General features: G+C 42.5%; 4 protein-coding genes across 29 annotated transcripts in view; 3 read left to right on the forward strand and 1 right to left on the reverse strand.

Moving 5' to 3' along the window:
• Positions 1-2176, reverse strand: part of CRYAA (crystallin alpha A) — a 4892-nt gene extending 2716 nt beyond the window's left edge. The window contains exon 1 of the mRNA XM_083500117.1: positions 1500-2176. Coding sequence (XP_083356243.1) covers positions 1500-1688 — 189 coding nt within the window. The 5' untranslated portion in view covers positions 1689-2176. The remainder of the gene's footprint in view (positions 1-1499) is intronic.
• Positions 2177-11769: 9593 nt separating this feature from the next.
• On the forward strand, positions 11770-27750 carry U2AF1 (U2 small nuclear RNA auxiliary factor 1). Of its 5 annotated transcripts, XM_083500571.1 has the most exons (10): positions 11818-11928; positions 13683-13770; positions 16227-16257; positions 16825-16891; positions 17639-17705; positions 20384-20433; positions 21764-21862; positions 23957-24090; positions 24677-24769; positions 27478-27750. In XM_083500571.1, the coding sequence occupies exons 6-10, from the start codon at positions 20404-20406 to the stop codon at positions 27629-27631; spliced, it is 510 nt and encodes a 169-aa protein (XP_083356697.1). In that variant the 5' UTR covers positions 11818-11928; positions 13683-13770; positions 16227-16257; positions 16825-16891; positions 17639-17705; positions 20384-20403; the 3' UTR covers positions 27632-27750. The 5 variants fall into 5 exon arrangements, with proteins under 5 accessions (XP_083356695.1, XP_083356694.1, XP_083356693.1 ...); XM_083500569.1 differs by lacking the exon at positions 17639-17705 and having other exon boundaries at positions 11770-11928; XM_083500570.1 differs by lacking the exon at positions 16227-16257.
• A 2969-nt stretch (positions 27751-30719) lies between these two features.
• On the forward strand, positions 30720-68850 carry LOC310705751 (cystathionine beta-synthase-like). Of its 19 annotated transcripts, none has more exons than XM_083500555.1 (18): positions 30720-31002; positions 44436-44622; positions 44801-44907; positions 45437-45571; positions 47664-47743; positions 48098-48232; positions 49714-49783; positions 51217-51308; positions 52797-52922; positions 53814-53898; positions 55155-55260; positions 56440-56517; positions 58896-59030; positions 60336-60444; positions 63099-63134; positions 65638-65722; positions 65832-65873; positions 67130-68850. In XM_083500555.1, the coding sequence occupies exons 1-18, from the start codon at positions 30735-30737 to the stop codon at positions 67237-67239; spliced, it is 1986 nt and encodes a 661-aa protein (XP_083356681.1). In that variant the 5' UTR covers positions 30720-30734; the 3' UTR covers positions 67240-68850. The 19 variants fall into 19 exon arrangements, with proteins under 19 accessions (XP_083356681.1, XP_083356684.1, XP_083356686.1 ...); XM_083500562.1 differs by having other exon boundaries at positions 30860-31002; positions 44411-44622; XM_083500544.1 differs by having other exon boundaries at positions 30869-30999; positions 44409-44622.
• Positions 68851-76407: 7557 nt separating this feature from the next.
• Positions 76408-106316, forward strand: LOC310705752 (cystathionine beta-synthase-like). Of its 4 annotated transcripts, none has more exons than XM_083500565.1 (16): positions 76408-76506; positions 84816-85003; positions 90268-90374; positions 91061-91195; positions 94118-94197; positions 95250-95381; positions 96059-96128; positions 97389-97480; positions 97887-98018; positions 99226-99310; positions 100590-100695; positions 102063-102137; positions 103112-103246; positions 104079-104187; positions 104927-105011; positions 105892-106316. In XM_083500565.1, exons 2-16 carry the CDS (start codon positions 84819-84821, stop codon positions 106062-106064), a joined length of 1701 nt encoding a protein of 566 aa, XP_083356691.1. In that variant the 5' UTR covers positions 76408-76506; positions 84816-84818; the 3' UTR covers positions 106065-106316. The 4 variants fall into 4 exon arrangements, with proteins under 4 accessions (XP_083356691.1, XP_083356689.1, XP_083356692.1 ...); XM_083500563.1 differs by lacking the exon at positions 76408-76506 and adding an exon at positions 82609-82659; XM_083500566.1 differs by lacking the exon at positions 76408-76506 and adding an exon at positions 83247-83255.
• The last annotated feature ends 7296 nt before the right edge of the window (positions 106317-113612 follow it).

Raw genomic sequence — 113612 nt, forward strand, 5'->3', positions numbered from 1 at the left:
AACCCATGAAATTAGCAAGTGTCTTTTTATTATTCTTTTCAGTTTTCAAAAGGATTTGTTTTGAAAAGCAGGTGAGAATTCAGTCTACAACTTGAGTCAGTTCACTCACAACTGGCACTAGTGACTTAGCTACTGGTATTATGGATTGGCAAGTTTGTAGGTTTGAGTGTGATTTAGGATGCTGCATACAATTGCTTAAATGCTGTTTGCAATCCAGCTTGTGGCTTCCATTCTTCACACTGTACTATTCAGTTTCTGCCAAGTCATTTCAGCATTTATCTATTTTGTGGATAGATTATTTCTTGCCCCCAACAACCCAAAGGGTAATCAGAGGCTTTTGGCAATTTTTGCAACTTGCCCGTATGACTCTAAAAACCTGGGCATGCACAGACACTGCAGGAGACTTGAGTTTCATGGCTAACTTTTAGAAGCTGCCACTGCTTTTCATCGGCAGAGCTCTTCCTAGATTTCTGAGCCGGTTAGACCATAAATGTATGCAGAATATCCAACAAAACCCAATATGGTCACACGTCCTATTGGAATGTTCTGAACACAGCCTGAAAAGCAACACTTGATGAATAACCTTTGAGCTGCTCTTCCCAAGAGACCACTATGCAGCGCATCAAACAAAACTCAAAACCCGCATTTTTAAAAAGGCAACAAAATGTACTTGATTAAGTAAGAATCTGCTTCATTTTTAGAGGAAGGGCCACAGCTCAGTGTTACGGAATCTGCTTTGCATGCACAATGTCTCAGGTTCAATTGGATAGCTCAGTTGGTTAGAGTGTGGTGCTGATAATGCCAAGGTTGCAGGTTCGATCCCCCATAAGGGACAGCTGCATATTCCTTCACTGCAGGGGGTTGGACTAGATGATCCTCAGGGTCCCCTCCAACTCCACAATTCTATGATTCCATGAAATGCAACAATATACAAAGTCCCCAGCATCTCCAGGTAGGGCTGGCAGAAACCCTGTAGAGCTACTGCCAGTTATTTTGGACCAGGGATTGGGAATCTAGCTATCCAGACAGTCCTGGACTCCAATTCCCATCATCCCTAGCCACCATGGCCAATGGTCAGAAATGATGGGAGCAATATCTAGGTCACAGGTTCCCCATCCCTGATGTAGACAATACTAAGCTAGTCAGACCAATTTCTGACTCAGAATAAAGAACCTTCCTATGTGTTGTTTTTTTTAACCCACCTAATTTGTAAGTGACACAGAGATCATCTAAACATGCAACACACTCCCTTCAGATAGTTAAGAGATGTTACAATACGATTTTCCAATTCTGCTTATTTTTCTTTAAACTGTTATCACATAAATCCTGAACTACAGTTTCTGTCAAATATTGTTCTTTCTAGCACGTTCTCAATCTATCCCGTTCAATATGGAATTAAACTGATTAAACCATGCAACACACCTGGTGGTGTGCAAAAAGCTTGCTTTTTTTAAATAAAAAAAAAGAGCTTCAAATGTATTCAGGAACACGAATCTTACCTCAGAGACACCTGACTCCAGAACGGTGCGGAAGAGAGATTGCCTGTAGTATGGGCTGATGGTCGAGGAAAGCAAAGGCAGGAGATCATATTCAAAAAGACCTTCTCCAAAAAACTGATCAAACAAACGGCTTGGAATTAAAGGTCCAAGAGCCCGTTTGAACCAGGGGTGCTGAATGGTAATATCCATGGTCTCTGCTGCTGCAAGTTTGGCGGTGGAGAGGAGACAGTGCAGTCACTTTGTGACAGTGAAGTCTTTGCTGGACTGCACAGTGGAGGTGTAGAAAACTTCCCTCTATATATACGACTTTCACAGAATGAAGGCATTAGTGGGATTTCTCTGGAAAGACATGATCTCATGATGAAGGCCAATCTGGTCAGCAGAAATTGTAGGGGCTGACCCGAGAGTGACAGTCTGGTTAGAATCAGTGCCAGATATCTCTCTGAACAGCAGCTGGCTGGCCTGCAGCATTCTGCGGACATAGGAGGGTGTCACCACGGCCCGGCAGTACAGAACACCAACCCTCACCTACACGAGCCGTTCCAAAAGACTGTTATTGTCGTTGACATTACTGTGGAACATTTTAACAAGAAAACTCACTAGCCTTTTTTTACTCGCATGTTGGTTTGGTGTTCGCCCGAGAGGGAAGAAAGCAAATATTTTGCACTGTATACTTTACCTCTCCACCCCCACATACACACCCAAAAAAGAGAGAGGGTTTCCACTAAATGACAGAAAATAGGAGGCATGCTTCCAGACTGTTACTGGTTTCAGGTAGGGTTCAATCATACGCTGGCAAATTCAGGCTGAGTATTTAAAGTTGATTTGAAATAACTGGCTTGCTCTGCTCCCAGCACCTCATGCTGGGAGGCGCAAATTTTGGGCCCTTGGAGTGGTGTTATCCTCTTGGAACTGAGTCACTTCACTGGATAGAGAAACATTCCTGAAGGCTTCCCAGTTGCGAAAACTGCAAAGAGGGCCTTGAAACGCTTTTGAGGTGTTATCATCTGAGGGAAGTCTTGAAACAGGTCCTTATCTGGAAGCCTGTCTGTTGTCTGCTGCTTAGAGCATTCTTTAACACAAGAATAATTATTTTTATACTATATGGTTCTTTGCAAACATTGCTGAAATGTAGATGTGGCAGGTGTAACGATATTTCGTTTACTTTGTGGCAAACTTCTTCTCATTATCAATATACTGTTGGTACAATAATATATTATACCAACAATAATATATTGTTTCGCTTTAAAACTTCAAACTGAAAGCTGTCATGTAGTTGACCCTTAAATGTAGATGAAGCAACCTGGGGGCTTCAAGATGTTGTCGAACTCCATTGCCCAGCAGCAGCAACCAAGATGAGAATTGGTTAGTTGGAAGTTGCAATCCAGCAACATCTGGAGAGCCACAGGTTCCCCATCCCTTCCTTAGTGTGAGACAAAAACCCACATAGGCAGAAATCCGAGGCTTGCTCTGGAATTCAGTCATCCAAGTAACTGAATGAGTGAATCTGCTCTATCCTTGCATCATCTCTGAGCTGTGCCCCCCCCCCCACAAACCTTCTTCCTTCCTCTAGCTGGAAGAGGAGATATGCATTTTCAGGTAAGAATGTCTCCCTATCTCTATGGGATTTTGTGGTGGCTCTCCCTTACATATTCATGGTCCATCTACAATGGGTATTGGTCATGTTAATTTTAAATTTATCATGTGCACAATGGCCTGCAGAGTGTCAACTGAGAAATTGCTGAATGTTAAGCTTGCATGGTTATTCCATCTTCTACCCTTCACAAGAAACGGGGAACTGGGTGGGGAGACCCCTAGTGCTGTGCAAGGCCACGGCCAGACTGAACTTTGGAAAAGGCTTGGTATCAGCTCAGTGTTTTCCAAAACTGGATCAGATCAAAGGCCTGTCTAGCTCAGCCTCCTCTTCCTACAGCAGCCAACCAGATACGTATGGGAAGCCAGCAACCAAGGCCTCCTGTTTTTAAGGGCAAATGTCTGAGCATTAGCCTTGTCTTGGTTCCTGCCCTTTAGGACCATACAATTTTACCTTCTACCATATTTAAAATTGTTAGGGGTTCATTTTATTGCAGCATGTGCTTGAATTTGGAGCAGCTTTTCCATTTGAGCTGCATGTTGGAAAAGCTAAATATCAGCTCTCTTTATACAAAGGCAGATATTTATTTTATCTAAAGAATTTATATAATGTCAACAGTCTGCCTGGGCCCAGCCAAAGGGGCTTAAAAAGTTACTAGCAATCCCTTTTTTCCACCTCAGAGCCCATGTCCTGAACACTGAGCAAATCCCATCAGTGCCCGGGGCGTATAATATCATTGTTGTCAAATCAATGGTGAATGTACGTGGTGTTAATCCCTGGCACATATTCAACCAAGCTCAGCAAGTTTCAGCAGCACAATGCACTCCATGTCTTCATCAATGGATTTATATGGTGAATGAGATGCTCAACACTTCAGCCCATGGACCTTCAGGACAGTGGGAATGGGGAAAAGCAAGATCACATGGGAAGTGCTACAGATTAAGGAGAGGGCTGCGCCTTTGCGCACAGAATAAGATATAAAGGGCCAAATTTAAGCACACTCCTGCCATTTTGTGTTGAGTGCATGATAACATTTTCAGCATTGAAACCACGCTGAAATGTGCTCAACTTTGGTTGCATCATGCCAAAGTGAGCAATGCAATATATCTTCTATCAGACATAACTTTTGTTGTTAAGGGTCCGCTGAAGCATCGAGCAATCATGGCTTTCCTGGGCTCAATGGCTTGAATACTTGCTATTAATAGTAAAACATTAGAGATGGCTATTACATAGTTTGGAAAGGAAAAATAAGTTGATGCAAGGGAACTGTGTAACGGGATGAGCGACACAAAGTGATTGCTGTACGTGCTGGCACCCTTAGGAAACAGAGGGTCACAATTCTCTTCCTCTGGGGATTCATCCCCACCCATATCCAAATTTGCTAGAACTGTAGTAAAGCCAGTCTGAGCCCTATGGCACAATATGCACCACTAGACCATCAGTCAAGCCCAGCAAGAAGAACAAGGGAATCCTCATTAGACTGGGAGGATGATGCACAAAGTCTTGGAACTTTGGTATTGTACAATTTTGGTATTGTACATCTGAAGGCAGCTCTGTTTAGGGAAGTTTTTAATGACTGATGTTTTAATGTTTTTTTAATCTTTTGTTGGAAGCTTCCCAGAGTGGCTGGGGAAACCCAGCCAGATGGGTGGGTAGAAAAAATAAATTATTATTATTATTATTATTATTATTATTATTATTATTATTATTATTCCCATATATTTGTGCCTATGTCATGCCAAATGATTATGTCCCTGCAATGCCTGCGAGGACTTGTCCATTTGCTGTAGTCAGGACTCCTTTCCATGACTTTATTTGCTCTCCCAGTAAGTCTTAGATCCGAAGTGTGAAGCACAAAGACATATAGCTTAAACTCTGAACAAAGTCAGAACATAGTACCATGAAATTCTGGAACCTCCATTTCCCAGCATGGTTCCGAAAAGGCAGAAATCCCAACAGTGGAAAGAGGGTGGTGGGCAAAAAGACAACAAAGGCAATGGAAGGTTCTGAAATGCTATACGTTTTTTCCACCTCCCACCCCCACCCGCAAAAAGAATTTCCCTTGAAAACAGCTACAACTATTATCTGCTGTGAATGTTGTTACAAGGCCTTTGACACGGCTGCTTCTAAATACAGAATCTCAGACTTCACATAGCCAAGCTTTCCCCTCTATTATCTCCACAAACTGTAGTTCAGACCATTTGTTCAGTGTGTACACAGCACAGCAGAAGCAATGTGCCATCTTCAGCTGAAATCACAACATGTTCCACATCCATCTAGCGGCCTATCTTCCCATGGATTATGGCCTGGAAAGGCTGGTTTTCTCTTCTGTGAAGCCTTCAAAACCAATGTCTCACATGGTGGGAAGATTTGTAAGCCCCAGACCCTTCTTTTTGTCTAGACAGAACTTATATAAGTTGTCCATGTGCCATACAGCTCAGTTTCACTATACAGTGGTACCTCAGGTTAAGTACTTAATTCGTTCCGGAGGTCCGTTCTTAACCTGAAACTGTTCTTAACTTGAAGCACCCCTTTAGCTAATGGGGCCTCCTGCTGCCGCTGCGCTGCCAGAGCACGATTTCTGTTCTCATCATTTCACACCATTCTGAAGCAAAGTTCTTAACCTGAAGCACTATTTCTGGGTTAGCGGAGTCTGTAACCTGAAGCGTATGTAACCTGAAGCATATGTAACTCGAGGTACCACTGTATAAATGTGAACTGGCTGCAGACCTGAATGCTACACATAAATACAGGGAGAGCTGCACTTCCCATTTAGGGACTTAATCAAGTCAAGTACAGAGCACACATCTCCATGCAGGTCAGCATACACAAATCCTCACTCCTGACATTATGTATAAATATAGAAAGTGTGATTCATTTGCATTTCCTGAATCCAACCACTTGTAGAAGCAAGAGTGGCCAATGTTGTGCCATATATATCCAATTATCCTTGATCCTTGGTCATCCTGGCTGGGGCTCATGAGAGTTGTAGTCCAACAATGTGTAAAGGGTACCACCATGTTGACTATTCCTGTGTTAAAGGGTACAGTTCAACACCTTGATGGATAACATAGCTCCTACTAACATGCTCACCAACATGTAGTGAAGTGTGACAGAAGCTTCCTTGTGGTGACATTGTAAAGGGATATAATGCATTGCAGTAATTACAGTAATCCATCCTTGAGCTTACCAATGCATGGCTCACCTTGGCCAGCTACCCTTATCCAGGAATGATCACAGCTGGGTACTAGCTGAAGCTGGTAGAAAGTGCTCCTAGCCAGAGCAGCTGTTTGTGCCACAAGGAACAAAGATGGACGGAGGAGTGGCACCCAGACTCCACCACACCTATTCCTTATGTGAAAGCGCAACGCCATCCACCCAATTTTCAGATCAGGGAACCACTCTTCCGCATCCACAGGGCTTCTGCCTTGTCAGGATTCAGCTTTTGGCCCTCATCCAGCGCAGCACTGCGCCCTGAATACGGTCTTCTACCGCTTACAACCTTATCCCACATCTGGTCTGAAAACAAAGTCTAGTAAAATTCCCAGCATTGGCATTCCAGTGAGGACAGCTGCTTAGGAAAGCAATGTGGTAGGAGAAGAAAACAATCAGGCCTCTTGTCATTGTTAGCGGACCAATTCAAGTGCAGTGTATCACGCTTCAAAGCATTTGTTGTTTTTGCAGTAGTTTTGAAAGAGAAAATGTGTGTGTGAAAGAGAAAAAGTATTGCTTGGAATAATCACCGCATGAGAAGATGTGTTAATGCCCTGGTTTTAAGATAAAAGAAATAGTATGCTGTTCTTATATGATAACAGGCAAGTTTTCTCCACTGGACACTGGTCCAAGAGGCCATGTTTTGTCATCTACAAATCGTGCACTCCAATCTAATGAGGGAAATCCATATGTGGAAAAGAGGCTTCCATGCATGGATCTCCTTGCTGGATCAGAATCTGATCCTACCTATATCTGGATGCTCATTCACACACATTATAATCCAGAAAAGTGCCCTGCTGGATCAGACCTAAGGCCCATCTTGTCCCATAGTGGTCAACCAGATGCCTGTGAAAAGCCTACAAACGAGACATGGGTGCAGTAGTCCTCACTCACTCATATTCCCTCACCATGCCTAGTCACATGTGGAGGGTGATCCACATTGTACTACACAGCTAGGGATATATATTCCCATGATTATGGCTGGATTGGGTGGCCTGATCTGCACTGAACTACCAAAGGAAAGAAGACCCTAGGAACCGAGAATAAAATTATTGTCTCTAAGAGCTTTCTTTACCCTAGCCTCATCCAGTGATAAATTCCAAATCCATGTAAGTGAAGAGAATGAGGATAGTCAACTCCATAAGGTCAATGGATATTCATTTTATTATAAGAGATGGTTTCTTATTTGAGAATGTCCCATTTCACACCATTCACATCCTTGCCCCACAGGTTCCTCTTCACCTTCTGTCCAGTACAATATGACTACGAGAGTTCCCGACATGCCCCGTAATTTTACCTACCTATTGTGGGTGGCATCTCTGAGTCTATAACAGGGAATGGCTCTGGTAACTCGACTCTGAAAGGAAGTTAGTGCTGTCATTCTATGAACTTGAGGAACCAACCTGAAGATGGCTGTCTCCAGTTCTTCTCCTCAGACTAGTTACTCTGAAGAACACTAAAAATAGGCCAGGGGTTGGGTTCTTCTAAGCTATGGCCCTTCTTGATCCAGATTCCCACCTTCCCCAAAATTAATTTTCATTACCCCAAATTCCTTTCCTCAATGGGAAAGTGGGAGGGAAACAAATGATTGGGAAATTTGGGAGGGAAATTGCATAGCTTCTGGAATAGAAATTAATGTGTAAAGAGCAAAACTGTTTTCTGGCTATGTGGGGCTGAGGAAACTTTAAGTGGACCTGTTCCATGAAGTCCAGCATTCTGCAGCCAACAACATCCCACCAACCAGGTGCCTCTGGAAATTCACAAGCCAGAGTGAAGCTGATGGCCTTCCTCATCCTAGCATCTGGTGCTCAGTGGTATGCTGAGGTTCCACTGAGATGCAATAACTATTAGCTGTTGACAGATGTATCATCATGCATTTGTCTAAACTATTTTTTAAAAAGTCCATCCAGTGCAGTTGTCATTACAGTCATACCTCGGCTTACAGACGCTTCAGGTTGCATGATTTCGGGTTGCGCACCGCGCTGAACCCGGAAGTACTGGAATGGGTTACTTCCAGGTTTCGGTGCTCGTGCATGTGCAGAAGTGCTAAATTGCGACCTGTGCGCGCGCAGATGCGGCGCTGCAGGTTCCGAACATGCCTCCCACACGGATCACATTCGCAACCCGAGTATCCACTGTACTGCATTTTAAGACTGTGAATTCCACAAGATAACTGTGGTTTGTATGAAGAAACCACCTGTGCTTTGTGATGCTTTCTTTTTCCTTTTAGATCTTAAAAAAAGCAGGAAATTGGGTTGCAATAGTGGAGGAAGCAGCTCAAAGCATGGCATACCATGGACAGGCAGCAAGGTTTGGTGCTCAGGATATGTCTTCCACCTCCACAGTTTGAGGGCTCAGCCACACTTAGCTTTTGCCCTATGCGTTCTAGGCACAGAACCACGCTTTCCCAGTCCATGTCTGAGCACTTATTTCCCCAGGAAAACCCGCTCTTTCATGCTAAATCAGAACAACTGGCAATCTGGGGTTGGTTTTGTTTTTTGTTTTGTTTTTTTTTTGCAGAGCAGAATTGCTTTCAGTGGTAAAGAGCAGGTTTTTGAGGAGTAAGCACAGGAGCAAAAAAAAAAAAAAAAGGCACTTGGACATGAGAGCTTTAAAGTACAGACATGTGTGAGAAATGTGGCACAAAAGGAAGTCTGGATGAGCCCAGGCACAGTATCCCTCTGAATGCCACTGGCTGAGAATCACAAGTGGAGAGTGCTTTTGCTTTTGTTCCAGCCTAGTGCCAGGTTGATAAAGGCTGCTGCATTCTTTACAGCCCATCTAAAACTCTGATTCATAAACCATTCCCTGCCTGCACATACTTCTCTGGGAGAAGTTGCTTCTTTTTACCACTGGAGGGAGTAACAGTCATATCAATGTAACACTGAGTTAAATTTTACTTCTCAACAGTTATGGTGCACCTTTTTATCTCCACCCACCCCTCAACTTAAATTCTTGCTTTAGACTGAAATTCCACATACACTTACACAGGAGGAAGCCCAACTGAATTTAATACAGTAGTATCTCATGTTACATACGCTTCAGGTTACAGACTCCAGTAACCCAGAAATAGTACCTCAGGTTAAGAACTTTGCTTCAGGATGAGAACAGAAATCGCGCAGCGGCAGCAGGAGGCCCCATTAGCTAAAGTGGTACCTCAGGTTAAGAACAGTTTCAGGTTAAGAACGGACCTCCAGAATGAATTAAGTTCTGAACCCGAGTTACCACTGTAGAATGGGTTACTTCTGATCAGCATGCACATGATTTTATGGTGTAATTTACTGAATTACTTCTTGGTTCAGGAGTTTTGTGGGTTCCTCCCTTCTCAATGGGCAATTTCTTGTGATCGCACATCCCCTGTCATACTACAAGAGTTTTTCACAATACATTCAGCATGAGAGTCATATTTATGCCAATGAGCAGTGGCGTAGCGTGGGGGTGCAGGGGGGGCCGGCCGCACCGGGCGCAACATCAGGGGGGGCGCTCGCACTCACAGCTCTCTGCCCCTACCTGGCTCACTCACTCTCTCTCACTGCAGTGCTGGCTGTGCGAATCCGATCCGAGCCGCTGGGTCGCCGCCCACTGTGGAGGGGGTGGGGGCCAGGTGTGCGGTGCGGAGAGAGAGCGAGGGACTATCTGGGGGAGGGACAGTGCAGTGGCCGCCCAGCGCAGCGCGCGGGAGAGAACCACACCAGACCAGCCCAGGCAGCAGCAAGAAGAAGCTGGCAGCGGTGGCAGGTTAGGGGGCGCAAATTACTTGCCTTGCCCCGGGTTAGGGGGTGCAAATTACTTGCCTTGCCCCGGGTGCTGACAACCCACGCTAAGCCGCTGCCAATGAGGAAAGAACACTGTAGCTTGACAAAAGCATGTTCTCAGATAATGTGAATGCAAGGCATGTGGGTGGGCTGGTTAGCTCTCCTGCTCCCATTTTCCTCCCTGTAGACGTGCACCCAAGATTCTGTTCTTCCACCCTGCCAGACTGTGGGTGTTTATTGTCAGATAGATGTTTCTCATGCATTCAAGTTTTTTGGCAGTGTCCTCACATCATCAAAATGCCAGCCCATTTAAAATTCCCATCAAAATTCCTCACCCCATTTAATCCAGATTTGCAGTTTCTGGAGGAAATCCGGCAGCAGCCAGCATGGTCCTGTATCAGTCACAAAGCCACCTTGTTGGTGTGGGTTTTGTTTAAAAAACCTGGTTGCAAAACTGCTGAAAAAAAGTTTTGAGCTGATAAAAGAGGCTGCCCATACATTTTATCCTGCCCAACTGATGTTTCCATGGATGATCAAACCCCCAAAGTGTTAATCTGATTTGACCCTGTTAGGTGAGATTTGTGATCTTACAATAACAAGAGTGGTCCCTCCTCCCCCAGGATAGAAGAACTTGGGAAGAGGCAGGGTCTGTACGTACTAGGAAAGAGAAGTGTCTGCTCTCACCTGCTTAAGACTATCATTAGCAGACAGAGGACATGCTTCTGGCATGTGGCAAAGGATGACAGTCAAGAATGTCCTTGGAAGTCATTCTTGGGGGAGGGGGGGTCAACAGAAGGTTACAGGGACCCTTTGTCAAACAGAAGCAGCTTTTGGTATTAGCTTACTGAACCCTCTTGGCAGAGTGGCAAGATAAGTGTTGTGCAAATCGGCTTTCAATTGTTTTACTGAACCCCACTCTCTGGCCCAATGGTTAAGAAAGATTTCATTTTTGTTCACTGTCTGTATAAAACCCCCTCCTGCTGCCATCACATACCATTTGTAGAGAGAGCAGTAGGAGTGAAACGAGAGATGAGCCAAAAATCTTAATTAAAAAAGCAACTTTTTTTAATTCTCCGGGACCATCTTCCCACATATCTTGTAAGGATAGCTAAGATGATTTACCTTACAGAGCTGCTGGAAGGATGACATCTAAAGGCAGATTACCCTCCGTTTCTGGTAGATCACCCCCTCCCTCATGCAGAACCGCATGCTATTAGTTTATTCACCAGCCTGTGTCCACACACAAAAAAATAACCCCCCCCCCACCGCACTGCGGACCTCAAAATGCAGTTCAGACTAACGAAATTTTAAAGTATCTCTATCGGCACCTTCACACAACACATTCTAGTGCTTTTTCCTGCCCGGCTTTAAATGCAAATGCAGACATTTTCTTGGAACGGGGTACAGTTGCTGCAGCAAGGACCGGAGCCTGATCTGATTCCTTCCCAAATAAACTTTAATTTAATAATGGAACCAAGTATGGAAGAGTGAGTGACAAACCGAGACACGGCAGCTAGGAGCAACTGCCCCTATGGAGAAATCTCCGGGGTGGGCGTATCCCGAATGGCGATGGAAGAAGAACCAGGGGGGGGGGAGGGGGAGAAGCCAAGTCACCCCGCGCTGGCGCATGGCGGAGACAGCTGCACCAGGCGCGTGCGCGAAGCCTTTCCCCGCAGCCCCTGCCTTACGCGCTGATTGGTCGCCGGCTCTCGATCGTTGCAGCGGGTGGCGGGCGGCGAGGCCGTTTCCGGCGCGGGGTTGTGACGTCTTAAGCGGGGTGCCGAGGTGTCCGGCGGGCGGCCGGGCAGGGCAGCTTGTAGGAGATGGCGGAGTATCTGGCCTCCATCTTCGGTACCGAGAAAGACAAGTGAGTGGGTTCTTCCTCCCCCTGGCCTGCCCTCTCTCTCCAAGGGCGGGGGCCGGCCTACGCTTGCGGGGTGGGTGAGGGGGGTGGCGGGGCCTGTGTCAGCGCCCTGGCGGGGGCCATTCCTAACAATGGTTCCCCACGAGGAGCCCTTTTTTTCCTCGCTCTCTCGTGCGCGTGCGCGGTTCTTGGCCGTAGAAGCCTCGAGCGCGCGAAACCTCCTTCAGCCCTTGTTCCGTTGCTGCTGCTGCAAAGTGTCTGCCTCGTGCAAGCCTGAGAGGCGCTCCCTATTGGACCTTAGCGGGCGCGCTACTTCCTTCCCTCACGAGCCGAGGGAGGGAGCGCGCTCACTCGCGCGCCTGCCCGCCCGCCAACAGCCCAGGGGGCGCGCGCGCCCTTCCGGAAAAGAGCTGATGGCGGGCTCACGACTGCGAGGAATCCCCAGATCCGTTTTTTCCCTCCTCTGCTCTCCTCTTGGTTTTCCTCATGAGGGGAAGGGGGAAGGGCCGGCGCTGCTAAAATGGTCGGCCTGGCAGCAGGATCGCCGCTGAAGATCTCGTGGGGGAAATCCCCTTGTGTGTCTCCGGGACGTAATGCTTTCTCATCACGCCTAAGGAGTTTTGAAGGGGCGCAGAGCTTGTTCTGCTAGTGCAACTACAGCCTCAGTAGAAGTGTTCAAGCTGGTTTTCATGATCACACTCAAATCTATCTATCTATCTATCTATCTATCTATATATAGGTACATGAGGTAGAAAACTGTACATAATATTTTAGAGGAGGAGGGTTGTGGCCCTTTGAGCTGGGTACATCTGCCTTCCACTCCACTTTTCTGTTCACAAGGAGAGGAGGGAAGCAGGTCTCAATCTATCTAAGCTTGAAGAAACTCCTTTGCTCACTACTAAACTTCATGTCCATGCACTGATACTGGGAGGAAGCAGTAAACTTGAATTTCCTAACTGGGCAGAAACAGTAAAAACCAGACCATGCAGCATGTTCTATTTTACTCTCATTGAAAGCCATTTCTGGGGGCAGCTTACTACTATGCTACCCAAGTTAGTGCAGCACTGAGCAACTGAATGTCTCCAACTTGCAGACAACGGTGCAGAAGACTCATTTGTTTACAAGTGTTGTCACATGCCTGCCAAAACTGCTTTTTTCAACTTTTCTATGGTGTGGAAATAAAGCAGCTGATATCTGCATTTCACACCTATGATATGAATGTTCCCACCCCATCTACTATCCAACATGCCCTAGTAGTGGACAAATGGAGAGAGGAGAAAGTGCCATAGGTTGAGGCAGAGCATCTGCTTGTTTTATAGACGGTCCCAGATTCAATCCCTAGCCTAGCATGTCCAGATTGGGCTGGGAAAAGACTCCTGTCAGAAACCCTGGAGAGCTACTGAGTGAAGACAATGGTGAACTCTAGTAATTGACAAGGATGCACATCTGCCATCAGACCCCCTTAGTTTTCACCATTCTCAATTTTAGAGAAGGTGATACCGTACTTTAAAACAGCCAATATCAATTGTAGTTGAATCATTGCTAAAATAGATATGAACTAGCACAGGAACGGAGAACACCTCTTCCTAGACCTCAGGACTCCACTGGCCATGCCTTGGCTGGCCCTGCTTCACAATTCAAGTGCTTTTGCCTGGCCAGAGTGTATTCTTTTGATTAATAAGCTTAGCTATAAATCCATAACTAGTTTGTATAGAAATTGTTTCAATTGATACAATTTTTGTGTCTTTTGGTTTCAGAGTCAACTGTTCTTTTTACTTCAAAATCGGAGCATGCCGTCATGGAGACCGGTGTTCTCGGTTGCACAATAAACCAACATTTAGCCAGGTTGGTGTAAATTTTTTTGGTAGAAGTCTTACATCCAATACAGCCATGACTTTCAGAGCTCCAATCTGTGATTGTTAAATCTGAGAAACTATAAAAGTATCATGTATATATTTGTTGATTTGTCCTTGAGTTGCTATTCATTTCTTTTACTAGCCCTTTGAAATATTTTTTTTAAACTTTAATGGTTGCAGAATTTTTTTCCATAATTTTTCCAATATTAGATGTCAGCCAGTGGTAACCTCCTGGGTAATATTTAGCAACTATATAGCTGTTTTTTATTTAAAAAATGGGCCAAATTCTCTCTTGTAAACCAGGGATAGCCAAAATGGTGTACTCCATGTGTTGTAGTGCAACTGTCATAGTCCCTGAGCACTGGCCAATACTTCCATGGCAGGAGTAATGGGAGTTGAAGTCTAACAACTTGGAGGACACCATGTTGATTGCCCCTGGTGTAAGTGTGCATGTTTTCAAATGTAACCAAAATGCCCCGACAAAGCGATTCTGTGAAATAGCAAAAATGCACATATCCTTACATTCTAAGAGATAATGGCATTTGCAGATGTCTTCTCTACTACTTTATATTTCCAAGTATGGCATGTGTGGAATTCAGAGCAGTCCCTATAAAATGAGTGGGGGCTGTGTAACAGTATAAGAGCAACATAATCAGTTTTAAAACCTTTAAAGTAGTTTGAGAATATAGGCTAGCATAAGGCTTCCCAAACTGTTGTTCACAAACCATCAGTGATCCACAAGCTTCATTCAGGTGGTCCATGGTGTGCCCATAAAAATACAATGAAAAATCATACAGCATCTAGCACAGTGCGTTATAATTGCTACAGTGGGCAGAGAAAACGTTAAGTGGTCCACCAAGACCCTAAGACACTTTCATGTGGTCTTTGTAACCACTGGGTTAGCCTGTACAGATTAAAGCTGGTTGTGATGATCACATTCAGTTTGGTTGTTACAATTTTGTTTAATTTATTTTTGAACTCTAATTTTATTTTTAAAAATATCCAAGCTCCCTTATATCTTAGCCTGCTCATCTACTTTCAAATTGACATAGTCAAAATACAAAACAAATAACTTCACCAACTTCAATACTTAAGCATGAAGTAAAGTAGAAAGAGGCAGTAAGGGAGAATGTGTTCACAGACTGACTGCTTGGGCAACTCTTAAAGCTAAACTCCTATGCAAACTTACTTGGGAATAAACGCTGTTGAACGTAGTAAGACTTTTATAAGATTACATGTAGAAGAGCAGACTGGAATAGTTTGGAACAAGAGCTTGTCTTATACTTTGGTCCACCTAGTATATATGCCATAATATTGTTGTGATCCACCAATATAACATCATAGTTTGATGCTCCACTGATGCCAAGAATTTGCATGTCCTCTCCTGAATATTTAATTGTAGTAAATCAGGAGTTGAACTGAGCTGTGGTATCTGCATTTATTTGAACTTTGTAATAAGAATGCCAAAGCAGATGATTAAATGTGGCAAACTTTTGTGGATTGTAGTTTAGGGTGAATTCCAATAGCTTCTGTGAGTGGAATCAACTTAACAACATGATTTTAGCATCCTGCCTTCTGTGCAGCCCTCGTTGTGCCCCCATAATCTTCTCCAGTGTTGGTGAGGGGACCTGGAGTGAAGCTGGGGTTATGGGGAAGAAGAGGAAGCAGGGACCCTGTTGTGCACTTGCACAGTGTTGAATTTCACTTTCAGTCCAGGGGTATTTACATCTGTCGTAATGACTGATAGAACAGTTAAGATATCGTTATTGGGAATCCAGGATTTGTTTGGAAGATTTTAACTTGCATCTTCTAGATTTGGAGGGACAGTTTCTGTATCTTGCTTTTTCAATAGAATTTTGATCTTTGTCCCTCCATTATGCACACCCCATTTATATATGTGCATTCAAATACTATTTTGCAGTTAGGTCAGCTAATCTGATCTGTGACTTAAATTTAAGAGTCTTCTCCTGCTTACTTAAACCAAATAATTTGGCTTAATAAATTAATGTCATGATGTGTTAGGTACTGAACAAACAGTGAATATATATTGTGTTCCTACTGCTACTACTGAAATTGTTTAGTAATTCAATGTGGTTTAAAAGACTACCATGCTGGTTCCTGCCCAGCTTGCACTAAAATAGTGCTGTAGGTGAGAGAAAGTTGCAAGTACTCTCAATTCGAAATAAGCTAAAAACAGTCAACAAATGTAGATGTATTTTGTCTCTACCGTGGCTAGGGACCAGAGGTTAACACTGGCTGGTTTTATAAAAACAAAAATGCTCTGAAAACAATGTTTTCTTTAAATACAGTTGGTTATATTAAATTTGGATGAAAGCTCATGAAAACTAACATTTTAATTAAGTAACACTGAGCTACTTACACTAATATGGACATTAAAACTCTGAGATATTAGATTACTAACTTAAACATGGTTTGTTTTTTCAGACAACTTGATTTTAAGAAGAACGATACAAATGTAAGGTTTCAAGTCTGCCTGGGCAAATCCTTCAAGTAGAAAGCACAAAGGCTGAAAGGATATTCTTTCTTTAAAGATCTGCAAACTGAACAGTTAGAAACTCATATTATTTAAACAGAAGTTCCACCAAGGAAATGCTTGTTTAGAGAAAGTGATGAATTCTGTTCCTTGTGGCAGTGGCCTTTTGTTAGAAAGGCACTGCATATTGGGGGCACCATGTAGCATTTTTTATGGCCCTCCGTATTTGATAGGATTAAAATTAGACTAAATTTAGGCCCATGCTAATAAGTTACTAAAATAGTATATTGCTAATTCTCCTTCTGGGAGCTGAGCTGAGGATGCCTCCCTTGATAAGCCAATAGCACAACTTCTTGGTGAAATTAAAACTTGTTTACATAATATGACTGAGTGATATTTCAAAACATGGTGCAAATAAAAAAGAAAATAGTGTACCATTTGAATATAATTTTATATTAAGCTGTTCGCAAAAAAAGTTGTCTCTTTGCAATTGTCTATTATATGCACAGCAGCCAGTAGAATTCCCCTTTTTATTTTTTTTCCCCGCAGACCATCTTGATTCAAAACATCTATCGTAATCCCCAAAACAGTGCACAGACGGCTGACGGCTCACACTGTAAGTCCCACAGTTGGAGAAATTTTTTTTAAGAATGGTGTTAAAGAGCCCATTCCTAAATATGAGAAAATCATGTTGGCTTCTGAGCTGCTGACATAAAGCTGTTGCAAACAGGACAAGTGATGGAACTCTTACATAATGATCAAGCATTTGTCAAATGCCTATGTTATGTGCAAAAAAAAAAAAAAGGTTAAAAATGATTGGTTTTTTTGCTTCAAAACTTCCCATATAAGGACATGAGCATTAAGACATGTTCATTATTTATAGTACACCTTAGGCATTTATCAAATGACTTGATATTTTAAAATCTGAAAACATAGGCTTTTTTGCCATATACGGTAAGTGATACTTGGGGATTTTTGGTTCACCTTAACATTCTTAGGCAATAGAGATTTCATAACAGCCTTATTATTGTGTGTTATAGTGGGATCTAGTTCCTGACAATTTTCAATCTTTCCATATGTTAAGGCTATTTATTGCTTCAGGTTCAAGATTTATGATAATAAAATGCCATTAGATGCATTTTAAATAAATGCAATAATAAGTGTTGTGAGATCTCTATTTTTTTCCTCAATACTAGGGTGGTTCAGAAGGGTCACAAGTCAAATGGCGCATATTTCCCTCGGGAGAAAATAACATTCTCTCTTTCAGCACTGAGACTCAACTAAAAGTGATCACCACAAGGAAACCAGTTTCTTGTTAAAACTTATTTTCCATAATATAAAGTTGTTGCGTTTTGTATTTCAGACCATTGCCCTCTTGAACATTTACCGTAACCCTCAAAACTCTTCCCAGTCTGCTGACGGTTTGCGCTGTAAGTTCATACAAGTTCCTTCACTGGTTCCCTGGGCTTGATTGTCAGAGCTCAGTGTCAACTGAAGCTGGTCTACCATTTTTAGTTTAATGGAGCAAACTGATCACATTTTATTAAATGTGCCTGAAATTTTTGGTCCTTCACATATCCCATGCCCACCCCACCCCCCAAAAAAACTTGTTTCCTCTGAAACTTTGGCTACCTGCCTATTTTATGCATTTTTTAAAGGGACACATTTTAAAGTTTTCTTGAGCAATGGCGCTCTCTACTCCATCCTTGCCATTGGCCTCCATCATTTTAATGTGTCCTTGATTATATTTAATGTCACATATTACTGTTATCCAAAGGCTAGGTCAACAGCTTATTAACTTAACTCAAGCACTTATCCATCTGTTTACAGATGTTAAAATCACTTTAATTTGATCTCTCTGCATAGGTACGGTTAAAATTCCTTCCTTGCTTTAAAATCTGAAATTATGAACTGATATTCATTTATGGGAAAGTGTGGAGATTGTCTTGAACTAATTCTTAACACTTGTGTAGTTATAAACTGTGAAAATATTTGTCTACTGTACATCAGTAGAAGTAAGTGATTTAAATGGGTAAATAATTGAGCTAATCTGTGATTTGCTCTTGAAGCAGTTAAACAATGCAATAATTAAATGACTTATTGTTAAGCACAGTCTGGTATTTACAACACTATTTCTACTAGCACTGCTAAATGATATTCAGTGTTACGTTCGTATCTGGGCATGTGCTAAAATTTCCACCAATCTGGTATAAGTAATTCATGCTGTAGCTGCATGGTTTGCTGTGGAGCTCTTTTTATTTGTCCGGAATTTACTGGCTGAACAAACATAGCAGCAAGTCTCTTTAAAATGATAGTTCAAATGCAATGTTTAAAATTTGGTCTCAGTTGAGTAATGCTGCTTGAGAAATCAACAGCCTTTTGCTGTTTTAGGAATTGCATGGTTTGTTATAGTTACCTAGCAAATATTTACATTGTTTAACTATTCTGCTCTCCATAGATGTCATATAGTATTATCAGTTGTGTCTAGTAGTCGAATTCTGGTGGTGTACTTGTTCAACCTAGTAAAACACCATCGCTTAATTTGGTTTGTTTTAGTGTTACGTCTTACAGGGAAATGGTTTTATCAAGTTTTAAAAAATCACATATGGCAACAATTGATATGTGTTGAAAAACCAAAGTAGATTTTTAAAAACCTTGTTAATGATTATTTCTATTTCTGCTGACAACTGAGAAAACAGTTAGCTATTAAGCTATCTTGATATTTTGGTTTGGGACAGTTTAATCCATTTTTATCAAGCTCATAGTGTATTTTAAATGGGATTCGACATCTGTCAGTCAACATTTAGTTCCTAATTCAATAGTGTCCCATTAAACTGTAGAGTTGTAAAATGTAGAGTTGTAAGTGTGGTCATAGTTTAATAGGAAATAGATCCGAGAGTGGATCTCAGCTACTTTTTCTATTCATTAAAGGTGGTGGGAAACTGAATTTTGAAAATACCATAGAATTTTCCCATCCTTATGTATTTTAGATTTATATATGAGAGGGTAAGGTGCTTTCTAGAACTACAGACCACTCAGGGTCAGATAGCTATACATATAAAGCTTTAAATTGTGCTTGATGTATGCTAAAATGCTATATCCATCAGTTTTTGCCATACATACTGGTTTGAAATTCATATTTATTTATTTAAAACCTCCCCTGTTTATGAACAGGTGGTCTAGATGCCTGAAAATGCTTACTTAAGGGCATGGAAATAATATAGCATGACTTACTTTAAGTATTCTGAAAAATGTGAAGACTGAATTAGCTTTTGGAGCAAAATTGGGTTCCTTTCCCCCGTCAGTAAGCCTAGTTTTGCTAATTTGAAGGAAGTAGAAACATGTTAATACTGCGTTCAGTAAAGCATATGAATTGTGAACAGTTTTAATTAGCAAACTAATTATAGTGTACGTGGCCAGACTCCAAGGGATGCTGCTCTGCTGTCGTAAGGTATTCAGCAACAGAAGTGGGGAACATTTTTAGTAGTTCCTTTTACCCACTAAAATCCCTACCCCCCAAAAAACTCTGCACCAGACGATTGGGGAACCCTCAAGCACATTTGGAGGGAGGGAAGCCTGCTTGAGAAAGAAGGATTTGCTGAAAATTTCCTTCTTCCCTGTTCTGTTCAGAGATGCCTGCTGTCAGTAGAGCAACACCTGTTGGATTCCACTGTTTGCTTTTAGAATATTTTTTAAATTAAATTCCCTTATACAATATTTTATTTCTCCCCTTATTTGAATCCTAGTACATTCTTCAAAGGCTGTTCATGAAAATCTGGTGCACTAAAATTAAGATAGTTGGAGCTGAGGGCGGTTGCATTCTATATCAGATCAGTTTCCTTAGATTTAAACCATTCTCCATGGAAGTGTGTTATCTATCAGGTTATTGATTAAAACTATTAAGAGATTGTTGTGATTGTTTTTTCTTTAGGGGCTTGGCAGAACTGTTTATGGTCTACTCCTAATGGTTAGCTACATATTACGTATTTTTTACTCCAGTAGACGGCTTCTACTTACTTTTCTACTTACATAAAATATTTTTAATGTGCTCAGAGTCCTTTGCCTTGTTTGAGATTAGATTCTAATTAATTTGGCTTGGTATTTGCAGGTGCTGTGAGCGATGTTGAAATGCAGGAACATTATGATGAATTCTTTGAGGTATGTTACACTAAGTAATGCTTTGAAAATTTTATATAAATGAGAACATCAAGCACAGTTAACATTATAAGCTTTGAAGTTTATCTTAGCACAAAAGACGAACAAAATTATGCCAGATACTCTTCTTCAGCAAGAGGGGAGTATTTGAAATTCTTTGTTCCTTTGATTCATCTAAGTGTATCTGGCTTAAGTAATAATTCTCTGTAACAAACAATAGATTATGGAAAAACGTAACGAGTGATATCCAGCTAGTGTCCCTGAGGGCATTTCTCAAGCCTGTAGGCCCCACCAGACCACTTTGGACAAACCACACACCCAAGATTGTTTGACATCAGGCATCAAAAAGTTCAAGCTGTGGTTGTAAAGGAAGAATTGGGAAAGTACTTAAACCAGATGTTTTCAACCTTTTTGAGTCCATGGGTCCCTTGAGCAACTTCCTTCTTTTTGTGGCACCCCTGTGGGGCTCAGCCCAGTTATGTCACTCCTTGCCTGCAGAGCCAGCAGCCTCTCACCCTTTTTCGAACACCCTCCCTTCTGGAGTGTTTCCTCAGTCTCCTCTCTCTTTTCTTTGGGAGTTGTCCAGGCGGCTTCAGCTCCTGCCCCTGTTCTCTGAGCTGCCCCACCCACCCCATCCCAAAGAGGGTTGCCTCCTCACATTGCCCCACAGGGGCCTGGGCAGAGGATGCCCCCAGCCTTAATGGCCCAGCGGAGACTGGCCAAAGGTGAACATGCACCTTACCTTGGGAGGCTGCAGTGGCAGCAGCAGAGTTCCTCACCCCTGAACAAAGTCAGGGTAGGCCCATTGAAATAAATGGGCTTAAATTACTTAATTTTAATTCATTGAATCTGCTCTGAGTGTTAACGACACAGGATATTGCCCATTTTATTATTCAGTCTTGAGTTATTTTAGTTTTAGATGTGTAGTTTAATTTTGAATTCTTATTTGTTAAAAGCTATTTATGTCCTGCCTTTCTGGATACAAATGCTTCCAAAGTGGCTTACAAGTAACATCAAGATGCAGTCTTTGAAGCCACATTAACAATATCAATATATAAACATATCAGCATATAAAATTGTCACGATTTCCCCTACAGGGCAGTTGGTGGTAGATGGGAAAGAGAGCAGTTAGGTCAAACAGGCTCTCCGGTCTGCAACTTCCTGCTTTCTTCTGAAATCCTTCCCAACAAGACATCTAGTGGTAAATAGGGATAGAGCCATTGCCAAACCCTATGTAGCCAAGAAAAACAGATTAAATGACAAGTTGGTGATGTATAGGCTTGCTAATCCATCTAGTTTAGATCAAATTAACACTCATTTTTTCTTCATTTAGGAGGTCTTTACAGAGATGGAAGAAAAATATGGTGAAGTAGAAGAGATGAATGTCTGTGATAATCTTGGAGATCATCTGGTTGGAAATGTATATGTAAAGGTAAGATATAAAAAGTCCACAACTGCTGATCAAAATCTTTAAATGTCTTGCTTTGTATATTTGAAAAGTAACTAGCAGTCTTGAATAGTAAGGCTATGTGTATTGCATAAATATTAATTAATACTTTCAAATGAAACCTATTAAGCCCAGCAAGAAATGTAAATAAAGAAATGTGGTGAATGAACTAAAATGCTATCTCCCTTATCTGACTGTCTGCTTCATTTCTATTTCCCCCCAATATCACACTCATCATGTCTGTAGACACTTAATGCTCTTAATTGTGCTACAACACAGAGCAACAAATGTTTAGAACGACTTTTCAGATTGGGATTCATATATGGAACTTCTGTACATGTACTCTCCCCTTTGCTGCATTTTAACATTACAAAGTAATTGGTTCTTGTATCTTAACTATTCCTGATTCAGGTCCAGCCTGGGGCATTTTCCTTTTTTTATTCTCAAAAGTATACACTTAACACCAGGCATTGGTCAGCACTATAGCTACTTAACTACTATAGCCACCCGGGGACGCGGGTGGCGCTGTAGGTAAAACCTCAGTGCCTAGGACTTGTCGATCGTATGGTCGGCGGTTCAAATCCCCACGGCGGGGTGAGCTCCCGTCGTTCGGTCCCAGCTCCTGCCCACCTAGCAGTTCGAAAGCACCCCTATGTGCAAGTAGATAAATAGGTACCGCTTTATAGCGGGAAGGTAAACGGCGTTTGCGTGCGCTGCGCTGGTGCTGGCTTGCCAGAGCAGCTTCGTCACGCTGGCCACGTGACCCGGAAGTGTCTTCGGACAGCGCTGGCTCCCGGCCTCTTAAGCGAGATGAGCACACAACCCTAGAGTCGGTCACAACTGGCCCGTACGGGCAGCGGTACCTTTACCTTTATAGCTACTTAAAGTGGTTGTTAAATTGTGTAATTCTGTCGAGGATTTTCCAACAAGGAGAATGTAGTTAACTAAAATTATTATTATGACATAGGAAACTATTAGGCAAATCTAAGGAACATCTAAGAAAAAAAACTAGAAAAAGCAAAATAAAAATAGCCACTGAAGTGCAGTTGGATAGTGAACTAATGCTGCTAAAAATGACCTAAGTGTTGCTGGAGTATATCTTGGAACGATAGCTGCCACATCCACTTGAATAAGCAGGGCTTATTAAAATCTTTTCAATTGACATTGGTGAAAACATTTCCCAATTCATTCTTTGCTTGGACAGGCAAAACTAGACACAGATGTGTGCCCCTCTATTTATAAATATGCTGCTACTCAAACCAATTTTTTTGCTGTCATATTCCCTTCCCTGACCAATACATTTGGGTCCAAGATACTTTGGTTATTGTCAGAATACAGTACAATGAAACTGTTTAATTGTATTGTTATTGTCAGTCAACTAAGGTCAACATTGAATACAGTATCAAACTTTACTACAAGCAACTGGTACATTTCTATAATGGACAGACTACATTCAGTTTACTTCATATGAACATATACTGGTTCTCCCCCCCTTTTTAGAAATTTAACAAATGATTTTTTAAAAAAGGATTATCAATAAAAATGTAAACATGACAAAAATTGAATGGTATATGAAGAATAATGATACCTTTCGGGGACACATTAAGGATATACAGTAGTACCTCGGGTTAAGTACTTAATTCATTCTGGAGGTCCGTACTTAACCTGAAACTGTTCTTAACCTGAAGCACCACTTTAGCTAATAGGGCCTCGCACAGCCAGAGCACGATTTCTGTTCTCATCCTGAAGCAAAGTTCTTAACCCGAGGTAATATTTATGGGTTAGCGGAGTCTGTAACCTGAAGCGTATGTAACCCGAGGTACCACTGTAGAGTAATCTTGATTCTAATAAAAGTATATCATGTTCTGAAAGAATTCTGCCCTTATGCGTTGATATGCTATTGACGTGCTGCTTGTGTCCCCATCCCCCGAAGCATGCTTCCTTATTATTTCACTAACACTACGTAAACGAAGCTTTTGTGCTTTCCTAATTTTCATGTTGGCACTAAGAATCATGTCAGTTCCTAGTAATATGTAAAAGTGGAGACTTCATTTTTGTAAACTTAACCTTTTTTTCCAGTTTCGACGTGAAGAAGATGCAGAAAAGGCAGTGATTGACCTGAACAACCGCTGGTTTAATGGGCAGCCGATACATGCAGAGCTCTCCCCTGTGACAGATTTCAGAGAAGCTTGCTGCCGCCAGTATGAAATGGGGTGAGTAAACTGTTTTCTGCTGTCTCCATTTTTGAGGTGATTTTGAAATGCTTTTTTGTGTTAAAAAATCATGAGTGACAGGACACTGCTCCATGGTTTTGAATCCTGATATGCCCTCTGTGAATGGACATATTCCCTCCATTCACAGAGGGACCTGGGATCCAGTAGAGCAGGCTTCCTCAACCTCTGCCCTCCAGAAGTTTTTGGCCTACAACTCCTATGATCCCTAGCTAGCAGGACCAGTGGTCAGGGATGATGGGAATTGTAGTCTCAAAACATCTGGAGAGCTGAGTTTGAGGAAGTCTGCAGTAGAGCTCCTGCTGTAATACAGGACAGGAAGAGCATTTTTTAAAAATGCCTCTCGGTTGCTGTCAAGGTTCCCCAGCTCAACACAGCAGATTTTAAAGGGGATACATGAGGATTAGGAGCTCAGCAAGAAATGCTGCCCTCTTCTGGCAGAAGCATCCTGTAAGTGGAAAACCACTCATAGAACGGTCTCGCCAGCAGAAACTGTGTTAGAATCTAAGCCAATAGCATTTGCTTAATCATCATCAAAACCTTGCGTTGTTGTTTTTCCCCCCTCAAGGGAGTGTACACGAGGAGGTTTCTGTAACTTTATGCATTTGAAACCCATTTCTCGAGAATTGCGACGTGAGCTGTATGGCCGCCGCCGCAAGAAGTAAGTGCTTGTTGTTCTTTTATATAAAAAAAACTTCTATTTTTAAAAATGTGTGTTTTTCTACAATGGGAGAACTTGTAGGTAAGCTAGATGGTGCAATACTACCAAATTTGTCACAGTTTATGAAGATGAAGACTGATGCAAGTACCAGCAATTCATGGTTTTCATGTTGCTTCCCATCCCATTTCAGTTGAATGCAAGTAACTTTAGCAAACTGAAAACTGAATGCAGTGGCTGACAAACTGAGCTATTAAATGTTGGAGCAATAAATGTGCACTTGTTAAATTGCTGATACTGTGCTTTTTCATAAGAATTGTACCTTAGGGCTGATAATGATGGGCAATAGTGCCCTATTCCATGCAGAGTACATAAATGTTGCAGTAAGGTGTCTCTTACTGTGTATGGGTGATACCGTGAATTGCTGTTGTTATACCCCACCTTTTCCCCTGACAGGGACTTAATGGTGGCTTACAGATAAAAATAAGAACAGCTAAAAACATAGGGGGAAATAATTTTTTTAAACAATTAAACATTGATAGAAATATATATAATCTATTACAGCCATACAAATATATTTATTTAATACTGATGTGCAGGTTAGCAAAGCTGGAGCAGGATTGAGCACAGGTGATTGGTTTTGCAATACAGCTCTAGTAAAAAGATTGCATTGGGTTGTAAAGGTGTGAGTTCAAGACTAAAATAAGACAGACTGGTGAAAATGTTGATTTATCAGGACATCATGCAACTTTAACCACAGGTTGAAGCAGTTCATTCATCAACTTAATTAGGGTGTTCCTGTTCTCCCATTAACACTTCTAAATATATTTGCAGGAGTCTGGTATGAAGTTGCTTTCTCTTATTTCAGTTGTAAATATGGTATGCATCTGTAGCTTACAAATGCTAGCTCTCATAATTCTAGCTGAGGTGGCCTTTTCCCTCCTCAAACGACCACAGGGCTAGGGAACATCTTGAGCCAGTGTTGTAACTTGTGTTGATCAGTTTGTTACATAATTCTAATCAGTGCTTATTGTTTAAATATTTCTATGTAAGCAGCTTTGTGAGGTTTGCCTAGAAAAGTGATACATAAAGTATATTTCAATATTTATTTAAGTTTCATTTGAAATCAGTGCTTCATTCTGAAAAAAATATCTCAGTGAACTTTTTAATCTCTAATTTTCTATCGCCACCTACCGCTGTTTAAAACCAAAAAGCAATCACAAGTGATACCCAAGTACGACTCATTGAAATCAATGGCCTTAAGTTGTTATTGTTTATTAAATTTCTATACCGCCTAAGTTACTTGAGAAACATCCAGTGTCACACCAGGAAATGTAACATGAGTCCTGTTCCTCCCTTCCTGCTGCAGGTCCCATGGGGGAGGGGAGGAAAAAACAAGTCTCATTTGTGCAAGCAGAAGTGTTGCACAAGCGTGACTCCACAACTGGAAATCAGCCATTGATGTCTATGGGTCTGCTCAGAGTTTGACTGACGTTGGATATCACCCGTTTTGTCAACGAAAAGTTAGTCCCCCAAAGAAATTCCAGGGATTTCTCTGGAATGAGTTTGCACATCTTCCCCATAATGAGGAAGCTCTATCTGCTTTTCCCAAGTTTAGCTGTACCCACAGCTCTACAAATACTACTTTTGGGGGATTGGATCTATTATATAATTATGCCAGAACATGCTGGTTTAAAACCTGAATGGGGCAAGGTAGTAGTACATAATTGGGAACTACTTGTTTGTCACCTGCTACATGTGCTTGGTAAAATGCTCCTCTCTAAAGGATAATTCATAATTGAATTTAGGATGTAGTTGCGTAAGTTTTGAAATGTTAGAAAAGGATATTGCAGAATATCACAGCACACAAATTCTGTATTTTCCTTGCATCTGGTTATCCTCTATGTGGACCACTTCCACAAGCTGCTAAATACACAGTAGTATTGATATACAGCATATGCATAGGCTGTTAGATGTGAATCCGATTCAAGCACACAGCATATTGGGACAAATGTTGTTGGGTCTAGCACTGCTGCCTCTGATGTAGCTCATCTGGATGATGGTAGGGCCTGGCGGAAGGTAGGAGCCAGGAATGGAAACCAGCAAGGTCTGTGCTGGCACAGCCATCTTAATTATGCTTGCCCTACAATTAATTGCTGTATGCTGGGGGGCAGGGCAGTAACAATCATGTTTGATATTGTACTTGTAACCTGCCCTAGGGCCTAATGCTGAAAGGCAGAAAAGAAATCTAATAAAGAATAAGAATTAGGAAGTGGCAAGAAGGTGGCCACTGAGGGCAGCTTGCTTATCTACATGTTGTTTTCCCAAAGGGTGAAGACATTTACTAAATATTGAAATACTCTTTGAACCTCTTAAAATTGCCTTTTATAAATGCCTAATGTGTGTGTTCTGTTGTTGCCCTATTCTAATGCAGCTATATTTGGCTGCAAACAAGACTCCACACCCTTCAGCTCCATCCATTTGGAAGAGGGCAGTTACTTACCAGGACCAAAGCTCAGTTCTCCTAGGTTACTAATAAAAAGTATGGGCAGCACAGTTTTAGTATTCAAAAAAGCAGACTCTTGCATAAAAACCTTGAACAAGTTGTGTTTTTTTTTAAAGGTTTGTATTTGAGCAGTTGTGGCTTACATAGTCTTGATGCAAGGACAAATGTGAGAAAGTTTTTCACTGTGCTCATTTTTTTCTACCAGGCATAGATCCAGGTCAAGGTCCCGTGAACGTCGCTCTAGATCCAGAGATCGTGGTCGCGGAGGTGGAGGAGGTGGTGGTGGCGGCGGCGGCGGTGGTGGCCGGGAGCGTGATAGAAGGCGGTCAAGAGATCGTGAAAGATCTGGACGATTCTGAGCCATGCCATTTCTACCTTATCTGTTAGAAAGTGTTGTAGTTGATTGACCAAACAAGTTCATAATGAAAACTTTTTTTAAAAGATGGGCTTCTGAATAAAAATTTGTAGTGATACAGTTTTCTTTGCGTAACTGATTTCTTATGGAAAAAATATTTCTTTCACCTTGATGAATGATTTGGGTGGGGCGGGGATTGCTATGTACTGCAGAAGAGCTGGTTTTTACATTTGGATATGCATTAAATTGTTCATGTATATAATACAAAATATTATATACATTAAATTGTGCATAAGCAGTTACTCATTTACGTTTCCCTCTTTTGTTATGCTTTCTGCTTATTTAGGTTAGCGTAGGCACCTCTAAATGAAAGCTGTGAAGGAGCATTTCTTTACTCAGACAAGATGCTTAGTTATATAAATCTGTATGTTTCTTTGTTACTAAGAAATCTGTTCTCTGTGAATGTGGCATTTACAATAAATCCAGTTTTTGAACTAAAAAATTAAAGCCTATTGTCTAAGCACTCCTGAGTAGTTGCAACTCCAGGTTGTGCCAAAATTCAGAGTTTATTTCCACATGGAAGCCTATTTTAGTTAAAGTGCCATATGAAAGCTGAACTTGGGGGTTCTTTATTATAACAAGCTCACAATGAGTTTTAATCTGCAGCTTGGTTGTAAAAGTGCTGAGGCAAATGTGACTTGCAAAACAGGCTTTTTGTCCAGCCTCAGGAAGAAGTCAGTGAGAGTTGCCAGTTCACCTAAAACAAATGCCACCTTTAGTCATATTTATTTTATGAAATTGCATACCAACCTTAAATCAATTTGTATGCTTCCCCTCAGTCAATTGCTTCCTAAGATCATGGACAATAATACGATGGTTCCAGGACCCAGCATAGATGTCTGAAAAACAAGTCATGCCAGACCAATCTCCTTTCTTCTGATAGAGTTACAAGCTTGGTGGATCAGGGGAATGCTGTGGATGTAGTGTATCTTGATTTCAATAAGTCTTCTGACAAAGTCGATGTGGGCTGGATGAGGTAACTGTTAGGTGGATTTGTAGCTGGCTGGCTGGCCAAACCAGAGGGTCACTAATGGTTCCTCATCAGCCTGGAAAAATGACATGCGGAGTGCCCATAGGGTTCTGTTCTGGGTCTGTTGTTGCTCAACATCTTGAGGGGATGCTCAGAAAATTTGCAGATAACACCAAAGCGGGAGGGGTAACTAATGCTACAGAAGACAGAATCTGATTCAAGATGGCCTTAACATTGAATTTCAATAGGGAAAAAATGTAAAGTTCTACACTTAGGAAGAAATATAAGATAGGGGTGGGGCACAAATATAAGGGGGAGTGCCTGGATTGCAGGTAAAAAAAACAAAATGGCCCTCAGATGCTATCCAGACTTAACACCCCACAACATAAACAGGTCAATTGCTTGAATGCTGTACTCTTGAAACTTTGTCTTGCTTTTTAAACACTTCTTTAAAGCAAATCATGGTGCTCAATGCGGTTTGTCCATTGACTGAGTGCATTACTATTGCAACTCAATAAGAAAATGCATCTTCATGCTGGGTGCAGATGAAAATCTTCACAACGTGTGAAATGTCCCTCGATCCTACAAGGGCACGTTTCATGGGAAGAGGTGACGCCAACGGACGGGGCTCGCAGCAAGAAACGAGCCTACGATGATGAGTCAGCAGTGGCGCTGGTGGCTCCCTCGGCAACGCAAGCCGAGGATCGGGCGCGCTGACTCAGGCTTGCTTTTAGCTGCGGCGCAGGGGCTCCGTATCCTCCTCCCCGCGGGAGACAAAGCGCATCGCCCGGCAGCGTAGTCCAAAGCAGGCGCTGATTGCAGCCACGCAGCCCGGCAGCCACGCATCTTGCGCTCCGCGCCGCCGGCTTGAGCTCGAGATAAAGGGAGGAAGCGCGGACTAGAACGCGCCCCGAGACTTCCGGTGTGATTCGACAGCTTCGAGTGGCGGCTGCGCAATATGCCTATTGCTTGAAAGGGAAGGCCAGCCGCCAGCAAGAGTTGAGACTGTTTACAGGAGAGGTGGGCAGGGCAAGGGCAAGGCGATCGTTTTTTGCTGCTGCTTTTAGTGTGTGCAAAAGTGTGAGAGAGCAGGCTGGAGCAGTAGGGGAGATGAGAAGCAGGGCCCTTTGCATCCCTGCTAAAGGAGCAGCTCTGCCAAAGCTCTTCCTGTCTACGAACTCTTTTCATGCCAGTTGGTTATCATAAAAAAATACTACAGCATTTAACGTTAAGAGCAAATGTCTGAGTTTGCTTCCCACTCTTTCCTCACCATCACATTTTGCTTTTGTGTCGCGTCTTTCAGGTTATATAGGCCTGCAGGCTGGTACTAATTTGATTGTGTATAAGCCACCTGAGAGTTTTTTTGACTGGAGAGTGGGGTACAAATGCTCTAAATAAACAGCAATAAGTAATAGCTGCTCTTAGTGTATTGGAGATATCAATTTTTAAACCATATCATCCTGCCACATGTTAGCATCTCTGCTGAATGTTAGCAGTGTGGCGGTGCAGTAATAAAACTGGCAGCACATTTGCAAAGCTAAGCAGGGTTCGGTATGGTATTAAACTGGATGGGGGGCACGTGTTGAGATTCCTATAGCAGGGGGTTGGACCAATGACCTGTACGGTCCCTGAGGAGGAACAGTGAATATATGTGCACTGTCCAGGTCAAGGTGCTTAGTACTCAAGGCTGGGCAGGTTATTTCAGTAGCTGAGGCAAAAAATCTCACAAGTGCCTCTCCCTGTCAGTAAAAATACAATAAATTAAATAAGTTGGTGATTGTCCATGATACCCAGAATTAGCTCCTTAAGGCAGCTCTTTTGTCAGTTGACGATGCCAGAGGCACATATCTAAAATCAATGACAAATAAGATTCAGAGCTAATTTTAAAAAACAAAACACCTAAACAGATAAAGGGTAGGTTCACATTAGCAGCATCTTATTATGAGCAGCTGTGTCTAAGTCGAGAGAGAGTGTGTGTCAAGTCATCAAAATTAACCCGGAAAGCGAGTCTTCAAGCAAAAGAACTGCGGCCCTACAACCTAGCTGAGTTCCCTGTGTCGTAATATTTCCCTTTGCCATGCAGCTCGGAGAAACCATCGGCGCAGGCTGCAGGACTGACACGCCGCCTTCTCATTGGCGGGGTGTGTCCCCCCTACGCCCCCGTCCTAGCCAATCACCGCCCGCGCTCTTTCCAAAAGAGAATGTGGGCTGGGAAAGGCTGCTTGCACACGCCGAGCAACCCTCTGCGCGGCTGGATCGGGCGCTGCTTCTCTGCTCTGCTTGCGGGGAGCGTTTCCCATCCACGCAGCTAGCCCGCTGCCCTTTCCTTCCTTTCAGGCACCCAGGTGAGTCTTGGTTTTATCCTCTCCCCGCGATTAGTAAGGAGTGGGATGCGCATCTGATCTAGGGCAATAAGTGGGCGAGGTAAGGACGAGGTGCAGGCAGCGCCAATTCTGACCGCCCCAATCGCTAGAGGACTTCTTTGTTAAGGGTGTGTTTGCGCTGGGCACATTTACTCCCCCCGCCCCGTCCCGGAGCCTTGGGGCAGCGCCTGTTTCTTCTCATTCACCTTCCGGTTGCATCATCTAGTTCTCAACAGGTGAGCTGGAAGCAGCGCCAAACGGCAGATGATGGGTTTTAATTTATTCTTGCTTGCTTTAGTGAAGGTTACTTCTCAACGAACTTTATTTCTTTAATTTTTCTTCGTTGGGGGCCAGCCTTACCTTGCTATCTCTCCAGAAAACAGCAAAACCCCATTAGGCAATGGAGGGAAAATGCTTACTAGGACAGAGGCAATAATCTTTGTTGTTGTTGTTGTTTAGTCGTTTAGTCGTGTCCGACTCTTCGTGACCCCATGGACCAGAGCAGGCCAGGCACTTCTGTCTTCCACTGCCTCCCGCAGTTTGGTCAAACTCATGCTGGTAGCTTCCAGAACACTGTCCAACCATCTCTCCTCTGTTGTCCCCTTCTCCTTGTGCCCTCAATCTTTCCCAACATATACTTCTCATGAAATCCTTTACCTAGGCTGTGTACATAACCATACATTTAAAGCATACATGCACAGTCATGGGAACTGTAGTTTACCCTTCAAAGAGCTACAGTTTCCAATATCCTTTTTTTTGGGGGGGGTGATTTACGGTAATGTATAGTGTGTACACACATGGGCATAGCAATGATTTTTGTTGGGGGAGGGGCAGGCATTTTGTTAGGGGAGGCAGAATCTCAGTTAGCTATGTATTTTTATTGATTTTTATTGATTTAGTTAGTGGGGGAGTTGCCCCTCCCTGCCTCCTTTTGGCTAAGCCCATGTGTACACAACCTGTTTCAGTTATTAAACCAAAATCAGTCTGTTTGTTATTAAAGCAAAAACAAACCACAAAAAATTGGGCATAGTTTCTGGGCTTGATTGATCATGGTGTGGGATGGGCCTCTTTTTATGTATTCTAGAAATAGATTTCTTAGGGTCACACTGTCAGTACCACCCTAAGTAATTTTGCTCTGAAATGAGCTGCACTGAATTCTGTTGGGCTTACTCCCAGGTAGGTGAACATAAAATGTTGCTAGAGCCGTTTGCACTCCCTACCAGGTGCAGATGTTATGAGTTTTAAAATGCAGTTGCAGCATTCATATTGCAGGCCTCCTTAAGCAAAACCCAATTCCAGCCTTATAAGTGAAAATGTGATTAATCTGAAATGCATAACTTAGATGAAGAACATTAACGCTGGATAGAGAATGAGTGTAGTTCTCAATTCAGTTCTACATTCTGGCCACTATGTAGGAAATGAAAAGCTGAACTTAACTCAAAAGTGTGTGACTCATTTGAGCCTACATCTTGCCGAAATGCATGGACATTAGAAACAGGATCTGCCTTGGTTGGGCATCTTGGGCAAACTCAAGTTACAAATGCCTTTTGCAGATACGATGGTTGGAGAGCTTTTCTGAAAGAGTTCAGAGGTCAAAAGATACTGGATATGGTTCCAGTCTGGCAAAATTCCAGAAATTTCTGTGGTTTCCTTTTTCTTAAAGGGATCCGTTCCTACAGTGTTTTTTTCCATTATGCCTGCAAATTCATGGTATGAGACTGAATGCTTTACCTTTTGTTGCAGGTATACCCTTTTTGCCCTGGTGAAGCAGTGATCTTAGATACTGCACGTGCTTCCCAGGAACTTTTTGTTGAAAAGGGGCAGTCATATTTAGAAGCAATTTACAAGAAAAGGTACAAGTTGTTCCTCAGGGTCCTTTCCAACTATACAATTCTATGATTCTATGAAGATAAAACAACAAATGTCCCTGAGGCTTGAAATTCTGTGACTGATTTACAGAGCATTTGTACTTGGCAGTAAGTCCCACTATGTTCTATAGGGGTTGTACCCATATAAGTGTGCCTTAAAAATCATTTGTATGCAGCTACTGTAAGTGTGGGTAAGCAAATAGTTATGTGGAAGGGAAAACATTTTTAAAGTTCCACACTGCTTTAGAAGTAAAACAGTAAACAGTGCTTTTCCTATACCTGGTTTATTCTTCTGAAGTCTTATTTGGTTAAAAAGATGCACTATCTGAGATAGTGTTTACTCTTGCTAATTATTAAGTTGTTGACGTAATATAGGTAGATTGTATATAACTCTCACATGGATCTTTGAAGATGCAGTTTGGTGAGCATGTGCCTCAGGGAATGACAAAATGAGCGTTCTTGACACACCCTCCTCAACTGCAGCATTGGAAATGTCCTAAAGACTGAAACTGAAGCTTTGTTCACACTTTCATAATCACACATTCATTGAAGATGTGGAGGGGAGGTGGGATCATCATGCTTGCTAGCTTTGCCACTGGCTGTGCTGAATGTAAGAATGTGCTCTGAGTGCATGCAACTGGAGGGTCTTCATTCTTAGTTGCAACTCCTGATCTTCAATTCAGATCCTACATTCACACAGAGCTTGTTCTCACCTGTGGGTAAATGTATCAAGGCTGGGGATAAGGTAAGCAGAAACAATCCTGGTCCCTCTTGTGCATTCAGTGAATGTGTAAATATAAAATGAGGACAGGGCTCGTGCACTTTGGGGATAGTCAACTGACAAAATAGGTGCAGAATATAATAAAATATTATGAATACAGATGGGATAAAAATGGAATATTAGTTTGAACATGCTTGTGAATTCTCAATTTTCAAATAGCACAGGACCCATGTATGTCAGAATTTTCCACACTTTTAACATTTCTTCTGTATTTGTGGGGATGAAAGAGAGCCCAGATGTGTGTGTTTGTGTGGTAATGATAGATACAGTGGTGCCCCGCAAGACGAATGCCTCGCAAGACGAAAAACTCGCTAGACGAAAGGGTTTCTCGGTTTTTGCGTTGCTTCGCTAGACGAATTTCCCTATGGGCTTGCTTCGCAAGACGAAAACGTCTTGCGCTTTTTTCTTAAAGCCGCTTGAAGAGGCGCAGTTGCGACGGACCGTGCTTCGCAAGACGAAAAACATCGCAAGACGAAAAGACTCGCGGAACGAATCATTTTCGTCTTGCGAGGCACCACTGTACCTATCTTTTGATTCCTCTCAAACAAAATGAAAATCCCAGTCTGAGTGGAAGGGATGATAAGTATTCTGTGAAATCGTTTCATGAGTTGATGGAACATGTTTGTATGATTATTGTAGCTGTTTAAGGGAATTCTATCTTGGGCATAACTTTCCAAATACTTGGATGTGGGTTTCATTGCCTATACCAGTAGATGCAGCGATAGACAAGACACCTTAGCTCAAATACTTTATTAATAGGTTGTGCATGTCCAAAGAGTTTTGTGTTGTGGTTTTGTTCTGTGGTAACTCACTTTCTGGCAAGAGCGTGTAATTGCTGTCTTTATGCCAACAAGCATTCATATGTGAAAGGTAATATAACTGCCATCTTCAACGTTGTAAAGATAACAGACATAGATATAGGTATACACAAGGTTTGAAGATGAGGCTGAAAAACAAGGTGTTTTTTTTTAATAATTTAAATCCTTTGATAAGTAATATGGCTTGCTGGTGAGATGCTTTAGAGTGTGTTTGGCTTTTGTTTGGGCCCCTCCAGACTGCTGTTTGTTTATTTTTGCGGGTGTTTTCTGCAATGTGACATCAACACAGTAGTACATTAATAGTGGATTTATCCTGGGCCATCATTCTGCTTCATTAGTTGTTCTGCAGTTCTTCCCCAATGTTACTGCATTCTTGCCTCCTGGAGGAGCAGTCTTGGGCTATAACAACAACAAAGCCCCCAGAACATGTGTGCTATGAAAAGTCACAAGATTTTAGCAGAAAATGTAATAAGGGCATGCATCTATTACAAATGCAGCAGTGTGGTCACTTTAGAGCTTTGCAGGCACAAATGGTATTCATAGAACCATGGCTTTAAATTGTGGTGCCCAGAACTGGACACAGTATTCCAGGTGTGGTCTGTCCAAGGTAGAATAGAGTGGTACTATTATTTCCCTTGATCTGGACACTATACTTCTCTTGATGCAGCTGAATAGCATTAGCTTGTTTTGCTGTGATATCACACTGTTGACTCAGGTTAAGCTTGGGTATAACAGTCCTGATAACATCATGAAAAACCCATCATGGGGAATCCTCAACATCTGGTGAGGCCCTTTTTATGAAATCTCATGGTTGAGTAAAGTCAAACTTTGGCTTTCAAGATAGTCACTAGTTTGTCAGTTCAAGATTTCACTACAAATTGATTGAACTGTTTTTATTTATTTATTTTGGTAGTAGTTTATTGTGTGCCAAAAGATCAGAGTTCTTTCTACTGTTGCAGCATTACACTGTAAAAGTCACTTCTGGCCCTGTCTTTTCAATAACTGTTCCAAAGTGGGCTGTACTGAACTTCTGACTTTTCTCTCTATCCATACATATATCAAAGTCCTTAGGTGGGTGGGCTTCCTCATTCAGTTCAGTATAGTAGGGAGGTAAGCTTTTTTTGAATACCTATCAGAGCATGTCTATTGTCCCTTTTCTCACCCAGAGTTGATCCTTCCATAAAATGAGGTAAGCTTTGTAGGTGGTGTACCTGCGTGAAAGTGTGAGAGTACGCACACAGGCTTTTTGCACTTGAAATTGCTGGTTCATATTTGAAAAGATGGTGAGAGAGTGGCTGGTGCAATCCAGTCAGATGGAGGGGGTATAAATAAAATTATCATCATTATTAAACTAATTATTATTAAGCATGTTTTAGTTTTCTGTTGGTTTTAATTTACATGCTACTTTTCTTTTGTATGTCACTTTTGAGTTCCATTTTGTAAAAAGAAATGACTACAAAGTGCAAATAATAATAATAATGTTGTTCAAAGTGTAAATATAAACCATCTGATTACTATCTGTCGAAATCCTGTTTCCCTCTCAATTCCCTGATAGCTTAGCCAACCAGTAAACAAGTAATCAAGATAGGGATTGCCTTGTGATGTTTGAGAATGCCAGGATGTTGCTTAATATATTGATTCTGCAAATTCCAGTTATGTCAATATACCATACCCTGGCTCTGTATTTTAAAAATATTGACATCAGGTGCTTTGCAGCACTTCTGCTATCCTGGAGATTTATTGACAGTTACTTGGAGCACACGAGTCATGCACAAGGTGGCATGTAGCAATGGGAAAATCAATATTTATGCAAATGCATACAAACAAACACAATTAAAGCACCTGTTAAAATATCACCCTTTCAGTGTCTCTGCCAGAAAAAGCCCGAATGATACAAATTTTTAAAAACCCGATGAAGTCAAATCTAGGAATTGGGGTTTCAGACACTGAGGGTTTGGTGGCCTACCTAAAGACATTATTGTAGTTTTTGGCACTGCAATGGAGAAACCTCTATCCAAAATGTTGATAAACACAACTTTGCTAAGAGCAGGTTTCTAGTTCTGTTCACCACCTAGGAGGGAAGGAACATCCAATTAAACTGGAAAGTAACAGTGATGGAGTCCATATCACTGACCTCATTCGAATCTGAGGAAAGTTAAAGTACTATTGAGATTTTTAATTTAAAAAATTAAGGATTTGCTGGATTTTGGAGTCCGTTTTGAAATGTGTGGCTTAATCTGAGGGCCTTATTAATGTGAAATATCTGAAGTTGCTAAGGGGCCATTAGATTTTTGTCATCAAATTGCCCACCTTTCCCGACAACTCTCATAATGGGTAGGCCAGGAACACGGAAAGGCAACATGGGAGCAGGCCCATGCAGAGCTTGCTTGAAGCCTGGGGCAGGAGTCTTGTTAGAATAAAGTTATGAACTCAAACAGGCTGCCCCCAACCCTCTGCATGGAAGAGTGATGAAATGCCATCCTTCTGGCACCATATAATTGAATCCTCCACCCTGAAATGTTCCTGGCAGCAGGCTTGTGGTTCTCTTCACGCCTCCATGGCCCACTAGTGCTAACTTGCCTTGCCCTGCCTCTAGATAAATGAAGCCCAGCTTCCCACCCAATTGGCATCTCTGCTACATGATGTGTGATCTGGGGTTTCCCCCCACAAAATTATCTTAAAATCTTTTCTTCTCATTTTACTTATATTAGGGAAGTGAACCTGTAGGGGTAACAAGAATTAAAAAACCCCAACTAAAATATTTTACAAAGATAGGCCAAGGCTGGGCAAAGTTCAGGCTTGTATCAGATCTACTGTATTTTTCCGTGTATAACACAATCCAATGTATAAGACAACCCTTATTTTTGGGAGCCCAAAATTAAGAAATTTAACAATTAAGAAAGTTATTGAGGGTTTTTCTTGGGGGGGGGGGGAGTTGCAAGAACAGTTGTTGAGCTTCTTTTGTAAGTTGGTTAAGCTGTTTTTCAACGATCCCCCCACTCTGGTTGATGGAACTGGTGCCGTAACTCACCGCATACTGATACCCACCATAAGCAGCCCCCTTGCCAATGTTCCTCACCCACCTGCCAAAGTTGGCCCATAAAGGGTCAGGGAGATAGCAATCTGGCCAGCCCCTGCTTTAGGAGATGAAGAACACATAATTATTGAGAGCAGTTGTGCATAAAAAGTATTTAACATGTGAAAACAAGGAAGATTTAAGGTAAACAACCTGCAAATGATTCCAGAATGCAGTGTTCTATCTTGTGTTATTATCTTTAGGAGATTTGTGTGTAAAGCTTTTCTTCTGGGCACACCCTCTCCAGTCATAACAGAGCCCAATATTGTTTTCAAGGTCTGAGAAGTCCTCTTATCAAACTACCAGAGTTACATCTGTGAGTCAACTGTGGGCTAGCTTTGACTTGAGACTTTCTCTAGAAATGGAAAGCAGGTGATTTTCTTCCACAATGAACTGAATTTGTGGCGCTCCACTTAAATAAATACAGCCACACAAGGTGAATTCCATTTCCGAGGTGGAGTGGTTGGTACATAAGCATTTCTGCTAAAGCATGCTCCACCCCAAGGTTTAAAGCAGAGCTTTCCAATCTTCTCATGTTGGTGACACACTTTTTAGACATGCATCATTTCACGATGCAGTGATTCAGTTTTGCGTCATTTCGCGACACAGTAGTTCAGTTTTACTAGGAAACCGGAGGTTGAACTATTCCCTTTCCAGCCCCTGGAGGAGCGTGGGGTGTGTTCGCGTGACACACCTACACACTGCAGCCGACACACTAACGTCTTGCAACACACAGTTCAGAAAGCTGTTCACAATTCAATTCAAGCTGTACCGTTCTAAGATGCAGAATGGGAAATCACATCTTGGGACGGTCCCCAACAATGAAGTTTTGAAAATCCCAGTACATAAAACTAGCACATCAGAGCAAGTCCTACCTATCACTTTTTTCTCAGATGCAATGCTTTCCTACAAGCAGGGACAGGCCTGTTAAACTACCCACCAACTAATGTTTGACATGGGCCTTGTGCTGAATTTAGCAGAGACTGAAGGTCCAGTAAAATTGGGCCATCTTGCTGACTTGCTGCCACACAAACCTAAAGCAAAGGCTGATCCCTAGTGTGATCACCAATAGAGGCTTTTGTTCTGCCCTTCCCTAATAAAGCCCCTCAGCTACTTGTTACGATTTGCTTGTCTTTCTATGATTCTCCTCTCTGTGCTAGACACACACAGTTCCTTTCTGATAGAGACTTGTTTTCTGTACTCCTGACCATCTTTGTTCTCTTTGTCTGAACCCATCCCATCATTTTAAAAATGCATCACTCAGAACTAGACAGTTCTCCAGGCTGACTAGAGCAGAATAAAGTGCAGCTATTACTTTGTGTGTCCTGGAAACAATCTGTTAACCCAGCCTGCTGTCGCATTAGCGCTTTGCAGCTGTGTCACGCTGCTGACTCATGTTCAGCACTGACCAGCTGCAATCCTGAGGTCATTTTCACATGTCTGACTGTCAAGACGCTTTACCCAATCCTATACCTATGTATCTTATTTCTAAATCATTTAATTACCTCAGTGCAGACCTTTGCATCGGACTCATATTTTTAAAGGAGTTCAGTTACATGTATTTAAAATCCCACTCTTTTAGCCAAGAAAGACTCCCAAAGCAAGCTAAGGATTCTCACACAGAAAGACAGAGATAGATGTTGCCCTCAGATTACAATCTTAAAAGACACAGAACAAAGTGAGCATGGATTGGGAGGCAGGAGGAAATAATTTCAAGTTCTTAGTTACAGTTTGTTCTAACAGAGCATGTACCTAAGATGTGAGATGCAACAGTTCAAAGAGTGGAGGCACTAAAAGTTGCTGCAGTCTTAGCTGCAGCAATAGGTAGATTCTGCAACACTTCTCCCGCCTCCTCCTCCTCCTCCTCCTCCAATCTGATGTTAATCATAGAGCTGGTAGGGACCACCAGGGTCATCTAGTCCAACCCCCTGCAATGCAGGAATATTTTGCCCAATGTGGGGCTCAAATCCACAACCCTGAGATTAGGAGTCTCATGCTGAGTGAGCTGTCCTGGGAGCCCAGCAGTCAGGTGACAGTTTTGCAGGCTGTTTTTTTTCCTTTTTCCTATACAGTTTCACGCTTTTCTATATATCGGACCCCAGGACAGTGGAGGGAAGGGAAATGCTTTAATTTCTCATTTCTCTTCTTCCCCGCCAGCCCAGTTTGTTGCTCTCCCCTGCTTCCACATTGCTACTTCTTGCCACAGAGCGTTGCATGCAGTGCCAGGATAATATCGTAAATACCAACAAGATTTTGGAACGACTCCCAGGCTCCTTAATATAACTGATTAACCTTAGGAAAGAGATATCCCAAATCTGTTTGGCAAGACCCATGCTATGAGTGGAGCTGAGATTACACACCCTTAAGGCCATAAATGTCATGCAAAGTGTGATGACTTCGGCTTCTGTACACTGATACACTGAATGCCACTCAAGTGGGTATTGCATAATCTTGGCACGCAGAAGGCATTACTATGAAGTAACTGAGATCCTCCTAGTATCGTTTGCAACTGCCATGGAAGTCGTAGGGCATAAACAGAAGATGGATATAGAAGGGTCTATATCAGGGACGGGGAACCCGGTGCCCTCCAGGTATTGCTGGAGTCCAGTTGCCATTACCTCCAGCCAGCATAGCCAGTGGTTGGGGATGATGGGAGCTGGAATCCAACAAAATCTGGAGAGCTACAGGTATATATGGAAGCACATTGTCCTGACCTGGAGCAATGAGGACAAGCAACTGGGTTTTAATTATTTATTAGTGAACCCGGTTATATCAGCTCCTAATGTGCAAGTGATATACAGCAATACTCCCACTAACTACGACTTGTGTCCTGTGCCTGTCTTCGCCCATTTGGAGCAATGGGATATATCTACCCCCAGTTCCTCCTTAAAAACCCTTGGCTGATGCTCTGTATTCAAAATGAGCCAGGCACCAGGCACAGTTTGCACCTATCAGCCACTTGCTGATAGTGAAGATACCTGGGTGCCAGGATGGTGTCTGACAGCTCCATCATCTGGAGGTGCATACCTGGGGATCCTTGGATCTAGACTGTTTTCACACACTCATACGACATCTTGTATAATTCTATCAGTTACATTTTATCTGCATAATCGGAATGAATTTCAGGAACCAAAATGCTTTTTCTGTGCAGCAGGAACAGTGAAAAACATGATAGTTAATTGGTGTCGCTTGTCTCCACCTACCCCACCCCACTGCCCTGCTCAACAGTTGGAAGAATAGTCCTACTTTATTAATAGTCCGTGTCACCATTAAGAAAAAGAGATAGGAATAGGCCAATATATATGCGGATGGTCCCTGGGTCAAGGGACTTAGCTTCTTTAAGTTCTCAGAGCTCTTAACCTAGGCTGCCATCTGAACTAGCCAGAGGTTAAACTGATAATCACATCCAGTGATTGCAAAATAAGACTTTTCACAAATGTTGAAGTACAATTCAACTGCCAGTCCAGTGGGCTTCTGCATAGAGAGAATATGATGGGGTGAGGTGTGTCTCGCCACAGGCAACAGAATGTCTTGTGCCAGTTTAAACTGTCTCAGTATTCTTTTGGCAACTGGCAAGTTAATGTTACCCAAGGTGTGGAGCATCAGGTGTGGGCCCTGAATGTGCCTCTCTTTCTCTCTGGCCCTCTGAAGACTCCTCAGACCACACATCCCTGGATCCTTTTCGCACCCTGGTGTTTTTGCTTGGCTAGAGTGTAGCCTTGAACTTGGGTGATGTCTCGTGCTTCTCTGGATGGAAGATACAGAGAAACTAGCCTGTTGTTCAGAGGGAAAATTTATATCAGTTTATAAATTTATATCAGTTGTTCCACCTACGGTTTCATCTGACCCTGCCCTGCCACTAGAATCTGGCCCGCAGATATTTGCCCAGAAGGAAATGTGACCATCATGTCAGAAAAGGTCTCCTCCCTCCCCTCCTTACTCTATAAGAGTTGTGGACCTTTTTATTCTTATCCAAAAGAGCAAGCTGCGACACAATATGCCAGGCAAAGCAAATGAAAGTTTGTTTTTTCAGTAATCACCCTGCTACAAAGCAAGCTCAAGGTCTTTCACAACAGCTTTAATCTAGAGCTCTGGTTTTGGAATTGGCAACTCTCTTATCTAGAAACACCCCCGTGATAATTCCACAAGGATCTCAGTGCTGTGTATGATCAAAGGCTGTCTTAATTCTAAGTACAATACACCTATGCACTACTTTACTGTATGTTGCTAGTATCTATTGCCATCTATTGTCCAAAAGATGTTTCATGTTGAGGTTCATCTGGGGATTTTAAGGTAAGAAGGGGAGTTGCCATGGGAAAATGCCTGACGTAAGGCTTCTTCAAATTGGCCAGTTACTCCCTCACTTCTTAGACTTGGCCAGTGAAAATAGGGCAAAGCATGAAGGCCACTTATGAGATGAGCTAGTGGCTTTATATGAGAAGGAAATAAGAAATAAACTTTCCCCTGCTTCCTTTGCAAAGCCTTTTTTCTGGTTACATTTGCATAATTGTTATAATTAATGACTGACAAGTGCAGGAAGTGGATTCAAGATGGCTCCCAGCGGGCCAATGCTCTACTTGCTACATGATTGGTCACTTACTAAGGAGAATATGAAGGTTCTTCAGAATGCAGTAGAGAAGTCTCAAACTTCAAGTGAAATGCCGCTTTGTAAAAGCATTTCACTTCACAACCCCACAGTTTAGTCTGGCAAACCGTTATGTGGGGCAATGCAGAAGCTTTTTAGTGGATCTGGAATTTAGGAATTTGTAGGCTGACCTACCTTGTTCCTTGTCGCTCTAAGACTTGGCTCTGCAAATATCTATTCAGGTAAAATTTGCGCTTAAGGTTGCAACTTCTCCCCCTTGGCAGAAGGGGGCCCTTTTATGACAGAAGGATATAGCCTTCTGTGATCTTGCTTCTGAATCGGCGCAAATGGGTGTTGAGAGGTAGTGAGAAGAGGGTGCTGCCAAATTATCCATGTCTGCTGACAATTATGGAGTCAATCTCCAGAAATGCACCAATTCTAGAAGATTCCAAGTAGTGTCTTGCTTGGGAGTATTTTGTGCACTTTATTATTTGTCCAGGGGCAGCATTTCCTAGTACACTTGAAGTTTCTAGTTCTAGATTTTCCAGTCTTTCAGGCTTTAATTTTGCTGTTGATTATTTATTGATATAACTGGGCCTTTTAACCTCTTGTTTCCTGAGATCTTGGAGAAAAGCATTGCCTGTTGCGTGTAGTATAATAAGGGAAATAACATTTTCTTTCAGGTCACATAAGTCATATTATAGGACAATTTGCAAGATGATCATGGGAGCTGAAAGGAAAGGTTACAACATTTGGCCGTTTTTAGGGCAAGTAAAGGAGGCTGGGGGACATGGTAGAGATACATAAAACTCTACCTGGTGTGGAGAAAGTGAACAGAGAGACATTTTCCTCCCTTGTACTATTAGACCAGGGGACGTGGGTGGCGCTGTGGGTTAAACCACAGAGCCTAGGACTTGCTGATCAGAAGGTTGGCGGTTCGAATCCCTGCAACGGGGTGAGCTCCCGTTGCTCGGTCCCAGCTCCTGCCAACCTAGCAGTTCGAAAGCACGTCAAAGTGCGAGTAGATAAATAGGTACCGCTCCGGCGGGAAGGTAAACGGCGTTTCCGTGCTCTGCTCTGGTTCTCCAGAAGCGGCTTAGTATGCTGGCCACATGACCCGGAAGCTGTACAGCGGCTCCCTTGGCCAATAAAGCGACATGCACGCCGCAACCCCAGAGTTGGTCATGACTGGACCTAATGGTCAGGGGTACCTTTACCTTTACTATTAGACCTGGCATCATCCAGTGAAGCTGAAGGCCAGAGGTTTGGGGACAGACAAAAAGAAATACTTTTTCATGCAGTCTGAAGTTATCTATGTAACTCACTGTCACAAGATGTAGTAAGGGGTTTAGACAAATTCATGGGGCCTCAGGTGATCAATGGATCCTTGTCCTGATGGCTGTGCACTGCCTCCACTGCTGGGGCTCTGGGGAGAGTTCTGTTTGCGCCCAGGTTCTACTTTGGAGCTTCTAGTTTTGGCATCTAGTTAACCACTGTGAGAACAAGATGCTAGACTACATGGGCCATTGGCCTGACCCAGCAAGGGTCTTCTTTTGTTCTGTTCAATATTGGGAATTGTGCGATCAGAACCAAGGTAGGGAAATGAATTCCAGATGAACTAGTCTAGAATTTGTAAAAACCGTGGAAGGTGTCCCCCCCCCCCGCCCCCTTAATTTACTGAGATGTTCCTGGTGTGTGAGAGAGAATCGTTATCAGGATTGGAGAGGGTACAGCTCTGTGTTAGAGCATATGCTTTTCATGCAGAAGGTTCCAGAGTTTAACCTTGGATTCCCCAGCTGGAAAAAGGACTGGGTACCAGCTCGATGGTGATGGGAAGGCATTTGTCTGAGAGCCACTGCCTATGAGAGTACAGTCGTACCTTGGATCCCAAATGCCTTGGTACTTGGACGTTTTGGCTCCTAAATGCCGCAAACCCAGAAGTGAGTGTTCCGGTTTGCAAACATTCTTTGGAACCTGAACGTCCGGTGCAGCTTCCGATTGGCTGCAGGAGCTTCCTGCAGCCAATCGGAAGCCGTGCTTTGGTTTCCAAATGTTTTGGAAGTCGAACGGACTTCCAGAATGGATTCCGTTCGACTTCCAAAACGACTGTAACTAGTACTGGGCTAGATGGATCAGTTGTCTCACGTACAGTAAGGGCATGTCATTTTAGGTGGTAAAACTTATTTTTTTGCATTTATTGACAATTACTGTATTTTGCCTAATGGCGAGTGAAAATTTCATTAGTCCCTTTCTTCCCTTGAGGTCACAATGCCATCGTTTCCCACAGAAGCCGGGATGGACACCTTGGCTTGCTCTCACTTCTCAGCCAGCTGCACACCCAATGGAATTCCGGAGAAGGAGCCTTGCACCTCCCCAGAGAAGGAGAGGAAGTGGATCAGGCCTGACATTCCAAGCAAGTGTACCTGGGAGCTTGGGAAATCTCCTTCTGAGTCGCCCCATCGCCATGTTGCAAGGTAAGCTGCCATTCAATAGAACCGCAAACTGAAGTCTGATTAGCTTTGGTAGTTAGAATCCAGTGCGCTCGTTTGGTTTGATACTTTGCAAGCCATGTTCAGGTGCTGGTGGATATTGCTGTGGGGTTTACAGTTGTTTCCCATCCCTGCTCTATGTTCCTGTGTCTTTCTGGTTTAGATCCGAGACTCCAAAAATTATGCCAGATATCCTCAAGAAGATCGGCGATACTCCCTTGGTGCGAATCAACAAAATTGGGAAGCTCTTTGGACTTAAATGTGAACTTTGTAAGTATCTTCTGGTTAGCTGGAGTTGTAAATGCAAACATTTGACTGTAAAACCCACTGGCCAGTTTTAAAGACAAATACAGCACTGGGCTGATTCAGAGCTGATATTTCAAAAGCCTTTTGTTTTGTCACCTGTGTTAAATTATATTTCTTTAATTTTACTTCTGTCATTTGTAGACTGCCCAATTGACAATGTCCTCTGGACTGACATAAACCAGAAACAATAAAAAGAAGCCCAGAAAAATAAAATATAACTAATCACAGTACAGAACTAACTAAATAAATAAACTAGTAGTGCCAAAATGATACCGAATGAATAGTTAGTGGGTGTTGTCTGCAACGAGGTGCAAAGGAAGTGGGGAGCTATTCCTGCACCATGTGTGTTTGTGCACCCAGCGAGGCTATAAATTGGCCAGGTGCATTTTCCCCCTGAAAGAGAGCTAGACATTAAAAGCTGACGTGTCCCCTGTTTTTGATAAACAGGGGAAAAAATGAAACCTAGTTGAAACATAGTCTTTGTGCTTTCCAGTGGCAAAATGTGAGTTTTTCAATGCTGGAGGGAGTGTGAAAGACCGGATCAGCCTAAGGATGGTAGAAGATGCTGAAAGGGATGGGGTTCTGAAACCTGGAGATACCATTATCGAACCAACGTCAGGAAACACAGGTACGGTTGCTTGGGAGTGAGATCAATTGTAGTGTGACTCTGGGCTGTGTTGTTGGGCATAGCAGTAATGCAGACAGGAGAATAATAGGACAGGGATTGCTGAACAGGTATCTGGGGAGCTTTATTTCTCCCCAAAATGGAAACATCATGACGGATATGAGAACATTAAGCATGTACTTAATGCTCTCCCATGGAAGTCAGTGAGATAATCAAGCAATATCTCTGGTGTAAAGTCATGGAGCTCTTTGTGTTTACCAAACTGAATGAGAAACACTGTCAGAGCTAGTTTTCCCAACAGTTTACCTTTTAGAATCTATGTTCACTTGCAATTTTTTTTAAAAAGGAAACTCATCCTTCTTTTAACCATTTCCAGTCCTCTATTAGATTATGCTTTCAACAGAGCTGTGGAATGTTACTCATTCGTATAGACACAATGTGATATCACATCCAGAGGCGAAAACAAGTATGGAGAAAGCTTTAGTTGTCCTTATACGCTGGTACAGTATAATGGTTAAGGACATGAACTATGAGCTGGAAGGTCCCTTGTGTGAATCACATTAATTCAGCCTTGAATTCACTTGATAGCTTTTACTGCTTCTCTGTCAGACCCCCCCCCCCCCCAAATCATCAGGATGTTATATAAACAGCAAATGTCGCCTGATCCTTTTCATTGAAAGCCTTGGAAACGGTTACATCAAAGTGTTGCTTGAAAGCCAAGGACTGATGTTGTGGTTTAATTGATCAGAAGTTGTTCAGGGGCCTTTGAATTCTTCAGTTCCTTGATGCTCCACTTAAAACTCAGCAGTCAAGTCAGAGAAGGTAAACCAATGGTAACCAGAGCTGCCATGACACCTCTGGCTGCAGAGAGACATTGTGAAATCAGAGCTGATTGGCATCAATAAATGAGGGTCATGCAGAGAGGAAGAAATGGAGGGGGCAGTTGAAAGGCTGAAGAAATCAGTGAACACAGAGGAGCTTTTAAAGGGGAACAGAACCATGATCTGTTGTAATGACAGGGCCTAAGCTAATCTGTAACATGGGGGCATTGTAAGGATTACTGAGCAATGTATATGAACAGATAGCGTTTCCTACCTAAATGGTAAGCAGTCTTATTGGATTAGCTTTTCACTCTTCTCTTGGGAATCTTCCAGTGCTGCATAATTCCGCAAACATATTAGAACATCAATACTGCTTTTGTTAAAAAGAACAGTGTGATCTTTGGCATCTCTTAAGATCTAAGGTTGTACCTCTTGTTCTCCTACACTCTCAGAAAACACAGACCGCTCTGTTGTGGTTCTGTTCTGCACAGGCCGAGTTTAGAGTGTTATGATTGTGTTACATACAAGTGGACATAAAACTTCACAGCAGGCAGTTGTCCTTGTAGTTGAAACAGCCTTAGTTTTTACAGTGAATGTATTGAATGCTTTCTCGTCAGTCTCTGAAATGGTACCTTCCAGTGGTTAGCGATATTGCCCCCTGATGTCTGGGGGAAAGTTGAAGCAGGATGTAATCCTAAACTGCCATGTGTGTTGGGAGAGAAGCATCCACACAACTAGAAGTGTCTTGAAAGCTTTTTTAACTACAGCCAGAAACTTGGCTAAACAGGCAGTCTGCTTGTTAATATAAAAATGGCTTGTTCTATCAGTATGAGTACCCAGTTGGTCCAGAATGGCAGGGCATACATTTCAGGGATGTCACAACTCAGTGGTAGAACATATGCTCTGCCTACAGAAGGTCTCAGGCTCAAATCCCTGGCATCTCTAGAAAAGACTGGAAAAGGTTCCTTTCTGAGTACCTGGAGAGACACATCAGTTGGTGTAGACCTGCCTTCCCCAAACTGGTACCCTCTCAGATGTTTTGAACCACATCTCCCAATATCTTTGACCATTGACCATGGTGGCTGGGACTGTTAGTAACGCTAGTCAAAAACATCTGCAGCGCACTAGCTTGGGGAAGACTGATATAGACAGTACTATACGACATAGGCAACTAGTTGGACACTGTATAAGGCTGGTTCCTCTGCTCCTGCAAGTAAAGAGTTTTAAAATATAAATGTGTGGCTTCCTTTAGTGATGCATTTCCTTGGTTCCAGGGATCGGACTGGCTTTGGCAGCTGCAGTGAAAGGCTACCGCTGTATCATCGTCATGCCAGAGAAAATGAGTATGGAGAAGGTCAGAGCTGCTTATCATTTCAGATGCTTACAAATCGTCACTTGTTGTGTAATTGGTTAACTGGGACATCGTTAGCCAGCAACGCAGATAGCTGCATATGGGGTAGATGCTGTTTAATATGGTAGTTCTCAGACTTGCTGTTTCAGTGAGGTAGCAAAATGTTTAAAGAGGTTCAGAATTTGGACTGACATTCAGTATTTTAAGTTTAGACTGGCATTACGCTGGGAGTAAAATAGCTAACATCTGAATTAATACATAGTGAAAGCCACTCAAAGTCTTATAGCTTAAAGTTTAATTTCCCCATTGCTCGGGTGTTGTGTGGTTCATTTCACAAATTTGTTTTTTTGAAATCAGGTGGATGTTTTGCGTGCTCTTGGGGCAGAAATTGTGAGGACTCCAACTACTGCTAGATTTGACTCTCCAGAATCTCATGTTGGCGTGGCGTGGAGACTGAAAAATGAAATCCCTAATTCCCACATATTGGATCAGGTAAAGAGGCAGAAGGAGAGAAGTACTTCAGATAGCTAGGTCCTAAGTGGAATACAGTCCTTTTCATTCATCGTTCTAATTTCTCACTGAAGCTGATAAGTTATAATTCCCAATTCTCAGGCAAAGGGATGGAAAAGTCCTTGCCTGAAACCCGGGACAGCCTTCACAGGTCAATATAGACCAGTCTTCCCTGACTTGGTGCCTTCCAAGTATTTTGGACTACTCATCCCATCAACATCAGTCGGCATGACTAATGGTCAGTTATGATTGGAACTGTAGTCTAAAACATTTGGAGTGGTACAGGTTGGGAAAGGCTGATGTAGACAATACTGAGCTAATAGAACCAATGGCTTGTTTCATTATAAGTCAGCTTCCTATATAATCTTAAGTCAATTGGACTAAAGTTAATTGCACTTAACTTGTCCTCCAACTCATACACAATTGTCATCCTGTGGGTGGGGCTCTCTTGTGGGCTAGTTAGCCACTGAAGAGGAGCAAGCATTGGTGGTACGTAAGGAGCTTGAACACCTCTAAAAAAAAAAATTAAGTTAAGTGGTGCTGAGACTATAATTGGAACTCCCTTCCTATTGCTATCTGATAAGTGCCTTCACTGTATTCTTTTTGTTGCCTGCTGAAGACATTTTTATTTACACAAGTCTTCCCAGGCGTTTAGAAAGTGTGTATGAGTTCTACTTTGTTTTAGCCTATTCTGTTGTGGATTAAACTTTTGGTATGTTTTAAATTATGGTTGTGTGCATTTTAGTGAGCATTTTATTGTTTTATCTTTTTTGTAAACCACTTTACAAAATCAAGCGGTATGTAAATTTTATGAAATAAAATAATAGTACTTTGGCAAAGAAATACCCCATGTTCTACTCTGGGGGTATATCAGGGACCAGGGCCTTCTCAGCAGTGGCCCAAAATTCCAGAAACCAGATCCATGGAAGATCAGGCAGGTGCTATTTGTAGAGACTTTCAAGTGGGCTTGAAGACTTTCGCTCCCTCTCTGTAACTTTCTGTGGATGAGGTAAATTAAATTGTCAAGATAATGTCCTAAATTGAAACATGGGGAACTCTCTTCTACTGAGTCAGGCCACTGGTCATCTAGCTCAGTTTTGTCTACTGGCAGCTGCTCTCCAGAGTTTCAGGCAGTTTTTCCCAGCCCTGTCTCAAAACACCAGGAATTGAACCTGGCTCCTTTTGCATGTGCTCTGTCATTGAGCTATGGCCCTTCCTGGTAGCATGAGGATTTGGGGTGGTGGGTTGTTCTTGTGTTTACTTTTTAGATTATTATTAAATGGGCTTGCTTTTGATGGTACTGCTTTTTGCTATTGTATACTGCTTTGTGGAGGATTCTTCCTTTAAAAAGCAGCTTATAGATTTATTAAACATTTAAGTCCACGTGTGTTCCAGCAACAGCCCTCTTTGTAAACTTGCCAGACTGTTGTTTTTCTACATTTTCCTTTCATTTTTCAACATAGTACCGCAACGCCAGCAACCCCCTGGCCCACTACGATTCCACGGCTGAGGAGATCCTGCAGCAGTGTGATGGTATGTTCTGCCGGCGGGTAACTCTTGGGCCCCTCATCCTAGATGCTTTGAGAAAAGGGGGGTTCTGGTAAATTACAAGGCTGCTATAGGGCCAGGATGCATAGACATGGTATCAGTGGGTGTCCAACAGCCCCCAAGCAACTTTTCTCCTGCAAGTTTGCCATGCCCGATAATTAGAGTTGGAAGGGACCCCGGGGGTCATCTAGTCCAACCCCCTGCAATGCAGGAATCTCAGCTAAAGCATCCATGACAGATGGCCATCCAATCTTTGCTTAAAAACCTCAAGGGACGGAGAGTCCACAACCTCCCAAGAAGTGCTATGACATCTTTTAATTTGCATGGTGCTCTAATGGCTGGAACCAAGATGAGGCTTCAACATTGCTATAACTTAGCAATTCCACAGCACATCCCGGTGCATAACATATTTTACAATTCTTATCTTAAATTATTCTCAAAATAGCTCTCTGTGGCTGGTTAGGCTCGGTGCCAATTAACACGTTGCAACAAAGCGGATGTACTACCATGTATTTGTGTCACTGGGTAAATGAGGTACATGTCCGCTTCACACATTATCAAGTACGCCCTAAATGGAGCATTGCATGAGTGTGGGGTGGACCTGCGACATCCACAACATGTGAACCAGTAGCTAGAGACAGTGCTTTGCCTAAAACCATCGGTGGAGCTTTGTGCCAGAGCAAAGATTTAGATATTGGTTTCCCATCTTGAAAGCCCATATCTATAGCTCTAAATGAATATCTCATAGTTCCATAGATACAGGATTATTGTTTCATTTGCTTATGTATTATTACATGCCCTAGGCTTTCAGGACCTGGCAGGCCAGACAGATTAGTTAAGAAATACATATTAGTAAATAAATACATTTGCTGGCATTTGCCTATAGGGTGGAAATGCGAATCTAGGATTCACATAATCTATGGATTCTCTCTTATGTTTATGCAATTAATCTGGGCTCCAGTTGATGTTTTGGGGCATTGTAGGGGGTTGGACTAGGTCATGTTCACAGTACAGTCGTACCTCTACTTACGTATTTCTCTGGATACAGAATCTTCGGGTTACGGACATGGCAAACCCAGAAGTGTATACTTCCAGGTTTCGCCGTGCACGCATGTGCAGAAGCACGCCTCTATTTACATAATTTTCAGGGTGCGAACGGACCCCCGGAACGAATTAAGTTCGTATCTGGAGGGTCCACTTTATAACCTATTGCATTTCTTGTATTTGCTAGCTTAAGGCCAGTAGAGGGAGCTCCCACATAGCATTTTTGTCTGATGAAATGTGTTTCTTCTGCCTGTGCCATACTGAGGCAAAAACCCTTATACCAGAATTGGCTAAAAGACTGTATCCATTCAGATTTGTGTCTTTAATTCTTTTTGGCCACTTCAACTGTACACATGTTTCTGCCTCTCTGATAGGTCACGTAGACATGATTGTAGCTGGAGCGGGTACGGGAGGCACCATCACTGGCATTGCCCGAAAACTAAAGGAGAAATGCCCTGAATGCAAAGTAAGTCCCAGGCTAGGGCAGGCATCTCAATCACTGCTTCATCATTTTCCATTGTTTATGGATTTATGTGATCCCGTGCCTTATTGGGGTATAGGGAGTCTCATGAGCCTTGTGTTTTCTTCACCCTGCTGTGTTATCTCTGTTTGTGAAGCCTTCTGTTCTCATGTTCCAGGATAGGCCCAGGCAGACAGGAATTTCTGCCCTTAAAGAGGCACTGGGACCTGTGAAGACAGGCTTCTCTCGACCAGAGTTTGCTTCCATTCTGTTCTATGGCTCCTGGGGTGACAGCCTTCACCATGCACACAGATCTGCCCCCAAAATGGAGCTCATTAGCAGTCATGGTGCCTGGGAAAAGCACTGTTGTTGCCATGATGACATGGATTGCCACCAGCTATATCATTGATTGCTGCCTGTTCACTTGCTATTTGCATTTTTATCCTCGTGTGTGTATGTCTAAGGAAAGTTGGGACTACTTGCACAGGCAGAACATTCTTATGTAGACCAGCTCATTATGTTCATGTTAAGCATTCTTGATGCAAGAGTGTCCTTTATACTGTTGCACACCTTGCGTACGGCAGTCTGGTCATCACTTATTCCTTATCCTTAAATATGCACCTGGAAACCCACAAGGGAAAAGCAGTTGAGGAACGATTCTGAGCAGAAAACCAGCAGTCAAGGATAGGGTCAAGTACACCCCAGAGCCAGTTGCCTTGACATGGATGTTGAAATCATCTACAACCAGCAATCCAGGGGTTCCTCAACACCAGCTCTTAGACCAGCTTTGTCAGTTCAGGCAGGGAGACTCTAGCAAGGTGGGCAATAAACCAACAGAATCCCTAGTCTATTCTGATTGCCCAATGCCAGGAACACAAACTCTAGATCAACCTCCCAAACTAGACAGAAATTCCTATACTTTTAAAAATTTGGGCAGAATTGTGTGAAATTTGCCAGCAAGGTCACCCCTTTGGAGAATGTGAATACTACCAATTTTGAGAAAGATGTCTCAAAGAATTTAATAGTTTTATTGTGTCCAACATAGGCATTTCATCCTCACAGGAAACAGAATAATTAGTAGAATCTTAAGAGTAATAAAACACGCTGGACATCTTGTATCCTGTACTGTGATTCCTTACAAAATTATTTGAGTGATATAGAGATGTATGTCACTGAGCACATAATATCATGTTTCTGTCTGTATCACCTGTTGGGGTTATATATATGTAATGAGAGCTAGCATCTGAATGGGATCCAGAGCACACTTGTTGACATTCGCCCTTTCACTAAGCCAAATGAAAGCAGTGTAGGAGCAAGTGGTTTTTTTTAGGTTCTTTAAAAGCAATGATTGACATCAGGTTTGGTGTTTTCCAAGTTTTAATGACAGGGAGAACATCTTTGCGATGCCACAACAATTTTGACTTACTATGACTGATTTAACAATGCTGTTCTTGATAGCCAAACGCTGACTCAATGCTAAAAACTCTCTTGCAGATTATAGGTGTTGATCCCGAAGGATCCATTCTTGCAGAGCCTGAAGGACTAAATAATACAGACAGCACAACTTATGAAGTGGAAGGGATTGGATACGACTTCATCCCTACTGTTCTGGACAGATCAGTAAGTCAGACTCCCCTCATGTGCATGACTTACAGTCCCCTTACTGCTGAACACATCTTGCTGGCGTGTCCTAAATTCTTAGGTCTTTGGAAAGGCCTTTTTTGCATCTGATTTCCTGCTGTGAACTTAGTCACGCATCCTCAGGAAATGCATAGACACTTTGCTTTCCAAGTTTTCCTATGTCCTTTTTCATAGATCCCCTCACTTTGTCTTTATTTCCCTGTGGCTACATGTGGCTCATTCCTTGCCAAAATAATGCACGCAGAGCAAATAATGGAGCTCAGAAATGCATATGCAAATGTGCCTAATATTTTACCATTGAGCAGTAGAAAATCTGTGGATGTAGTCAACTGCCTTCTGCTGACTCAGACCATTGGTCTGTCTAGTTCAATATTGTCTACACTGCTGCTCTCCAGGGTTTTGGGGCAGGAGTGTTTAGCAGCTGTACCCGAAGATGCCAAGGATTAATTATAAACATCCACCACTGAAATGCACAATAAAACAACTCCATTAATACAGCACAGCAGTTGAAACAGGAGACTGAGGAGATCGAGGGGATGTCTGTATATGTGGGCAGCAGGAAGACAGTTTCCAGATTTCTCCCAAATTTGTGGCAGTGGACCCAAGAGTCTGCCACTAGAATCCATGTCTTCTGTCCCACACTGAATTTCTTGGCCTGCTTAGTAATAATAATAATAATAATATAATAATAATAATAATAATAATAATAATAATAATAATAATAATAATAAATTTTATTTATATCCCGCCCTCCCCAGCCAAAGCCGAGCTCAGGGCGGCTAACAACAATAGTATTAACTTAAGGGCCCAAGTGCAGAGACAGGTTCAAGGCTTCATGGGGTTTTTTTGTTTCCTCGCCCTTTCTTCCAGTTGGTGGACAAATGGTACAAGTGTAATGATGAAGAATCTTTTGCCTGTGCGCGCATGTTAATCAGAGATGAAGGATTGCTGTGTGGTAAGTGCTTTCTGAGAGCTATATTTGTATTCGTTGAGAATTGAGTACTCAAGGTGACAGTAACAGTTGAGAAGGAACCTCTTTGCTCTCGAGACCAAGTCATACTTTCCTTTTTGTCACACTAGTGGGTCACTGGTATAAGAGTGACCCACTAGTGTGACAAAAAGGAAAGAGTAAAGCACCACGTTTGGTAGCTTTTGAAAAAATAAATAAAAACAGCAGTAGATTGTTGTGAGGGGCGTATTCTTAATTGCCTGCATAGGCCTGGCAGAATAGAAGAGTTTTCCGCAGGCATTCAAAAGTTGGCACAGAAGGCTCCCGTTGTTCAGACATTAGAAGACAATGTCACTTCTTTTAGAATATATATCCAATTAAGCACCTGTAACTATACCTGTAGTTGCTTCTCGGCTTCAGCACACAATAAAGGCAGCTCTAATTATAGAGCCTTTTCTTATTTTAAATTTTTTATTTAAAATAACTACATACAGTCAGAAAATCATCTCTGAATACTCCACAGAGCTTTGTCAAAGCATTTATGCTAAAATCATCACAATCTTAACAAACACAAAATGATGCATTATAACCTCCATCGCTTTGGCAGTTCCAGCTGAACATTTCCACGAAAGGAGTGAGTCTTTGCTGCTATTTGCTGGCTCTTGCAGAACACCAAGCTTTTCTGAACAGAAAGGATGAGGAAATGATTGCTTGGGTTGTTTTCTTCCCTCCGACACCGCTGTTGCCTGCATGATTCACATGCAAGTCTTGGTTATAATATGGCAGTAGCAGAAAGGCAATCTTGAGAGGAAAGGCAAAAGATTCAGTTAGAAAAGTCAGCTCCAAGGTGCTGGGGTTTTTTGCCAACAATTTTACATAACTCCATTACACCATGTAACAAAATTGAATTTCCAGTGCATTTCTGGGAACAAGTTGTGAGATAGTGGCTTGCACCAGGCTGGTCTATTTAATGATGTCCATCTTATCCTGGGGCGAGTAGGGATATGTCCTTTTTACAGTTATTGATGGATGAGCACTTTGGGGCACTTCTGTTGTTGTTTGAATACTTGTTGTGCTGCATGTTTTTTATGAATTGTTAAGTCACTTTGAGACAACTTTTTTGTGAAAATTGATGAGATGGTGATAATGAATACTTTGTTACTTGATCATTAGGCTCTCCCACTGTTCTTTGTCTCCTTTTACACCTGCATTTTCAAAATGGCTTCCATGCCATTTTAATGGTGTCCTCTGTCTTCTGTCAGGCGGCAGCTCAGGCAGTGCTATGTCTGTTGCCGTCAAGGCTGCCAAAGAGCTGAAAGAAGGCCAGCGCTGTGTCGTCATCCTTCCAGATTCTGTCAGGAACTACATGTAAGTAGGTGTCTTATTTCTCTGTTCCTGATGCTGACTGTGAGGTAGGGGACCCTGCCTGCACAACTAACACTGCCCATTTGGCATTGCACCTCTGAATGTGATGGTGGCAGCAGCATGGCTAAGTGGCTCCAGCACCGCTGCTGTAGTGTATGAAAGGCAGCTAAAATAATATAAATAAATAAATACCCCACCCATCTGGTGACTGGGTTTCCCCAGCCACTCTGAGCGGCTCCCAACAGAATGTTAAAAACATCAAACATTAAAAACTACCCGAACAGGGCTGCCTTCAGATGTTTTCTAAAAGTCCGGAAGTTGTTTATTTCCTTGACATCTGATGGGAGGGCGTTCCACAGGGCGGGCACCGCTACCAAGAAGGCCCTCTGCCTGTTTCCCTGTAGCTTCAGTTCTCACAGTGAGGGAACTGCCAGAAGGCCCTCGGCGCTGGACCTCAGTGTCCGGGCAGAATGATGGGGGTGAAGACGCTATACGGGGCCGAGGCCATTTAGGGCTTTAAAGGTCAGCACCAACACTTGGAATTGTGCTCGGAAACATACTGGGAGCCAATGTAGGTCTTTCAGGACCGGTGTGATATGGTCTCAGTGGCCACTCCCAGTCTAGCTGCTGCATTCTGGATTAATTGTAGTTCCCAGGTCACCTTCAAAGGTAGTCCTACGTAGAGAGCATTGCAGTAGTCCAGGCAGGAGATACAAGAGGACGGGCACTTGAAGTTATGGCATCTCAGATGAGGCCCACCCTCTCACACTCACTGCCATTGCCCCTGTGCTGCCCTCCCACCTCAAGCTCACTCACTCTGAGAGACTGCCACTGTTCAGTGGCTTTCTTGGGTCCGGACCCCCCCTCTGCCAGTTTTTCCACCCATCCTTCCCACTGCCACTTTCATGCCCTAGCCTAGCCATGTTGACTTCTCCCTTGCAGGGCTGGTGCCTGTGTCATGGCCCAGTTTGACCTGTGGGTGAGCCAGCCTGATTATATTCTCCTTATGTAGACTTTTACAACTGTCTCACTGAGAACCAAGCGTATTAAAAGAGAGCTGTTGATTCTACGTGCAAGCTATGAAATGTTATGCCGTGTCATCCTTTACAGCTTATTTGCTTTTAAGGCAGGTATAACCTAAATTGCTACTTGTGACTTGTTTCGTTTCTTAATTGCTTCCAGGTCCAAGTTTTTGAATGACAAATGGATGACTCAAAAAGGCTTCATGAAAGAAGAAGATGACATTATTAACAAGCCCTGGTGAGGTGACCATGCCTGTGAAGGCTTAGTAAAATAAGTTGCGACCAAAAACCCACCCTTAAGTCAAAATATTTTTTCTAATATGGATAGTTAAGTCTACACAAGCTAACTTCATAAATATGTCCAGAAGTAATGTTGCTTTGGATAATTGCTGCTGTTAATTGAAGTTATCTGCCCCTCTCTCTGCATCTACCTCCACCTCAGTCATAAATATTAAAATGGCATCCTAGTGCCTTGTTGGCATTACTCAGCTTTAACTAGGGAGTTTATAGGGCAGTCATTATTCAGTACTAGTTCTGGTATAATCCATTTACAAATTGTGGGGGGAAATTAAGGGTACATTTCTTGCCAGTGTGGTATAGTGGTTAAGAGCAGTGGACTCGTAATCTGGTGAACCGGGTTCGCTTCCCCGCTCCTCCACATGCAGCTGCTGGGTGACCTTGGGCTGGTCATACTTCTCTGAAGTCTCTCAGCCTCACTCACCTCACAGAGTGTTTGTTGTAGGGGAGGAAGGGAAAGGAGAATGTTAGCCGCTTTGAGACTCCTTAGGGTAGTGATAAAGTGGGATATCAAATCCAAATTCTTCTTCTTCTTTTCTTAAATTCTCTCTCCCCCCCCCTCTATTTTTGCTGTGATGATTATGCATGGAGGAAGTGAAACTGAAGAGAAAGTCAATGACTTGGCAAAGTCTGAACCTAGGTCTCCAAGATGCAGCAATATTACAACTCATATTGTCCACACTGACCCACTCTAGGCTCTGGAGATATAACAGTGTTTGTTCATGTTGAAGATACAATTCCAGCTGTAGTAAACTAGGCGTTAGATTTTGATTTCCATGTTAATCTGTTGCAGCAAAAGGGTGCTTATGGCACCATATAAGCCAACGGGTTTATAGTGGCATAAGCTTTCATGGACTCAGCCCCACTTTATCAAATCCATGAACTGCTAACCACAGTTGGCAGGGGTGTGCAAGAGAGAGAGGCACGTACACAAACACACAGCGACTGTGAAAAGTACAGGCTGTGGAAATTCTAAGCCAGGCTTAAGACACACAGAGTGACCCTTCACAACAGCAATAACCCAATTATCCAGATTTTATTATTGTGGTAGGATGGCTGTGTTATTGTCAGTTATGGTCACTTTGCTTAAACTGCATACGATTGTCACAGACTGCCCTTTTTGCATTCCATGGCTGCTACTTCCATTTCTCTTTTTCCCTATGTCCACTTGTGTATATTCATAGTCGTACCTCCGTTTATGTAACCCTCTGGTTACGTAAACTTCAGGATGCGTGCACGGCAAACCTGGAAGCATTTTACCGGGTTTCGCCGCATGCACAGAAGCGGTTCTCAGGTTGCGGAAACCTCGGGATCCGACTGGACTTCTGGAATGGATCCCATCCACAACCGGAGGTAAAAAGGTAAAGGTAAGGGTACCCCTGGCTGTTAGGTCCAGTTGCAGATGACTCTGGGGTTGTGCACTCATCTCGCTCTATAGGCCGAGGGAGCCAGTGTTTGTACGCAGACAGCTTCCGGGTCATGTGGCCAACATGACTAAGCTGCTTCTGGCGAACCAGAGCAGTACATGGAAATGCCGTTTACCTTCCCACCAGAGCAGTACCTATTTATCTACTTGCAATTGATGTGCTTTCAAACTGCTAGGTGGGCAGGAGCAGAGACCAAACAATGGGAGTTCACCCCGTCACGGGGATTCGAACTGCCGACCTTCCAATCGGCAAGCCCTAGGCTCTGTGGTTTAGACCACAGCGCCACCCGCATCCCTTGCAACCGGAGGTACATTTCTCTCTCTCTCTCTCTCTCTCTCTCTCTCTCTCTCTCTCTGTGTGTGTGTGTGTGTGTGTGTACACATTGCTAACTGAGGACAAATCTTTGTGTGTCTAATACAGGTAGACTACAATCACAAGATCTTGTGTACTTTTAAAAAAAAACTCTTAGTCATTCAGGTGGCACAAGACTCTTTAAAATGTTGATGGTTAACTCTTTTCAAATAGGGAGGGTTTTTTTTTACTGTTTGTCCTGGCTCTGAGCATCCATATAGTCTCATTTGAGCCAAAATACACCATATGGTGAAAGGTTACCCCAGCCAGCATGGCCAGTCATCAGGAATGATGAAAGTTGCATGCTCTAAACATCAATCCATCCTAAAGACAAGCACGTGCTCCGGAATACCCTGAACAACCTTTTCTGTTAGTAGGACAGAGGGCACTTAAATACAGTAATTGGCTTCATGAGCGTTTCCAGGAAAAGCTTACGTTAAGATACAAACTACTAAGATGCAACTGTTTCTCGGTCCTTGAATTGCTTGTGTAAATTCCTGGGTGGAGAGTGATTTTATATTTGTTTTGTTTATTTTCCTAGGTGGTGGCACTTGAAAGTTCAGGAATTGTGTCTCTCTGCTCCCCTGACAGTACTACCAAGTGTTACCTGTGAAAAGACCATTGAAATACTCAGAGAAAAGGGATTTGACCAAGTACCTGTTGTTGATGAATCTGGGTATGTGTAGATTTTCCTCCCTTCCAAGTATACCCAGTTTATAAATGTATATTTAGTATCTAGGTGCACACACATAGTCATTCCTGCCATTTGGTTTCATCCACCTCGTTTCATGATCCCATCTAGTTTGCTTCTCTGAATTTTCAACTATGAGCCTTCGCCTGCATTTTGCTCACCAGATCAATCCCCTGGTACAGAAAGTCTCCTGAAATTGGTTGATCAGGCCCCTGATTAGAGACTAATTTGGAGCGAAACCTCCCACCTTTTTTGTTTTTCTGTCCCTGTGCTATATAGGACATCAACAAAGATTTTTGATTGTCACTTCCGTCACAGGTGTGGCTTTTTAAAATCTTCTCTTAAAATCATGGTATGGTTTATTATCTTTTGAGGGCCAGAGTCATCTGCTTCAAATGACCCATAAAAGAATTAACTGAGCCTAAATTGCATCTCAGTCCTGAAGTCACCAGGCATGAAATAGGCCAGTGGGGTGGTCAGCATTGCAGGTGGGTCAGACAGGGACAAGTTGCAATGCAGGCAGGATGTTCACTCCCAAAAGTTCATCCCAGTTAACAACGGAAGCTAAACGAGGTTTATTCTGTGACTCACATCATTTGCAATAAAAGCAGCGCAGGCAAAAGAAAGACCAACTTTATCTAACACACAATTTTATCCAAATTGTACAGACTGGGAAACTGGGGAAGTGATGACTGAGAAAGACGCAGCATCTTTGAACTTTCTGTTTACAGCAACAAGGCTTTTTATGTTATGCAAAAGCAACTGTGTTAGGAACTGTGCATAACTAGTTCATAAGTCTTTGTCTAAGCATATAGCTTTGCAAGAAAGTCCAGCAAAGCAAGTTGCTCTGAGTGTTGTACATAAATGGAAAAATGACTCATATTTAATAATAATAAAATGACAATAATATAATAATTATAATAATCTATACTGTGGTACGCATTCCCGCAATGTATTATTAATTATTAATTCCTCCTCAGGGTTTATGGCACACATTTTTTGGCAGGGTAGCAATTAGGAAAGGGGAAACAGTAAGCAGGGAAAGTTCCTCATCCCTTCCATGCTAGTTCTCCACACTTAAACTCCTTCCTCCAGAGGTTTATAAAGAAAATAGTGTTTGGATGCTATTAAATAGAACCTGTGGTTTTACCCCTAAGGATTCTGCACGCCCCTGAATTCAAATTGAGAGGGATTCTGTAAATATTGGCCTAAAACATTAAACTGATAAAAAAGGAAAGAACCCACAACTCACCCAGTAGAAAACTGTGTCTAATACCTTCTTCTTTTCAGATTGATTTTGGGAATGGTTACCCTTGGCAACATGCTTTCTTCACTGCTTGCTGGTAAAGTGCAGCCATCAGACCAAGTCAGCAAAGTAATCTACAAGCAGTTCAAAAAGGTATCAAAGTCTTCTGGTGTCTCTTGTTCCTTTCCCTGACCCGCACCATTGCTGAGGGGGGAAAGAGGTTTTTGACAAGGGGGAGGTCGTTTGACTAAAATGTATGATGCACATTAAGGAAATTATACACAGTTACACACAGTTTTAGATACTGTTTTGCTGTAGGGTTGTTCACATGTTACACTGAGCGCACAGGCGGTCTCTACACGTTTGCAAGGGCTTGTGTGAAAAAGTGAACACAACTCAACTGCTGTGTATTCTTTGAACATCACATGCGAACAAGGTTACATATACTGATCAACTCCTGTGTACACGTTATTGTACATATGAACACTGCTTACAAAATCTGGATATGCCTATTTTGTGAGAAAACACATGTATTTAAATGCAAATGTTTTAAAAATATTTTACCTATTTGTGAAAACTAGGGGTAATTTGTGTGCCGCTGAATAGCTTTTGCTGGAAATCACAGCTGGGAGGAGTGTTGTGGCCTCCAGGCTCTGCTTGCAGGCTTCCCATAGGCACCTGCTTGGCCACTGCAAGAACAGGGTGCTGGAGTAGATGGGCCATTGGCCTGATCCTGAAGAGCTCTTCTTATGTTCTTAACAGACTCCATCTGTACTATACAGTTAAAGCACCATACATACCACTTTAAACAGTCATAACTTCCCCCAAAGCAGTTTGGAAACTGTACAGCTGTACCTTGCTTCTCAAATGTAATCCGTTCCGGAAGTCCGTTTGACTTCCAAAAATGTTCGAAAACCAAGGCGCGGCTTCCGATTGGCTGCAGGAGCTTCCTGCACTCAGTTGGAAGCCACGTCGGACGTTTGGTTTCCAAAAAACGTTCACAAATCAGAAAACTCACTTCGGGGTTTGCGGGGTTTGGGAGCCAAAACGTACAAGTACCAAGCCACGACTGTAGTTTAAGGATGTTGAGAGTTGCTAGGAGACTTCCATTCCCCTCACAGAGCTACAGTTCCCAGAGTGGTTTAAGTCATTCCCTCTTCCCAGGGAACTGGGAATTGTCGCTCTGTGAGGGAACTAGGGATCTCCTAACAACAGAGTAAAAAGATTAAAAAAACATACATTTTTTTTTAAATGATAAAAATGTAGGGCACAGAGTAGTATGTTAGCACAGCAGCTGATGTGTATCTATGTGTACTAGAGTCGGGATACATTTAGCCCACCCCAAGTCAAACAGTCGTACCAAATGCCGCAAACCTGGAAGTGAGTGTTCCAGTTTGCAAACGTTCTTTGGAATCCGAACGTCCGACGGGGCTTCCACGGCTTCCGATTGACTGCAGGAACTTCCTGCAGCCAATCAGAAGACACGCTTTAGTTTCCAAACATTTTGGAAGTCGAACGGACTTCCAGAAGAGATTCCAGACAGAGGGCCTTCTCGGTAGTGGCTCCCACCCTGTGGAACGCCCTCCCATCAGATGTCAAAGAGATAACAGCTACCTGACATTCAGAAGACATCTTAAGGCGAGCTTTTTAATATTTAATGCTGTACTGTTTTTAACACTTGACTGGGAGCCGCCCAGAGTGGCTGGGGAAACTCAGCCAGATGGGCGGAGTATAAATAATATATTATTATTATTATTATTATTCCGTTCAACTTCCAAGGTACGACTGTACAGACCTGGGGAAAATGACTGAACTCTGAAGAAGGGCAAACATGCCTAGCAATTAATGCTAGTAATATTTTAACACAATACTGATAAATAGGGAGAGTTGGAAGGTATGTTAGTCCCATTTTGATTTTGGTCTCAAGAGTTTGAGTCTTCCCAGTGGATAATGAGACTCTTGACATCTGGTGTTGTAATTTTTTAGCAGGCACAATAGTTTCTGCAGGATTTTGGCAGCTGTTTCATGAGCAGTATTAGGATGGCTGGATCCACAAAGCCTTGTTTGGAGGGGAATGCAAACTATGGCAAAGTAAAACCAAGATGCAACACTTTGGGTAAAATTACCATTAAAAGCTTGTTTGCAGCACATAACTGAAATAGACAGCTACATACTCTGTGAAACTGCAGCTTCAATCTTGTGCACGTTTATTGGGGGGGGGGGCTAAATCCAATTAAACAAGTGACATTATTGTAGCTTACTTTGGTCAATGTCAGTGAAATATTCTGCCTATTAAATTCTCTAAATAGGAAGCATAGACATTCATGGGGGGCAGCCCTCCCCCCGGATGAACCGTAACTCTCAGATTCTGAGCTTTTATTTTTGTGAAAAGCGTTTGTAGCAGCTGAGATGAGAGGCAAATTGTGCCGGCACAATTCTCAAAATATTTTGTGAGAAACTGCTCTTGAATCTCAGTTTTTTACTTTGCCTCACCCTGAAAAATATCCTGCAGACGCACATAGCTGGAAGAGCTCCACTTTACAGCTTGTCACAATCCTAAGTAAATCTGCTCAGAAGCTGGTGTCCACTGAGTTCCTTGAGACTTACTTGAAGCCTAAGGGAACTTACATGCAAACCAAGGTGTACCTTAAAAGCGACACTTCTACTTCACATCAAACTAATGCTTTAGCAAATATATTTTCTAATTGTTAAAATTCTGAGGCTAAAATGTAACCCTGCACCTAATCACTTCATGTTTTCTACTAATGCTTCGTGATCACATTAAATGAATTTAATTTCTTCCCTAGCTATCAATTGAATCACCGTGCAAAATGTATAATCTGGTGCGTAATTAAGCAACGTAGCTTCTCTCCTCTCTTAAGTGTAACTGGTGTTCTTACGGTGGAGGGGCCCATGTTGCCTAGTGGCAAATAGCAAGGTCACATAAGCTGCAGTCTGCAGGCAATTACCACACCAAAAAAAAGAGCTTCTGACACTGGGAAAAAATAGCCGTTTTGGACTGGAGGCCAGCCGCTTCTGCAGTCAAATGTTCATCCCCAGGTTGTGGGGTTGGGGAAGAAGGATGCAACTGGGTTTAAAGATGTGTGTTGTTTGCCTCTGGATAAAAAAATTCAAACCCTGTATTGTTTATTCCTTTTTATGGCTAAAGCCAGGGCTGTGGACCTTTTGCCCTTGTGCCATACAAACTTGGCAAAATGAGCAGATGTTACATAATTTGCATAATTTATTCAGGTTGCAGAATTTTTGCCTTAGCATGGAATGTTGATTATCCTGGCACAGAATTTTAATCTGTACTGTTACTTTTTAGAAAGTAGAGTATACCCAGCCCTGGCTGTAGTTCCTGGTTCTTTAGTGACAATTTCTGGGGACTGTCTTCCTTTCTTCTGTGAGCTCAAACACTGTTGTCTGGAGTATCCCTCCTTCATACAACTCCTTTACTCTGTAACCAACATTACCACTAACAATTTCATTCCTTTTTAAAAGATTGCTAATGTACTACAAAGAAATGTGATAAAATGGCACTTTTAAAAATTTTGAACCATAGACTCTGTCAATCTACTTTAGATGTTTTGTCACTGAAAGAGAAAATCTTGAACAGCCTTATTATTATAGAAGAAAATTATTGGGTATGCTTACAGTTGATTCGGTTTGACTGGGAGACTGAGTTGTTCCAGTAAACCAAGAAAAGGTTCTTTCCATTATGTTAAGATACAGTCGCTCCTAAATTTATAGTATTACATTACATTTAAAATTACGAAATCCTGATGGGTCTTTGTAAGCATAGATCGTGATTGATTGCCATAATGGTATTGGTGATTAAAAAGTGCAGGAAGGCTCCTGTGAGTATAAATTGAAAGCAACTGAATTAAAACACAGCGCTGTTGTGCTTAGTGCCTCTGTTCTTGCTCTGTCTGCTTCACTCAGAAAATCTTATTTCCTACTGAATTGACAAGTACTGGCATTCTTGGCTCACAAGCCTAGAATCTAGGATAATAATGATGATGGGCAGAAAATGTAGATTTTGTGTGCTTGAGTGTTTCGGAGGACATTGTTTCAAGCCAAGTTGGTGTGGATAAAATTGCCAGCTTTATAGACTACAGCAATAAGTCCCTACTTTCTATTATGTGAGACTGAAGAAAGGCCAAAGGATACCACAGCCTCCTGTCCCTTTCTCCTGTTGTATCTGAGCAGCTTTGTTTTGAGGACTGAGCTGATCTCAGTTGTGTTTCACAGGTTCACAGTTATGAGTTGGCGCCAAAGAACTGTAAGTGGAAGGGAAATGCCTGCTAGTGACCTGCCAGTAAAGCTTGCACAGGAGTTTGTGTGTTTCTGTGATAGGTTTTGTGGCACAAGAGATTGCACAAGCGCTTGTTCAAGTGGAACAACGTGTTCACTTTTCTCACATGGTGCTCTAAGCTTAAAGCTTGGTGAAAACCTGGGATGGGGAGACTGTGGCCCTCCAGATGTTTTGGATGGCAGCTCCCACCTGCTGGCACCATTATGGCCAATGGTCAAGGATGATGGGAGTTCATCAAGCCACCGGTTCCCCATCTCTGGTGTAAAGCAATGCTTTCATATGCTGAAGGCTCCTCCAGCTTGTGGAAGGGCCCTTTTGGATCTTGGCCACAAAATACAGGCAGCTTAGATAGTGCCTTTTTCATTCTGCAAGTTTCTTTTGATTGATTTAGCCATAGTATTTTCTGTTTTCCCACAGCTCACGTCAATAGCAATACATTTATATCACAACTCCTGAAGTCCAACTCCCTGTCAAAGTGAGATATCTCTACTGCAGTGCCTGTAATACTTGGCCATCTAGACTTTACTTAAGTGGTCTGGGTATTCATTGTTTTGCTGGCCTATATTGCTAGGAATGAAAAGCAATATCCCTGTGGGGAAATTCAGTTCTGGAATATGGACTTGTACTTTGTTTCTACTGAATGGCTTTTATAGTTTTTCCTCAGACCTCTTATTTTGTCCCAAATCGCCTCCTTCCAGCTCTTATTGCCAGAATTGGAAAATAAACCACTAGTAAAGGTGTGTGTTTCTGAACTTGCAGTTGCTGTGCTTTAAGCAGAGAGAACACCTGGCTCTCATTGGGTTTTTACATTACCATGCTCTACAGACTTTTTTTTTTCTTTCATTCCACTTCTCTTTAAAACACCAACATTTAACATGAACACACATACTGAAAAATAAAGATTCATACGATAACTGCCATATCACGAAACAAATACTACTTTCAAAAGCTTGTTGGAAAAGCACTGGGATTGGGGAACTTATCTGTAAGGCTATTCAATTGCTTTTAAAGTCTGTTTCTCTTTGCAGATTCGTCTGCAGGACAACTTGGGGAAGCTGTCCCATATTTTGGAAATTGATCATTTTGCTCTGGTGGTGCACGAACAGATTCAGTGTAAGTAGAAGACCTGGCAATAATCCTACTGTCTCTGCCACACTCCCCGTTGGCTATATAACATATAATAGCAGTTAACGGCAGTGAGAATCTTCTGCGTCTTATATAGGGCACATGAAGGAGCCACAGGATTTTCTCCACACATATGAGGGTAAGAAATAAGCTTTGCTAGTGGAGGCTAAGATTCTCACTATGCCAGTTCTGGGTTAGACAGGGGAAGTGCCCAATGCATACATACCCTGACCTCCAATTTCTTTGGTGCGTCTCCAAGAGTACTCATGATATGAATAAGTGTTTGTAGAATCCAGCCTCATATGCTGTTGCATTGCTAACTTAGTTGCAATCTTCCCTGAGTTGAAAATCAACAATTTATCACCTGCCAGAGTCCTCCTTTTGTAATTTGGGTTGCCTTTCTCCAACAGAGCCTGTGGTCTGTTGGTGCCTTAGTTGGTGAATGTAGGCAGGGGAAAGTGGTCCAGAAATTCTGGTCCCACCACATTCTGTTCTGGTGGTGCTTCTGCTGCTTTCCACTGCATTGTCCTTCACAATTTTTATTCTAACTGAGGTGCAAGGCAGAAGACAGAGGACTTCAACTATGAAACTCCTGCATTTGAACTAGGACTAGACAGAGCACAGTGGCTCTATCTAAGGACGCCTCTGCTGTTTGTGCTCTGAAGGTCTTAGAAGATGACAGGTTTGAGGCCTAACCCTTCTTACCCCGTTGAATTTAGTAGGATTTACTTCTGAGTGAACATGAGCAAACAGGATGGTTAGACATGGATATCTATGCCTCTATCAACATAAAAAGCTTTAAAAATATGATGTGGAACAAGCAGAGAGGTTGGTGCCTCAACAACTAAATAATACACTTCATGCAAGGCAAAAGCTACAGTGCCTTGCTCCATTTACCTATGAAATGCTCCTTGCTTGGTGCTCTTTGTGTAGAACATTGGGTTGGGGTTAAGATGACTGAGTCAGGCAAATTGCCCTTAGGAGATGGTAACAATCCCATATTCTTCTTTTGCTTCCTCAAAAATGCCTGTTTGGTGCACTGACACCATATTGACTTTAACTGAGTTCTAACACTGCAGTGCCAACAGCATAGGCAGGACCAATTACCAGGAGCGGATTAAGGAAGCCATCCTCTCCACTTGTACTAATCTTGAGAATGCCTTGTGTCAATGGCAAGCTAGGATCTGCCTACTATACTTTAATTTCGGTTGCTTTTTTTGGTCTTGTATTTTTAAATTAGTTTTATAGAGGAAAAGTACATATATTTTCAACAACCAAAACATATACAGTGCAAGAGAAGATACTCAGGCCTTGAGACACAAGTAGTTGAAAATTGTGTATGCTAGGGTTTGGTTCCTCAACTTATGCCTTGTCATGTTATTCTCCCCTCTATAGATCACAGCAATGGCCAATCCAGCAAAAAGCAAATGGTCTTTGGTGTTGTCACAGCAATCGACTTACTCAACTTTGTGACTGCCCAGGAACGACGAAGAAAGGCAACCTAATTTCAAGAAGCACATTGGTGGCAGCTGCTTCAGTAGCTTTTAGGGCTTTAAGCATCTTTTTTTTCCCCTTCCCATTTTTGTTAAGACAATCTCAATTTTATTTTATTTTTTTAATCTAACCAAATAAACCAAGCATCATTAGTGGAACCACATGGGTTGTAAACAAGGTTCTGCTGTCATAACTTCCAGTATGTTAAGGAGCACACTGAAAAAGTAACCCAAACTGAATTTATGGTAGTCATCAGGATCGCTGCTGTTCAGTGAGAGGTTGTCTCCTCCACAAAGATTGGTTCTCTTTTGCTGTGATACAGCTGAGTTGCAGAACCCAGAACTGAGGAACTAGCAATAATGGCTGGGGTGACCAAACCGTTAATGTCTCTGATAGTGGCCACATGGGGTTCTCCCCAAAGCACACCGTTCCTGCTTTCATGAGTGCAATGTACCTTCAAACTCTTCCTCACTAGTGTTGCAGGCTTGGGAGGCCTAGCTGCAACCTTAGGCATCTTATTCACGTTACAACCTGCTAGGTGTGGAGGCTCCTGTCTTCTGTACTGAAAACACACAAAATAACACCCAGGCCGTCAGTTCTCCCTTACTAGATGTTTGATATCCTCTTCCGCACTCTGGGAAAATCGTGGAGATGGGGCAGGGCAAGGAAATAATTCAACGCTGCTTTTTCACTTGTAAGTGGATACAGTGTTTTTTTTCAGCCACACTGCAAATTATCTCTTTGTGTTGCCAATTTACAGTCTGGATTATTGTCTGCACGTTGCTCATAAGGTAAACAGATGTACAGCAGCAACATCAAAGAACACTAAATTCTCCATTGCTTTAGGTCATTGACTCTGCCAGGTGTAATATGGAGAGTTTTTATTTCCATTAACCTAACCTTGGACAATTTGGCTAATAGACTATTGAACACCAAAATTATTCTATAATAGCCACCCTGTGTAGGCCAAAGAAAGTTTGACAAATGCCCTAATCTTTCATGGAAAGTTAATGATGATTCTTAGCTAGAAGTATGTCTACATTTGTTATATTGTGTTGCTTTATGCCAGCTTCTGTTCTACTTTGCACATGAGTAAGCTAATGTTGTGTTATGTTTGGCTTGGGGGTGTTATGTTAGTCTTTATGGGGGATACGGGAAACACATTTGGCTCTTTATTTACTCAGGTGAATTTGTTTAATTGAATTGATGTCGTTTTCCCTTCTGCGACTTCCTCTAATTTTCACTGGAAATTTTTAAGAAGCATGATACTGATACTGTGATTTGTTTTGTTTTGTTTTTTGCCGTTCTATCTATACTTGTGTTTTATGTCAGAAAACCCTCTTGCTACAATCAAACATTCAGTGAAGTGTGCATAAGAACATTGGTTTCATGTAGAAAACTCGGATTTATATATAAAACGTATCTCTAGGTGCTTTCTTAGTGTAAATTCAGTTTGGTCCAGTTTATATAGCAGATGAAATACCCGTTGTCCAATATTTTGTTCAGTATTGTAATCACCAAGCATTAGCATTTTAGCATTATAAAAAAAGCAAATCCATATGTTTCTAAAAGTTTTGTTCCAAAAAAGCTAAATAAAAATCATTTCATTTCTGACAAACTAACTAGACTGCATAGTTTGTTATTGTTATCAACATTTATTTTCTTGTCTTTGAAGTACTTCTGACTGCAGACATATGGGTCCAGAGGGGGTGAATCAGCTTGATCCTTTGTTGGGGGGCAGGGATGCATTGATCCAGTGTCTCCTCCCTATTCTCCAACTGGTCAGCATCAGTGTAAGAGATCGTGGCACCAAATATATTTTTGGAGTCAGTTTTCAGTCCGGCACAAACTTCAACCAGGCCCTGTGTCTGGTTTGTGCTGGAGTCTTTAACAACAAGCAGGATTGGGTATCCAGAAAACAATATCCATATGCCCATATACATGAAATCTGAAATGGAAGCTAATTCTTGCTTGTGCGGTTATAATACTGGTTGTAGCATTGTCTGGTCTGCCAAGTTGGGAGCACATTACTGTGGAGGGTTTTTGTGTGTGTGTGTGTTTTGGTTTTTTTAATTAGTCTAAGTCTTTAGAAATTGATCCTGGAGCCTTTAATCTGATGGGATTGACAGAGGTACATACGGTATTGCCTCTGTCTTTGGCAGATGCGCCTAATGTATTTGCACTAATGCAGATCCCTCAGCTTGGGTGGGTGTTAAATGGGGCATCCTTGGAGGAGGATGTACACCAGACCATGAATTGTTCCTGAAGTGACCTTGATCTTCATGTTTACAAAACCAGAGAGGAGGCCGGCTTTATAAACTGTTGTACCGCAGCATCTCTGCACTCTCACTGAATTTCTTCATGCAGCATTTCCTTCTGTTTCTTGAACGTCTCCACAAATGTGGTAGAGGATGTTGGAACTGCTTGCAGCCACAAATAGGTTTTGTGGGTCAGGAGGAGTGGGCAGACTTCAGGATTGTTTTGGGCTACTTTACTTCTTTTTTAAAAAGTAGAACCCGAAGATCGGCCAACCTGAGCCAAAACTAAGAAACATGCGGTCAGAATGAAATAAGATAATGCATTGGAGTTCATTCTGAACCTAGGAATTAGTTTTCAGTACAGTGGTACCTCAGGTTAAGTACTTAATTCGTTCCAGAGGTCCGTACTTAACCTGAAACTGTTCTTAACCTGAAGTACCACTTTAGCTAATGGGGCCTCCTGCTGCTGCCGCGCCGCCGGAGCCCAATTTCTGTTCATATCCTGAAGCAAAGTTCTTAACCTGAAGCACTATTTCTGGGTTAGCAGAGTGTGTAACCTGAAGCGTATGTAACCCGAGGTACCACTGTACTGGACTTAAGGTCCTTTCACGTATAAATCCACTCTTGATTAACTTTTGCAGCAGCCTAGTTTAGGTAAGCAGCCTAGATTATTTCTTTTGTTAACACAGCTGACTCAGTAACACTTTGCTGAAAATTCACCAGGTATCGACCAGCAGACCCTGATCTATATTCTGCCCCCTCCCTATCTTAGGTGCATTGAGATGTTAAAATGGCTGGTTTATCCTTTCCTTTTTAGGAAAATTGGGTCTAGTTGGATGGAGATGGGGCCAGATGGTGCCTTTTTTAAATCAGTCAGTGCATCAGCTGACTAATTAAAAATGAGGCTGCCCTCATTCACCCTATTACGTGTAGGTGAAACAATAGGGTTAAGTTGAGCACAGTGTGTTCTGTGCTGTACTTGTTCTGTAGATAAATAGAGGACTTCAGTCCACAGCATTACTTTCATAAGTAATAAATATCCCCTTAGAAAAATAGTTCTGTGTCTTTACCTCTCAATTACTGGGTTGTCTGAGGAGACAAAGTTTAAAAAGATTACAAGTCTTTACCAAAATCACCAGGAGTCCTTTCAATAGAGGTGCAATTAATGGAGGAAAATATATTTAAATTTTGTAACTGAATGCCACAATGATTAATATGGCAAGCTTTTTCAAAACAACAACCACCTACCTATATTTGTGGCACAGTTGCTGGGAAAGTTTCATCTAAATGAGGAAAAGAGGAAGGGCGCGGTTCTTTTAAAAGTGAAGCGCCATTCTGCTCCCCCCCCCAAGATTTCCCCAAGAGCCTGTGAGGATTCTCCTCCTCCTGCCACCATACCACCTAGCAAATCAGCTGATGCCTTCAAGGAGCTCCCCATGCTGTGGGAATATTACCCAGCGTTCATGTTTACTTTTAGAAGTGAGGCACAGTGGAGACTATGATGTCTTTGGGGCATATAATTTATTTATGCATATATACAACCTGAGCCTATGACGGAGGAGTTCACAGCATTAGCAAACCAAGAGATCTCTCTCTGCCTACCGCGTTGCTTCTAGGTCACATCACTCCTCAACTCTGGTTTTTGTCCTCACTATCTGGGAGTTGAGGGAGGAGCCCCACCCATTTGCCATCTCCTACAGAGATACTTAATTCCCCTTAATGGCACATTATCACCTCAGAGGAAGTTGGCTTGGCTTGATTGGATTTTAACGTTTTCTGGATCCAGGGATTGGAGGGGCCTGGCACCCACAAACTCCTAACAACCAAGACATCTGGCCCCGGATATACAAACAGCAAAATAAAGTTTCCTTGCAGAATATAACAGACAATTTAGAAAAGGCATTAGAACACACACAATCATAAACAGATAATGAAACACAATTACACTTTTAACCCCCTTAATGGTATACTACCCAGGGTATCACCTCGCTGGAAGCCACCTTGGCTTGATTAGATTTTAACACTTGCTGGATCCAGGGATTAGAGGGGTCTGGCGCCCGTCTTAACACCCCAAACCTCGATTAAATACTAACATTTGCTAAATCCACAGATTGGAGAAATCAGGCACCCACAAATTCAGAACACTATATATCAGCCTACCAGTAGGTGACATTTATTTGTTCAGTAAAAACAGATCTCTTGTCATTTAGTTCCAAAATTAATTTGCTGTGACATTTTTCCATCTTCTCCGCATTAAGCAGTTGATCCCTTACCTTTCCTGCCCCGACCTGGCCACAGTGATCCACGCAACGGTCACCTCCAGGCTTGACTACTGTAATTCGCTCTACGCAGGGCTGCCCTTGAAACTGTTCCACAAACTCCAGTGGGTGCAGAATGCTGCAGCGAGGCTCCTCACGGGGTCCCTGCCATGGGAGCATATTCACTCAGTGCTTTACCAGTTGCACTGGCTCCCAGTGGAGTAAAGGGTTAGGTTCAAGGTGCTGGTTTTGACCTTTAAAGCCCTTTGTGGCTTAGGGCCCTCGTATTTACGGGACCACCTCTCCTGGTATGCCCCACAGAGGACTGTAAGGTCCATGAATAACCATAGTTTAGAGGTCCCAGCCCCTAAGGAAGTCAGACTATCCTCCACTAGGGCCCAGGGCCTTTTCATTGATGGCTCCGACCTGGTGGAATGCTTTGTCCCTATGAGACTAGGGCCCTTCAGGATTTAACCTCCTTCCATCAGGCCTGTAAGACAGAGCTATTCCACCTGGCCTTTAATTTGAATTCAGCCTGATCTTTTATTTCCCTTCTCTTCCCTCCCCCTCCCCTTTTATGAAGATTACCCGCTCTGAGACCCCACAGCTAATTCTCCCCTGGCCTCCTCACTGGCCCAAGTAGGACTAATTCAGCCAGCTAGCCCTGGTGACTAATGCTTATTAGATGGATTTTCCCCAAATTGATTTCTGAACTTTGAATTTTGTTATTCACATTTTTGTACTGTGTTTTATGCTGCTTTTACAATTATGTGTTTTTAATTTGTTGTTAGCCGCCCTGAGCCCAGTTTTCTGAACCGGGAAGGGCGGGGTATAAAAAAAAATATTATTATTATTATTATAGGCTTCAAACTTATCAAGGTGGTTAAGTGCACAGAGTATAGCAGTGTGTGTGCATCTGTGTTTGTGCCCTTGGACTCTAATCTGTACCTTAACTGTAGTTTTATGGCTTATGGTCTAAGAGCCTTGAAGAATCAAAAGGAAAGATCCAATTACTTGGGGCATGTGCAAAAAGTCCACTTGGAGCTCGTCCTCTTTGGATCTAATCTAGAATGACAGCAAAAGGCATAGTAAAAATTCACAGGAATACAATATGATCATTATTAGCCATGAGACCAAACAGAACTTCCAGGCAGTATCCAAAGTTCCCATTCTTGTTAAAATAAATAGATGGCATTATCGTCACAACAAATATGAAAAGTTGCCCTTCTTGTTCATCTTCTTGCCCTAGCTTGCATGTGTTTGAGTAGCAGCCTTCTAACAGCCTACAGTTTTACTGTATATTGTCTGTTTCCACCCACTGTTCCCACACTCTGGGTGATATGCCAATTGTGGTAAGTGGTATTTCTTATTCTATCTTAGGTTAAATTATCAGCATCACTCTCTATTGAATGGCTCAGGCCACATGCAAAGCACTGTTCTCACTTCTAAGTGCTGTATTTTGTGAAGGATTTTGACAAACTAAGGTGTCCAGAAGTGGATGACTAAAATGGTCTGGAAATCAAGTCCAATGTGGAACAGTTGAAAGAGCTGGTTATGTTTAGTGTGGAGAAGAGAAGATCAAAGGGGACCATGACAGCGGTTCTCTGATATCTGGAGGGTTGTTAAAGATGCAGAAGATTTGTTGTTTCACAGGGCAGGACTAAAGCCCAGGGGTGGGAACTGCAAGAAAGTGAAGTGCAGGTTGACATTAGAAAAAAAGGCTATTTGGCGGAGGAACAGACTACATTGAGAAGTGCTCTCTGTGCAAGGAAAATGGTTATAATTTTCATTAGACTACTTGGGAGGCAAGCCAGTACACACAATGATGAAAACAAGATCAGTGTCCCATAATGGGTTAAAACTGGCTGTGTGTGTTTTCAAGGAAACTGAAAGGAACGAGCTCTAGATGGCCTAATGCAGACATCCTTAAAGTAGCCTTACATTCTGTCTTCTCTGTTCTTGAGAGGTGATCCTTACCAAACTTTTAAAACTCAGGTTGTCCCCATGTCTCCTGGCAGAGGCTCTGTGCCTTGAACAATAGGCCAAAATGCAATGGGTGAAGCTTTGCCACCCCAGCAATTCCCTATTAGGAGTTTCTGAAGCTTGCCAGAAAGAGGCGACCATCCTGTTCATAATGCAGCCTTCCCGAGACTTGGGTACCCAGATGTTGCAGGATTACAGTCGCCATCAGCTCTAGCCAGCATGGCCAATAGTTAAAGATGATGGGACTTAAATATTGAGGGACTTAAAGTTGGGGAGGAGTGCTCCAATGCACGAAACAGTTAGTTTTCTTTCTGGCAGCTTTGATGCCAGTGGAAGTTCTGAACACACCCAACCACAAGGAGATTGCAAATGTTAAATGACATGGTAGTTATATCCGCATAATCTTGCTTCTCCCTTGCCCATCAATTCTGGGCTGTTTGCATTTTACAGCTTGTTTGTTACGTAAAAGAAAGATAAGGGTTATATAACCTTACAACACTTTTTTTTTACTGTTATGCATAAAAATACCTTGTGGAAGGTGTCTATGAACTCCACGCCCTAGATACTTTCTTTAGACATATTTCCACTGACATAAAGTGGAATGGATAGTAGCAATCAACAGCCCTCTCTTTTAAAGTCACCTTGGTCAGTGCAAATCACTGCCTCCTGTGAAAGTGAGTTCCACAGTTTAACGGTGTGCTGTGTGAAGAAGTACAATAACACTTTTATCATCTTCACAGTATGCTGCAGGTTCCTGTTATTCTGGTGGAAGGGAGGGGCTACATGGCAGCAGCTGGTGGGACCAGAACACAAAGACTACATGGGAGACAAGCCACTATACATAAACTCATAGAGCTGCAAAGCTGGAAGGAATCCCAAGGGTCATCTAGCCCAACCCCACAATACAGGTATCACAGCTAAAGAATTCGTGACAGAATCTGTTTAAAAAACCTCCACTGACGGAGAGTCAACCACCTTCCATAGTAGTCCGTTCTCAATGTCAGAAATGTTTAATTAGAATCTCTTTTCCTGCAATTTGAATCCATGATGCTATATAGCCTCTACACAATTTCTGGGGTTAACCCTTCAGGATGGAGTGGAGTTTGGATTTGATATCCCACTTTATCACTACCCGAAGGAGTCTCAAAGCGGCTTATATTCTCCTTTCCCTTGCTCCCCCACAACAAACACTCTGTTGAGGTGAGTAGGGCTGAGAGACTTCAAAGAAGTGTGACTAGCCCAAGGTCACCCAGCAGCTGCATGTGGAGGAGCGGGGAATCGAACCCGGTTCACCAGATTACGAGTCCACCGCTCTTAACCACTACACCATACTGGCTGAATGTGCAGTAAACAGGCTATCTGGAAGAGACCACTATCAAGGAGCTACAGTGGTGCCTCGCAAGACAAAATTAATTCGTTCCGCAATTTTTTTCTTCTTGCGAGTTTTTTGTCTTGCGATGCACGGTTTCCCATAGGAATGCATTGAAAATCAATTAATGCGTTCCTATGGAAACCGCCTTCAGACCAGGTCCGGGGACAGTCTGTCCCCCGACCTCTTCTGAAGGCTGGGGGGGGGACAAGGGCTTTTCTTCCCACCCCCAGCATTTAAAAAAACCCCGGGACAGCGGAGGACTTCTCCGCTGTCCGGGGCAATCTTAAAATGCTGGCGGGCGGCATTTTAAAATCGCCCGGGACAGCGGAGGACTTCTCCGCTGTCCGCGGCGATGTAAAAGCCCCTGGGAAGGCAGGCAGGGGGGACAAAGACTTTTGCCCCCCGCCCGCCTTCAGAAGAGGTCCTGGACAGCTTCTCCCCGCCGCCCCTTGCTTCAAAAGAGGTCCGGGGACAGCGGGGAAGACGCGCTGCGCTTCCCGCTGTCCCCGGACGTCTTTTGAAGCAAGGGGCGGTGGGGAGAAGCGATCTCCCCCCAGCCCCTTGCTTCAAAAGAAGTCCGGGGGCAGCGGGAAGCGCTTACCGCTGTCCCCGGACCTGGGGCTGCGGGGAGAAGATCGCTTCTCCCCGCCACCCCTTGCTTCAAAAGAGGTCCGGGGACAGTGGGGAAGACCCGCTGTCCCCGGAGCTTGCGGGGCAAGCTTCGTTTTGCGAAGCAAGCCCATAGGGAAATTCGTCTTGCGAGGCAACTCGAAAACGAAAAAACCTTTCGTTTTGCGAGTTTTTCATCTCGCGAGGCGTTCGTCTTGCGGGGTACCACTGTACCTTTTAAAAGTTCACAGAAATTGGCTAATCTTGGTTGTTTCTCATTTTATCAATAATGCACATTTATCTGAAGCACATTCACTTGAACAGAGATGGTTCTACACAAGGCTTTTTTTCAGCTGGAACTCAGTTCTGTCACCTCTCAGGTGGGCACCACTGCCGTTATAAGAGAACAAGCGCAGCACTTCTTTTTCTAGAAATATAACACTGGTTCTACAATGTCAGGGAGCGGAACAGGCAAACAGGGTCTGCTGAGTAGAGCAGTATGGATAGGGTTCTTTCTGTTCTAGAACTTCTGTGTTCTCTCTTGCAATCAAGATTGACTGAACTTAGGTATGGGAAGGAGTGCTGGAAAAATATTCATATCCCACTTGCAGCTCAGTGCTACCTGGAGTGTAATTGTACTTTGAATACGAAAAAGTAGATGTGAGTCAAGAGGAGCCAATCATTGTGCTTTGAGCAGTGTTCTAAGGAGGCTTATCAGCTTCCTGGATCATAGACACAGATATAACTGAGCAGTCAAAAGCATTAAGAGGCACTCTCAGCAAGCAAGCTGACAGACAGGTGAGTCGTCTTTTCTGATAGCTCAGTGCTTAGGTTCACCCTTTTAATGATTTTGTATCCTTTGTGTTTATTCATTTATGTCTGTGGCTTTTTTTCTTTTCTTGCTTGATTGATGTTTACTGATTATTTGACATTTGAAGATGTGGATGAGATTGCAAAATTAGCATTTTTATGCAAGTTACTGAAAAATAAACCAGAAGTTCCAGGATTTTCATATTAGGACTACTATGCTAAACCCTTCTTTATTATTTTATTTGATATAAATTGGGGGATTTCTGCAGAAAATTAAGAAATATTATTGCCTCTCAGAGTTGTTATCACATAACCCTATAATCAAATAATCAGTTTATTACCTCTAAAGCTACTTAAACATTGACAAAGGCCTCCTGTGAAACTATTTGAACCTTTAAACTAATGCCTTCCAAGTGTCTTCCATATCTGTTAATATAATATAGCACTCTTCCCATCACGTCCACCTTGTGATTTATTATCATTTCATTCTTTGCTATGAAGAAATTGTATTGTGTATTTGCACATGGACCTTTTCTGTAGCTTAAATATCTAAACGTAGGAGATGATAGACAAATTTTGGAAAACACAAGAGTTGCTTAAAACCACGAAACCATTGCAAACATTGGGAAAGGATGCATTCTGTACAGAAACCAGCTAACAAAACCAGTTGCTGGAGGGAAACAGGCTGTTTATTGTAAATAGTTGCCATTGCAAGATGCCACAAGCAAATTTATCAAATTATTTAGGCAGCTGAGCCCAAACATGGCAGCCATCAGATATCAAGTATCAATGCATTATTTTAAAAAGGAAGTGTTATTTACCGTAATTTTACTTCAAAAACATTTCCATTGAAGTATACAAAGAGCAACAAACAATATATAGTGTACAAAACTGTCCAATTCTTCCTGGGAGCAAATTTGTGCTACAAGGAAATTAAGTGGATCTTCTCTGGTAAGTATGGGGAAGGCATTCTTTGAAAGTAGAATGTGGCAGTGTTTCCCAGACAGATAACTCAGAGACATAATCAGGGAGGCCAAAACTTATCTTAAGATAGTGGTAAAACTGAGAAAACTGTGTGGCGTATGTAGCACGTAGCTGTCCCAAGGCCCTTTGGTTTGTCTTTTTAATTTAGTACACTGCCTTGTTTCACTCAAGAAACAGTGTCTAAAACCTTAAGGGAGAAGGACCTCACACTTATTTTTCACTTGTTCCAAATAACTTTTTTTTAGGGGGGTGAGTTTTACAATTTTATAAGGTGTATAAAAATGTGCATATTAGTGACAATAGCATGCAATAATTCATTACATTAGGAAATTGTTTTGCCAAAATGAGTGTATTAGGGGAAATGGCATACAAACTTGTGTATGTCAGGATAAATTCACACTACAAACCTGATAAATTTTTATAAGGAGTTTTTGTATTACAAAAAGAATTACAAGCTGATGTGGGAATGTGGAGAACTGAACTTAAAATTGGAAATAGTGAGAAACGGGAATCAGAAATGGACAGATTTGCCCATACCTATCTGCCAGAGGCAAGGCTGTGGAAGACTTTCCTAGTGGCTGGTTATTTGCTACCCACTGCAGGTTGGATGGGAATAGGTGGCTAGTTTGTTCAATAGGTGCCAGACTTCTGCATGCGATAAAACTGCAGCATTCCATGCGCTTAGTTGTGAGTTACCAATTGCAATGTAAACAATTACAAACTTGCACAAATTAATTGACTCACCTTCCAAACTATGTTTGTCCTTAAGCATGCCATAGCAGTTGTGCATCTGCTTAGGGTTCTTTATATAATTGTACCCTCAATGTGAACAATGGAACAAATTTTTATTGGTAGTTTTTTTAAAGTATTTATATTGATTCAGAGTTGTTTTTGTTTTTTAAAAAAGTATTTAACATTTAGCACATGCCTTAAAGTTTGGCTCAAGTTTTATGAAATCACATGTCCTGGATTGGGTAATAGACCAATAATATTCAAATATTTCAGACCCACAACTCACCCTTAACTTCTACCTACATAAGACACAATTTAAATTTTGGTTTTTTTTAACTATTTGTGTCCATCTTTTCCCTAGTTTTTGGGAGCTGTTGTGACCAAATAGAAAAGACCTTACTAGGGCAGGTGGGTGGGTGTTATCATTTGCATGGTAACGGTTTCTAATAAAGCCAGACTAAACAAATAAATGTAATCTAACAAAAGAAGTTTAATGTTTAATGACCAGACTTATTTCCCTGATAGCTGGGAATCTCTTTTGCCTTTAAAATAAGCATGCAAATTTTGAGGAGGTGACACCATGCTTCCGGTGCAATCATATACAAGTAAACTCAGAATAAATCCTCACCAAATTGGTGGGATTTACTACCATGCAAGGGCACATGGATTGTAGTCTTCAGAACTTAAGGGAGGGAAGAAATAAGTTTGGAACCAGTTTTGTCGTTTGCATTTGTGGGAGCCAAGAGACTGCAGGCACAGAACTGTGAGCTGGTTGAAGATGATGCACCCAAGGGTGCAGGATCTTTCCTGAGCATCTGGTGCAGATTTGGCAACCTTGTTGCCTCCTATAGGTGTGTCACTTTGCATCCAACATGGTCTGCATGTATATTTGTAAATAAAATGGTTATCACACAGACACCATTAATAACACTCTCATTCAGAGGAAACAAAACCATTCAAGGAAGTGGAGAGCATATGTCAGTAATATATGCTGCTGCAAAACCTCCCCCCCCCCCATTATGCCATCTCCAAAACTTCACTCGCCCCCCCCCCCCCATTAAGGTCAATGATTCTGGCCTTCTCAACCCTCCCAGCACAACTTTGTTTGCGAACATTCTGCTTTGTGTCCCGTGTGGTTAGTTTTCTGGTTAAGAAAGCCAGCTACTGATAATACTTAAGCTTATCTCTGCTTTGTGCATAAGTGACTTTGCTCACAGCTCCCCTGGATTAATTTTCTACATTAGGCAGCCCCCAGTTTCCACCAAGAAAGCTGATGGGTCCAAAACAAAAACAGCCATTTCCAAACTATTTTAAAAGCACCCTTGAAGGTGCAAATCTAGGATTGCCTCTTGGCGCTGCATTTAGCTACTTGTGTAACACACGCAAGAAATTATCCAAAGGACCAAATGCTGAGCTTGTACTGCTTTGTTATGACTGGGGCAAGGGAAGGGGCACCTTGAAGACGCAGTATTCAACTAAGGGAAGCTTACCTTTGAGTAGACATGCATAAGAGCAGAACTCTGGAAAATTACCAGACGTCTTGCAATGGTTGGATGTAATCCTCACCTTTGACCATTGCACATTGCAGAGAGGTGTGTCTCTTCAGCCATTTCCTGGTTGCTTGAGCTGTTTCTGGCTGCTACACCTTTAAAAAATGTGACTAATATAATGTCAACATTAGTTATCAGACCTAGTATTGGAAGAAGTCAGTCTTGGGTAGATATTTTTTAGCTCTCTGTCTCTTTTAAACCAAGGGCTTGCTGACAACAACATGCTCAGAATCTGGTTTGTATCACATATGAAAAATTAAAAAACCTGTATCTTTTACTTGGAGAGACTTCACAACCTATGCTGGTAGAATGTATGTAGAATGAGGAATTTATTTATTTATTTATTTATTCATTCATTCATTCATTCATTCATTCATTCATACATACATACCCCGCCCATCTGGCTGGGTTTCCCAGCCACTCTGGGCAGCTTCCAACAAAACACTAAAATACAATAACCTATTAAACATTAAAAGCTTCCCTAAACAGGGCTGCCTTTAGATGTCTTCTAAAAGTTTGGTAGTTATTTTTCTCTTTGACATCTGGTGGGAGGCATTCCACAGGGAGGGTGCCACTACCGAGAATGCCCTTTGCCTGGTTCCCTGTAACTTGGCTTCTCGCAGTGAGGGAACCGCCAGAAGGCCCTCGGTGCTGGACCTCAGTGTCCGGGCAGAACAGTGGAGGTGGAGACGCTCCTTCAGGTATACTGGACCAAGGCCGTTTAGGGCTTTAAAGGTCAACACTTGGAATTGTGCTTGGAAACGTACTGGGAGCCAGTGTAGCCCAAGCACACAGGAGCAATCTCCGAAATAGAGGCAACTGGAAGATGGAACATGTACTTGGTGATAACATGCTATCTGCAAAGAGAATTGCAAAGTAGGCTGATGGCTGATGCAGGTGACCGTGAGGGGTGTGTCACATACACCTGTGACTTGCTCTGCAGAGCAAAGGGTTGTATCTGCTGTACCTTTCACTCCATTAGTTCTGAGAGGTCAGGATCTGAGAGAGAGAATGTGCATGTTCCGGAGTGTATTGCACTTTGAAAGCCAGGGAACAGTGCCAAATGTCATAAACATCAGCATACTTACTGTGCCATTGTGCAGTGTGACTCCCATGCCCTGATTGTGCTTTTGATATGTGGCAAATACATAAGTGATACAGCATTTAAACATACAGACTGGTTTTCCCCAATGCACAGTCAGTGTTCATCTGATGCCTCGATTTGCTGCAGTTAATTTAGTTTAATTTCTTCTTGCAGAGATGCGGCGTATTTTGGATATAGAACAGTAGACACCTTTCCTTTTGGTGCTATCCTGTGCATGTTTACTCAGAAACAAGTCCCACTTCAAAAGGAGTTATTTCCAGATAAATGTACACCAATAGAGCTGCAATCCCAGCCAGGCTTCACCTATCCTTATTGTCTGGATAAACCAGTGGTTAAAATAAATTGAAAGATACAGTGGTACCTCAGGTTACATACGCTTCAGGTTACATATGCTTCAGGTTACAGACTCCACTAACCCAGAAATAGTGCTTCAGGTTAAGAACTTTGCTTCAGGATGAGAAAAGAAATAGTGCAGCAGCAGCGCAGCGGCAGTGGGAGGCCCCATTAGCTAAAATGGTGCTTCAGGTTAAGAACAGTTTCAGATTAAGAACGGACCTCCAGAACGAATTAAGTACTTAACCTGAGGTACCACTGTAATTTACTTATATTACGCTAGTAGCCTTGCACCTGACATTGTTTGGCAACTCTCCTAAACAAACATATCAGAAGTTTAGCAAGGTTCAGTCTGCCGTCTTCATTAAAAATGGCATCCAGCTGCATCCAAACAGAGACGAAAACCATTGTGCAAAATTTTGTTATGACATCTTTGGAGGTGTCCTGCTGCATAGCAAATAAACAGAAACAACTTTCTAAAATATATAGTAAATTATTTTTTAGAACTATCCTCAATACTGAACTGGGTTCTTTGGAGATGATTCCTTTAGTGACGGTGCCACCACAGCAGAAGGCCCTACTCATCGCTGTCCCCAATCTGACCCCTGATTTGGAGCAAGGCTCCCTCAGATAACCTTGGTATATGAATGCTCACTTTGTTCCCTAAAGTAATCTGGGCCATGACCACATATGTCTTTAAATGTTAAAACCAGCACCTTGAGGCAGAGGGCCTTCTCAGTAGTGGCACCTGCCCTGTGGAACGCCCTCCCATCAGATGTCAAGGCAACAAACAACTATCTAACTTTTAGAATGAAGTTTGTAATGTTTGATGTTCTATTGTGCCTTTAATTCTGTTAGGAGCTACCCAGAGTGGCTGGGGAAACCCAGCCAGATAAGCAGGGTATAAATAATAATAATAATAATAATAATAATAATAATAATTAATAATAATAATTTATTCTGAGAAACAAAGGGGAAGCCACTGTAATTCTTTTAACACAGTTGCTATGTTGCTCCCATTGGCTCATTTCCACCAGGTAGTGTGGTGGAACTAACTGAAATTTCCGAAGACTCTTCAAAGGCAGCCTTATGTAAAATAGCAAGTAGGCCAGGGAGATTGCCAAGGCATGAATCACAGAAGCAAGCAGCAAAGGGAAGATAGGCTTTGTATAGCCAGACAACCCCCATACTAATATACTTCCGTGTTCCTATAGCGTTCCTCAAATGACATCACTCACAATTGCCTTCATGATCACAGACTTGTGATAATCAAAACTGACTGAGTCCCATACACGTTGTGGCAGTTGTGCCACCTGGCAAACTGCCGAGCAATTATCACTTGGCAGAGTTTCGGCGGCGTTTTACGCCTGTGATCCCAAGTTGGGATTCAAAAAGAGGGCAATGACTTCGCACCTGAGTTCATTAAAGGAATATGAGGTATAATCTGTCTTCTGTTTCTCACATGGGCTTCTGCCTGGACTCTGCGCCTTTATGTGATGCAAAGTATCACTAAAAGCCGCAGTAGCACTGCTAGGCGGAAGTATGGGGAAATGAAGGATGACGCCATTGCGAAAAAGTGGTGTCAATGGGATTTCCCATCTAACTGCCCCAGAAGCAAATACTAGCTTCAATGGAGGGGTGCCTCAGGACCAAGGACCATGATAAGAGAAGAAAGGGTTAAACTCGCCTTCCATGCCTGCCAAAGTTCCCATCAATTATTAGTTCCCACACAAACGGCCTTTGGATGGAAAAGCTGCATATTATAATCCTAAAACACACTAAAGTCTTTGGCCCATAGTTTACTGGACCCAAAGGCTTTTTTTCTTTGATAGACACAGTTAAAATATTGAACTAAGTAAAGTAGGACACTTTTTCCAAAAGTGGAAAGGTAGGGTAATATTTTTCCAAAATTACAAATAATAACATTTAAAAAAATAGCAAGAGACTCTTAGGAAATTGCTCCAGCCAAATCAAGCTTGGTTGTACACAGGTTTGCTTGTTCCCCGAATTAAAATGACCAGCCAAAAGTCAGGGTAAGTATCCAAAATGGAAGCTGCATTCTTAGATTTCAGGTCTTGGCAGCCTTCTTTCTAAAGGTAACAGATGTGAAGGATGGAATGGAATTGCTTTATTGAAAGAGCTGCTCCTTGGCATGTCAAAACCTTCATGAAAGGGTGAACTATCCCTTACTTTCAAGCTTTCACAGCAGCTTCAAATTGTATAACTTTTAAGCAATTAAGGTTGTTGATACCCTGTAAAGATGCCGTTGGTTGTACCTTGGCCCTGTTGAAGTCAATAACCTGCAATTACTTCAGATTTAACCGTAGTCTGACCCTTTTAGATATTTCTTAATCATACCTTTGAACTCAGGATGAAGTGAATTGTGGAAAACACAAGATAATCTTGAAGACGTCTCTCAGAGCATTGGAGCTCTCTATCTAGCCTGTCACTCAGGACCATGGAACCCGGTTGAATTCACAAGTGTCTGCACCTGAGAATGGCATTCTTGGTAGAGATTATTTCCAGAAGGGCAGCTGTATTAGTCTGTTGCAGCACAAAGCAAGAAACAGTCCTGTGGCAGTTTAAAGATGAACACACTTACTACGGCATAAACTTTGTGTGGATTAGAGTCCACTAGATCTGATGCATAAATTGTTTTGCTGAGTAAACATACATAGTTGGTTTTGTTTTGTTTTGTTTTGTTTTTGAGATGGGGGCAAGATCAGTTTGAAGTCACAAGGAAAGGAAACGCAGAAATTGCAGAGGCAATGCTATTACACCAGGAACTGCAATATTAAAAAACCAGCAGGAGAACTTTTTAACTGTAGCTGAAAGTGGCAAAACTAGAACGAAGGAAGTTCTGTGGAAAGTTGCAATGTGAATGTGTGAGATTGCAATTCATCAAGAGGGACAGTTGTGGAGTTTGTTGGTTTGTTAGTTACTTAGTTAGCTAGTTTTCAAAAAAAATCATGCTACATAAATTAATTTGCTTACTAATGCTAGGGTGTCTAGATTATCAACAACTGTTTTGTGAATAATTAGTGTTAATTATGTAATTATGACCATCCTGTTACTTTTTGCATTTCACTTCTCTTTGGCCTCACTGTTAGTGTTTACAATCTCTACCCCCCCACCCCCACCCCAGAGTTTGTGCTTCTGGGATATCACTTAATGAATTTGATGAAGTCAATTGTAGTCTACAGAAGCTTATACACAATGAATTTGTTTGTCTTTAAGATGCCACAGGGCTCTGTATTGTAGAGAGGAATCTCATAGCAAACGTGAAGATCTGAAGTGATTTGACAGGATGGCAATTCTCTGTGGCTGCCATGCAACTGAGTTCCATAGAGATTTGCCAGAGTCTAGGCTTCAATTTCTGGCTTGTGAGCTTGATGGGCCCGGTCACATTCATTAATGCTCAGCTATTTTAGAAAAATAATAATTTACTACTTCCTTTTTCAAAGACAGCATGCCAGAAATTGTAACAAATACATTAATAAGCACATATCTGACACTTCAAACCCCCCTCATTAGAGTTGAAGAACTGAACTTGTTTGTCCATATGCTTCCACCAATTTCCTCTCTTTCTGTAGGTGATGATGGCTTCTGTGTTCACATCCAACAAAACCATCAGGGTTTGCCCTTTCCTCAATGGAGATATCGAAAACCCAGAGACCAAAACTAACAACAGCAACACATGGATTCGTCCTAATTTGCCCAGCAGATGTACATGGAAACCAGGAAAACCCATCTCAGAATCACCTCACAGCTGTGTGCCTATGTAAGTAGCATTTAGAATTTTAAAAATTACCTCTCAATGTCCACTCCCACCTTGAGGGGTTCCTCCTAAATATATATTGTATGAATCACGGTATTGTGGTATTGTGCGGTATTGTGAGCATATTCCAGTATCGTTTCAGATCAGAGATTCAGCATGTGGTTTTCATGCTCCCCCCCTCCATCTAGTTTATTAAGATTTTCACACTATTACTAGCGAACAATACAGTCCCTTATTCCCACTCCCCACTCCTAGATTCCCTCCCTCCAACCCCTCACTCTCTCTTTTTTTAGCTACAATATTTTCATCATTGATATTCAATTGTTCAGCATGCTATACAGTACTTAAACTGCACACATATATTCTATACCTATATATCTGTATACGTATGTACATGTACATCTGGTTAAACATCTGAGTAAACCAAATGCATAATCACCTATATGAGCCTTTGGCAACCTGGTAACTTCCAGATGTTTTGGACAATCATTTGCATCACATCTGGATGGCACCAGGTTGGTACTATACTAATGTTCTGGTCATTTCCTTCTGAGCCTAATTTGGATGAGCCTAATTTGTCCACACGGTGGCTTCTTATTCTTTGTTGGTTCTCAGCTTTTGAATTACAAAATGAAGACATTGTGAAGTCTCCCAGGAACCTTTTTCAGATTCCCATGATGAGCATACATGATTTCCATTGCATGTTGGTCCTCCAAGGCTTTCTTCAGATTTGAGGTGCCCTGGCCAGAGTATCTTTGGGTGGGCCTACTCCTCTGTCAGTGAGCCCAGGTAGGCTTAACTGCCAGTGGTGGCAGTTTCCCAAGTATTCCTGCATGACTGGGCCTTTTAATTCCTCACTGTGCTCCAAGATGATGCTTGGTCAAGGACATTGTGGGGAATTAAAAAGGTGATGAGATCCCACAGCCTGGGGCTGTTTGGAGTGATGTTCCCTCCTCTCCTCCCCCCCCCCCAAAAAAATTGAGAGGCAGACATCTGCAGTGTGATCTGCCAGGGTGCTGGAACCCAAAAGTTACTCAAGAATGGGAGGTGTTGATGGTGACCCCCTGTGAACCACATTTATTATGATGGGGAAAGCAGGGAAAAAACACCCTACGTCTCTAGACTGGGAGACTTGGAAATGCTGAAATGACCATCCAAGTCACTGAAACCAGAACTTCTATGGTTGTGTTTGTGCTCCCATTTGCTGTGCATTCACTGCATTTCCATTGCTGGGCTTTTATTCCACGTTCACATAACTCTTCAGAATGCATCTCTGTCCTGCACTTTGTTGTGAAGTACTGCTGTTCGAAGCATTGTATCTCAAACCAGCTTTACATCCTTTGGAGTCCTTAAGCAGTTCCTAATTCATCTCCAGCCAAGGTGCAAATACCTTTGCATAAAGTAAATACATCTCCTTCCCGGCAGCGAAGGTCAATGAAACCACACTAACATGAACAGCTGGGGGGAGGGGGGAGAGAGTGCTGTGAAACACACAAGTGAAACAACTGCAGTGTGCTCTAAGGCGGTAATGTGGACAAGTCCTACATATAAAGAGATTCAGAAGAGCGGCTGCAGTGTGGCACAGACTCATTCTCATCTGAGTTTCAAAATGCAAACAGTAATGAGTGGCACCCTTAAGGCTTCTCTCTAATCTATCTTTCGTGGTAGCTGGTTTGTGTGAAATGATAATAGCTATTCACTGCATAAGCAAAGGAGCAGTAAATCTGTTTAGAAATTGCTCGGGGAAGTGATCTGTCTGAGAGCAGATCTGCGGCTTCCCCTATCACAGGACCACCTGCACCAGCAGCTTGGTGGTTAGTTCAGCTTTTCCACAGATGAAAAAGGCTGTTAGAAATACAGTGGTGCCTCGGGTTAAGTACTTAATTCATTCCGGAGGTCCGTACTTAACCTGAAACTGTTCTTAACCTGAAGCACCACTTTAGCTAATGGGGCCTCCTGCTGCTGCTGTGCCGCCAGAGCACAATTTCTGTTCTCATCCTGAAGCAAAGTTCTTAACCTGAAGCACTATTTCTGAGTTAGCAGAGTCTGTAGCCTGAAGCGTATGTAACCCAAGGTACCATTGTAGTTCTCAAAAACCAGAAGCACTTCTGGGGGTCCTGTTTGTTTCATAACAAAGGGAATTGGAGAAAGCAGCATTTTGGGCAAAAGGGCTGGTTTATCCTCTCAATCTGACATAAATGAATTGATTACATTTTGGAACAATTATGAAGAGTATAAATAAAAGAAGACATTTCTTCCATGTCATCAGATAAAGTAGCATTGGTTGTTGCAATGTGTTCTTTTTACAATATAACTGGTGCACCTTCTTGCAACTGCCCAGTACAGTGGTATCTCGGGTTAAGTACTTAATTCGCTCCAGAGGTCTGTACTTAACCTGAAACTGTACTTAACCTGAAGCGCCACTTTAACTAATGGGGCCTCCTGCTGCTGCCGTGCCACTAGAGCACAATTTCTGTTCTCATCCTGAAGCAAAGTTCTTAACCTGAAGCACTATTTCTGGGTTAGCAGAGTCTGTAACCTGAAGCGTATGTAACCCGAGGTACCACTGTACACTTAAGAGCAGTAGCTTATTTCCATCTCACCACTCAAAACAAAACCAAAGCAAATTGTTGGGGGGAGGGTAATGAAATCTTCTTGCTTCTGCCAAGATCTACAAACCACCATCAAATTTAGCAACATCAAAGTATTTCCTAGCTGTCCATTGTAAGGATTTTTTTTAAAAAATCATTAAACTATAAGAGAGGAAGGCGGAAGAAAGAAACCCTGTCCTTCTTTATTAAATGTGTAGGGTGTGCAAGAGCTCTACACTTCACAAAGTAAAACAAAGTTTTCTGCTTGAACCTGTGCAAGATAACATAGATCTGTAACCGAATGCTTCCTGTAGTAAAATGAGTTAATGATAAGCCGGAGGATTTAGAAGTCATTTGGGATATCCTGGTGACTTGTTTGTTTAAAATGTTAGCTCTATCTCTTCCTAAGTACAATATGTCCTAAACGTTAAGGCATCATAAATCTCCAGACATACCTACCTAGCTCAGGTGAGGAGGGGGCACGATTCTCTAAAGGAAGGACTTATTTTTTGGATGATCTCTTTTCACTGCTAAGCAATACATCGTCGCTGGAGAAAGTGGAATTATTTCACCATGATGAAGGGATACTGTGATCTGAAGCAGTTTGTGGGATGTGGGAGTTGCATGAGAATCGTAAGCACTTAGTTAGGGGAACATCTCAGGTACGATTAATATCAGTTTAAGACATTGTTCATTTTTCTTGATAATTTTGCCAATTAGAAAACTGTTTTCTCCTAGAGTTCACTTTGCTTTCTTCTCTGTCTGGCAAACTTGTCACCGCTGAATGTTGCTCCTTTCTCATACATGAAATGAAAACTACAAGTAGCTGAGGCAGTCAGTTTCAAAGCACACGCACGATAAATTCCAGTCCCCTAAGAATATTCCAAAATGATGAGTTCAAAGAAAAGCCCCTAGAGGGAGCTCTTTTACATATTCTCTAAGAAGCTGTGCAGTGCCAAATTTATGGGATTGGAAAACTCTACCTCTGTGATTTCTTATACAAAAAAGGCCTGATCCACACCTCTTGGATTAATTTGCTGTCCACCCAATCTGCATTTCTCCAGATGTTCAACCAGAGCTTACACAGATATAAATGGTCATTTTCAACCCGTATTTTGAGAGGAAAGTACTTATCTAAATACCCATGAAAGGGTTGTAGCTGAGCAGTAGAGCAGTAGCTCTATTATTATTATTATTATTATTATTATTATTATTATTATTATTATTATTAAATTACATTTGCATACTGGGCAGCCCATACTATGCAGACCAGCTTCCTGTGTTCTTATAATAAGCAGTTTAAGTATTTAAGCACACAGAATCACAGAAGTGTAAAGTTGGAAGGGAACCAAAGGGTCATCTACGCCAACCCTCTGCAATACATATTTTGAGAGCATTAAAAAAAATAAAAAGTCATGTGGAACTGGAAAAGCTAGGAGTAAAAGCATGCAAATGTGACGTGGAATTGAAATAAGCATAGTCCCCTATCCCTATCCCGAAGCCCAGCCTAGTAGTGAGACTGTGCGTTCTCTACAGAGGCCAGCCCCAGTCTGAGCTGCCCACATGCGCCTGCCACATAATCCATTGATCAGGAGCTCAATTGGCATGCATTGCTACCCTGCATGCAGACAGGTGTACATGCTTTGAGCTCCTCTGTTCAACAGAAGGATCCTGATTGGGCCAGGATCACCTTTCATCTAGAGGAGCTCTATAGGTGTCTTTACCTAGGGATGCTTAACTCCAGCGCTTTTTTCCTGATGGGACGCAGGGGTTTGCATACCCCTAAAGATTTTGTGAATCTAAGTTTGGCCTCATTGAGGGGCAGTATTTCAATAAGAGTAGAAAAAGAGTACCGCTAAACATTTTTTTTAGAAAAAACCCCCCACTGCTTAACCCTTTTCCGCCAGCAGCGGGAATGACCAAAGTGGCTAATGCTTTCTCCCTCACACATACACACACTCTTAGGGATGGGGAGGAAATTCAATTTGGTTCACATTTAAGGTGGAACCTACCTCACGAACACAGTTTTTGAAACAGTGCACAACTTGAAAAACAGCCATCCTTCAAAATTCGCACTTATCCGAATTTTTCAATTCCACACTACAGCCAAGGAATGTGTACAAAAATGCATTATACTAAGGGAAATTGCTTTTTAAAAATGTGTATGTTAGGTTAGGCAAAAACTGCATGCAAAAATGTGTACATTAGGATATTTTTTCACAAATACACTGGTGAATTTTCATGAGGATTTTTTTTTAAATCACAATTGTTATGGAAATGTGGAAAACGGGGAGGGGGAAAACGGGGAGATTGGGGGAGGGGGAATTGAGAGAAACTAAAACTGGCAGATTCTCCCATCCCTATTCACCATACATACTGTACTCATAGCACACACACACAAATGTATTTTGAAGAATCTAAAATCATTGTGAATGTTGATCAATATAGTATTATCTCATTCTAGATGTAATCTGCCCTGAGACCTTATGGTGAACAGAGATATTTGAAATATTAAATGTTATAGAAATGCTGAAACAAGCAAACAAACAAACAAGTTCCTCAAATGTTGCTGTGTGGCTCTTAGTCGTTAATATATAAAAATGTTTATTTTGAAACTCGACAAAAAACTTTTTTGGTTCCATAAATTCTTCCATTTCGTTCTTTCTCCTAATGCAGTCCAAAAGAACCAAAGATTCTGTCATCTATTTTGGAGAAAATTGGACACACCCCTCTGGTCCGTGTCAACAAGATTTCAAAAGCCCATGGGCTGAAGTGTGAGCTCTGTGAGTGTCCTTTTGCTTTCATTCCACTTGTCAGATTTCCCCCCTCTATGCTGTGTTACAGGAGTTCAAAGTATCAGTGATGAAAAAAGGGGTCATTTAAGCATATAGACCCTACTAAGGAATGATTTGTGCAGAAGGCTGGGAAACGGAGGTAAATGGGTACTTTGGGAGCTGCTGAAAGTGGGCTTTGAGCCCTTTCAGTTAAGACCTGCCCTTACTTGTATGACATCAAGTGAAGGGTGAGTGGGTGTGGCTTACCCCCCAAAAGCCTCATGGATCAAATGAGGAAGCCTGGAGGTCCAAGACTGGCATACAAGCTGGAGGGTCCCTGCTCTTGATTTACACATAGCAATATTTTCCAGTGCTAACTGAGATCAGAGGTGAATGAATCTAAAGAAGGGAACCAAAGCCTTATTACAAATAGTTTATTTTTAGCCACAATAAGGGCTATTAGCTACTTTGGGAATTGTTAGGGGTCTCCTGAAACTTCTCAGCACCCTTAACAAACTGTGTTTCCCAGGGTGCTTAGGGGGTTCTTGGTGGTTTGATATTGCTCTGTGTATAAGGCCGAGGGGACCAGTGTCTTAAAAAAACAAACAAAATTACTTATTAGACAACGTGATAACAACAGCAATAAAGGATCTTGAGTCCATGTTCTAATGTGTGAGCTTGATGCAAAATTCCAGTGGCCAAGTGTGAGTATTTCAATGCTGGAGGAAGTGTCAAAGACCGAATGTCCTTGAGGATGATAGAAGATGCAGAAAGAGCTGGTACTCTGAAGCCAGGAGACACACTCATTGAGCCTACTTCAGGAAACACAGGTGAGGAGAAGCAAATAGCTTTTGTGCTTTTTAAAACGTCCTTTCCACACGACAAAAGACACCCTTTGTTTTATCTTTAACATTACGTTTGTGCCAGTACTGTGATATGATCACCCACCTCCATAGAATGGATGCAGAGGTGGGGTTGGGGGACAGCTCTGCTACATGGATCCCCTTGACAAAAATGCCCTGCTTGTCTTTGCTCGTTCTCTCCCCACATCATCATCACCATCATCATTATTGAAGAAATATGTGTTCTTTGGAGCTGGTGAAGTGGTGCACACGGTTCTATAACAGCTTTAAAGGACATTTTAAAACAACCACAAATTTAAAAATAGGAAAGGTTCACAAATTGAGATTTCTCCATGGGACAAGGGCTGCAATGCTTTAAGAGCCGTATGAAGATGTCCGTGAGTTGTCACCGCTGCATATACAGGCAGCAGGTTCATTTAAGAAGCAAGGCTTTATGTAGCAAAGAATTAAACCAAAAATAATAAAAGTACTGTACTTTTTTCTTAAGTTCACCCAAAAGTGATTTTTAAATATGTGCACATAATATATACATGCATGCATACATAATTATATGAATATTGTATATGCATTCTGGGTAAATGCACCCAAAGGATCTATTCTCCAGTTCCTCAGTCTAAAGTGTGAGAAGATCCCATTGGCAGGTCAGTGTGTCTCCTCGTCCTTCCCAAAGGGATTCCGTCTTTAATCCTATTCATTTTGTTCTGCCCTGGCATGCTGAATGAAATCACTGTGAGGAGGAGGAGGAGGAGGCACAAGATGGAGCCCTTGTGATCTCTGTGCACTTCAGCAGGTGTCTCACTTCACCCACAGCAGTGGAAATCAGTGTGCGTTTCTCCTATGCTCTGCATTGTATTCCTGAGCGTTTGTTTGATCTTGGTCAAATATAGCAGCCATTTCTATAAAACTCCATTGACGACAGGATATGGAAACTCCGGGTGGTGGGCAAATTCAGCCATTATTCCCCATAGCAGAGAAATCTGTGCTTCATTTCTGAATCCGCTTTGCTTCTCCTCTTGCACTGACACCTAATGCTAAAGCCCCAGTCGGCCTCCTCATCTCAATGAGCGACAGCTGCCTCGGCCATTCATTCCCAATGAAACCTGAGTGCGCAGCAGAAGCACACTGCAAACTAGTCATGGGAAGGGCTTAACATCTGTGCCGTTTTTGTTCTGCACACACACGGATTAGGTGCAATTTGCTTTCATGCCCTATACTATAGGAAACACAATTATCCCCTTTGTTTCTGCTTCGCTTGTTAGAAAGAGACTACTCCAATCTTTCACCCCCTGTAAGCATGCTGCAAGGCTTTATGATCTCATCAACCTTACTCCACCGAGTCTTGAAAAAACATAAACCGTTCTTTTATGCTTCTCAGCGTTCCAATTTATTCAGATCAAAGAGCTCCAGAAGTCTCTGCGCAGTCGTAGGGTGAACCGGTAGCCATCTTGAAAAGTGTAATTGAGCAACCCCCCATGGCTCCAGCCAACAATTTTCTGATATTAGAAACCATACCAGACCTGCTTAGCTTTGCGAATGCGCTAGCAGTTTTATTGCTGCGCCACATCCTGTCTATCTAAAAGTCAGGGCTTGGAATGGACCAAGATCTTGCCTAGGACTTGGCACTGGTCTGCTTCCCCTCTGCCATTATGATCTTCTCTCATAGGGAAGCCAGGAGGCAGAGAGGGCATGATGTCTGAACAACTGCCTCCTTTCCTACAGACCCCTCCAGGTGTTAAGGTCAACAGAGGGGATCCATTTGTTAGTTCCACCAGTTCTACCTCCCTCAGAAGTCCATGATGTGGTGGCTTGGGAGAGGGCATTCTCTGTGGCAGCCACTTAGTTGTGGAATTCCCTTCCCACAGAGGTGTTTGTGGCTTTTTCACTATACAGTCGTACCTTGGTGCTGAATGCTTTGGAACTCGTACGTTTCGGCTCCTGAACGATCAAAAACCGGAAGTGAGTGTTCCAGTTTTCGAACCATTTTCAGAAGCCGAAGGTCCGGCATGGCTTCTCTAGCTTCTGATTGGCTGCAGGATGCTCCTGCAGCCAATCGGAAGCTGTGCCTTGCTTTTCAAATGGTTCTGGGAGTCAAACGGACTCCCAAAACTCATTCTGTTCGAGAACCAAGGTATGACTGTACACCTTTCAGTGAATGCTGAAGACCTACCTCTTTACCCTGACCTTTGACACTTGAGATGTGTGCTTTCAGAACCTACCCAATTTTGTAATCTGTTTTAATTCTTGTAAATTGACTTGGGACCTGCTGGTGAAGAGCAGGTAATAAAGACTTTATTATAAAGTTGATGATGATGATGTCTTTTGAGGAAACCCATTGGGGTGGCTTTAACTAAGCAGTCAGCAGGGCAGATGGGAGAAAGGGCAACGGAGCTTCTTGTGTTCTGATTTGCTTCAGAACTTACTGCACCTTCCTCCTGCATGATCCACTCTGCTCAGGTTTACTTTCACACCCATACCATACATTTAAAGCACATGGCTTCCCAAACAGAATCCTGGGAAGTACAATACCTAGTACTATAATCTTAAACTATAATCCCCAGGTTTCTTTTTGCTACAAATGCACGTGGAATGTGCTTTCAGTGTATGGCATGGGACTCTAGATCCAGTGTCGCATCATACTGATGCTACCCTGGTGCACATGCCAGCTTGCTTCATCCTGTCTTAATGTTCTTTGGCTACAAATATCAAAGATCCTCAATGGGGTACTTCAAGAGCTGTTCCCTGGTTTCTTTTCTTCAAAAAGTGAAGAGTTGAAAGTTGCTCAATTTAGGAGTCGGAAAGAGAGGCGGTTGGAAACATCTGCTTATCTTGCTACTGTTGAATAACTCCTCTATTTGTCTTGTTTTTGTTTCCTTCATACTTGCTCACCAGGGATTGGAATTGCCCTGGCAGCTGCAGTGAAGGGCTATCGCTGCATCATTGTAATGCCAGAGAAAATGAGCATGGAGAAGGTGAGAGAAAGAGAGTCCTCCTGACTGATTTAACATAAGTGGCCCCAGCCATGGTCAAAGTCTGTTTTGATTTGAGCTGTCATGGTTTCTCCCATCCTAACGCTTCATAAAAGGAATACTAGACAACCCTGTGTGTTTGAGAGGCTGTTGCAAGGGGGTTATCTGTTGATCCTTAGTGCCTCACAGAACATAGTGAAGCCACTGCCAGATTAGAGTATCACCATTACAGATAACTTGAAATTATTAGATGTAAAAAGCTGCCATGTACTATGTAGAAGGTTGTAATCCAAATGCCAGTTATGCCAGAGTGCAGGAGGAATCGCAGTCATGGGTTTCCTTGAGCTCCAGGGCAAACAGATGGTTCAGAGTTTATTTTCATGCTGGGCAGTAGCTTCATGTGTTGCACATCTCCATGATGCACACACAACTGCCCCCAACGTGGAAGTCAGTGGGAAAGCAAGTGGCGCCCTCGTGGAGCTGGGAGATGAGGCCCCGTGATTTCTTATGGTGTAGATTATGCTGTATTTCTCAGTGTAATTTCAATTATGTTGTAGCAGAACTTGTGGCCGTTCCTTTGCATGTGCAGAATTGAACTCCTTGTTTGAAATGAATGGAACAGCCTCCACACAAAAGAGCTTTGTGAGCATGTTGGGATGCATTTGGGACCTTGGATCTGAGTTGTTATCTTCAGGGAAACTCATGCTGCAGTCCCATTCACATTTTCTGAAAATCAGTCCCACGGAAGATGGTGCATGCATTGTACTTCCACATGCATAAGTATAGGGACTGCATTGTCACTGTGAACCAGCATAAATCTTCTTACTCTGCCTTGTGGTGGCTACAGTTAAACCAGCAGTGGCATGGGGGAGTAATATGTTGCTGCTTTTAATAAACTTTTTTTTATAAAAAAAAAACTTGCTTGCCTGACCTTTGAGATGGACCAAAATTTAAATTAAAAACCCTTAAATATGCATTGTATATGTTGTGCATTTATTTTTTCTTGTGAAAGACTTGGAGGCTGGAAATCTGGAGCTTAACTTTCGCCCCTCCAGGTGGATATCCTGAGAGCCCTCGGCGCTGAGATCGTAAGAACTCCCTGCACGAGATACGACGCCCCAGAATCAAATGTCCGTGTTGCTTGGAAACTGAAAAATGAAATCCCAAACTCACATATTTTGGATCAGGTAATGTATTCCTTATTGAAGTGCTTTGACTGAATTACTTGATTTAAAACAACAACAACTTCTACCCATCTAATTTGTTGATACTAGCCTATAATTAAAAAATATGTGATTTCTAATGCATACCTTTTTTAAAAAAATGTCACAGCTTCTTAGTAAACATAGTTTGCTTACCCTTCTTTCAGGCATTTGGCTGTAGGAGTAAAACAAAGCCTATTGATACCCTCAAAGCCTATTGTAGGAGTAAAACACAGCCTATTGATACCCTCATCCATGTCTGCTCTCTCTCTCTCTGATCTTGCTATGCTTGGTGGGGAGTGGGAACTAAACTGTTCGCTCTAGACATCATTCTGTTTCCAGTGTTAAGGTTGTTATTGCTCAACTTGAATGGAAAGAGTTCAGGATGAGGAAGAGCTGCAGAGCAGCTGGTCTCTCAGCTGATCTGATAAGGGCCCTGCTGCCACTCTCTGTCTCTCTCTGTGCTGCAGCCAAAATGATCTCATGCGCTGCTTGTGAACTTCCCAGAGGCGTCTTGCAGACCATTTTGTTCTGATCTAGCAAGGCATTTGTTTCCTAGAGACTTCGTGGTTATTATCTGTCTGCTTTCTCTACAGTGCTGCATTTGACCCCATCCATTTGACAGTAACTTTCCCTTTCTTCTGTTCCCTTTACGACAATAGTACAGAAATCCAAGCAACCCGCTGGCACACTATGACACCACAGCTGAGGAGATTCTGGAGCAATGTGACGGTATAATTAATAATTGTTTTAGGGATAATCATGCTGCTCAGCTTACGTTGTTTTACAGAAATGTCTTAAGAAATGGTCATGGATATAACTACCGTTGCCTGTTCTCACTATTGAATTGTGCCTCTCCTGATTTGTAGGAGAATGAAAACCATGGGTGATATTCGATGAAGTTTTATACAGCGCACACCCATTGAAATGAATGAACATGACTAAGAGAGACCCATTAGTTTCAATGAGACTCCTCTGTGTGCAAAATTAGTTGAGGTGCAGATTACTAGCTTGTGGTTATTGCCTTTTACAGTGAAATGTATTAGGGCCGCAATCAAATATATGCTTAAGACTCAATGGATTTGCTTACAATTGTCTAACCCTGATAGTTTATTAATTCCACAATTCCACAAGCAGGGGTGACAACTTGAATAAGATATGGGGGGAGGCAGGTATGTCCCTGCCCATATAATTGACCACAAGACACGGCACACACCCACCCTTTGAATGGCAATGTCCATCAGCTTTGGGGGGGGGGAGCCGACCCCTTCAAGTATTTTAGGGGGGGGTTGAAGGGACCTTGGCCTCTAGGAGTTAGCTGCTATGTCCATAAGTAATTCAGTAAATACCAGTAGTGGGCAGCATGGTGGGGCATTGGCACTGACCTGACTTGCTGACAGTTGAATCACCACTGCTTATTGGGAGGTAGAGAAGCAAAACAAGGAAGAAGGAGGTGGATGTGTTGCAAATTTACCAGCAGGGACAACCCATTGCTTCTAATGATGCATTTACATGGTGCCAGCTTCCCCACTGCCTCTCCTCTTTCCCTCCTGGTAAGCAGTAGCAGCAGTGACTCACTCACCGGAAAGTCATGTAAGTGTTGCCATCCCAACATGCAGTGGTAATTGCACAAACGTAAAAGGAAACAGGTCCTAAAAGTTCCTAGTTAAGAGCTCCCACAATTTCATGCAGCTGTTGGCTTACTGTATCACACAGTAAAAACATAAAGTACGAAGGGCAGCTCCATTTCCTCAAGCTTGCACTGCAAAAACACACCAGGAAGTTGTAGCCAATGAACAACAGTTTATCTTAATTAAAGCTTAATCCTAAATGCTTGTGTTTTATTTTGCCGTGGATACTGTTCTTATTGTCAGTGGACCATTAAGTAAGGTTGCATAGGAGTAGAGCTATGAATTTTGGAGCTTGGGGAAAGGTATGCTGTCTGATTGATTGATTGATTGATTGATTGATTGATTGGTTCTCCCACTGCAGGCAAAGTTGATATGTTTGTGGCTGGAGCTGGAACAGGAGGCAGCATCTCTGGAATTGCCAGAAAGTTGAAAGAGAAATGTCCTGAATGCAAAGTAAGTGAGAAGGCTTGTTTGGATTGGCTCAGACATCCAGGCCCATGGGAACGTCATTCATGCCATCAGGGACCATCAGGGCCTGGCGAGGAGGTCCAACTCACATCAACTTTTTGCTTCAGCAAGGAGATTGTATGGACATCCATTTGATTCCCCAAGTGTGCCAGGCTCTTTCTGCTCCTGAAGGAGTTGCGAATACCAGATGCACACAGCTAAATTCTTATGCGCAGTCACCATGCTCTAACACAGTAACATTTACATGTGCCCCTGAAACTTAAGCCTCGTCCTGACCAGGCAAGTGCAGTTTCCTCTTTGCTTGAGGGTTCCAAGGCCGGGATACTCATTTCTGTATGAAGTTGTTGGTTGCTCCTTTAATTTTTTTTAATTAGTTCATTTTCCTTCACAGATTGTTGGAGTGGATCCTGACGGCTCCATTGTGGCCCTGCCCAGCTCACTGAACACAATATCAGCAGAGGATACCACAATGGAGGTGGAAGGGATTGGACACGACTTTATCCCAACTGTCCTTGACAGATCTGTAAGTGGCAGTGTGACGAAGATCAGGAGATAGAGAGAGATGTCATTTGGCTCTGAATGAAAGCTTTCAGAATCACATGAAGTGCATTAAAAGTTGCTGAGGGTGGTTGAATCTTTGACTATGTACATGGCAGCTGCTTAAGACAAGGCCATTTCCCATGGCTGCATTTCAAGTCACATTTGCACATTGCTGTTCACACTAGAGCAGGCATAGGCAAATTCCGGCCCTCCAGATGTTTTGAGACTACAATTCCCATCATCCCTGACCACTGGTCCCGTTAGCTTGGGATGATGGGAATTGTAGTTCCAAAACATCTGGAGGGCCGGAGTTTGCCTATGCCTGCACTAGAATCTTCCCCAAGCCCCCACCCTCTATGCATGAAGTTGCCATCCACACATGGGCTGTCATCTGTATATGAGCAACAGCTGTCTAAAATGTACACATCTCAGCTTAACTGTGAAGTGAATGTGGCTTACGTTTTCAAATTAAGCTGAAGTTGATTCGAGGAAAAGCACATCAAAGTGCAGTATTTCTCAAGAAACTACAGGATAGATATGGATTCTGGCTAATTCCATGTGCAAATGGCTTCCAATACCAGCACTGGGAGCGCACTGGAACCAGAGTTGAATGGTAGCAATGTCCGCGGCCCCAGTACTCATTATCATCCAGCAAAAGCCATAGGAGAGACTCTGCCGCAGCATTTCATATAACCTTTAATCATAAATGGAAAGGAAATGGCCTGAAATTGATTAAAACAGCAGTGTACTAACATTGCAACCAGAGGGTGATGATAGGCAACATTGCGGTGCTTTTTAAAAGCTGCCTGATGCTGTCCACGTTGACTCAGAAGTAAATTTCACTGGCTTTGATGGGACTTAATCTCAAGAATGTGCATTGGATTGCAGCCTAGCTGAAAATGCTTTGAGAGAGGCGTACTTCTCAAAATATTTTTGTCCTGCCGATAACAAACATTTTCCAGGGCTGCAAGTGGGACTGTATTTGTATATCCCACCTTATCTTTGAAAAGTTTAGGAAAGTTAAAAACAGATATAGCTAAGCTTACTGAAAGAAAAAAATGATCCTCTTTGAAACTGCCCTCAACTCTGAAGAATCTGTTGGATCTCTGCCCATCCCATTACGTGTAGCAGAGGTGCAAGACCCAAAGGCCCCTGAAACCTTAAAACTCCATATTTTGTTTCTTTTCTAGGTGATAGATCAGTGGTGCAAGAGCAATGACAAGGAATCCTTTCTTATGGCACGAAGACTGATCAGAGAGGAGGGCTTGCTCTGTGGTAAGCATTGCTGAAGATCCATTGTTTAAATCATACTCTTTGCAAATGGCAAATGACTTCTTGGAAAGCATTGTTCAGAGTCTGAGCATTAAGGTTACCCAAGGAACCAATTAATAGTCTGACTTAAGGGCCCTTTCACACAATCCTTGTTTTCATGCCGTAAGTATACAGTTGCTAATCATTTACTTGTTGTGTAGAATCCAAGTCTTTCCTTGAAGTAGTGCTGTGCAGATATTGCATTTTGAGCACTCAGAACTCTGTGCGCAAAAGCAACATAACCCCCCCCCTCTGTCTGTCTCTCCAACACACATATCCAGTGCTTTTTTCTTAAAAAAATTGTTTAGGGGTACTCTCATTTTTACTCAAGAAAATCACCATTTTACAGTTCAAATCAGGAAAAATAAATACAGTAAATGGACAAGAGTACAAAGATTCACAAAATATTTAGGGGTATGCATACCCCTGCGTCCTCCCCAGAAAAAAAGCACTGCACATATCTGTTGCTATGCCTTCTGAGCACAGCATGGAATCTGGTTGCCTGGAAGGTCAAAGGTCTCTGTTGAATAGTACACGGGGCATCTTTACTACTGAGTTGCCACAGCACCTCCCTCACACCATGCAATTTTTGTGGCAGTTTAAAATGCTCTGCTTTATTTTCTGTTATTTTTGTTGTTGTCATTTTAAAAGCTAAACTAGATTAGGGGTGAGCAGAAGGTAGATCAGGATCTGCTGCGATGCCTTCTGAAATGCATTTGTTCAACAATAGCAACAACAATGACAGAGCTCTCTCTCACACACCCTTGCCCAGTATTTTGCAATCTATGGGCCACGGTGCCGCTGGGCAGAGGTGTACTTTTTGGGCACGGAATGAGGTGAAGTGGATTTTGTGTGACAGTATTGAACTCATCTCTGGTGCTGAAAACAGAAGGGGACCCAGTTCCTTAATTCGTGGTGTATGATCTCCACCTCTGCCTCCCCCACCTATCCCCCCCAACTCCAGTTGGTGAATCTTGGGGTTCAAATAAAAAAACCAGAGTAGATTCTGCAAGTTTGGTATCTGCTCACCTCTGATTTATACCTCTGTAGAAGTAGCTATACACAGCTTAGAACTCTACTGTCTAAGAAATACATTTATCCTTGATTTTTTTTAAAAATGCAACAACACTGAACACTAGCAAGGTTGCCTTCTTGCATCAATGCCCCATTGTTGGCTCAGGAGGACACCAAGTTGGAGATGGCTGTATCTAAATCATTGTAATCTCTTTTTTTCCTGTGGCAGGGGGCAGTGCAGGCAGTGCTATGTCTGTGGCTGTGAAAGCTGCAAAGCATCTGAAAGAGGGTCAGCGCTGTGTTGTCCTCCTGCCTGACTCTGTAAGGAACTACATGTAAGAGACAATGCCTTCTTTCATTTATGCTCTCCTGTCTACAGAAGCGCATGGGTTGAAAACACTCAGACGTATGTGAGAGGAAGAATCTGTGAGGATAGCAAAAGAATGTGAGCTTGTTGCTCTCGTACCACATTAACAGCAGTGAGGAAACTGTCAACAAAGAAGCAGGAAGCGAGTTTTATGAGGGACTAATTCTGTTGATACCAGATACTTGTAAATCGCTAGACATAAAATTACTTTCAGTTCAGTGATGTGGAGGGGAATGAAAAAAGACAACTCCTGTTATTGTTACATTATCGCATGGATAGTGTTATGGAAGTTTTATAGCTCTCAGCGGAAGAAACAGAAGTCTTGCAAGCCATATCACCTGCTATGGATTTTAGTATATGGTTCACACCAGCCCAAGTTTTTCTAGAATGACTCTTGGGGCCTTTCCACACTTGTCATTTCTAGTTGGGTATGGTCTAGTTGTGTATGTGTGTGGATTGTTTTTGGCATGCTGCCACACGACATTGGCATCATTCAACTGGTATTCCGGCATAATAAACTCCAAAAATCTGCTTTTCCTTCTACCACAAAAACCATGACATTTGTGAAAGATTCAGAATAGATACTCAGTATTTTCATTGGTGTGTTGTATAAGCATAGTCCCTGTTTCTGTGTGGAGGGGATTGTGAATTGGTGGGTATGGTTTGGGGGACATCTATTTTGTACCACTTTTCTCTGACCTGTGGAAGATATCAGTTTGAAAACTCAGTTCAGAGGAAAGATATAGGCAGCTAGAGGCTGTGGTACTGAGTCAAAGTACTGCCAATGACAGCATGCATTATAAGATGCAGACAAAACTTCATCACAATATCCAGGTCTGCCATAGCTCTAGCAGGCATGCAGTTCCTCTTTTAATATCCTATAATCCCACAAGATTAGAATTCTGGAATGCTAGGCACTTTGTACACACAGAAAAAGCTGCAAAAGGAATACCCTCATGCAGAGGCTCATAACTCTGACATTTATTGGCTGGAGGACCATAAGGGGTGTGACTGTGGCCACAGAACATTTCTCCATTGGGGCACAACCTGCCATTCATGTGGGAAGGAAAACCCACACTCACTCTATAATAACAGCGACATGTGACCAAAGCTGCAGGCAAATGCCTACAAATTCACTCTTAAAAATGGCAGATCAAACAGCAACTATGTCACTATTAATGGCAAGTGCGGAAAGTCCCTTAATGTTCAACTCAGGGCTACTTAAAGACACTTACATTCTATGAGCACCTGAAGGTTAGGCTAGTCCTGTAATGGATGCTTGGATGAAACACCAAAGTCTAACACAAGGTCTCAGTCTTTCTTAATTATCTCTAGGTCTAAATTTTTGAATGACAAATGGATGGTCAAGAATGGATTTCTGAAAGAAGATGTGGAAGAGCATCATCCTTGGTATGGCTCAGAGTTGCTACACTTGTTAATTTTGCCTGACATAAAGTAAATGTAATCTGAATGGCGGGGCAGGAGAAAGCAAAGACTGTTTGTTTGTACCAGTGATAAAAAGATGCCTTGATGCTTTCACTTTTAAAAAATGGAGTCCGAAATAGCTTTTTGTTGATGAAATCCAGATGCGCTCAGGAGGAGTGCATCCAGGCTGACCTTCTGGTTGAAGCAGGTGTGTGAGTGGTGGGATCACAGACTGCAGCTAATCCTTTTTGATCCACCATGATTTGCATGACACGCTCTGTCTAATTCTTTTCTGTGCTTTGCCATGCAGCATGCACAAGGACAGGTGTATTATGAAGCATAAGGATAGTCGGGCTGGCGAATATTTTTGTCCCAGTGTTATATCCTTGTAGATGGGACCATGTTGGAAAACGTCGGGCCTGGCTCCAGATTTTGGAGGCGCTGGACACAGTATTCCTCTCCAGCGCCCTAGTGCCTGCCATGTGAGCCCCCACAGGCATTGTGGTACCTGCCAGCCTCTCCTTGTGTTCATTTGTGGGCTTACGTGGCGGTGGCACTGTAATAAGCCGGGAGCAGAGCTGCTGCCCAAGTAAGTGAGTCCATTTCTGAGCATCAAGGGTGATGCAGTAATGGGCTAGGAGCCAAGAGATTGTACTAAGTAAGTTAGTGTGTATGTAAGCAGGAGGAGGGAGACTGGGGTGGTGGATAAAAGCTAGGCATCAGTCCCAGTGAGCCCCGCCAGTGGGTCCTGGCAAATGCCCCACTATGCCAGGTACTGGGCCTGGAAAATATAGGAATCAGTCCTAGATAGTTTGCTGAGCTGCAAAGCATTTCCTTAAGTCCTTTCAAAATTTGTGTGTGTGTGTGTGTGTGTGTGTGTGTGTGTATAAGACACCGAGCAGACTGCTGGGGTTTAACACCACTTGCTGTCCTTCCTGCCCCCCCCCCCCTTGTGATAGGTGGTGGACTATCAAGGTGCAGAAGCTAAGCCTCTTAGCCCCTCTGACTCTCCTCCCAGACGTGAACTGTCAAAAGGCCATTGAAATCCTTCGTGAGAAGGCATATGACCAGGCACCAGTTGTTGCTGAATCAGGGTAAGTCTCTTGTTCGCAGAAACCTCATTCTAACAGTCTTCAGGAGTCTTCAGGAGAATTCCACAATTCTCACTGTATAAAGCACTAATGAGAAAGAGCCTATCATTGACATACTTACTGAAATCTTTAAAGAAATACTTGGAGTAATATGGGCCTTAGCTAATCTATTGCAAGGCTATTGCAAATGCCTTCACATGAAGGATTCCTGTAGGCTTAGCAGCAGGCATTGCTGCTTTGTAGTTTGGCAAGGAGGCAAAGCATCAAACTCCTCCTCCCTCTGCGCCACCCTCCCCACACAGCTGGCATAGGGAATCCCCAATCAAGAGCTATGTCACATCCACTTTGGTTCTTGTAGTCAAAGGACCTAGAACTCTTATTGATGGTGTGTTATTGAAAAGCTTCCTTTGAGAGTTTGTGACATTTGGAAGAAGAAGAAGAAGAAGAAGAAGAAGAAGAAGAAGAAGAGTTTGGATTTGATATCCCGCCTTTCACTCCCTTTAAGGAGTCTCAAAGCGGCTAACATTCTCCTTTCCCTTCCTCCCCCACATTTGGAGCATTTCCAAAGAGCCCAGTTACGTTCAGTATTGGCCTACCACCAGTCAGGCTGAATAGAAGGGGCATTGGTACTGGTCTAATTCTAAAAGTGGCAGCCTTGCATGCTACTGAGCCACAGCAGATGTTGCAGAAAGTGAACTCCCCACCCCACCTATCTTGTCCTGTGTCTTCTCTGTATATGCATGAACTGCTGGAGCTCTCATCTCTGTGTTGTGAAAATTCAACTGCATTCATTTTGCTTTTTTAAAAAACCAAACAACTGTGTGTTTTCTTGAAGACTCATCTTGGGGATGGTAACTCTGAGCAACATCCTCTCCTCCGTCCTGGCAGGAACTGCCCAGTTCTCAGACCCAGTGATGAAGGTCATGTATCAGCAGTTTTCCAAGGTAATGTGTGCCCAGAACCTGTTTTGGAGTTGCTGCCTAGGGCAAAGGATGAGGATGGGAGATACAGGAAATAAGAGCGAATGCTGAGGTAGAAAGGACCCCAATGATCATCTAGAGCAACCCCCTGCAATACAGGAATCTTTTGCCCAACATGGTGCTTGAACCCATGACCCTGAGTTTAAGAGTCCCATGCTCTACCAACTAAGCTAAGGAGGCTGATTTCAAAACACTGGAGATGCCAGGGAGTGAACCCGGGATATGAATATTCTCGGTAGGTTCAAGTAGGTTGTCGTCTTGAGATCTTGCCTCATTTAAGATGGTTCTGTTGCTACAGCACTATAGGACAGGGATAGGGATCTGGTGACCTTTTGGATGTTTCTAGACTACATCTATCATCCCTGACCATTGGCCATGCTGGCTGGGGCTGGTGGGAGTTGGAGTCCATCCACATCTGGAGAACCACGTGCTCCCCAGCCTTCCATAGAGGAAGTAAAACAGAAGCAGGATCCTTCATGCCAAGACACTGCTGGAACATCTTTTCTCCCCCAAGAAAATTGAGGTGGGGTGGAGGTCATCTAAGCACAACCTCAGAGGGAACAAGGTGTACTTGACATGGAGTGTCCATCTCATACCTTACATCTTCCATGTGGTTCCAGCAGTATGTCACTACTTTATGTAAACTGGGCCCTAGATGTCTAGTAACAATTTGATTCACTTTATGTCTGGGACTTTATTACAGATTAGCCTGGATGATACCCTTGGAAAGCTTTCACACATCCTGGAAAATGATCATTTTGCTATTGTTGTGCATGAGCTGGAGCAATGTAAGTAGCTTTTCTAGTAAAAATAAAAAATGTCATATTACTAATTGTGTGTACACACACCCACACACCCACACACACACCTAGAGATGACCTAATATGCCCTTTGGGCCATGAAATAGATATACATGAAAGGCATCACATGTATATATTAGTATATTAGTTTACTATTTGTTAATTTATTGCATTTATAGCCCAGCTTTTTCCAAGGAGCTCAAGGTAGCATTGTAGACATCTGCAAAGGAAAGCCTATATGTTTTGGCTTTCCTTTACAGACATCCATGCCTAATATGTGGACACTGGATGGGGTGACACCTGGGGCGGACTGCACCTACCGCACCCCCCTTTCTCTGCCAGTGCATGTAGCACCTCTGGGGGGGAAAGCCCTGAACATAGCCACTGTGGCTAGTAGCCTTTTCTTCTGAGAATTTGTCTAAGCCTCTTTTAAAGGCATCCTAGCTGGTGGCCATCAATCCTTCCATACTTTAACTGTGACCTGTGTGAATAAGTACTTCTTTTTGCATGTCCTGAATCTTCCAGCATTCAGCTTCATTTCATGGCATGGTGAGAGAGGGAGGAAAACTTCTATCTGTCCATCTTCTCCTCAACGTGCATAATTGGACAGTGGTATGAAGGAAAAAGTTCCCAGATGCCACAAATAAAGATAAAATTTCCTCATGGGCAGGGCTTTCTTTCAGGGGGAACTCAGTTCTGGCACCTCTCAGGTGGGCGCCATTGCCATTCTAAGAGAACGAGGGAGATGTTCATGGTGAGATCCAGCGCCTCTTTTTCTAGAAAAATAGCGCTGCTTTTGGGTTTCCTCGAATGCTACTCTGGAAGCGTCAACAGTATGTAATCTTCCTTCATTTATGTCTTCTTCCAGACAATGCAGATGGTAGCTCCTTCATGAAACAGATGGTATTTGGTGTGGTCACAGCTGTTGATCTTCTCAGCTTTGTCACCCCCAAAAACAAGACCCAGGAACGAAGAGATGCGACACTGGAATCAAATTCTTCTGAAAGAATTTTCTCCATGGCAGAATCTGTGGAGAAATAGCAGAAGACCTTTAAGTATAAGGGTCTGGTTTTGTTTTCGAGTATGGCTTTCTATTTTAGAATTAGCATTGTATTTAGTATAGTATTATACTAGTATCTAGTATTTCTATTTTAATTTGCCTGGCTGTTCTTGGTCTGCTATGTTCATGGCTATGCTCACCCTAAATGCCACCAAGGGAAATAATTTGGGATCAGGATGATTGGACAAGATCACATACAGTTAAAATAAGTAGCTATTCTGTGATAGCATGTTTTTTAAAAAAAGATTCTTGGGAGGAAGCAGTAGACTAAATGGATTCTCCTGTGACGTTGCCTTGTTGCCTTGATTTTTATCTGATATTTTGTTGTTTGCATTAACATTGACTGATAAATGCATTTCAAAATCTGCTGGCAGAGCAATAAAGAAATACTACAGATGCAAAGGCTGCCTGACTTGATTGTAGAACTGACAATAATACTCTTTTCCTGTACAAGGGAAGTGTGAACTCGGACTGTACGGATGGATGGATGTTCATAAGCCCCCTTTCCCCCAGAGAAAGCCTTCCTGCTGTTATGGTTGACTGCTGGAGGTGTATGCTGCTACAACTCACTGCTGCATCAACCTCTTAGAACATTCTTGACCATGAAAGGTTCCTGGGCATAGGAGACCATGTGCATACCAATGGTTACTACCTCTAAGAATCTGACAGTCATAGAACTGCCATAGCAGGGTGAGGCTGAAGGAGATCTGATTCTGGTACAGATAAACACAGCTACATGTTGATGACTTCTGTAGCCTACCTCTGAATTTGGGGAAATACACATAGTCACGATAGGTGAGTCCCAAGGGCCAGATACAGATACTTGGATGACCACATTTGCCCCCCTGGTCTGAGGTTCCTCATACCTGCCTTAAAAGAACTACCTATGAAGCACAATAGCGACTAGATTACTTCAATCTAGAGCCCAAAATTAGTTGCAATTAAGTCCCATTGAGAATAATTTCTATCTGACTTCACATCAAATGGAAATTTGAAAGCAGCTTTATAATTACATTTAACAGACCTTTCTTTCAACCCAAGGTGTTATATTTGGTTCATAATGGTAACTCTCCCCCCCCCCCAATATAGCAGAAAACAGAACAGATGATTTTAATTCTGCAGAAGTTCATAAAGCAGAGCAGTAAACAGTAGACTTGCACTCTTAAGTGCATAGCATCAGAACTACTTAGCTATATAAGTAGCTTTCTGTCTTTGAGTAGATTGGAGAAACGGGGGCCGTGATCTACTTCCCATTGCTCAGTCCACCTTTTTGTGAAGTTGAGGAACTTCCTTTAGCAGAAAGAAGGCTGAATTCAACAGCTATACTGGCCATTGATTGTGTACCTTTTCACCTGCGATTTGTCTGTACCTTTTTCCTTTTTTGGTATGTAGTTTCTCCTAACCAAGCACTTACCTTGTGAACAAAGATGGAGGTTTAAGATGCTCTGAACAACCTGCTGTGCAAGTGTAAGCCAGCATTAGATCCCACTGCAAGGAGAAAAGGTTCACCCACGAAACATTCAACCACATGTGAGGTTTATAACTGGATTCCACTGTAGATTGGTTGGGGATGGGGAATGACTGGTCCATACAAGTAAGGAGGCCAGTTGTCAACACTATATGCACATACCTATATGATGCTGACTCAGGAACCTATCGCAGAGTAGATACGGGTACACTCTCCCCTCCATCTCTCAGTATGGGCAGAAATGCTTATCTGCATCTTGTATGCCACCACATGGGTTTTACTCCATGTGAAAGTAGTTGTATAAAACATCCATTTGCACGCATGCATCTCTGGACTGAACCCACCAATGGACTGTTCCAATGTAAACATTTCCCATGCATGAAAATTCAGATATTTTAAAATGAAGGTCACTTAATGCTGCTCATGTGGATGCTGTTTACAGCAAAATAGCACTACATAATTTTGCCTGGCTAGACAATCAAGACTTCTCGGAATTAGAAGTTGGCATGCTTATGAATGTGATTCAGAGACGTGGCAGGAATTTATGCAATCATTTTAATGGGAGCTTTAACTACGTCTCTAAGTACGCACGTGAAAATCAGTGACACCGCTGACAGAGTGCTCCTTACAATGGTAGCAACACCGCAATAGCCAGGTTAATTAGAAAAGCCTTTTGTATTGCTGGCTGTACGCAAACTAAAGATAATTACACGTGTTCATTCATTGTGCAATATGTGAACAGATATTCCCTTTTGTGTTTAAAAAAATGCTGGCTCTTATTTTCACTGGATATCCTGTTAATTTTTTATTCCAATGTATTAACAGTTCAGTACTCACCAACACATTCCTCTCACAGAGCTACAAGTCCCAGAGTTCTCTGGGAATAGAGATTGACTGTTAAACCACTTTGAGAATTGCAGCTCTATGAGGGTAATAGTGGTCTTTGAAGAACTCTCAGCACCCTTAACAAACTTCTATTCCCAAGATTCTTTGGGGAAAGCCATGACTGTTTAAAGTGGGACTGTACAGCTTATATGTATCATGTAGACTTGGCTAGGCTCAGAGAGTTTCTTCATAGGCTAAACCAGACAGTATAAGAGGAATCACATAAGGAAAATGGGATGAAAGTATAGATGGTGGTTTTGTCATGTACAGGGGTCAGCAAACTTTTTCAGCAGGGGGCCGGTCCACTGTCCCTCAGACCTTCTTGGGAGGCTGAACTATATATTTTTTTTTTGGGGGGGGAGAACCAATTCCTATGCCCCACAAATAACCCTGAGATGTATTTTAAATAAAAGGACACATTGTACTCATGTAAAAACACGCTGATTCCCGGACTGTCCGCGGGCCGGATTTAGAAGGCGATTGGGCCGGATCTGGCCCCCGGACCTTAGTTTGCCTTAGTCATGTAGTTTGGCCGGATCAAAATCACCATGATTATTATCAGAATTGCTGCACGCTTCCTCAATGTCTGCTATTTGCAGAGGGATCAGTTGGAGCTTCCCTCCATTTTGAATAGAAGGCATTGGGGAGTGATTACAACTGGGAGCATGGTGGGGCCAAAAGTTTAGAGGCTCCTTCCTTCATGCCACCGTCCAGGACAGCCTCACCTGCTCCACTGTGCAGGGCCAATTAGAAGACAAACGCCACGTCTTGCTTGACCCAAGGTCATGAGACAAGCTCATTTCTCCCTCATCCAGGCAATCTTTTGTTATTCAACTCAGTCACAGGAAAGGGGCAAATGTTAACTAGATAACTGGAGGGAAGGGCATGGCGTGAGGTCTGCAGTTAAAATAGGAACATGCTTAGCAGGTAGAAGCAGATTTTAAGCAGGTTAGCCTTCCTTTTTCCTGTGAGGTAAAAAATGCTGCCTTGTCGTCTGGCAATTATTGCTGCCTTGTCGTCTGGCAATTATTGCCCATTCTAAACTGTGGACTGACGTGTAATTCCACGTGTACAAAATGTTAAAATGTTGTTGTGGAATGGCAGGCTATTCTGAAGAAGATAAATGCCAGTGCATTTGTAATGTGCCAACCTGCATCTTGCCTCATCCCTTGCTGCTCAGTAAGCAACAGTGACCCAGCTGCCAGGAACCAACCATAGTAGCTCCATGCCGCCCATTGAGCCACTTCCATCCCCCTCCCCCGATAAAATGAGGATAGTAAAACCAACTTCTTAATCAAGGCCTTATATGGGTAAACCCTTATATGGGTAAAAAGATGGAGACAAGATAAAGCAAATTTGGACCTGCTTGGCAAGGGTTTAAGGAACTATGGAATAGTAAACAAGGGACAATTAAGGTACGGTAACTATAGTTCTGTATAGTTACAGGATGTACTTACCTTACATTTAAGACACTTTCTTATATAGATAAATAGAGAGGATCCCAGCTGTTAGAATGCAAATTGTATATTCTTTCTGCTTACATAATATAGAATATAAAAACTCTTTTGACAATAAATAATACTATAATAAAAGACCCACTGGTAATAAATTAGAAAGGGCTCTTAGCTCCTCCCAGCTGTTCAGGTTTATGGGTTTTCCCTCTGCTGTGACATTATAAATAGCATACCTTCCAGCTGAACAGCTACTGAGGAAATATCACTACCTGGGGACCAAACTACTTGCAACACCCACACCTGAAGCCTATCCAGGTAAACTAAAGTTATTTCCCCTTTTCATAGATCAGCTAAGCATTTGACCCAATGCATTCCCCTTTATTATCATGGAATAAAGTTAGAAATGCTGACTGCATCTGAAGGACAGTTTGCTGTTTTTAAGAAATAGAAAGAGCTGCACAAGATCCTTCCTTCCTTCTGCAGTAATAGGTTTTTGACAGAATGTTACCAATTTTTAGCACTCCTCAAATTTTATGAAGCTAAGGCTTGGAAATTTAATACATTTTATAACCACACACACACACACACACATGCATACACACAACAGCAGGAACGAGGCCCAAAGGGGTTGTAAGTGGCACTTCCTTGAACAAGTGGTCCGAGTATCATCGGAGGCTGGAGAAGGCAACTATCAGGAGCAGCATGTTGCTTTGAAGGCAATCCATTGGGAAGTGTACCCTGAGCTCCGGTGTGGCTGATTCTGTGAGCCAATCCGCAATGTGCTATGTAATCAGGGTTTGTGCCCCTGGTGTGAGAAAATGCTATGTAAATTGGTGTTCTACTGAGAGAGGGCATTAGCTCTGTATTTAAAAAGGCAAAGTTGGGCGAGATAATAGAAAGCAATGAATGAGCAAAAATTGCTATGCTGCTAAAAGGACCTCTTTGCATTTGATCCAGAGTAATGAAGCCTAAGCACTTCCTCTGCCTGCTGCTGAGCTGCTGCTTCCTACAAAATGGTGACTGCAAGCATCACAGGCCAGACTGTACTGCTGTTCTCTGCCTAGCTTGTCCTGACAATCACAAAGCCGTGACCCGTAAGGACCAGTGCTGTCCGCGCTGCATCCCTCAGTGCAGGTGCCCTGCGTTTCTGAAGGAAGCTTGTATCCAGGAAGGCTATGAAGATGGCATCCTTCTCCTGGGACAGTCTGTGATTATTGACTTTGGGACCCGAAAGTGTACCTGTGGAGAAGATCATAACATTGTCTGCGCTTCCACTTGCCCTAAAATTTCTCCAGCTTGCAAGTATATAGGAAGACCCCAGGACGGCTGTGGAATGTGCGCTTGTCCCACTGATGATGAAAATTTTGTACCTGCTGGTGAAGTCATTGAAAGAGAATGTAAAATTTGTAAGTGTCCCCCAAATGGGGGGCAGCTTCAATGCACCTTAACCTCTAAATGCTCGCTAGGGTAAAAAGTGCCCTGTATCATGGGAGCTGGGTGGTGGTAGAATCATAGAATCATAGAGTTGGAAGAGACCACAAGGGCCATCGAGTCCAACCCCCTGCCAAGCAGGAAACACATAGCATACATAGTTCCATAGCATTACTAAATAAGCATCCTGGTGTTTTAGGGAATGCAGTAGTAGAATTTTAGCTTTGAGAGGGACCTTGAGGGTCATCTAGTTCAGTGCCAGAATCTTAAATCTACATCAGCTCTCATGAATGTCAATGAACTTTTCCTAAGAATTAAAGAGTTACATAATCTATGGTATTATTTTAATAAAAATAATAATAAAGATTGGAGTTGAAATATGTTTGGATCCTTACTTAAATCATTATTTGGTTGAGGCAAATATGGGAAATGCTTGGAATTTGGAAAAATAACTGTGATAATAATGGTTAATAACATATTATATGCATAAATGAGGAAACCTTGGCATACCCAAATGGGATGCAATTGCTAAGTGGCACCATTAATTGGCTTTCTGTAAAAGCAAAAATGGTAAGGTTTTATGGTTTGGGATATTTTGATTATTACTTTTTTGCAATCGTTGTTATGCCCCAACCCAGTGAGGGGAGTCATAACTAGTATGTATTCTCACTCTTCACATTATCTACAAAAGTACAGTGTATAAATTGCTTCGGTATAATGAATAAAGGGAAGTTCTTCTCCCTCTGTCAAAAATACTAGAACTTGGCATCAAATGAAATTTCATTGTCTGGGAATTCTGAAGCAGCAAAAATATGTCTCCACACAACACAGAATTCATTTATGCAATTCATTCCTAAACGTTGTAGTGATTATCATTAGCTTAAAGGGCATTAGAAGCGGATTAAACAAATTCATGGAAGACTTATCTATCAACAACTGTTTTGAATAATGCTAAATGGGGTCCTTACGTTAGGGATGGGGCACCTGTGGCCCCCCAGGTGCTACAGAAGTCCATCTCCTAGTGGCCAGGATACTCAAGAGTTCGTTGCATTTCACATATGCTAAAGTGAACAGCGAAGCAATCAGCACTATAGTGGCACCTAGAGACAGTAAGCAAGTATGAAATCACTGACAAAGGGGGACAGCACATCACCATCCATGCATTCCATACAATGAGATAACACAAGGAAGAGAAATACCAAATGCTTGTGGGCAAGATATCCATGTACAGAACTGCAAAAAAGCAGCTGCACATATTGAATGCATGCACTCATCTTAAAGCTGCTACTTATGCATCCTGCTTCTGAGTTAACAAAATGGGATCATAGCAACACGAAAGGCTACAATCCCCCCCCCCTTTTGGTTTCCAATATGGGCTGCTCTTGGCTAACTGGATTGTTTTTATTACAATACAAGGGGGACTATGACACCCTGCTCTTATATACTCTTATGCTCTTCTATATACTGCATTTATATACTCCTCTCCCCGACAATCCCTCCACAAGACACTTGCTTGCTGAATCAAGAAATCATCCCAGCGTCTCCCTTCTGTTCTGAAGTCTGGTCTGCACATGTTTTCAACATCACCCCCAAGTCCATGCCTTCTTCTCCCCTTTCCTTTTCCGCAACCTCCACCTTGTTCACAGACCAACTCCAGGGTCATCTCCCGCATCTCCATCCTCCCACACATTGCAACTACTAAGCACCCTTTTCCCATTCCACCCAATTATGAAGCCACCCCTGCTCCCTCATCTTCACCCCATGCCCATGCCTCCTGCCCGCTTTTAGCAACCCTCCTTTGCACTCCCCCATTTTCACCTTCACCCTTTCCCCTCCCTCTCTCCAACTACCCCTTCCACACAGAGCACCCCCATTTCCATATCAACCTCCTATCCTGCAGCTCCCTTTGCGCAGACACACAATTTCCACCCCCCCTTACCAACTCTTCTTTGCATAGAAACAACCCCCGTTTCCATGCCTCTTCCCTCCTATATCACACTTCTGCAAATATATGTTACTGTATGTTTAAGATGAATAGAGCAAGGCTGTTCGTTTGTTCAGCTGCAGAAGGTTAAGTGATGGATGTTGCACCTGTATGGGTGTTTGCTTGATAATAGAATGCCTGTCCTAGATTACTGCATTGAATTTGGAACTTTGGGCTTATCCACACTTCCTCTTGCCCTGGAGAAAACCGCTCTTTAGTGCTCAATCAGTGCAAACAGCAATTTGGGTTTTCCCTGGGTTGCTATTTGTTCTGCTCTATTGCTAAGGAGTGGGTTTTCCCTTGGGAA

Source organism: Podarcis liolepis, assembly GCF_965112155.1.
Source record: "Podarcis liolepis genome assembly, chromosome: 4".
Lineage (NCBI taxonomy): Eukaryota > Metazoa > Chordata > Lepidosauria > Squamata > Lacertidae > Podarcis > Podarcis liolepis.

What these genes read in the sequence shown, in the direction of transcription:
- U2AF1 (XM_083500568.1), top strand. Translation starts at nt 11,885, where the DNA reads ATGGCGGAGTATCTGGCCTCCATCTTCGGTACCGAGAAAGACAA. An exon ending in ATTATGATGAATTCTTTGAG is followed by an intron (nt 20,434 to 21,763) that starts GTATGTTACACT and finishes TTCTTCATTTAG; the next exon opens with GAGGTCTTTACAGAGATGGA. An exon ending in TTGGAAATGTATATGTAAAG is followed by an intron (nt 21,863 to 23,956) that starts GTAAGATATAAA and finishes CTTTTTTTCCAG; the next exon opens with TTTCGACGTGAAGAAGATGC.
- LOC310705751 (XM_083500555.1), top strand. Translation starts at nt 30,735, where the DNA reads ATGCAGCTCGGAGAAACCATCGGCGCAGGCTGCAGGACTGACACGCCG. An exon ending in AGAAAATGAGTATGGAGAAG is followed by an intron (nt 47,744 to 48,097) that starts GTCAGAGCTGCT and finishes TTTTGAAATCAG; the next exon opens with GTGGATGTTTTGCGTGCTCT. An exon ending in CCTGTTGTTGATGAATCTGG is followed by an intron (nt 59,031 to 60,335) that starts GTATGTGTAGAT and finishes TCTTCTTTTCAG; the next exon opens with ATTGATTTTGGGAATGGTTA.
- LOC310705752 (XM_083500563.1), top strand. Translation starts at nt 82,624, where the DNA reads ATGACTTCGCACCTGAGTTCATTAAAGGAATATGAG. An exon ending in CAACTGTCCTTGACAGATCT is followed by an intron (nt 98,019 to 99,225) that starts GTAAGTGGCAGT and finishes TTTCTTTTCTAG; the next exon opens with GTGATAGATCAGTGGTGCAA. An exon ending in GTGGAAGAGCATCATCCTTG is followed by an intron (nt 102,138 to 103,111) that starts GTATGGCTCAGA and finishes CCCTTGTGATAG; the next exon opens with GTGGTGGACTATCAAGGTGC.